Source organism: Lactuca sativa, chromosome 9 (assembly GCF_002870075.4).
Source record: "Lactuca sativa cultivar Salinas chromosome 9, Lsat_Salinas_v11, whole genome shotgun sequence".
In the NCBI taxonomy this organism is placed as follows: domain Eukaryota; kingdom Viridiplantae; phylum Streptophyta; class Magnoliopsida; order Asterales; family Asteraceae; genus Lactuca; species Lactuca sativa.
This window is the reverse complement of record NC_056631.2, coordinates 66,317,636-66,461,814: the sequence shown is the minus strand read 5'-3', so window position 1 is coordinate 66,461,814 and position 144,179 is coordinate 66,317,636. Positions and strand designations below refer to the sequence as shown.

Below are 144,179 nucleotides of genomic sequence, written 5' to 3'. Positions count from 1 at the left end.
AATGCAAGTTTTAAGTTGTGAATATAGGTATAATTGCATAATTTTTGTTTATTAACATGTGAATATATTGTGAACACACACACACACACACACACACACACACATATATATATATATATATATATATATATATATATATATATATATATATATATAGTATTAAGCTATGAATTTTATATCCATGTATCGTTATATCCTAGATACTTTATTTGTAATGATTTGAAGTTATATCTATTATAGAGTTGTTATATTCATTGTTGTAACACCCTTTATTTTTGAAAATTTTAAATAATTTATTTATAAGTAACTAAATTATTAAAATTGAGGATTTAAACTATTAAATCAATAATATTTAAAATATTAGAGTTGACTTATGGAAAGCATAAATTTATTTAGACATTTAATAGAAATTATGGTAATATGGACTAGAATTGTCAGAATGACCAAACAAGTTATAGTGAACTTTTCCATAGTCAAGGACTTCAATTTTTTGAGAGTTGGTACAGTGGGGTGAAAGTCTAAATTTAGTAGGTTTTTTTAAAACTCTTGAAAAGTATTGTTAATTTCTGAAAAAGGGTAAAGTATGGAGTTATTTAGCCAATTGGTCAAATATTAAGAGAATCTAACTAATCCCTCACTCATTTGAAGGGATATCGAGAATTGAGTGCAATAAGGGCTATCCATGAAGATTTGAGAGAGAAATATAGATGTTGAAGAGAGGTTTTGATGATACTTAAGCAAGAAAATATACATTGTAGTTGTAATAGCTTTACAAGGTATACATCCTAACAATTTCTCTCGAAATTCGAGTTAGGTTTAAATGTAATCACTAAATCCATGATTCTAATCTTACTTGTTAATGTGTACGTGACATGATGTTAGAAATTCTTAATAGAATGTAAGTCCTTAAATTTGAATATTTAGGATAAGGATCATGAAGTAAATCGATATGAAACCCAAGGAAACTTGTTATAAAAAGGGTTAAGTTTTGAGGAATTATAAAACGAGAAAAAAAACATAGAAATACTCTAAATATATGTCAATGCTTAAACTAATTGAAATTATGTTTGAACAAGTCGTAATACATGTGATAATTTTATTTATATGTTTCAAATATTGATTAATCAATATATAAGAAAAAATGCTAAATTGTGCTCTTATTTGGGCTCAAAATTGGGACAAAATAGGGTAAACCATATAATGGTGGTATAAAGAAGAAAAAAATGTGATAAGAGACTTGATTAACCTATATGCATGTATAACAAGTGTGATAGAATCTTGAAATCCTAAAAAGATAGGACCAAAAAGATTATATACAAGAACCTTGAAAATAAAATAAAACATGAGAAAATAGGAGAAATGGTGTTAAACATGTCCGGTGTAATATATTATGCTGAAAATTGTATTTTAAAATGTTTTAATAATTATTAGAAGTGAAATCATGCAAAAAAAAATTGGTGTATTGACATGAATACAAAGAAATAGTAAAGTAGGTTGCTATAAAAGGTAAAATAACAAATTAGGTTGCTATAGGTGAACAAAACTTAAAAATGGATTATAATTTGTAACACCAGTTTTCCAAAATATATCACTTGAAGACTTAATAGGATAAAGATGGGATTGTTGGAGAAAACCCTCTGCCACAGGGGGAGTAGGAAACACATTGTACTCTTTTCCTTAGCAAAGTTTTCCCATTGGTTTTCGTAGCAACGTTTTTAACGAAGCAATTGTTTCCAATGTCTATTATTAATCGTGTACTCTTTTTCCTTAATTAGGGGATTTTCCATGAGGTTTTACCTATTAAGGTTTTAACGAGACATGATACAATTGACATTCGGGGGGGAGTGTTATGAAATATTAATTTGTAAATGACCATTGGATTCCCCATTTGTACCATAAGTCTCCATCATTAGTAAGCATTATAACATACATTATTGTGAGTTTTATGAGTGTAGTTATGTACCACTTTAAACAACATTTATAACATAGCTCACCTTTCATCTTCTTTGTTTTAGTGTAAATAGTGAGTAATACGTATTGTAAATGTTGGTTGTTTTTACCACGAGTGATGAAATAAAGTTCTTTACAATCTCATTTCCTACTTTATTCTTTGAATTAGCTTCATATTTTATAACAATGTATAGATTTTCAATTTTCATATTCTTATTATTGATTTTGATTTTTTTTTTCTAAAAAGGTAAATGGTCCACGTCAATCTGTCTCAAACCCACATAGTATTGTATTCAATTGTATGTACATGTTTCTTCCCTATCATCATTATCGGCCAAGTAAAGTAAATAAATTTCATCCAAACAATAGAAACCTTAATAAATTAGTAAATTTAGGCTATCTTTGTAAATTTTGTATCTCTATCACAAGTGATCGATGATATGTTGCTTACAGTTAGTTGGTCATGATTTTTTTCTTGGAGATTGTTCATACTCATCTGCGCCTCCTGCCAATTATGATCCTCAGCAGCAACAAGGTGCTCCCAAGCGACCCTGGGGACCCAATAGAGCTCACTACCCGCCATTAGCCTTACCCATTCGTACCCTATTCTCCATCCTTCTGACTAATTGATAGGAGTGAGCAGAAAGAGAGAGCGTAAATAGGGTCTTATCATGATGGTCTGCTTTCCTTTCTCCTGTTGTATATGTTGTTAGCTATTACATGACAAAGGTGATGATTTTAATGGTGATCCGAGTGAAAAATATATGTATCTTCTTGGTAGTGGGATAGTGTGTGGATGGTTGAGCTATAGAAGAGTATGTACATTAAAAGGAATAAAGGCAACAGAGGAATAATATCAACATTAATACGGTGTCACTATTGTATCGTCGTTGATGCTATTTTGCCGCTCTAACTGCTATCACCTCCATTGAAACTTTCCCATTATCTCTTAAATTAAGAAACCCTAACTTATTTTTTTCTCTTTCAAATAAAAATCCGATAGTCTCCTTCACCATTTTTTTCGGCCACCATCGCGCCTCATGAAAAAATCTGAAACTACTTCACAGAAGTCGTCGCCACCATAGAACCACCATTAAACCACCACAACCACCATTAATATCCACATAGTCTTTGTTGTTCATGACGTCGTTCCACAATATGCTCAATAACACTCTCCACCACAAGATTTGATACCAAAAAGGTCACCATCGCTCGTCGCACCAGAACCATAAGAATTCGTCGTTGTTCGTCGTACTGGAAACACAAACATTCGTCACTTTTCATCGCGCCGTATCTACAAGCATTCCCCTCCACTCCTTACTATGTTCATCACAACGTATCTGCAAGCGTTCCCCTCCACTCATTAGTCACTGTCTCACACACACACACACACACACACACACATATATATATATATATATATATATATATATATATATATTGTATTAAGATGTGAATTTTATATCCATGTATCGTTATATCATAGATACATTATTTTTAATGATTCGAAGTTATATCTATTACAAAGTTGTTATATTCATTGTTGTAACACCCTTTATTTTCGAAAATTTTAAATAATTTATTTATAAGTAACTAAATTATTAAAATTGACGATTTAAACTATTAAATCAATAATATTTAAAATATTAGAGTTGAGTTATGGAAAGCATAAATTTATTTGGTCATTTAATAGAAATTATGGTAATATGGACTAGAATTGTCAGAATGACCAAACAAGTTATAGTGAACTTTTACATAGTCAAGGACTTCGATTTTTTGAGAGTTGGTACAGTGGGGTAAAAGTCTAAATTTAGTAGGTTTATTTAAAACTCTTGAAAAGTATTGTTAATTTCTGAAAAAGGGTAAAGTATGGGGTTATTTAGCCAATTGGTCAAATATTAGGAGAATCTAACTAATCCCTCACTCATTTGAAGGGATATCGAGAATTGAGTGCAATAAGGGCTATCCATGAAGATTTGAGAGAGAAATATAGATGTTGAAGAGTGGTTTTGATGATACTTAAGCAAGAAAATATACATTGTAGTTGTAATAGCTTTACAAGGTTTACATCCTAACAATTTCTCTCGAAATTCGAGTTAGGTTTAAATGTAATCACTAAATCCAAGATTATAATCTTACTTGTTAATTTGTACGTGACTTGATGTTAGAAATTCTTAATATAATGTAAGTCCTTAAATTTGTATATTTAGGATGAGGATCATGAAGTAAATCGATATGAAACCCAAGGAAACTTGTTATAAAAAGGGTTAAGTTTTGAGGAATTATAAAACGAGAAAAAACATAGAAATACTCTAAATATATGTCAATGCTTAAACTAATTGAAATTATGTTTGTATAAGTCAAAATACGTGTGAGAATTCTATTTATATGTTTCAAATTTTGATTAATCAATATATAAGGAAAAATGCTAAATTGTGCTCTTATTTAGGCTCAAAAATGGGACAAAATAGGGTAAACCATATAATGGTAGTATAAAGAAGAAAAAATGTTATAAGAGACTTAATTAAACTATATTCATGTATAACAATTGTGATAGAATCTTGAAATCCTAAATAGATAGGACCAAAAAGATTATACATAAGAACCTTGAAAATAAAATAATACATGAGAAAATATGAGAAATGGTGTTAAACATGTCCGGTGTAATATATTATACTGAAAATTGTATTTTAAAATGTTTTAATAATTATTAGAAGTGAAATCATGCAAAAAAAAAAATTTGGTGTTTTGACATGAATACAAACAAATAGCAAAGTAGGTTGCTATAAAAGATAAAAATAACAAAGTAGGTTGCTATAGGTGAACAAAACTTAAAAATGGATTATAATTTGTAACACCAGTTTTCCAAAAGATATCACTTGAAGAATTAATAGGATCAAGATGGGATATTTTGAGAAAACCCTCTGCCACAATGTGGTGCATGGATAACGACGACGTGGCATGGGTTCTAGGATACACGTATTTATGGTAAGCACCACGGCGTGGCAGGTAGTGTGCCATGACGTGGTGTCAATTGCAACTCAAACCCATAAAGATTAGGGCTTCTTCCATATTTAAAGACTCTAACTTCAGGTTTAGGGTATTCCTTTCAGCCTCTATCTTCCCCTTTGATAAACCATATCCCCCTTCTCTCTTTCCCCTCTCCTCCTTGTCATATTTTGTGAAAGTGTACCATTTTGGGTGCTTGAAGGAAGTCTGCCATCTCTTGAAGCTTAGGGTGTGTATCTCCAGAAGACATCTAGCATATTGAACATCATTTGGACCTCTGTAAGTAACTAAGTCTTTAACTTCCCAACTTTGTGGCTTTAGCTTTCTAGATCTAGAGTTTTATGGCTTTTCATGTCCATTTCATGGTGGTGGTTGGAGTTCAAGGAAGAACTCCAAATAAATCTTGCAATTTAGCTACATTGAATGTCCTTAGAGTGTTATACCTTTTATATCTAGAATTTGAGTATGGTTTGGAGCCATGCATGAGTTAAATGTCACATTTTGACATTTTGACCTAGTTTTTGTGGAGACATGCATGTCCATAAATTAATGATTTTTATGACTTATCTTGGTGCAATGAAGCCCTTGTAAAGTATCATAAGTTGTCTTGATGGATTAAGCTCTTAACGAAGATTTGAGGGAAACTGCCAGTGACCAAGGAATGACCACGATGTGGTGAAGTATAGAATCGTGTTTGTTTTGTTTGGTCGTGCCCACGACATGGCCAAGGAGGTTCCATGATGCGGCGATGTGTCGCATCTCGCATGCCATCTATTTTGACCTTTCATGCTCACGACGTGGCCAAGAGGTCTCCACACTGTGGTGGCTGTTGACTTAGTTAATTATTGACTTGTGTTGATCATTGACCGTTGACTTTTGACCCGTTTGACTTGGAGTCAAACTTTGAGGAATTGGATTTTCGATTGAGGATTTATCTCTTTTGATGTCATTCGGTTTGCGATATTGAGCAGTGCAAGGTGTGAGAGTGTTGTGCTTTTCTGGTTCTTCAGTCTAGGTAAGTTTCTCACTATGACACGTATCTCATTGTATATCCTTTACATGGTAGGATAGAGGTACTGCTAGAGTACAAGTATGCTAGTTGACTATGATAACTCCTTGTTATGCATGTATAATGTAGGACACTTGGTGTTATGGTATAATAGACTAGTAGGGTCTTGCCTGATGATCGTATGATTTTGTTAGGAGTTATGTTTAGGCAGGGTAATTAGGGAAGGCTAATTTCCAAGGGTATGTAATATGCTAGTACGTATTATGTATTTATGTTACATGATTATGTGATAGTGATATATTGGGCAGGGCCCGTTATGTAAGATTAGGTGGGGCCCGTTATGTAAGATTGGGTGGGGCCCGTCATGTTTGTTTGGGCAGGGTCATTATGAGAGTTGGGATGGGCCCATTTACTATTGTGGTGGGCATGTTACATATGATATATGTATATGGATAGGAGCTTTGGTTCCTCGATGTTAGATTCGAGGATTGTATGTGTATGCATTCTATGTATGGTGGAATATGTGGTATATTGGGAACTCACTAAGCTTTATACTTACAGTTGTGGATTAAACATTTTGCAGGTTGTTCGTGAGAAGAGCTTGTCAGGACTGTACACACGCATTGAAGATATTTGTTTCCACGGTTTTGTAAACCTAACTTTGATAATTTATGGTTTTCAATCATTCAAATGTTATTCAGTGGTTTTGAAACAAAGGCTTTAATCAGTTAATCTATTTTATAAAGGAAAAATCTCTTTGAAATTTTGGGACATTTCATAATTAATTAAATACCTTATAAAAAATTATTTATGGTTCTAAACATGAAAAACTATTGGAAACACAAAAGCAAACCACTAGAACTCGTGTGTAGTTTCTATACTATATTTTTGGAGTGTTACTAGTAAAAGTTAAGTTGTAGTACACTGAATTAGGGATTTATTGATCTGAGTGTGCATCGAAGGTAAATTGTGAGAAGTGGTAAAAATAATCAACTTACTTGGAGTTGAAATGTAAAAGTTATTGGACTCTAAAAATGGTACCTCACTTAATTTTTGTGAGAAATGTGTGCAACATCTTATGTTCATGGCTATATAGCTCAAGATATAGAAGTTGGAATGTAACATCATGTATCCTACCATTTTTTAGCCATGGACCGGAAGTTAATTATGTAAGGTTTTGGGCCTTAAGGAGGCAAAGTTTTGTCCTTGTGGGAAGAGGTATTGGTAATTAAGAGATTTTACCCTTGAATTGTGTATTTTAAGCTATAGTTAAGCCTTGGTCTCTATCTATTGAATAGGTGACCTGTAGAGATGGTATTAGGAGAAGTGTATTGTCCAGCTATTCGTCAGACTGTGAGGTGAGTTTTCCTCACTGCACCCATGGGTCGAAGGCACCAATGTCGGCCCATTAGATTATTTATTTATTATGGTCAGGATAGTGATATGATAGTTTGTGGTTGTTCAATAGAACCGTATGATTATCTGTGTTTGTTGGTTTTGTGTTTATATTTATTTGTGGCATATGTCGACATGTCGTGTTGGGTTGAGGCGGTCCTGCTTTGTGTTGTAGGCCAAGACACCCGGGGACGACCTAATTGGTTGTAGGCCCTGCGAGGCGGTCATGTGAGGCAGGCGGCCTGTGGAGTGGTCCAGATAGACTGTAAACTCTGCGAGGTGGACAAGTCAGTTTGAAGGCCCGTAGAGCGGTCCAAATAGGTTGTAGGCCCTACGAGGCAGGCCAGTCAGGCTGGCTGCTCATATGGTATGCTCGTTTGTGGTGTGGTGTGTTGGTACTTTGGGGAGGAACTCACTAAGCTTTCGCTTATAGTTTTAGTTTATGGTTTCAGGTACTTCAGCGGATCATGAGAAAGAAAAGGCGTGATCATGCATAACTTCCTGTTTTTATGGCTTTGGGTCTTGGGAAAACTCTGATTTTGAAATAAAGTTTTTGGAAACAATGTCTCTTTTTGTAAACAATGATGTTAAATGGTTGATTTTGAAATTTTTGAATTTCTTGGATTTTTGGGATGTTACATGGAATTTGTAACTTTCTAAATAAAATTTGTAGTGATCATAAAAAGGTACAATTACTAGTTTGAATCAACACAAATAGATACCATATGAGTAAGTTATGAACTTCACAAGTTTAGATTTATTTTCACTCGTTCCTTGTAAGTTTAGGGGCTGACCTTACAAAATCGGGTTGTAAGTTCAGGTGCTTAAAGCGCTTATGCACATCCCACACAAATTCAAGGCAAAAACCTGCACAACCTTTGCGAGGATGGCCTGACTAAGACTTATGGGTTGCCCTTGGTAACTTATTTTCACCTAGAAATTTCCAAGTTTAGTATATGTTAACTCTGGGTGTGAAATGTGTGCGAGAAAAACTAATGATTGGTAGATCTAACTACCTTTGAACAATAAACACAACAAGTCAAAGTGATAATCAAGTTCGGATCATATCCTCTTCATGATAGATAGAAAGTTTATTGATAACTTGAAGTAGAATCATGTGTGCTTTAAGGAATTAGGGCAACAAATCATGAAAATTGTAACACCCCGAGTTCAGAAGTGCAAGTTCAGGGTGCTTGGTGCAATTAAGGAAGATCGACTCGGCGAGTCAATGGATAGACTCGGTGAGTCGAGTCGCGATTTTGGTCACGTTCTTAGTAAACAACTCGGCGAGTCGGCGGCTAGACTCGGCGAGTCGGTGCTGGAATAAGAAACCCTATTTTTAGGGTTTTCACCCTATATAAGGAACCTTATGTTTTCCCCTCGGCATCTTCGCTGCCCATTTGAGATCTAGAAAACCCTAATTCGTGAGGAAACCCAATTGTGAGTGAATTAGAGCTTGGAGGAGGATCTTTGGTATTGAAGTTTGAAGGTTTGGAGGTTTGTATCAGGAAGCTTGGGGAGATCAGAAATCTGCAGTTGGTTAGGCTCGTTTCAGGGGTAAGTAACCATTTCTTTAAGCTATTTCTTCATGGATTCATGTATGGTGATTGATATGAGATCTAATACGAGATAGAAGCTTGGATCTGAGGATGCTACTTTAGATCTAAGCTTGTGATGGTCCTATATGGCATAAAGTTCCTATTTAATAGTTATTGGTGAAGCCCTTTTCTCCTTAGCCTTAGCCCTAGAGTGTTTTGAGCTTATAACTCTTTGGTTTCACGTAAAGTTTGCAACTTTATGTAAGGGCTAGGCTGTAGAAGAGTGGATCTATAGATTTGAGTCTCTGCATGGCTTGAAAAGCCTCTGTATGGAATGAGAACTGAAGAGACTCGGCGACTTCCATGGGTGAACTCGGCTAGTTGGATGAAGGTGGGCATGGACTCGACGAGTTGGAAGAACAACTCAGAGGGTCTATTGAAGAATGTCTTGGACTTGGCAAGTCTGGTCGTAGGGTCCTAACCTCTTCTGGTTGATCGGTGAATCGGTGAGTCGAGGGATGACTCGGTGAGTTGAGCGTGAAGGGATTCAGAGTTGTTGGACTCAGCGAGTCTTGGGGCGACTCGGCGAGTTGAGTCGCGTCATGGGAAGTTTTCAGAGCATAGGGACTTGACGAGTCAGCGGGTTGACTCGGCGAGTAGAGTCAGTCAGGAAGGTTAACTTTGACTGAGGACTTTGACTTTGACCAAGAGTTGATCAGTTGACTTCCAAGGGTATTTTGGTAATTATTGGTATTTATTAAGTTCAATCATTTGATATTGATTAGTGGTGGAGTTCGTGTCGGAGGTTGGAGCAGCGTGATCTTATCTCTTCAGTCAGTAGTTGCGAGGTGAGTTATCCTCACTATATCGACAGGGTCTAAGGCACCAAGGCCGACCCTTTATCGAATGGAAATCCGGGTAGTTGTTATGTTGTCGCTTTGCTATATGTTTGCTTCCTGGTAGTTAGGATGGTATATGTTAGAGACCTGGTTGAGGTCGGAATCCTGATATATATATATATATATATATATATATATATATATATATATATATATATATATATATATATATGATGCTATGTTAGTGACCGGTTAGGTCGGTATCCTGGTTAGAGTGTGCTATGTATGTGATCTGCTAGGTCGGTTGATTAGTGATGAATTGCTATATGATTATATGTTTATGTGCACATGGTTGGTTGACTGGGGTTCGGTTGAGGCGGGTCCTGCTTTGTGTTGTAGGCCAACATACCCAGGACGGACCAGATATTCCGAAGGCCCAGCGAGCAGTCCGAATAGGCTGTAGGCCCCACGAGGGCGGACCAGACGTGCCGAGGCTCGGAGAGTGGACCAAGCCGACTGAAGGCCCGGTGCGGGCGGATCAGTCATATTGTAGACTCGGAGAGTGGACCAGGTGGGTTGAAGGCCTGGTGCGGGCGGACCACCCACACTGCGGACTCGATGTATATGGCTAGACTCGGAGGGTGGACCAGGTGGACTGAAGGCCCAGTGCGGCGGACCAGTCACACAATAGACCTGAAGTGCATGGTTGTTCTGTTTATGATATGATATGTTATGTGTATGGTATATGTGGTTGGTATTTTGGGGGTAACTCACTAAGCTTTCAGGCTTACATTTTTCAGTATATTGTTTCAGGTACTTCAGGAGATCGTGGCAAGGTGAAGGCGTGATCGTGCCGCTCCTCATGTTTTATGTACTTATGATGTGGTTCTGTGAAATATTCTAATATTAAATGAATTTGAAAACCTTTTTGTAATGAATTAATGAAAATGGGTTGTTTTTTAAAAGTTTAAAATTGGTTGTAAATTTTCGATATTACAAGTTGGTATCAGAGCCTTGGTTTGAGTGAATTGGAGGAACATTCGTGTGAATCCAGTCTCAAATCAAGGAGATTTTTCAAAGAGAAATTAAAAATGGTTTTCACAAATAAGTAAAAGAGGACGCAGAGTGTACGATCAGTCGGAGCCAGTAAGTTACCCCAAAATTACCATACTAGTTATTTATTATGTGATATGTTAGAACAGCATGCTATTGTTAGGCTAGGAATCTTCAGGAAGCGCATGATAGAGTTGCCTGATTGTGATGCCTGCTAGCCTAGGGTCTCCTTTTATGAGAGTTTCAGTGTTCCTCTAGGAGTGAGGATAGAGTGCTTGCTATGTTCGTCAGTGCTTGGGGCGTTGTGATGATACTTGAGACAAATATGGGTAGGTGTGGAAGGTAGTATGGGCCCATACTACTGAAAGCACAGGACCCATACGCGTATCAAGGAAGTCACAATCCCTGGGTGGTTGATTAGAGAGTCATTATGGGTGGTTATGCGAGGTTTCTGAGGATCTCTTGGTGTATTGTAGAATGGCGATTACGAGATGTCTCGATGCATGATCCGGTTTGGGATCAGGAGAGGGAGAGGATGGTCAGGAGGGGTCAACACCACCAGAGGTCGTTGGCCAGATGAGTACGGACGAGTTGGATGCCATGATTCATGAGATCCTACATGATGAGGTTGCTACTATGTTCCAGGCTGAGTTGCCTGAACTATTTGGGTTGATCAAGACTGTTATGGTTGAGTATTTTGATGAGCGGTATGCGGCTCTCGCAGAGATAGCGGCCATGGCAGCTGTGGCAACGGCAAGGGGAGGAGCCAGTCGGGGTTTCCAGTATCGCGACTTCGACCATATGATGCCCCCTACTTTCGATGGAGTTCAGGATCCGATCATTGTCGTATGTGGAGGGATGTTTCTTCACATGTTCATGCCCTGCTGATCAGAGGGTGAGGTGTGCTCTGAACCTGTTGAGGCTCGGGGCGAAGGATTGGTGGAGAATGACCACGGGATCATATTCGGATGCGCAGCGGGCTACGGTTTCTTGGGATCAGTTTCGGAAATGTTCAGCACTCGTTATGTTCCACGGGTTGAGAGAGAGAGGTTGGCTCAGGAGTTCCTGGAGCTAAAGCATGATACAGAGTCGGTGACGGAGATCACCAGGATGTTTACTGAAAGAGAGATGTTTTGCCCTGAGTTTGTTTCGGAGCAGCCTCAGATGTCCCGATACCTGAGTATGCTCAAAAGGGACATCAGGCAGTTTATGTCCACGCAGAGATGTGATACCTTGTTAGAGTTGTAGGAGGCCGCTCGACGGCATGAGTTGGAGATTGAGTTGCAATTGAGAGAGCAGAGGCAGGCCCCAACGCAGTCGCAGCCGGCATCGAAACGGTCCAAGACCGTTGATTCTAGGTTGGGAGATCAGAGCAGCCGCACTTGTGGGAAGTGCGGGAAGGGTCACATCGGAATTTGTAGGTCTGGTGGTGCGTGCCGAAAATATGGGAGAGAGGGGCATTATGCGAGGGATTGCCGTCAGTCAGCCCCAGTTCAGGATGTGAGGGTTTGTTATCAGTGCCATCAGGTTGGTCACATGAGGGCCAACTGCCCACAACTTACTGCCGGACCGGTGCAGGCTCCAGCACCGGCCACTTTGAGGATTACAGGTGGACGTCAGGGTAGACCAGAGCCCCCGAGGGCTTAGGGACGTGCTTTTCAGCTTATAGAAGAGGAGGTCAGGGCAGAGCCGGATACAGCTGCGGCTTTGTTTCCTTCTTGATATCTTGTTATCTTATGGTTGTTATGGAGTATTTTATATCTGCTAGTCTCGTTCACGTGATTCATGGTATGGTATTCGTTCGTCCTTTCATCGGTTTTATCGCATGATCGAGGGTTTTGGTAGTGGGAGTCTTAGTTGGGTATCATCCATGGGAATTATTGGTGGGGAATTAGGCTTTTTGGTCGGAGTGTCGCGTATAGCATTTGCAATTTGAGGAGTACTCAGTTAAGAGTCGAACTCCCTTAGAGTACGAGATGTGCGCGGTCGAAACGTGATTTTATGGAAGTTGCTTGTGTTGGGTTTTGAGCAATCTAACACTTCCTAAGTGTGCATGCAACCCTAATAAACCTTGGATCTATGTTTGTCTAAATACATGCAAAATAATAATTTTCCAAGGTTTATAACCTATCTAACATGGCATGGGGAACATTTCAACATAAAAAGTTAGAAGAGATTACATACCTTTTTGATGAGTTTGGTTCTTGAGGAGTTTGAGGGCCAAGCACCAATAGTGTGAATGCCTCAAATGGAATCACAAAACACCACAAACTCTTGGAAAACTTTGAGAGAGTATACACACTTTGTATTTTTCGGCCACACACAAGCACACACACACGAGTTCACTAGTTGCCATTTCATGCACCATAAGCATGCTTATATAGTGTACATGGTTAGGGTGAAACCCTAATAACCCATGACTTTTCCTTTCCAAGGATCCATGGGTTAAAAGCTCCATGGATCATCCATGGACTTCCATCAAAGCCTAGCCCATTAACAAATGAGTGTTAGCCCACACCATATAAAATCAATAGCCCATAATCTAATTAGTCTTCCTTTTAATCTTTAAATTAATTCATAATTAATTTAAGACTAAGACTAATTAAATAACATAACCTCATATTAATATATTATAACTTATAATATATTAACAAACATATGTGTATAACTCTCATAAAATTATCCATAAATAGTTTGGATGAGATGCAAGCCAAATGGACCATGCCGGTCGGGTCAAGTATATACCAAATAAGTTATGGACTTAGACACCTTATCCAACAGACTCCTACTTGGATAAGTCTAATAACTGTATTTGCCTATATAACTTCAGGAACCAACCAGCAATCGTAGCTCTCGAAAACTCCGTTGAACTATAAAGCGCCATTTTAAGACAAGTGATCATATAATCCTCTGTTCTCTTGATATCAGCCGGACAAACACATGGAACTATGTCTTGCTTATTGTCTGGAAGTTGTTTCTCGATTTCCGTTTTGTTTGACTAAGAACTTCACTGAACACATCAGTTTAGTTCTGACCGGGCCCGGTACATGGGTCAACACAAAATCATCGAGGGGCCCAGATATCGCTTCTATTTCTAGAAGGAACAGATAAACTTCGACTCATATGCTTGTTCTACTACTTGTTGAATTGTACACAAAGGCACGTTTTATAACATCAAGTTACTGATGCGGTTTCGTGCAATCAATGCACAACCAACTCATAGGTAACAACTCATATCTCTAGGTTTGAAGACTTATATGATATTTTCGTCTCACGATCACTCGAGATAAATTCCATGAAGTGATACAAGTGAGCGTGGGTTTATACCAATACTCATAACTTATGAGTACTCATGAATGTTGCAGCAACCATTGCCATGTCTAAACACCTTTAGCCATCTACAAACCCAATTCATGACAATCTTGATTCATACCTACTTCCGACGTATGACCGATTGTGGAGGTTTGAATAAATTAATTATTCTGGAAGTCAAAACATGCAAAACTGAAACAATAGTAAATAATTGACAATGATAGTAACACTTTACTCATAAATAAATCACAAATTTTATTCATCATCAAAACGTCGATTACATTTTACAAGTTTCAGGAAATCTATCTAATCTGTAAAACTAATATCGTCCCTCAGCCCAATGCGCCTCGCATGCTGGAAATGCTTATCCCTCGTCAGTCCCTTCGTAAGGGGATCTGCAGGATTCCCATCTGACGATATCCTCCTTGCCACGAGGAGTCCTTCTTCAATCTTGTGTCTTATGAAGTGATATTTTCTGTCAATGTGTCGGGATCTGCCATGATCTCTTGGTTCCTTGGCTAAGGCAACCGCACTATTGTTGTCACAGAAAATCTCCATAGGTTCTTTTATAGCTGGTACAACTCCAAGGTCTCTGATGAAGTTCTTTAGCCATATCGCCTCCTTTGCTGCTTCACTCGCTGCTATATACTCTAATTCACAAGTCGAATCAGCCACCGTCTCCTGCTTGGAACTCTTCCAAGAAATTGCCCCTCTATTTAAGGTAAAGATCCAGCCCGACTGAGAGCGGAAGTTATCCCTATCAGTCTGAAAACCAGCATCACTATACCCTAATACTCTCAAGTCATCACTCCCACCAAGGGTAAGGATCCAATCCTTAGTCCTCCGCAGATACTTGAGAATATTCTTTACCGCGGTCCAATGAGCCTTGCTAGGGTTCCCCTGATACCTGCTGACCATGCTCAAAGCAAATGCCACATCAGGGCGGGTACAAGTTATAGCATACATGATCGAGCCAACAGCGGACGCATACGGTAGCTGGCTCATCATAGCTATCTCTGCCTCTGTACTTGGACTCTGAGTCTTACTTAGTTTGGCATTGCTTTGGATCGGTAAATCTCCTTTCTTGGAATTCTGCATGTTGAACCTTTTCAACACCTTATCCCAGTAGGTACTCTGACTAAGTCCAATTAGTCTTTTACTCCTTTCTCTTAATATCCTTATCCCTAGGATATAGGTAGCCTCCCCTAGCTCCTTCATAGAAAAGCACTTCCCAAGCCAGGACTTAACTTCCTGCAAGGTTGGGATGTCATTTCCTATAAGTAGTATGTCATCCACATACAGTACCAAGAAGCTAACTATACTCCCACTAGCTCTGACATACACGCAAGACTCATCTTCACTTCTTGAGAAGCCAAACTCTTTTACCTTCTCATCAAAACAAAGATTCCAGCTACGAGATGCTTGTTTTAATCCATAAATGGATTTCTCAAGCTTGCATACTCTATTAGGGTACTCTGCACTGACAAAACCCTCTGGCTGATTCATGTACACATCCTCAGCCAACTTTCCATTAAGGAAAGCGGTTTTGACATTCATTTGCCATATTTCATAATCATGAAATGCAGCAATGGCTAACATAACCCTAATAGACTTAATCTTGGCTATCGACGAGAAGGTTTCATCATAATCAATACCTTGAGTTTGAGTAAAACCCTTCGCAACCAGTCGAGCCTTATAAGTATGCACTTTTCCTTCCATGTCGGTCTTCTTCTTGAAGATCCATTTGCACCCGACTGTTTTATGGCCTGGTACATTGTCAACCAAGTTCCAAACTTGATTGTCATACATGGATTGTATCTTGCTGTCCATAGCCTCCTTCCATTTAGCAGACTCCGGGCCTGCCATGGCTTCCTTAACACTGCTAGGTTCATCCAAATTTACCAGTGTACTATCGCTGATAAACGTATCACCTTCCGTAGTAATATGAAAGCCATAATAAAACGAAGGTGTGTTCCTAACCCGTGTGGAACGCCTCGGAGGTATAGACATGTCAGCTTGCTCAACAGGAGTTTCCTCCTCAGGTTGACTGCTAGTGTCTGAGGTTCCTTCACCAATTGCTTCTTGAATTTCTTCAAGATCAATTTGCCTCCCACTGTCTCCTTGGCTCATAAATTCTCTCTCACAAAAGACCCCTCTTCTTGCTACAAAGACCACATTCTCACTGGGTCTGTAGAAGAGGTAACCGAAAGATTCCTGTGGGTAGCCGATGAAAATACACCTTTCACTTCGGGGTTCGAGCTTATCATGAGTCTCACACCTCATGAAAGCCTCGCAGCCCCAAATCTTGATGTGGTTCAAATTGGGAACCTTCCCAGTCCACATCTCATGAGGTGTTTTGGTAACCTTCTTTGTAGGGACTAGATTAAGGATATGGGCGGCAGTCTCTAAGGCATACCCCCAAAAAGAGATTGGTAGCGAAACTCGACTCATCATAGAGCGAACCATGTCCAGCAAGGTTCGATTACGCCTCTCGGCTACAACATTCAGTTGTGGTGTCCTGGGAGGAGTCAATTGTGAGACAATCCCACACTCCTTAAGATAGTCAAGGAACTCGGTACTAAGATACTCACCACCTCGATCGGATCGAAGCATCTTAATGTTCCTGCCCAATTGATTTTCTACTCCCTGTTTAAATTCCTTAAACCTTTCAAAGGTTTCTGACTTATGTTTGATTAAGTAGACATACCCATATCTACTAAAATCATCAATAAAAGTCACATAATACCGATTAGCATCCCTTGTAGCGGTTTTGAATGGCCCACATACATCAATATGTATTAGGTCCAGGAAACCCTCACCCCTTTCACAAGTTCCAGTGAAGGGTGATTTTGTCATCTTTCCAAGTAGACAAGATTCACAACTATCATCCGATTTAAGGTCGAATGATTCCAAAACTCCACTTTTTTGGAGTTGGCCTATGCGTTTCTTGTTTACATGTCCAAGACGACAATGCCACAATGATGCTTTATCTAGGCTAGTAGAAGAATCAATATACAACACATTATTTCCTAAGTTGTCTACAATCGACACAGTTTCATACACACCATCACAAGGTAACGCTTTAAAATAAAACACATTTTTATAGAAAGCATTAATACCACCACATTCATTATCAAACGAAAAGGTAAAACCTTGTTTGTACAAAGCATGAAAAGAAATAATATTTCTCGCCATTTCAGACGAGTACACACATTTATTCAAATCTAATTTTAACCCATTATTAAGCAACAAAGTATAAACTTCAATCTTGGAAACAGGTGAAGCCTTCCTATTCCCCTTGATCAAGTTTATCTTCCCGTGCTCCACATCCTCACTTCTTCTTAGGCCCTGCATATCAGAACATACGTGAATACCACATCCTGTATCAAGCACCCAAGAGTTAGAATATGATGAGTAATTAGACAATATTGTGTAAATACCTGCATGGGTGGGTTTCACTTTCCCATCCTTTAGATCCTGCAAGTACTTAGGGCAGTTTCGCTTCCAGTGTGCCTTTTCATGGCAATAGAAACATTCAGCATCCTTGGGAATGGCAGAATGAGTGACAGAACCGCTCTTGGTCTTCGATGAGGAGCCTTCAAGAGACTTTCCCTTGGTACCCTTCGAAGGGTGCTTCCTCTTTTTCCCTTTGCCTTGCCCAATAGCTAAAACAGGGGTAGATGTTGGAGTAGGAGTAGGAGAGGTAACAACCGCCTTGCCCTTAAGACCGGTTTCCGCGGTCTTCAAGAGTCCTTGAAGCTTGCTGAGGGTAACTTCCTCCTTGTTCATATGATATGTCATACGGAAATGGTCATAACAAGAAGGTAAGGAGTGCAAAATGATGTCAATTGCCAACTCCTCAGGGATGTTCACATTCAGCTTCAGCAAACGGTCCACATACCTTTGCATCTTTTGCATGTGATCCGTGACGGAATCACCGTCCTTCATCCGGGTAGTTATTATGGAGGAGATTATTTCATACCGCTCCTGACGAGCACTCTGATGGTACCTTTCCATCAGGTCTTGGTGCATCTCAAAAGGGTAGTAATCTTCATATGACTTTTGGAGCTTGGCTGTCATCATGGCCATCATGATACATGCCACCTTAGTAGCATCTCTCTCATGTGTCCTGAATTCAGCGATCTCCTCAGGAGTAGCAGTAGACTCATCAAGCTCTTTTAACTCCTTATCGAGGACATATTCCTTGTCCTCATAACGAGTAACCATCCTGATGTTCCTAATCCAATCCATGAAGTTGGAACCATCAAAGATGACCCTCCCACAAAGATTCATGAGAGAGAAAGAACCAGTTGGGTTAGAGCCTGAAGCATTAGTGTTGGAATGCATCTGAAGGAAGAAAGCAAGTTTAGATTAGATATATAGAATCCTTAATAAGACACCCAAATGTAATATTAAGGCTAGGACCCAATCACAATATATTATACTTAGAAGAGGGATGTCATAATCTAAGTAATAATATATTTGAAAGGTAGGTGAATGACGATTCACCAATTTCCACCATGAAAAACAAAATGAATTATTAGGTTTTAATTGGATTTGAAATTCCTAGATTCTTTTGAGATTCACTGAACTTTTCAATGGCATGTTTCAATCTCGATTGTGCCCTTCAAGTTTTGTGACTGGGATGCCGAGGATCACAAAACAAGGTGTGAATAACCATGCTAATTCACTTGGTACCCTTAATATTATCACCTAATCAATGTGTCGGTTAACCACACACGCTCCATTGATCTATGACAAACATTAAGTCACCCTTCATGATCCTTACTAGTCCAAGTTAGTGTGCCGGTTAACCACACACGCTCCACCAACGACTTGGTAAGGTACAAAGTGTGAATTCCATGGACTAGCACCATGTTCACATTTTTCCTAAAATAACTAAGATTGGGAAATAAAAAGGTTTAGTTACTTTATAATAATCATTGTACTTTTAATGAGGATTTAAAGTCATTGTCCTACCTGTTCGGCTAACGACCCTCCACCAGTCAAGCAAGCGGTGGGTGAGAGTGGACACCCATTAAGTCGCCATTTTATAGGCAACAACCTTATACCCACCTTATAGACTGACTTCGTGAATGAGGCCTACTAACGGTAGAACGACTTATTCTTATACATATATATATATATATATATATATATATAATAATTAACCATTAATGTTATAAAGTTTATTAAAGTGTGTGAAACTTTACAAATTCCAAAACTTGAGGACAAGTTTTGTAACTATCCAAAACTTTTCATTTCATAACTTATGAATTAAAGGTTCATAAAATGAAGACTCTTCACTTTCATGTAACTTATGTGTTTAAATGTGTGTGTTTAAGAAATTGACCTTTGGATATCCATAACTTGAGGACAAATTATGGACTCCATTAAAACACATAAATGATCAAGAATTAATTCTAAACAATTCAGCAAATAATTCTTATCATCTTCTAAATTCATAAGAACATGAACATGATCATCAAAATTTCAAGAATTATATGAACACATAAAATCATGGAATTTTGATATATGCTATTGTAAATGGATTAGAACAACCATTACACCAACTAAAACAAGTTTTAAAACACCAAAACAGTTTAGGGTAATGTTTCTAGTCCATTTACAGCAGCAAAAGTCGAAAATCTGCACTCTGTCGCTCCTACTCGTCGAGTGCATGAACCTACTCGGCGAGTAGGTTGAAGATACACATGGACTCAGCGAGTCCCCCCATGGACTCGGCGAGTTCATCAGTCAGACAACAAGTTTTTCGACTTTTTCAACTATTTTGCATCAAGTATCAAATAAGCAAGCCTAGGCTCTGATACCACTGTTGGGTTTTGAGCAATCTAACACTTCCTAAGTGTGCATGCAACCCTAATAAACCTTGAATCTATGTTTGTCTAAATACATGCAAAATAATAATTTTCCAAGGTTTATAACCTATCTAACATGGCATGGGGAACATTTCAACATAAAAAGTTAGAAGAGATTACATACCTTTTTGATGAGTTTGGTTCTTGAGGAGTTTGAGGTCCAAGCACCAATAGTGTGAATGCCTCAAATGGAATCACAAAACACCACAAACTCTTGGAAAACTTTGAGAGAGTATACACACTTTGTATTTTTCGGCCACACACAAGCACACACACACGAGTTCACTAGTTGCCATTTCATGCACCATAAGCATGCTTATATAGTGTACATGGTTAGGGTGAAACCCTAATAACCCATGACTTTTCCTTTCCAAGGATCCATGGGTTAAAAGCTCCATGGATCATCCATGGACTTCCATCAAAGCCTAGCCCATTAACAAATGAGTGTTAGCCCACACCATATAAAATCAATAGCCCATAATCTAATTAGTCTTCCTTTTAATCTTTAAATTAGTTCATAATTAATTTAAGACTAAGACTAATTAAATAACATAACCTCATATTAATATATTATAACTTATAATATATTAATAAACATATGTGTATAACTCTCATAAAATTATCCATAAATAGTTTGGATGAGATGCAACCCAAATGGACCATGTCGGTCGGGTCAAGTATATACCAAATAAGTTATGGACTTAGACACCTTACCCAACAGCTTGTTTCAGGATCAGTTCATGGGTAAGAGGAGTATGTTGAGTAGGAATGATTGATTTATGTCGGTTCGTCACCGGTGGTTTGTAGTAAGTGCTCTAAGTGGGGAGAATTGGAAAATTCTCAGGAGGATCGACAGCATGAGAGGTCAATTAGTTGTTTGGGTTTCAACAGTGTTTCAGTCAGCCAAGAGTGTGGGCTGGTATGAGTAAGTGGCAGACGAGTGGGGAGGGATGCAGACCAAGGTTGGGCCTAGGTTTAGGCCGGGATTTGAGTATAAAGAATGGAGTTAGAGTTCGGAACCCCAAGAGGGCTAGAACAGTATGTACGGGAGAGATTCCCGGAAAGACTGGTTCAGGGTGACGTAAGACAGTTTGAGCGGTCCGGACAGACTGAAGGCCTGTGGGCATACCATTCAGGCCGAAGGCTCGGGGAACGGTCCAGACAGGTTGAAGGCCCAGGAGGGCGGTCCAGACATGCTGAAGGTTCTGAGAGTAGTCCAGATAGGCTGAAGGCCTGGTAAGGTGGACCAGTCATGTTGAAGGCTCTGTATGTGTTAGTGGATCGGTACGAGGAGAATGAGGAAAAGCGTCACCAGGGGATGATAATTGATATGGTCTGGCCCCAAGTATTGATCATGTTAGTGGAAAGCAGTGCATGGACCCGAGAGTCCTTGCGAACAGATTCAGAGTTTATGGAAGTTTGAGAATAGCAGTTGCTCTACATGGATAATGTAGAGTGAAGTTTAGCTCAGTGGCACGTGCAGGTGCGGTAAGGGTTGTTGAGTGGATTTCTTTGGATAAGGAAAGGGAAGGGTATGTAACTTCGGGAGAAAGTGTTGGTTCACGGAAGTGAAACAACAGTGTGAATGGATAATTGAGAGCATTTCGATTATGGTTATTGAGTATTGGGATTCTACCGGTGGTATGGAAGCACATCCGGGTTGGGTGTCTGTTGAGGTTGCGGAAGGATTTCCGGTAGTGTAAAACCAGGGGAGTTCGGAAGGGATGCAAGGAGGTAGCCTTGGATTTTCTGTATGGTTGTGATCAGGAGGTTATGTCTGTAGTAGCAATTCATCATAGGGATGTCTGGAAGTATCGTCAGGGTGCCGGGTTTTCCAGCCCGAGGATGTTAGAGCAGGTTCAGCATGCGTATGTGACTGCAGGGGAGAGCTCATGGGAGTTGCTCAGGAGCTGAAGGATGTGCCATCCTGTCAGATCGGAAAGAAACGAGTTGGTTTCAGAAAGGAAAGTGGGATAAGTCCCATAAGTGAATTCGATAAAGGATATGCCAGTCGAGGAAAGGGGTAGCAGCTTGGTACCGGGTCAGGGCCTGGTGGTTCAGGGTGATATCTAGCTTGGTAAGGGTCAAGTGATTGTTGTGAATTGGAGTGATGAAAGTATCATCGGGTGATCATTGGTTAATAAGGGTTGTTATCAAAGAAAGAAGTCGGTGGCCGGATTGAATCAGTTGTCGTAACTCTGGGAGGGAAGAGTTGGACTTTATAGAGGTCCGATAGTAGTGTTCGGAGGAACCTGGGTCGGTTAAGACCAACATATGTTTTGAGGGAGTGTCATCTGGGATGTGTTGCTGCAGGCTTCGAGGATGAAGCCTAATTAAAGTGGGGAAGAATTGTAATACCCCGAGTTCAGAAGTGAGAGTTCAGGGTGCTTGGTGAAATTAAGGAAGATCGACTCGGCGAGTCAATGGATAGACTCGGCGAGTCGAGTCGTGATTTTGGTCACGTGCTTAGTGACCAACTCGGCGATTCGGCGGCTGGACTCGGCGAGTCGGTGCTGGAATGAGAAACCCAATTTTCAGGGTTTGCACCCTATATAAGGAACCTTATGTTTTCCCCCATCCTCTTTGCTGCCCATTTGAGATCCAGAAAACCCTAATTCGTGAGGAAACCCAATTGTGAGTGAATTAGAGCTTGGAGGAGGATCTTTAGTATTGAAGTTTGAAGGTTTGGAGGCTTGTATCAGGAAGCTTGGGGAGATCAAAAATCTGCAGTTGGTTGGGCTCATTTCAGGGGTAAGGAACCATTTCCTTAAGCTATTTCTTCATGGATTCATGTATGGTGATTGATATGAGATCTAATTCGAGATAGAAGCTTGGATATGAGGATGCTACTTCAGATCTAAGCTTGTGATGGTCCTATATGTCATAAAGTTCCTGTTTAAGAGTTATTGGTGAAGCCCTTTTGTCCTTAGCCGTAGCCCTAGAGTGTTTTGAGCTTATATCTCCTTGGTTTCACGTAAAGTTTGCAACTTTATGTGAGGGATAGGCTGTAGAAAAGTGGATCTATAGATTTGAGTCCTTGCATGGCTTGAAAAGCCTCTGTATGGAATGAGAACTGAAGAGACTCGACGAGTTGGATGAAGGTGGGCATGGACTCGACGAGTTGGAAGAACAACTCGGCGAGTCTATTGAAGATTTTCTTGGACTCGGTGAGTCTTCTCTTGGACTCGGCGAGTCTGTTCGTGGGGTCCTAACCTCTTCTGGTTGATCAGTGAATCGATGAGTTAAGGGATGACTCGATGAGTTGAGCGTGAAGGGACTCAGAGTTGTTGGACTCAGCGAGTCTTGGGGTGACCCGGCGAGTTGAGTCGCGTCATGGGAAGTTTTCAGAGCATAGGGACTCGACGAGTCAGCGGGTTGACTCGACGAGTAGAGTCAGTAAGGAAGGTTGACTTTGACTGAGGACTTTGACTTTGACCAAGAGTTGATCAGTTGACTTCCAAGGTATTTTGGTAATTATTGGTATTTATTGAGTTCAGTCATTTGGTATTGATCTGTGGTGGAGTTCATGTCGGAGGTTGGAGCAGCGTGATCTTATCTCTTCAGTCAGTAGTTGCGAGGTGAGTTATCCTCACTATATCGACAGGGTCTAAGGCACCAAGGCCGGCCCTTTATCGGATGGAAATCCGGGTAGTTGTTATGTTGTTGCTTTGCTATATGTTTGCATCCTGGTAGTTAGGATGCTATATGTTAGAGACCTGGTTGAGGTTAGAATCGTGATATATATATATATATATATATATATATATATATATATATATATATATATATATATATGATGCTATGTTAGTGACCGGTTAGGTCGGTATCCTGGTTAGAGTGAGCTATGTATGTGATCTGCTAGATCGGTTGATTAGTGATGAATTGCTATATGAGTATATGTTTATGTGCACATGGTTGGTTGACTGGGGTTGGGTTGAGCCAGGTCCTGCTTTGTGCTGTAGGCCAACATACCCAGGGCGGAGCGGATATTCCAAAGGCGCAGCAAGCGGTCCAGATAGGCTGTAGGCCCCACGAGGGCGGACCAGACGTGCCGACGCTCGGAGAGTGGACCAGGCCGACTGAAGGCCCGGTGCGGGCGGACCAGTCATACTATAGACTCGGAGAGTGGACCAAGTGGGTTGAAGGCCCGGTGCGGGCGGACCACCCGCACTGCAAACTCGATGTATTTGGCTAGACTCGGAGGGTGGACCAGGTGAACTGAAGGCCCGGTGCGGCGGACCAGTCACAAAGTAGACCCGAAGTGCATGGTTGTTCTGTTTATGATATGATATGTTTTGTGTATGGTATATGTGGTTGGTATTTTGGGGGTAACTCACTAAGCTTTCGGTCTTACAGTTTTCAGTGTATTGTTTCAGACACTTCAGGAGATCGTGGCAAGGCGAAGGCGTGATCATACCGCTCCTCATGTTTTATGTACTTATGATGTGGTTCTGGGAAATACTCTGATATTAAATGAATTTGAAAACCTTTTTGTAATGAATTAATGAAAATGGGTTGTTTTTGAAAAGTTTAAAATTGGTTGTAAATTTTGGATGTTACAAAAATGGAATGAACAGTGGTAAGGTGTGCTCATATCCGATTGAGTTCCCAAGGACATTTTTAGAGATTTTCATAATTTTGAGGTAAATACACTATCTCTATTAGAGATAATAGATACAGGTACCCCGTGCATTTTGACAATTTCTTTCAAATAAGTCTAAGTTAGTTTCTCTATTTTATCCGTTTCTTTGATTGGCAGGAAGTGGGTTGACTTGGTCAAATGATCGATCACTACCCAAATAGTGTCATAACTGCTTGATGTATTAGGTATTTTTGTTACAAAGTCCATAGAGACATGTTCCCACTTTCACTCGGGTATTTATGGTTGTTGTACTAGACCCGAGGGCTTCTGATATTCTGACTTAACTTTGGAGCAAGTTAGGCATTTTCCCATATAGGTGGCAATTTCAGCTTTCATGTTTTTCCACCAATACAACTTTTTAAAATCTATGTACATTTTGTCAGAGCCCGGATGAACATAATATCTTGATCTGTGAGCTTATTCCAAGACTAAGATTATGATGTCACCAAGCTTTGGCATCCAAATTCAGTTCATTAAGTAATGTGTTTCTTCATCCCTAAGCTCGAATTGTTTATCCATTCCTCGTACAGGTTCACTCGTAATGTTCTCTTCTTTCAGAGCATCGAGTTAAACTTCTCGAATCTGAGCGGTAAGGTCCGAATGGATAGTCATTTCTATATCCCGTACTCGACAGGTTTGATGCGTTCTTTTTGGCTCAAGGCATCTGCCACAACATTCACCTTGCTAGGATGGTAACAAAACTAACATTTGTAATCATTTAGTAACTTAAACCATCTTCTTTGCCTCATGTTGAGTTCTTTTTTATTGAAGATGTGTTGAAGACTCTTGTGATCAATGAAGATAGTGTACTTGGTACCATACAGGTAGTGTCTCTAGATTTTTAACTAAAATACTACAACTCCCAACTCAAGGTCATAGGTAATGTATTTGTTCTTGTGAACTTTGAGTTGTCTGGAAGCATAAGCAATAACCTTATCCCTCTTCATCAATAAGCATCCCAACCCTTGGTGTGACATGTCGCAGCATACAATGAAGTCTTTTGTCCCTTTCGGAAGGGAAAGGATTGGTGCACTACACAAACTTTGCTTCGGTTTCTAGAAAACAACTTCTTTATCTTCTTCCCAGTCAAACCTGGTGTCTTTTTATGTTAATGTTGCGAGGGGTTTGGCTATCTTGGAGAAATTCTCAATGAATCTCTGATAGTAGCCAGCAATGCCAAAGCATTGGCACACTTTTGTTGGCATCTTTAGTGCTTCCCAATTCTTAACGACTTCATCTTGGAAGGGTCGACATGGATCCCTTTGTTGCTGAGCACATGGGCCAAAAAGTGTACTTCTAATCCAAAATTCACATTTAGAAAATATAGGGTACAACTTTTCTTTTCTTAGTAGTTCCAGGATAAGTTGTAAATTTTGGTTGTGTTCCTCCTTGGTTCGTGAGTATATCAATATATCATCGATAAATACAATCACAACTTGTCCGAGTATTGTTTGAAAAAATGGTTCATAAGATCTATGAACACTGTTAAGGAATTCGTCAATCTGAAAGGCATAACTAGGAACTCGTAATGACCATACCGAGTCCTAAATATTATCTTTGGAATATCTCCTTCTTCCACTCTGAGATGATGATACCCTGATCGGAGATCTATCTTGGCGTAGTAGCTAGATCCTAGAAGTTTATCAAACAGATCATCACTTCTTAGGAGTGGGTAATGATTCTTGAACGTTAATTTTTTTAACTCCCGATAATCAATGCACGTCTAAAAGGATATGTGCTTCTTTTTGAAAAACAAGACTGGTGTTCCCGAAGGTGAGAAGCTAGGCTTGATGAATCCTTTGTTAAGAAGTTCTTGAAGTTATCTAGACAACTCTTGCATTATTTATGGAGCCAACCGATAAGGAGACTTGGCTATTGGATATGTTCCTGGGATTAAATCAATTTGAGATTCGACTTGTCAAACTGGTTGTATCCAAGTAGATCTTCAGGAAACACATTGGGATAGTCGCACACCTAAGGTATGTCTTTGATCTCTTTTGTTATGCTCTCTTTATCTACAATGTGTGACAAGAAAGTATAGTACTTCTTGTGTAGATACTTATGAGCTTTGGTGTAAGATATGATTTTGAGGTTTTACCCTGACTTGTCTCCATAGATGAAGAGCTTCTTTGTTAGGTAAGGGTAATCGTATGGCCTTTTGTAGCACAAGATTTCGGTGCGATGAAAAAATAACTAATCCATGCCGATAATGACGTTGAAGCTTTCGATGGTCATTCGCATGAGATTGGCGTGGAAGGCGTGACTGTTTAGAGTTAATAAACAATTCTCTAATATTTTATGAGTGCTTGTGGTTTAACCCTTAGCCATTTCTACTTTGTATGCTTCTTTTAGTTTAATAGACTCATGATTTATATTTATTTATTTATTAACAAAAAATCTAACCTACTCCTAAATTACTCCTAATTTCACTTATGTCCCAGATGGTACTTGAACCCTCGACCTCAATGAAGGAGGGCAACACCTGGTACTGTTAGGCTACAAGGCCTTTAGTAGACTCATGATTTATAAGTTGCCTGAATTTTAGGGTTATAAAACTCATATTGTCACACCCCGAAACCGAAGGCGGAAACGTTCCGGGGAGGGGGTGACTTCATGTTAAGTATCACAACCAATGTACATAGTAAGCGAAGTAAACAACCATTACATTACATAGGATAATTTACATTTGTTGAAAGTAAATTGTTACAAGTTTATACATCATATAAACAAAAGCTAAGACGAATCTTCAATACACTCCGTTTTCTCCAAAAGATCGCGGGTACCTGTCTAATGTGGACCTGAGAATACAAGCAGTTTGAAAATCAGCATAAAGCTGGTGAGTTCATAAGCTGTTTATTTATGTAAAAAGAACATGTTTCCTTTGGTTTTCTGAAAAGTCGTTATCCAAGAAAATCCCATATTTTCTTATAAAGACAGTTTAGTTAGAACATCTGAATTTCGTTCGGTACACAGTATATAGTTTAATACGTAAAACTCTAGATTGAAAACCCCTGGGAACACCATCCAGTACAACAGTAGGTAGTTTTAATACATAAAACTATAGATTGAAAAACCCCTGGGAACACCATCCAGTACAACAGTAGGTAGTTTTAATATATAAAACTATAGATTAAAGGAAGATATAGAATCCATAAATAAACTTATATTTTTTATCCTCCTTGACGTTCTTCAGGCGTCGGACGATATCTAGAATTTGTCACCCCAAGCGTGCCTGCCTAACTGTAGCTAGCAGTTAAGGTGTGGGATTGTCAGTCCCGAATAGATCTATTCACAAATTTCACGCTCTCCCTCCAGGAGACTCTGGTTATACTTCCGGGGAGGATTTACTGATAACCCGAAGGGTATAATGAAGACTAATCTCACAAGCTAGTATTAAATTATTCACGGTGTACTCGGTCGTTATCGAACATCATAATCATTTCGAAACATAATAGAGTATAAATAATTGAATACAAAGAAACTATCTGGCATAATACTCTACATTAAACAGAGATAAACTGAATCAGACATAGTTTATCTATTGACATTGCATGAAATCCGAATTCATAAAACAAGAATTGAAGATCCCAAATTATTCCCATAATAATTAGATTGATTTGATTGTTTCCTTTACTGTAATTGAAATCCATGTAGTTATATTCGATAAAACATCCCTTATGCTCCGCATAATACATAAGGGGTAAAGATGACTAGACGTTTTCCAGATATTTATAGAAATATATCAGTTTTAAGTTTCGAAAACATTTATAGTTTGTTTGTATTCCCCCCCTGAAAACATTGAAAAACACTAAAAAATGAGTAGGGGTATGAACTCACCAGTCAAGAAACGTGTCGGTTTGGATGCTAAACGTCAGTTCGGGGCTTGATTACATGCGAGGTTCCTATGTAATATGAAGCGATACATAAATTGTATCTAATTAGACCTTGATTTACTAATTAACATGAATTAATACTTCAAGGGGCGAAAACACTTCAATTCAAGTGTTAGGAGTGACCCGAGTAGCATCTAAGGGTGTGTAAGGCTTGGATATGGGGTTTGCTCTTCAAGAGTAAACTCCTAAAGGATATTATGGCCCATAGACCATATCCCCATGACTTTACGGTCGTAAACTCATGGGTGGTGGGTTCTTGGTTGCTAAATGGCCTCGTAACACTTGTGGTGTGATGCTAGGATCAATTCTAGGGCATAGGAAAGGATTGAACCACCAAAGGGACCATCTAATGGAGTTTACGGCTATAAACTAGAAGTTTACGGCCGTAAGCTCTTATATACCCTTTTCTTTTATGTTTTGGTGGTCCTAGATTAATCACATGTGGTTCAAACTCATTTTACAAGCCATGGAGTGAAGTTAAGGCACCATTTGACCAAGTTATAGGAGTTTACAGCCCAGGAACCTTTCCTTGGGTGGTTTACGGCCGTAAACTCCTAAGGGAGTGGTTTTTATCAAGTTTAAGGTCCCTAACACATTTGTGGTTGCTTCTAGACATTAATCCAAGGCTTAGGAGGTGTTTAAGGGGCATCTTAACACGTTAGAAGGTGTTTACGGCCTAAGAAAAGGGGTTTACGGTCCAAGCATGCTCTTGGGCTGTAAACTCATGTTTACCCCTTAAATGATGAGTTTTTGGTGTTCCTAGTCCATTCAAATAAGCCCTTAAGTCATTTCCAAGCTCCATAAGTGATTTGGGAGGGGTTTTGGGCTCCAAAACCCTTTTTATGTGTGTTTGTGGCCTAGGGGTGTTCCAGGGCCGTAAACACATGTTTATGGTCCTAATACATGATTTAATCACGAATTTGAAAGCCAAAGAGGTTATGCTATGAGCTAGGATAGTTACCTTAACGATTTGGGGCTTGAATTGGATGATTTTGGACCAAGGATTGAGTTTGTAGAGAGAGATTAGTGAGAGATGGTGAAAAGCTTCAAAATGAGGTCATTTGAACTTTAAATATGGATTTAGTTTGAGACACGGTGGAATTCTACCCGATACTGACGTTAAACGCGGCTTTTGGTCGTACCCGATTAAGAGTTTGTAACCCGACGAGGTCGTAATTAAAATTTATTTAATTAAATATCGAAATCATTTTCACGTGCTTCTAACGTGTTTGGACACCCATTAAGTCACAATAGAAGTCTCAAATTTAATGACTTAATTTAAAAACGTAACGGAAACAATTCGAAAAAGGACGAATTTCATTGACGGAACGGGTTACAATGGTGGAATAACTTCGGGTTGTCACACATATCGGCACTAGAGACAAAAAAGTATTGTAGCATATAACTTGTTTATAAGGAATGTAGCAGTCACCACGGACGGGTCCTGGATTGTTTCCCTTGCTCCATCACAAATGCTTTGCCTCGAACATTACCTCCTTGGTTCTTCAACTTTGGGTAGTCTCTCTTTAAATGCCCGACTTCACCACATTCAAAATAATTTCAACCTCCTCCATTACTTTTTCATGTGTTTGTTCCCTAATTTTCTATGGCAGGTGCTAGCCTTTTGCAAAAGTTGGTAGTGTGCCCCTTCTTGTTACACTTTCTACAGGTGAAACATTCACCCGACGATGACAATTACACTTGTTGCACAACGTATGTTTCCCAACATAATGTCTATCTTGTGTGGGTGATACAATTGCAGTTGTTGTTGATGTGGTAGCTACATAAGTTGTCACCACCTCTTGTTTCTTTCCTGAAGATTTTCTTAAGTTTCCTCTGTAACTTCCACCGGACTAGTGCTTATTGTTTCCAAACTTGGGAGGGTCATCCTTCCTAACCATGGTTCCTAGATGGATCTCATTGTTGTTTAAACAGAAGGCTATGCGCTTCACACTATCATAGGTTGTTGGTCTTGAAGAGACGATCATTCCCTGAATATGTGGCACTAGACCCCAAATATATCTTTCAACCTTTTTGTATCTCGCGGTTACAAATCCCAAACATAGGAGGGAAAGGTCATTAAACCTAGTATGTAACAGAAATTTTTGAACCCTTCATGGTTAATTTCCAGAGCTCTTGTTCTAGGTTTTACATTTCATCCTTACGAGAATATTCTTCGATTAGCAGGACCTTCAATTCCTCCCACATCATGGCATTTTCAACGTTAAGACCTATTGTTTTCACATGGTCATTCCACCATGTTAAGGATGCATCCATGAATATACATGCGACAAACCTAACTTTGTTGTCTTCTGAACAGAAGTTAATTTGAAAGACAAATTCCATTTTCTCAATCCATCTTGTTAGACCCACAACTCCTACATTTCTGTAGAAGTTTTCTGGTCTGCAATTCATGGAGTCTTTGTAACAGCAAGCTCTTGTGGGTCCTCGGTTGTCACCATGGGAACTACTACCACCTCCATTTTCATTACTACTTCCATGTCCACCATTGCCACCTCAGAATGCAATGTTTCAGATTGTTTCATAGTTACCTAGTACATCAGTGACTTGTTGTGTTATTATCTGTTCAAGTGTTGCTGAGTCCATCAGTGGGGTTACCACTAGTGGCGTTGCAGGTGATGGTAGGGTTTGTTTAGGGTTAAGTCTTGTACTTCTTCTTCTGGGAGGCATTATTTTTGTCCTATTATAATTAGTAAGAGGAGTGTAAGTTGTATGAAACATTTTGTCAGTCATCTGAGTACGAGTGCTGGTGACTAATCGTTTACAAGAGTGAGTGTAAAAAAAATTAAAAAATTCCAAGGATTTTTTTTTTAATTTGGAAGAATAATGTATACAAAATTTTACAATACTCAAAGAAATGGAATAAACATATGAGAAATGGTATAAACATCTGTGTCATATTTTCATATCAACCAAAAAGCATGTGCATGGATAAGGGTGGAAAAAACGGTATACGTAGATTTATAAAAGTCAAAGACTTAAAATTCACAAGATCAACTATACTCTTTCTAACAACTTTTGCCAACTACTATAGATACCCTGTAACCTATATATATATATATATATATATATATATATATATATATATATACACACACACACACATACTACCATCTCAAAACTGTCTACCATATGGTGGCTTTTTATGATATATTTATCGGTTCATTTTTAGTGTGGTGTTCACGAGAGGATCTGGTTCTGGATCTTGAGCGGGTGGCCAGGATAGGCCAGGATTTCCTGATGATCAGAATCGTGAGTTGATCGCCACTCAAGTGGCTACTGTTGTTAAGGGTTCTATTTCGAGGTTGTTTGGGTCTATCAAGACCGCTATGACTGAGGTGTTTGATGATTGCTAAGTTGCCCTCACTGAGACTGCTACTTCCGCAGCCACCACAGTCATCATTGTTGCGGGAGGCCGAGGAGGAGGTTCATTCCAGTACCGGGACTTCAGCAACTGAAAGAACCCATTTCTAAACTTTACAATATTATTACTCCAAAAAAACATGCTACATGCATATTCATAAACATATTTTACATATATGGTCTTATTACAAAAGACTGGATACAAACCGACTATTAAGATTTTTACAAAGTTTTATATATATTACATAATTTCCCAGGAGTTTATACACAAAATACAAAAGCTATAATATTATCTATTCTACATCTTTTACTAGTACATGACTATACTGGATGCTTATCACCTGCAATAGTTTAAACATTGAGAGGGATAAGCGGGTGACGCTTAGTAAGTTCAATAACAGCTACAATATATCGCTATGCCATATACATATCAATATGACAGAAACAAATAGGGACAAAGAACAACAAAGCCATATGTGTATCATATGACAGGCTTTCCATATCAATCAACAATCTGATTCAATCATTTACAATCAATGAGACATAACAATTTCAACTTGATATACATCAATAAAGCTTCAGCCTAAATGACACAGAAAATACAATTTCAGATTATCATTTTGCTAGAATATACAGGCTTTCAGCCCTACATAGCCCTATGCGAGTACCAGAAGTTATACAAGTCTTGCTCTACATGGCAAATGGCACAAAGCTAATACCAGAAGTTTTACGAGTCATGCTCTACATGACCAATGGCATAAATCCGATACCAAAATAATACAGGAAAGCACATTGAACATATAACACATAACATATAATTGTCCCTATATTGAGCTCACCGTGAAATAACCGAAGGAATAAATGATAATTTGGGCAGCACTTCGCCTCTAAAAAAGACTTTCTTTGATGAAACCGGGGATTTTAGTTGAAAATCGGGCCTAGTGCGGGCAGAGTTTCAACTTGAAAAGATTATTTTCTCGGGCTTTCGGAACGTCGAGACTTGTTTCGAGTGTCAGGGATGTTTCCTAGGCTTCGGGGGGTGTTAGAGTAATTTTAGAGAGATTTGGGGTTGTAAAAGAGTAAATTTCGTAACCTTAAATCGGGCAGCTTCTCATCCTATTTATAAAGGACCGAAGCACCTGATTACGTTGGGCGTAATTCCTTGGTATGTGGGGCGTACTGCCTTGCGCATCTCTTTTGCATACGAGCTTCATTCTTGACGTTCTTTATATCCATGCGTAGGTGAGATGATACTCTACAACTTTTGTTTAGACTCCGTTAAAAATTCATAACTTCTTCATCTAACATCCAATTTCGTCTGTCTTTTTACCATTGTACTATTTTTAACGAGATCTTTGATTCTCGTTTAGGTTATACCAGCTAAAAATCACTCAATCTTTATTTCGAGTTTTTAGCTGCATACTGTTATACCGAAACTTAGAAAAATCATAATTTCCTCATACGAAGTTAGATTTGGACATTCTTTTTATGAAAATTCTCGGTTTAATGAATATTAAGACTTTCATTTAGATCATAAAGGCTAAAAATTAGTTTATCGAAAACTCACTTTTTACGTCATACGACGTTGTGTCGGTTCTGTCGCGAAACTTCAAATAATCATAACTTCTTTGTTATAACTCGGATTTCGATGAGGTTTGCGCCTAAATATTTATAACGAGATTCTTTACAACTTTTAATAATATAATTTTACTTATTTTCAACTTTATATTTTCATTATTTTCAATAGCTGACATTTGATTGGAATCTCATAAGACTTCCAATACTTTCTGAATGATTCTAAACATAGTTTTACTTCAATTCTAATAAAAACTATATGTTAGAACTCAACGCTCAAATTCACATAAAATTTCATAATATTAGTCACTTTTAAATTACAAAACACGATAACTGAACGTGTATGTTACAGCAACACAAAACCCCCAGAGTTTTACGGGATCAAGGACCAGATATGTGGCTATGAGGTGGATTTCGGATGTGGAGGGCTTCTTCTTCACCTGTTCTTGTCTGGAGGAATGGAAGGTCAAGTGCACCTTGAACCTCCTTCGACTGTGCACAAAGTATTGGTGGAACCTAGTAACTGGTTCCTATAATCTTGAGCAGAGAACTGCCCTTGTGTTGTTTGACTCGGGTGCGAGTCGGTCTTTTGTGTCTCAGTCCTTTAATAGGAGTTTTGATATGACTCTTGGAGAGTTGGAGTGCCTATTGCAAGTTTCCATCACCAACGAGCTTGGGGTTTCTACATCGAGCATTTTTCGGGGTTGTACCTTAGAGATATTTAGGGTGTCGTACCCGATTAATCTGATCCCTATCCCTATGGGGGGGTGTGTGATAGTATGGATGAATTGGTTGGACATGTTTGGTGTGATGATTGATTGTGAAGGTCAGCGGGTGATAGTTCGAACCCCAGGTAGGGGGAGAACTGATTATCTATGGAGAGGGTACCAGGGTTGGATCAGCCTTTTGGTCAGCTGCCAGGGCTCGGCAATACCTACAACATGGGTGTTTGGGCTATCTCGCATATGTGGTTGAAACTCGGGTCAGGAAGGAGCTTCAGTTTCGGATGTGCTTGTAGTTAGGGAATTCCTAGAAGTGTTTCCGGAGGAATTACTTGGTGTGCCCACTTGAGAGGCAGGTTTAGTCATGATTTGACTCCCAATGCGGCTCTGATTGCTAAGGCGCCATATCGATTGGCACCACCGGAGATGCAGGATTTCTCCTCTTATCTTCAGGAGCTGTTGGGCAAGCAGTTTAGCATACCGAGCAGTTTTCCTTAGGGAGCGTCAATCTTATTTGTGAATAAGAAGGATGGGTCCCGCCGCATGTATATCGATTATCGAGAGTTGAAAAAGTTAACGGTGAAGAGCTGTTACCCACTTCCACTGATTAATGACTTCTTCGATCAATTGCAGGTTGCATCTTGGTTTTACAAGATCGATTTGAGGTCAAGATATCATCAGATGAGGGTTAGATAGGAGGGTGCGGAGAAGACAGTGTTCCATACTCGTTATGGTCATTACAAGTTCGTGGTGATGTCGTTTGGGCTCACCAATGCGCCTGCACCATTTATGGATTTAATGAATCGGGTATGTAGGTAGATGCTCGATCGATTAGTCATTGTTTTTACTGATGACATCATGGTCTATACCAAGACCAGGGAGCAGCATGAGGAGCACCTTCGAGAGCTTCTGGTAGTTTTGAGGCGGGAACGGTTGTATGTCAAATTCTCAAAGTGTGAGTTTTGGTTATAAGAGGTCCAGTTCTTGGGACAGATCGTTAACCACAACCAGATTTTGGTCGACCCGGCCAAGATTCAGGTCTGTTATGCAGTGGGAGGTCCCGACGTCTACCTCGGAGATCAGGAGTTTTCTGGGATTAGCATGGTATTATCGACGATTTATTCAAGATTTCTACAAGGTTTTTATACCCCTCACTCGTCTGACGAGGAAGGGCGTGGATTTCCATTAAGGCCCCGGAAGTTATGTGAGGCTGTGTCGAGGATTTTTATTGTTTATTGTGATGCTTCCATCACTGGTCTGGGGGAAGTTCTTATGCAGCGAGGGAGGGTTATTGTGTATGCTTCTAAGAAGTTGAAGACGTATGACGTTTGGTATCCGACGCATGATTTGGAGTTGGGAGCAGTGATGTTTGCTCTTAAGATTTGGCGGCATTATCTGTATGGGGTTCGATATACCATCTACACGGTTCACAAGAGCCTGAGATATCTCATGGATCAGCCACATCTAAATATGAGACAACGCAGGTGGCTTGACGTGGTCAAGGATTATGTATGCGAGATTCTTTATCACCCGAGGAAAGCGAATGTGGTCGCTGATGCTTTAAGCCCCAAGTCGGATAGATCTTCGGTTGGGAGCTTATGTATGAGGATTTCGATCAACTCGCCACTTATGGGTTTGATTAGGGAGGCTTAGACCAAGGGAGTCAAGAAGGAGAACTGGAAGTAGGAGCGAATCAGGGGTAAGATCGACAAGTTTTCTACCGATAATCGTGGATTGTTGACCCGATGTGGTCGGGTTTGGGTACCGAATTTTTGTGGAACTAGACAAACTATGTTGGAGGAGGCACACAGGTCCATATTTTCGATACACCCTGGAGCCACCAAGATGTATCGGGATTTGCGAATTAGTTATTGGTGGTCGTGTATGAAGAAGGAGATAACCGGGTATGTTGAGAGGTGCTTGACTTGCGGGAACAGTTGTATGCGAAATTCTCAAAGTGTGAGTTTAGGTTAAAAATTAAAAGGTCTAAAAATATGGAGCTACTTATGCTTGGAGTGATAAGCATAAAGAAGCATTCGAGAAGCTAAAGAAGAAGCTATGCGAGGCACCGATACTTTCTTTACCCGATGGAGTTGAAGACTTCGCTGTTTATAACGATGCGTCTAGGGTTGGATTGGGTTGTGTTTTAACCCAAAGAGAAAAGTTGATAGCATATGCGTCTTGACAGCTGAAGGAGCATGAAAAGAATTACCCGACTCATGATTTGGAGTTGGCAGCGGTAGTTTTCGCTCTAAAAATATGGAGGCATTACCTCTATGGCACGAAGTGCAAACTTTTTACTGATCATAAGAGTCTCCAATATCTCTTTAATCAGAAGGAATTGAATATGAGGCAACGACGCTGGCTAGAATTACTTAAAGACTACGACTGTGAGATAGTTTACCACTCCGGTAAAGCTAATGTTGTTGCTGATGCTCTCAGTCGAAAGGTCAATCTTGAAAGGAAAAGGCCAAGAGCGTTGAGAATTGAAGTTTCCTCAACAATTGTGGAAAGTATAAAGAAAGCTCAAGAGGAAGCTTCTGAGAAAAATGACCGAAAGGATGAACGTTTGGGTAAAACGTTGGTGTTTGGTACTAACGGTCATGGACTGAAGGTATTCCAAGATCGTATTTGGGTACCTAAGTCAGGAGGAGTCAGAGATCTTCTGATGGAAGAAGCTCAAAAAACCATGTACTCAATTCATCCTGGTAGCACTAAAATTTATAGGGACCTGAAACCCTACTACTGGTGGCCGACGATGAAGCTTGATGTTGCAAAGTATGTGGCCGAGTGTGTGACTTGTGCGAGAGTCAAGACATAGCATCAAAAACCATATGGGAGTTTAGAACCATTGCATGTGCCTATGGGTAAGTGGGAAGACATTGCTATGGATTTTGTTACTAAACTGCCCAGAACAAAGAATGGTCACGACATGATTTGGGTGGTCGTTGATCGATTCACTAAGAGTGCGCATTTCACAGCAGCCAAGGAGAAATGGTCTATGGAGAAGCTTGAAAATTCTTACGTGAAGGAGATTGTGAGGCTTCACGGTGTTCCGTTAATGATTGTATCGGATCGTGAAAGCCGTTTCACCTCAAGGTTTGGGAAAAGTCTACAAGAGGAAATGGGTACCAAGTTATGTTTAAGTACAGCTTACCATCCACAGACTGATGGTCAGAGTGAAAGAACGATACAAACACTTGAAGATATGCTGAGAGCATGTACCCTAGAATTCCTAGGTAACTGGGATGAACATTTCCCTTTGGTAGAATTTTCCTACAATAATAGTTTCCACTCAAGCATAAAGATGGCACCTTATCAAGCTTTGTACGGACAGAAGTGTCGTACGCCGTCTTGTTGGCTTGAGGCTGGAGAAAAGCAGTTTATGGGTCCCGAGATGGTCCATCAAACTGCTGAAAAGTTGAAAATAATTAGAGAAAGAATGTTAGTAGCTCAAGATCGTCAAAAGAGCTATGCTGACAAGAAGTGAAGGCCAATGACCTTCGAAGTTGGAGATTCGGTTTTGCTTAAAGTCTCGCCGTGGAAGGGACTTATAAGATTTGGTAAAAGGGGAAAGTTGAGTCCAAGGTATATTGGACCATTTAAAGTTCTTCGGAGAATTGGGAACCAAGCTTACAAACTCGAACTACCAGAAGAACTGAATGGAATTCACAACACTTTTCATGTGTGTTATTTGAGGAAGTTCATGGGAGAAGTTCCCGACATAATTCCAATTTCTGAATTGAGAATTGATGAGAACAAAAGGTTGATTGAAGAACCAGAGGAAATTGTTGACCGAAAGACTAAGAAGTTGCGACGCAAAATGGTTGGGTTAGTGCTTGTCCGATGGAAACACACGAATGGGCCGAATCTCTCCTGGGAGACGGAGAGTGACATGTTGAGTCGCTATCCGCATTTGTATGTTGATGTGTGATTCCGGGGACGGAATCATTCTAAGGTGGAGAGAATTGTAACGCATGTGTTTCCGGGCATGCCATTTTTAGCATTGTAATAGTCTAGGTTAACCTTTGTAACCCGTTTTGAAATAATAAGATCGTATTATTTGAGTATTATGTGTTTTGTGCTTAATTGCTTAATTATGTGGTTTGATTAATTAAGAATAAAAATAAGCGTCAAAATTTAAGTGTAAAATAAACTTGAAATCTTGGGTTAATGTTGTAGTAGTTGAAACGAGGTTTCCGAATATATAAAGAACGCCCAAATCTGACTTCGTATGAGGAAGTTATGATTTTCTGAAGTTTCGACTTAGCGGTATGCAGCCCGAAATACTCGATTTGAGATCGAGCGGTTTTAGTCGAATCGATTTAAACGAGAATCGAAGATCTCGTTGTTGGTATCGAAGCGATGAAAAGTTAGGCGAGAACGGACGTCAAACGAAGAAGTTATGAATTTATAACGAAGTTTTCTGTCCCGGCCTATTAAAAATAAATAATAAAAATAAAGTTAAAATTAGACGACGGAGTCTAAACGAAAGTTGTAGAGCGTAGTCTCACTTTCGCGTGGATATAAAGAACGTCGAAAATGGAGTTCGTATGAAGAAGATATGAATTTCCGAAGTTTATTAAATAATTTGTATTTAAATTTAATTATAAAACCCGGTATTATCTGAAGGGGGAGTCACCGGGCATATCTGAAGTACGCCCAGCGTACTGCTGTACGCCCCGCGTACAGCGAAGCATGACGACCTTCGCACTCGAGTTCTTCAGATGACGAACGCAATGACGATTTCGGACCAGTACGCCCCGCGTACTCCGAGGCTCCAACCTCCTATAAATAAGATGCGAGGGTTCCGGGCTTATTTGCTCATTTCTCCTCCATTTTGTGCCGAAGCTCTGCGTGTAAACCCCCGAAGCCATCCCGACACCCCGGATCTCATATCCAAGTTAAGAAGGAAGTTTCGCGCTCCCGAGATCCCGAGAAGTGCAATTCCCGAGCCGAAGCTCTGCCCGCGAGAAGTTCGATTTTTGTGAAGATCTTACAGATCTGCTGAGGATTACTACTTCTATAAGCCGTAGTGCTGTCCGATCATCTTCTGATCAAGTGAGTGTATACTACCTTTCATAAACATGATAATAATACAAGTATGGTTTGAGTGTATTAAGTATATTGTTGTTTATATGTGTGAATGTGTATTCACTTTCTTCTATCTTATAGATCTGATTATTTCTCTATGAAATACGTGTTATGTGTGTGTGTGCCTCATCTGTTATGTGGAATATGTATTGATTAAAGCATGCTATACAGGTTTTTAAACTATGTATAAAAATTTATATTTTTATCTACTAATATGTTGGGTAGAACATGGGTAGATAGTTGGTGTGTAATAAACAGATGAGAGGCCTCGTTGTTGTTTGATTTAGTCATCTAGCGGAGTTTAGATGACGACCACGGACTTTTCTAGACAGTCTTGTGGAAACATTAGCAGGTTCGCCACCTGTAGGTGTTAATGAACTTGGGTGTTCATTCGTTGTACTCCATCCCCCCTCATGGTTGCCTTATTTGACTTATATTGCTGAGGTACCCCTGAAGCATGTGTTGTCGCCCCGATGAAATATTCTTAGACTAGGTCCCTTATGTTAGTTGTTTTAGGGACATAAAGTGAGAATAACGGGAATGGGTAATTGGGTTATTGTTGGTTGGTGGAAATTAAATATAATTATTTATTGTGGGTTGAAAACCCTATATGCTCACCAGGCTCCCAAGCCTGACCCACTCAGTTTTATCTGTATTTCAGGAAATGGCGCAAGGGCATGAGATGGATGAGCCATCAAGTTGTTTTGTTTACAAGTCTGTATATGTATATATATGTTGAATGACTTGTAATGTTATCGTTTATGCTTATTGGTCTGTATCGGAACATGACACCCCGAGTTTTGATTATATAATGAAAATACATTTCTTTTATGAAATGCTTTGGTAAACATTGTTTTATCATGTTTTGTTTTTGGGAACAAATTCCGCAACTCTTTCAAATCAAAAGGATTTACTCTGAAATTATTTAAAAGCATAAATGAAAATCGGTCTTTTCTGGCCGAGATTTTGGGGATGTCACAGGTAGGCTCAGGCCAAGGGAGTCAAGCATGAGAACTGGAAGTAGGAGCGAATCAGGGGTGACATCGACAGGTTGTCTACCGACAATCGTGGATTGTTGACCCGATGTGGTCGGGTTTGGGTACCGGATTTTGATGGGATCAAACAGATTGTGCTGGAGGAGGCACACAGGTCCATATTTTTGATACACCCTAGAGCCACCAAGATGTATCGGGATTTGTGAATTAGTTATTGGTGGTCATTTATGAAGAAGGAGATAACCAGGTATGTTGAGAGGTGCTTGAGCTGCCGGATGGTCAAGGCCAAGCACCAGAGGCCGCATGGAAAGCGTCAGCCTTTGGAGGTTCCAATGTAAAAAATGGGAATAGATCACCAAGGATTTTATCACCTAGTTACCTTGGACAACTAAGGGGCTTGATTTCATTTGGGTTATAGTAGATTTTCTAACCAAGAGTGCCTATTTCCTAGCTATTCGAGGGATCCCCTCGACAGAGAAATTAGCCGATGTTTATGTGAACAAGATCATTTCTCGACATGGTGTTCTAGTTTCTATTGTATTAGATCGGTAATCCTACTTCTACAATTGGTAGGTCACCGGGTTATTCAAATAAGTCGTGTTTTCCGTGGTTTTCCCATGTTACAACTTCCGTACCAATTCGGTCGATCCGGAATGGATCGGTTAAACATTCCATTAGGGAGCTTAGTCTTGACTTTTCTGTGTGGTATTCATTCTCGTTCGGCTCTTGGAATCACATCCAGCAGTGGTGGGAACAGCTCGCAAAATCCAACCACTTCACCTACTTCATTGCCCCCAACCCTTTCTCGTACCTCTATTGAAACAGAATGTTCGGTTCACTTCTCGATTTTGGCAAAGGTTCCAAGAGGAACTAGGAACAAGGTTACATTTTAGCACTGCTTATCATCCGCAGACTGACAGCCAGAGCGAGCGGACCATTCAGACACTTGAGTATATGTTGAGGGCTTGTGTCATAGATTTTGGTGGGAGTTGGGACTCCTACCTTCCCCTAGTTGACTTTTCATACAACAGCAATTATCACTACAGTATCGGTGCGTCGTCGTTTGAGCTTCCCTATGGGAGGAAGTGTCATACCCCCGTCTGTTGGAGAGAAGTCGGGCACAGGGTCATGGAAAAGACTTAAGTAGTCCTTCAAACGTCATAGCTTATTCATAAGATTAGGCAGATATTGTAGAGAGCTCAGAGTCGGCAGAAAAGTTATGTAGACAAGCGTTGGTCTGATTTGCAGTTCCAGGTCGGAGATATGGTTTTACTAAAGTTATCACCATGGAAGGGTGTAATACGCTTCAAGAAGAGGGTCAAGTTGGGGCCCCGATATATTGGGTCGTTTCGTGTGATTGCCAGGGTAGGCAGGGTAGCATATCGGTTGGATTTGACAGAGGAGATCAGTCAGATTCACAACACCTTTCACATCTCTCAGTTACGGAAGTGTGTAGTTGATGATTCGACAGTGATTCCTTTAAATGATATTCAGGTTGATGATCGCCTGAATTATGTTGAGAGACCAGTAGCTATTTTGGATAGGAAATCGAATTCCTTGAGCAACAATGTGATATCTTTGGTCAAGGTCCATTGGGAGCATCGAAAGGGTTCTTAATGGACCTGGGAACCTGAGGTTGAGATGCGATCTTACTACCTTGAGTTAGTCGCAACGTCGAACATCGAGGACGAAATCTGATTCAAGTGGGTGAGAATTGTAACATCCGGATCTCGAGGTAATTCAAATTTCAAAATTCTAAGTATTTAAGGTTGCCACAATGTGGAGTTTCAAGGAATATCGCGATCTCATTTAAAGCTGCCACGGCGTGGCAGACTATGGCCACGACGTGGCAACAGTTTAATGAGAAACCCTAATATCAGGGGTTTGCACCCTATTTAAGGGAATGTAATGGCTAGGGTTGCTCACCCTCAGCCTCCATCACACTCTCTCAACCTTCAAGCAAACCCTAACCTCCATTTTTGCTCTCTAAGATTTTTGTGTTGATTTTTGGGGATTAGAATAAGAAGAAGAAGAAGGTGACTTCTAGACTTGGATTCAGCAAGCAACTCTTGTCATCATCTTGTTATGCATCTTCTGGAATCATGTTGTAATGTCCCAAAAATTAAGACTAAAAATTTCAATTTTTAAATTAATTAAAACCATCATCCAAAACAACATCATGAAAACCATTGTAAATCAGAGTGTGTCAATAAACATCTCAATGCATCAGTGTAATATAATGCGGAACAATGTGGTGTGTGCAATGCAGTCATCCTGAGCTCCTCCCCTCCTAACCAGAAGTACCTGAAACATAAACTGAAAACTATAAGCACAAAGCTTAGTGAGTTCCCCAAAATACCACATACCATACATATCAAACATATAATGGGCCCCGCCCGACATCAAGCTCCGCTTGGCATCAAGCCCTGCCCGGTATACATACAAACATATAAACACATGTGAAAATCATAAAGATAAATAGCATACAATATAATCATTAGGCCCTGCCTGGTAAACATATCATAAAACATACATGCAGATTCACACAGACACCTAGCATCCTAATCATAATAAACCATGCGCCGACATTAGTGCCTTCGACCCGCTAAACACAGTGAGGAAACTCACATCAAGCTGCTGAATCTCTCAGATAGAATTTCGGTCTACTGATCTGGAAAATCCCCGCGCTAACACCATCAAACAATACCCAATTAATAATTGGGTCTAAACCCATAACCAAGAATCTAACTCACTTGCCCATTATCTAGAGTAAAAGACCATTTTACCATTTCCTTACTTGGCCCAAAACCAAGGCCCAACCCATTAACACCAAAAAGCCCAATAGTGGCCCATCTTCCTAAATGGGCCTAAAACCCATCATGGGCCTAATTGAAGAAGGCCTAAAACCCTAAATGACACCCAAGGCTCCAAATGGGCCCAAGCACAGTAAGGCCCAAAGTAAGAAACTAACGGCCCATTGAGGCCCAATACCCCAAAACAACACCTCACATCGAGACCAATCTTTGGTCATGTCGTGAAACGTGTCTGATCCGCTTCCGGGACTCACTCCTGACCCAGAAGACTCAACAGGGACGATGACTCATGCTCACGTTTCATGCTCACGTCGTGAGGCCTTATGTCTCACGTCATGAGAACGATCTGAAGCCAAAACCACATTTCCAACGTTCTTAATCCATTCAGCCCTTAATTTCACCCCTTCAAGAAGCTAAAGGGGACCCTAATGGTCCATAAAAATGCTTGCTTTATGGACATGCATGCACCATGCATGTCCCTTCACTATTTTAGGTCAAAAGTGAAAATATGGCATCAAGTCCTCATGCAATCTCTATTACTCCACAAATCCCATATCTGAATGATATAAGACTCAAAAGACCGTTTGAATCCATAAAGTTGCTAACTTTATGGATCTACTCCACTCTAATCAAGCCAAAAACATAAGAAAATTGGCCAAAACCTAGATCTAGCCATCAAATGGAGTAAATCTTGAGTCTTGATACTTACAATGGTCCAAACAAGATGAGAGCTGATGATGATGAAGATCCCAAGCAACTTCCTTCCCAAGATGCTTCTTCTTCTCTCCTTTTTCTTCCTTTCCACAAGCAAAATACCAAATAACTCAAGGTGACACGAAATCTAGGGTTTCCAGAGGCTTAGAGGGTGAGACATGTTGAGTATGGGTAACCGTAGACTCTCATTCCCTTAAATACCCGAAAATTAGGGTTTGGGGTCATTAAGCCATGCTCATGTCGTGAGACTCCAAAAATGCGAGTCAATGGGTCAATGGTCATTCACGACGTGACGCCCAAGATATCATGTCGTGAGGACCCTCAAAATGCAAAAATGAATGAATTTAGTACCGTAAGGTTCCGGATGTTACACCTGTAAGTCCCCAAGTTCCAAGCTTTTTGGTTTATTGTGCATAGATCTAGGTTTCTATGCCTTATTCTTCATTTTGGTACATATTGGAGTGTTGAGATTTCATAAAGTTGCCAACTTTATGAATCCCTAGATTCCATTTTGTTGGATTAGTGTCTAAGTCTGTAACTATATTTGGTATGTACTTGACCCGGTTATGCATGGTCCTTTTGGGTTGCCTTCACCAAAGCAACTTAACAAGGTTATTTAAGAAAGTGAAAGGATATTATGGTTTATTAATATATTATAAGAATAATATATTAAAGGAGAAATCATATTTATTTAATTAGTATTAGTCATAAATTAATTAGGAATTAATTTGGTGACTAAAAGAGATTAATTAAATAAAGGGGCATAAACTGTCAAATGTATGATAGTTGAGTTTTGGGCTGGGAAACCTAATGGACTAAGGGGGGAACGAAATTATGATGGGGGTCCATCATATTTTCGTCCAAAGGCCCTAATCTAGAAAGTTCTATAGGTTGCTTGGTGACTAAGATGTCCATTAGGGTTTAGACTGAAACCCTAGCAGCCTACACTATAAATAGAAGCCCTTGGATGCAATTTTCGGATGCTTGACTCCAAGAGAAACCCTAGGGCCGATTTTTAGTGTTCTTCCTCCTATCTCTTAATAGCCTTCTTGCTTGTAGGGCTTGTGAACCATTAGAGGAGTTACAATTGTGAATCTAAGCTCAAGATCAAGAAGATGCAAAGGATTCCAAGCAATTTGAAAGAGGTAAACACTTAAGATCTGTTCTTATAATGTTAATTTAGAATTATACATGTTAGATCTAGGGTTGCAAGTCTTGGATCCATTGTATGTACAATAGAGAAACCTAGATCCAAGCATTAGGGTTTGTATGAGCACATAGGATTGTTCTTATGCATAAAACCCATCAGTGGTATCAGAGCCTTGATTGGTTTCTATTGTATGTGATGCAATTGTCGTTTTTATGCTGAAAATCGTTTTTGTTGTCTCTGCCCGACCCAACTCAGCAAGTCAGTATCTGGACTCGGCGAGTCCAGGATTGACACGGCGAGTCCGGGAGTGAGACAGAGTATGTTTCGGGATTTACTTGATGTTTTGTTGTAGGATTGATGCCAAAATCGTTTTTTGATAATAAAATCAAAATTTTATTATATGCAAATGATTATCCTTACCAAAAGAAAAGATAATTTCAAATCTTTTGAATAATAGTTTTTTTATATGATAAATATGGATTATTTAAATTATTTGGTAATTATCTTATGACTAAAATGGATTAGGTCAAATATAAATAATCATAATATTAATTGTTTGATTTATATTATTTGTTATTTGATCCCTTGTGTTTTGAAAAGTTCAAAACTTGCCCTCAAGTTTTAAATTTTAAATTCTTTGATTAAAAGTTTAATTATTGAAAGTTTTAAATTTCAACCCTTAGTTTTTTTTTTCAAGTTTAAAAATCAACCTTATACTTTATCTATTATAAGATTAATATATATATATATATATATATATATATATATATATATATATATATATATATATATATATATATATATATATATATGTATGTATAAGAATAAAGCTAGTCTTATCGCTAGTAGGCCTCATTCACGAAGCCGATCTATAAGGTGGGTACAAAGTTGATGCCTATAAAATGACGCTTAATTGGTGTACACTCACATCCACCGCTTGCTTGACTGGTGGAGGGTCGTTAGCCGAACGGATAGGATAGGGCACTTAATACATCATTATAAGTATAATGAATATTAAAAGGTAACTAACATGTTTTTACAAATTCCCAATCTTAGTTACTTTAGCGTAAAATGTGAAAATGATGCTATTCCATGGAATTACACTTTGTACCCTTGTCAAACGTTAGTGGAGCGTGTGTGGTTAACCGGCACACTAATTTGGGATTGCCATTGGTAGAAAATGGTGGCTCAATGTTTGTCATAGATCAATGGAGCGTGCGTGGCTAACCAGCACATTGATTAGGTGATAGAGACATTGAGTGCACCATGTTGATTCGCATGGTTATTCACAACTTATTTGCGATCCTCGGCATCCCAGTCGCAAATTTGAAGTGCATATCGAGATTTAAAATGCCATTGAAAAGATCAATGAATCTCAAAGATCTAGGAGTTTTCAAATACATTTAAAACTTGATCTCTTTTTCGTTTTTCATGGTGAGAATTAGTGAATCGTCATTCACTTACCTTCAAATTATTTACTTTTAGAGTACGGGATCCCTTTCTAAGTTGTAAATAATGTTGTTGGGTCCTAGCCCTAATTTCTCATTTGGGTGTTTAATTAGGGACTCATTTCTAATCAAAATTTGTTCCTTTTTTTCAGATGTCTGCTAACAACAAAAACGCTTCTGGGTCATTCTCGCTGATGAACCTGTGTCAAAAAGTGACATTTGATGCGTCAAATTTCAACGAGTGGATAAGGTACATTCGCATGATCACTCGCTACGAGGACAAAGAATATGTCCTCGATGAGAAGCTTGAAAAGATCATCCCAGATGTTGCTACTTCTGAAGAGTTGTCTGCCTTTGAGGCGCACGAACGTGATACTACGAAAGTTCATTGCATTATGCTGGCCACCATGAACCTCGAACTCCAAAAGTCTTATGAGGACATGTATCTGTATGAAATGCATCAGGATTTGCTGGACAGGTACCACCAATGCGCAAGGCAAGAGCACTATGAGATCATTACTAACATGATCACCGCTAAGATGGGGAGTGGAGAATCCCTAACCTCTCATTTACAGAAAATGCAGAGGTATGTTGATCGTCTTCTCAAACTTAATGTTAAGTTTGATGAGGATTTGGCTATCGACATAATCCTACACTCCTTGCCTTCATGTTACAACCAGTTCAGAATGACCTACCACATGAATAAGGAAGAGGTCTCCTTGAGTAAGCTCCAAGGACTATTGAGGACTGCTGAGAGCAACCTCAAAGACAAATCTGTTGCACCATCCCTTGCTGTGGCTGCTTCTTTGATGGCAATTGGCCAAGGGAAGGCAAAGAAGAGGAAGGCTCCCTCAAAGAGCCACCAAAAGGGAAATTCCTGTGATGGTTCATCCTCTAGTGGGACCAAAGCAGGTCCTGCTAAACCCTCCTCTGACCCCAAGGAAGCAGAGTGCTTCTATTGCCACGAGAAGGGCCACTGGAAATGAAGCTGTGCCAAGTATCTGCAAGACATAAAGGATGGGAAGATAAAGCCCACTTTTGCAGGTATGTATTCTATTAAATCTAACAACTCATCATTTGCTACTTCATGGGTTCTTGATACAGGGTGTGATTTCCACATTGTTCTCATTTGCAGGGCCTAAGAAGAAGTAGTGAAGTGAAACATGGAAAGATGAACTTGATTATGGGAAACAGAAGATCGTCGCCTGTGACCAGAGTCGGAGTTTATTCTTTAGTGTTGAGTAATGGGTTATGATTAGATTTAAATAATTGTTGCGATTCGCCAGATATGGCAAGAAACATCATTTCATTTCATGGATTGTTTAGACAAGGTTTCAGATACTCATTTGATAATAGTAATGGTTCTATTAATGTTTATTTGAATGGTGTCTTTTATTTCAAGCATTACCTTGTAATGGGATTTATGAATCTGTGATGGTTGTTGATAATTTAGGAAATGATGTGTTGAATATTGATTCGTCTACTAGTCTGGATAAGCATGCTTATGGCATTGTCGCCTTGGCCATGTCAACAAGAAACGCATAGCCCAACTCCAAAAGGATGGAGTGTTGGAGTCATTCGACCTTAGGGATGATGATGTGTGTGAATCTTGTTTACTTGGGAAGATGACCAAGTCACCCTTTACTGGCACTTGTGATAGGGGTGAGGGTCTATTGGATCTCATACACACTGATGTGTGTGGGCCCTTTAGATCCACCACAAGGGATGTTTGCCACTTCTACGTGACTTTTACGGATGATTATAGCAAATATGGATATATCTACTTAATCAAGCAAAAGTCAGAAACCTTTGAAAAGTTCAAAGATTTTAAGAATGAAGTGGAGAAAGTTGGGCAGGAAAATCAAGATGCTTCAGTCAGACCGAGGAGGAGAGTACCTAAGTCTTGAGTTTCACGACTATTTAAAAGAATGCAGAATTGTTTCGCAATTCACGCCTCCGAGAACTCCAGAATTGAATGGTGTGGCTGAGAGACGTAATCGGACCTTGTTGGACATGGTTCGTTCTATGATGAGTCGGGCTTCGTTACCAATAGCTTTTTGGGGGTATGCCTTAGAGACTTCCGCCCATATCCTTAACTTAGTTCCCACCAAGAAGGTTGCCAAAACACCTCACGAGATGTGGATGTGGACAGGGAAAGCTCCCTCGTTAGCATATATCAAGGTTTGGGGTTGCGGGGCTTTCGTAAGACGAGAGACTCACGACAAGCTCGAACCTCGTAGTGAGAAGTGTTATTTCATCGACTATCCACATAAGTCTTTTGGCTATCTTTTCTATAGACCGAGTGACAATGTTGTCTTCATTGCTAGAAGAGGAGTTTTCCGAGGAAGGTAATCGATAAGCCAAGAGGACAGTGGGAGGCAATTTGATCTTGAAGAGATTCAAGAGCAAAGCGATTAAGGAACCTCTAACACTGGCACTCAACCCGGGGAGGAAACTCCTGTTGAGCCCGTTGACGAGTCCTTACCTCTTAGACGTTCTAGTAGGGTTAGTGTTCAACCCCAGTTTAATGGTTTTCATATTACTACTGAAGGGGATACATTTATTAGTGATGAAACACTAATAAATTTGGATGAACCTAGCAGCTACAAGGAAGCCATGGCAGGCCCGGAGTCTGCTAAATGGAAAGAGGCGATGGGCAGCGAGATTCAGTCCATGTACGACAACCAAGTTTGGAATTTGGTTGATAATGTAACGGGTCGTAAGACAGTCGGATACAAGTGGATCTTCAAGAAGAAGACGAACATGGATGGGAAAGTGCACACTTATAAATCATGATTGGTTGCGAAGGCCTTTACTCAAACTCTTGGAGTTGACTATAATGAGACCTTCTCACTAGTTGCTAAAATAAAGTCTATTAGGGTAATGCTTGTTGGATTAGTGTCTAAGTCCATAACTATTTTGGTATGTACTTGACCCGATGGTGCCTGGTCCTTTTGGGTTGCCTTCACCAAAGCAAATTGATAGGATGAATTATGGAGAGAAAGGATTAAATATGATTTATTAATATATTATGAGAATAATATATTAAAGGAGAAATCATATTGTTTAATTAATATTAGTCAATAATTAATTGGTAATTGGTTTTGTGACTAAAAGAGATTAATTAAACTTAAGGGACTGGAATTGTAATTATAAGATAATTGCAATTTGGGCCATGGATTGCCTTATATTAAGGAGTGGACGAAATCTATGGGGAAACCCATGAGAAATCGTCCAAGCCCTTAAGGAAAGGAGTCCATGGGTTGCTTAGGGCTTAAGCATCCAAATTAGGGTTTCCTTGTTAGATAACCCTAATAGCCTCACTATATATATGACCCTTATGACCTAAAAACGTGGCTAAGATTTGTTCTAGGGTTTCACACGTTTTTGGGCAGCCTCCATCCTCTATCCTCCTCATCCTCTTGCTCTTGGTGTTTGTGAACCATTAGAGGAGTGACATTTGTGACTCTAAGCTTTCTAAAGTCAATACAAGGAGGAATTGGGATTGTTATTGCTATATAACAATCAAGGTATGATCTAAACCCTTATTATATGTTATATTGATTATCATATGCTAGATTTAGGGTTATAGTCTTGGATAACATGCATGTACAATAGAGAAACCTAGATCCAAGCATTAGGGTTTGTATGAGCACATAGGATGTTCTTATGAACAAAACCCATCAGTGGTAGCAGAGCCTTGATTGGTTTCTATTGTATTGATGCATTGTGTGTTTATTCAAATTGCAAAATAGATTTTGAGCCATCTGCCTGATGAACTCGGCGAGTACCACAGTGTACTCGGCGAGTAGGCCTCAACTCGGCGAGTACAGTGTGGTACTCGGCGAGTTCGAGCGTCAGATGGAGCTATTTTCGGGATTTCTTGCTGTTTATCTTTGAGATACTTGCCTTTATCATATTAGATCAATATAAATCCGATTTTATGATATATATATATATATATATATATATATATATATATATATATATATATATATATATATATATATGACTATATTCTTGATCCAATTGAAGATATTTATCAATTAATAAAATATTTGTTTCCTTATGTGATAATTGATTGATTATTTTGATTAAATTGGTAAATTGTTTTGCAAGAAATCATTAAATAAATCAAATATGGATAATTATGTGATTAAATGTTAATTAAGATTATTTGTTATTTGATCCTTGTTTTTATGAAAAGTTTCATATTTTCCCTTTAGGTTTTATAGTTTAAATTTGAACCCAAAAGTTTTGTTGTTTTGAAATTTAAATAGTTGAAACCCTAATGTTTTGAAAAAGGTTTCAAAACATGCCCTCAAGTTTTGGAATTTAAATTTTGATTAATAGTTTAATTTTGATGTATATTTAAATTCTAAACCCTAATGTTTTGAAATGTTTCAAAACTTGCCCTCAAGTTTTGGAATTTAAAAGTTTATTAAAAGTTTAATTAGGATTGTTAAATTCTAAAACCTTAGTATTGTTTTGAAAAAGTTCAAATCACACCCTTATGGTATTATTAATTAATTAAGGTGTATAATTAAAAGAGGTTTAATAAATCCATAAAGTTTAGGTTTACAATTTAATTGAATTAAATGTATAATTATTAAATTTGACCACCTAGTATTTTTAAAAGTGTAAAATACACCCTATACTATATATAACATTAAAAGTCTAACATTATATATATGTATGAGTAAAGTCAGTCTTACCGTTAGTAGGCCTCATTCACGAAGCTGGTCTATAAAGGGTGTTTAAGGAAATTGCCTATAAAATGGCGATTGAATGGGTATCCACTCTTACCCACCGCACTCTTGACTAGTGGAGGGTCGTTAGCCGAACGGGTAGGATGGGACGAAACCTTCCATTATAAGTATAATGAATTACTAAAGTAACTAAATGTTTTTTTTTCAAATTCCCAATCTTAGTTACTTAGGCAAAAGTGAATTGATGCAATTCCATGAAATTACACTTTGTGCCCTTGCAAAGACGTTAGTGGAGCGTGTGTGGTTTACCGGCACACTAAATGGTTCTAAGCAAAGGTAGCAAAGGGTGACTCAATGTTTATCATAGTTCGGTGGAGCGTGTGTGGTTTACCGGCACATCGAATAGGTGACTGTAACATGTGAGGGCACCATGTGAGTTTGCATGGTTATTCACACCCGCTTTGTGATCCTCGGCATCCCAGTCACAAACAAGAGGGGCGTATCGAGATTTAAACATGCCATTGAAATGTTTAATGAATCTCAAAGGATCTAGGAGTTTTCATAGATTTAAAACTTAAATTTCTTTTTCGTTTTTCGTGGTGGAAATTAGTGAATCGTCATTCACTTACCTTCAAATATTCTGCAATTAGGGTTACGGCATCCCTCTCCCGAGTTGTGGAATATTGTGTTGGGTCCTAGCCTTAGTATTTCATTTGGGTGATTTACTAAGGACTCAATCAATCAACTAACTTGAGTTTGTTTTCTCCTGTTTTGTAGATGTCAAAGTTCGACAACTATGGTCTTCCCAAATCCCATGGAACAAGCATTCCACATGAAGATGATATTCCACGATTCGATCGAGGAACAAGAAATCATGCTTCACTTCCTCCACCTCCTCCAATTATTCTCCCTAACTCACAAGTTCAAAGGCTTGAAAAGCTCAAGATCACTCAAGCCCTTTTGGTAAGTAAACATAAAGAAGGAAAGCCGGTGTGTGCACACGTCCTAGGGATGAAGTCACACATTGATAGGTTAAGAATGTTGGGATCCGTTGTCTGTGAGGAAATGGCTGTTGATTGGGTTCTTCAGTCACTTCCTAACTCATATAGTGAGTTCGTAAGATAGTACTATATGATGAACCGCGACGTGACCCTTATAGATCTCACCTATATGCTTATTGCTGCTGAATCAGAAACGTTTTGGCGTAATGGAAAAGCAAAGTTGATTGGTGAATCTGCCTTTAAGACCTCTATGGATATAGACAATGGCAATGAAAGACATGCTATGATCGAAAAGTTTGATCATAAGAGAAAGGCAATGTCTGAAGTAGTTCCATGTCCTGTTCCAAAAGAGTCAATTTGCTTTTATTGCCAAGAGAAGGGGCATTGGAGACAAAGCTGCCTTATTTACCTAAGAGATCTAAGAGATGGGAGAGTCAAAACGTATGGCTATGCTTTAGGTAAAATCCGTTGACTAACTCTTTTAAGCTTCTATTCTAGATTCTTAATACATAATGTGATAAGATTACAATTGATGTTTTGTAGGATCGAAGAAAGGAGAGGAAGCTTAAGGGAAGAAGTGAGCAGAATCTAACCGTGAAGAAATGAATTTCGATCGCATTACTTGAAGATTAGATTCTTGAGCTACTACTTGGAGTTAGAATAAGATTGCTAAGAAAGATGTATTAGCATAGTTTTTCAATGAATTGCATGCATTGTAAGGACAAATTTTTCCGCAATAAAATAAATTTTGATTTTTAAATTTTATTTATTTATCCTTGCAATAGCGTGTATGAAAAATTGATGTTTGAATGTTTCTATTATTAGCAATAATGGATTTGGTTCTTGTTATGTTATTTGTGGAAATGTCGAAGAATTTACCGAATAAGGAAAGTTTCTCATCGCCCAAGTTTCAATTGGACAGAAACTTGGAATCATGCAACTTGGTTGCACGATGAATGAGAAATTTCATATTTGGAAATTAGACTAATTCATTGACAAAGTATCAAGTGAAGGACTAAGAGATCGAGTACACAAAGTTGTGTGTTGGTCAAGTTCATCACAAGAGTAACAAAGACATTCGTCATGATTTACTAAAGGTTTAGTAAATATGATTATACTTATAAGATTAAGTGTAATTCTGAATTGATTGAAAAAGTTTAAATCAATAGCAGAACGAATAAGAAGAATCAAGTAGGCAGAAAGATAAAAGTTTCTCCATTCTAAGAAGAAGGGAGAGTAGCTTTTATGCTTTATGATAGGTCTTAATGATTAAGAACCATATCTCAATTGATCCTCTAAGTGAGTCTTAGTACAATTGTATGTATAAGAAGAGAAATCAAGAATTGAAGAAATGGTTAAATCAAAAGGTCTATCATCCTTCGTTCCAATAACAAGTCTTAAAGTTAAGATTGTGACAATGAGTAAAAAGTATTAAGAAGGTTTATAACATTCATCAAATGTGGAAAGTTGTGATGTCTTGGATAAGACAAAGACCTTATTTGGCTCGGTTTTAGTTAATATTTTAGAAGTAAGAAAATCGATTAAACTGAATTTAATAAACAGATAACCAATTAAAATGACGAATAAAACCCTTACATACATTGATAACCTAGTCTAATAGTACCTCCCCCCCCCCCCCCCCCCCCCCAGTAACTTGTTACCCTCTTTCGTTTATTTTCATATATTATAAAACTAAAGGAGAAAGGAAATTTAAAAAGTATGTGTTTTTTACGTTTTACATGTTAGACGAACGGTTTAGTCCTCAATTGTGAAATAAGAAAAAGAAAAACATGAAAACTATAAAATATACATATATGCAAATTACAAGAAAAACATTATTTTTTTATTACGGTGCAACTAACTTAGACTATACACTCGAGATGATGTGGTAATGTTGGTTTTAAATAATTTGACCAAAAAAAAATCTCAAATTCTCACGCAAATATTGGTTCTCAAAAAAGATTTTAATTTTATTCACATTTAGTCTATTAACCATATATCATCTAACTTGTTGAAATTATTCATAGTTTACCATTATAACATGCAGCAGCCATCACAACTATAAAATACAAACAACTTCAACACCTTTGATAGTATATGGTGTACAAAAAAGAAAATAAAATAAGTGTAAAATACAAACAACTTCAACACCTTTATAGTATATGGTGTACAAAAAACAAAATAAACTAAATTCGAACAAAATCAATAATTTGTTACCCACTCATTTTCTCTGCTTCTATAAAAAAAAATTATTATTAATATATATATATCTTTACAAGAAACACATATGAATCCTCCATATTTGAATCTGTATTCCGTATCAATAAAATATGACCACACAAACATATTTAAAAGAAATGTCAACATTATTATCTGTGCTATTAAATTTTAAAAGTTTCATTATATTATTCAAAACATCTAAAATTTATAAATCACATAAAACATATGTTTCTCACTAATCACATCGTCTCAAAATATCCTAAGCTCCACTGTCTAAAAAGAGGAAAAAATAAAATAAAACGAGCAATTCATGGCTTTTGTTCGCAGGTATCTCTGTATTTACAAAAAACCCCATTTTGCCCTTTTACTCTATATTTATATTTTTATATAATAAAGCTCTAGATGTGCAGTGTGGTTGCCTTATTCAATCCTCTCTCACTTCCATTTTCCTTCTCCCTCTTCCCACTTTCTCTATCTAAAAGACTAAAACCCTTCCCAAGTTTCATGCATTCTTGTATTCGACTAAGCACCCTCAAAACATGCTGTCTTCTTCTACTCGTTTAGTCAAAAACTTGATAATGAAGACATAATCTATCCTTTTCTGCTAAATCTACGTGTATATCATGAGTAATTGAAGTCGAAGAGGCTATCAGCTGATTGGGGGATACATACCAAATTTCTAAATTTCTAAATCCGATTCTGATTCATCAGGTCAGCTCAATGTCCGAACTCTCTTTCTTGTGGGTGCTTGTTAGTTCATGGAAAATTTGCAAAAACTTGAGAAATTTAAGGGTTCGAAACATTGTTTTTGTTACTTATCTTAAACATAACCACATATATAATACTGTTTATGTGGTATTCTCTTTTGGGTTATTGAGAAATCGTAGAAAGTTTCTGATTTTCTTCTATATGTGTTTTACAGGACCAGATTTTAAATTGTTTATGCGTGTTTGTGTCAATTTGTTAGATTATTTTAAATTTGAAAGAGACATTTACTAAAGTAAAGTATTTCATTATTGAACGCGGATTTGAACTCAAAAGACTTAATAAATCACTATTAAAATGACGTTTTTGCATTTGGTAGTCGAAGCATACCTGTTAATTCATTGGTCAATATCCAACGGTTGGATTTGAAATTCATGATATTTTATTATGGTCAGGAAGCTTCAATGGGTGTTCTTATATTTTTGTTGAAGAATCAATTAGGGTTTAGTTTTGGGGGAAGATTTATTACTTTTGTATGTTAAGGATTGTATGCCAATTTCTGACAATAAAAGTGGGAATCTTCTTTCTTTTCTATTTATGACAGAATGAGAGTAATTCTCAAGTTTTTGAGAAACAATTTACGAATTTTCTCGAATTATTTATCTGGGTTTGTTGCAGAAGTATTCAAAAAAGAATTATTCCCCACTGCTCTTTATCTATTTTTTTCTGTAATTTATCATCTAAACTATTATGGACTGATTCTCATTGTCTCCCTCTAATATAGAAATCTTCATTCCATGAATCTCCATGTCTCCAACTTACGAATCTTGATTATTTAGACCTAAATAATAATATTAAAAACTAAGAATTTACACAAATACTCATGTTTTTTTAGGGAATTCCTTCAATGGAGACGCTATCTTCATCTACCTCAACGTCTTTTCCAAGAGAGCCAGCCAATTATGACGAGATTGCTATGCACGAAACATTGCTATTTTCGGAAAGTCTCAAGGCATTCATCGCTCTCTTTCTAGTTTCACAATTATCTATAAAGAAACCAAATTAAAATCATAAAATATATCCCCTGTAATTTAATTTTTTCAGGATTTAACAAATTTGAGAAAGCAATTATATTCGGCCGCTGAATACTTTGAACTATCATACACCAACGATGACCAAAAGCAAATGTGAGTTTGACCTAAAAAGTCAACATTTTTTTTCCAGATTTAAACGTTGTAGCTTAATCTCAAATTTTTATTCATACAATATACTATCGATTTGTTGATAGGGTGGTTGACACATTAAAAGATTATGCCATCAAGGCTATAGTCAATACGGTTGACCATTTGGGTGCTGCTTCGAATAAAGTTGACAATATTTTTGACGATAAGGTTGAAGAAGTTTCCGGATCAGAGCTTCGAGTATCTTGCATTGAACAGGTACTCTTTCATTTTGGCCATTCTTTAGGATCCATTTGTTCTGACAGGACAGGTTGTACTGCATATGAGGTATATTGGACTGGGACCGAGACTGGTGTGAATTAGACAAAATTTGCAGCTTCTTGTCTGTCACATCCAAAAAGGTAAAATAGTTACACAGGACATGACGTAACATAATTTAATAGGTTGTACTGCTTCTGACGTACGTGAGACAAAAAAATTGCAGCTTTTTGTCCCATCCAAAAAGGTATACTCACTCTTTCTCGTTTGTGCAAAAGACGTAAATGCCCTCACCCTCTTCATCGAAAATAGCCGTAGAAAGCTTTAAAAATGTGAAATTCAAGTTCGTCCTTTTTGGTCAAAATAAGCGTTATTTTTGTGTCTAATTTTGTTTTTTTTTTTAATTAATTTTGTAGCGAGTAAGAACATGCCATGGCTATTTTGATCACGAAGGCGTTTCCCAGCAGTCGTCGCTTTTAAAAATTCCCAAGTATCATAAGCGATATGTCTTGCCTGGTACTTGTGGATCCAAATTAGTTCTAAATGCAAGAAATAGCAACATACTTTCATTTATTTGTTAATTATAGCATCTTATTTTCATATAAATAGGTAGATTTTTCAAAGTATAATGTTTTGAAATTAAAATTCTAAGTTTTTTCAAAAGCATAATGTCTTAATAAGAAAATGATTAAGAATGCTATGTTGCAATAAAAAGAAATGAAAGTAGGATGCTATAATAAACCCATACATGAAAGTATGCTTCCACATCTTGCAATAGCCCCATGTAATATGGCTTAAAAACATTCCAAAAATGTGGAATTTGCAACTTTCATGATGCTTTATGACAATGTTCAGTTGGGGAGATGATTCAAGATGGCAATGGAACTATATTAAAGCATGAAGAATGCACATTAGTTGAAGAACGTGAACATGATCAACATGAACATATGAATGGTAAGAATATATTATCATTGTTTTGACTTTTGATGATGTGCATTCTCTGTTTATGAACTCCAATGATTGTATCTTATCGTTTTCTTTGATTCCTTTTGGCATACAAGAAGTCGTTCAAGCTATAATTCATGAAAAGCCTGGAACTTTAGTCAGGTAAAGTTTTTGATTAAACTCATAACATAAAGTGTTGTCTGGATAAACGATTAATTTTTTTATGAAAATGATGGCGAATTGGTGAAAGAAACTGTACTTTTAGTATGCTAATTCTTTTTTAAAATGCAGAAAAGAGCAATCTCCTTCTTCTTCTCCTTCTCCTTCTCCTTCTCCTTCTCCACAAGCTTCCCAACAACCTGACTCGTTTTCCTTTGAGGACATGGTGACAAGAAAAGATTTTGGTTTGTAACTTTGTATACATTAATTTCGCATATAATTTTCTTTGTGTATGCAAATGTATTTTTACTTAATTCTTTTAAATGGTGTTTTTCAAAAATGCATAGTTTATGGTGAGTCAGAGAAGAGAGCAGTTTCACCACCTCGATTTCCTCTATTGCATACTGAATCATTCTCAAGTAGATCAAGATCAATCACTCCAAATTCAAGGTCAAATTCAAGATCTTCCACTCCAAATTCCACTAGACCAACAACTCAAACCACATTTCCACAACAATGGGTAAACTACATCAAATCTTATAAATAATTAATTAATGGTAGTGATTTCATGGAAGGGTATTTTAGACATTTGACAATATATGTTGTGCAGCATCAAGAGCCTAGGAAATCAGTTTCAAAGCAGAGGAATGGTGATCGAGAGACATGGAAAGAAGGTGATCAAATTCAGAGCAAAAGCAAACGTCTGCTCAAGGCATTGCTCAGTAGGCGCAAGTCAAAGAAAGATGAAATGCTTTACACTTATTTGGATGAATATTGAGGTGAAAATTAGAGGACTTTATGCAAAAACAATATATAAATATATATATTTCTTGTTGAATTCATTTATAAGTGGCTATAATGTTAGGGTATTCGTATTTCTATGGTTTAATAGCTTCATTTTGCACATTAGTATGTGTAGATGTGATAGATTAGAAGGAATAAGTATAACTAATTAACTATAGATATAGAGGTTAGTGTGTTTCGCGAAGTTATGTTAGGGAAATTACAACATTTTTATTGAGATATTTTCGTTTTTGCAGTAATCTTTTGTGGTAAGTACATAATGCTACAACAATTCTTGTGCAATAGAATAATAGAATGATAGGATGAAATTTAAGGGTGTTTGTTTCAATGATTCGTTTCAATATGGTCAAGTGAGTTTGAAATTTTTGGTTGTGAAAATATGGATTTGAATAATCCAAATTCAATTAAAATATGATATGAGTAGAGACATTCCAAAACAATAAAGGTTAGTATAACAAAAGATTTTACATAGTGTTCTTTTTCATGATTAAATCTCAAGTTTATTATTTTTCTAAAACAGACCTTGTATTTTTTTATAGTAGGTTTTTTTCCCAAACCACAAATTTGAAAGTAGGCAGAAAGGACCAAATCCGCAAATTTGAAAGTTGTTGGACTTGATCCACAGAAAATGACAAACCTGAGGGACCAATTTTGCAGTTTACTCTAATAATAATATAATCATACGACGCCTTCTTACCTTTAATAACTCCATTGACCTTTTAAGAATCTTACGTTAAATAATCGATATATATATATATATATATATATATATATATATATATATATATATATATATATATATATATATATATATATATATATATATATATATATACTCTAATAAATGAAAATCTTTTTGCCACATGACACACTCTCATTGATTTTGGCACTTGTCATTTTGTGGTTATTTTCAATTAAATTTTTTCCACATAGCATTTTGTGGTTGTTTTTATTGTTATTAAATTTCATATAATAATTTATTAAATATATTAATTTCAATAAATATAATAATAAATGCATATTAATTTCATTAATTAACTTTCTTTCTAATTCCAAATTTTCAAAATTAAAACCTCATTAGTGTCCTTTGTTTATTTATCTAAATTATATGTTTAAATTTAAAGGAGAAAAACACTTTAATTTTAATAATTCAATATTTTTCTAATTTTTTTATAAATTTAAACTTCTTAAATTTTTAGAATTTCATATTTTTTTAAATGAACCCATATAATACATGGGTCTTCTTACACCTATAATACATAGATCTAACACCTAGTATATATATATATATATATATATATATATATATATATATATATATATATATATATATATATATATATATATATATATATATATATATATATATATATATATATGGTACTACTTTAGGAACCATTTGTGTGAATTACTTAATAATAACAGTTGTCGCCTCTTCCTGGAGAGGTTTGTGACTCGTTTTCTAAATGTCACATATCTAGCCCTTTTACATAACATATATTTTAAAACTTTATCCTTTTCATAATTTAAAAGGTTGTCTATAGTAATTGAGGGTACATAAAGAATTCCCCTAAAAAAACCGGTACCCACTTCAAAACAACATAAAAGGATCCAACACAGTTTATTGTAATATACCTTATGTTCATGTTCTTTAGAATTTATCGTAAACATTTGTTATCTCCTAACCGGTTTTAGCGAGTAAATACTGGTTTAACCGAAAAGATACCAATGATTTTTCTACCAAAAATATTTCTGTAACCATTTATTTCAAGAAAGTAACCGAAAATGCAAGTACTTTTCAGAAATAATAAATGCAGTATTAATTAATTATTTACATTTTTCAACAAACATTACCAACTAAACTTATACATTAACCACATCATTTTCGGTATTTCAGTTGGGTTGATATTTTTTTTCCTGTTTTTACTTAAAAACCCTCAACCAGATCAAAATTTTGATTCTTTCGGTTTTTTACACTCTTAATATAAAAACCCAACCACACACATAAATCACAATACACTAAAACACCTGCAAAACAAGCAAGCAAGTATGCTTACAGAATTTATAAACGCTTGTAATTTAACAAAAAAAAATTCCATTATGCTCCTATAATCAAGAAGCTAAATTCCACAAATACCAAGTTATACAATTCCATCTAATGAACACACATGTAACATGTCATAGTTCCATATCTTTACCAAATTGTTCAATTGTCTTCGTTGCTAATGTCAAAGCATCCATAAATGCACTAAAAGACGCCCGAAGAAATCTAGCTTCAACTGCCTCAAAACGCCTGCAATAACACATACACACACACAAATTTTAAATCTTTCTCTCAAGGTTTAAAAACCAAATCTTGCATTCTATCACAAACATAAATAAACTCACACTGAAAGTTTTCCATTAGAGACAGACATCAACCTCCTTACTTTATCTGGTTGCAGCTGCAATTGTAAAGATAAAAATAGTAACTGACATGACATGACATGACTGAAGAGTTTATATTGTGTTTGATATGCATTAGACTGAGATTGAGACTTATGTGAATGAACAAATGGTGAATAATCATATAATGCAATACCTCTTTGTCAACATTGAGTGTTGAATATATGATGTAAGCGTTTTCCTCAGACTTGCAATCCACTTCCACATCACTGCAGACAAAACACTTATAATATGGATAAACAAGAAAACCATTTGTGTTGAATATCTTTCATATCTTGTTTTCATAATAAAGAAAAAGGTTGAATATCTTTCAAAAGCTAAAAAGAAAGAGAGACTAACCAGGTGAAATCCCACTTATTGAGATTCTTTTCTGGGGCATCTGTTTCCATGGTAGAAGTCGCAACATCCATCTTTAACTCTGCAAGTGCAATAAGAGAAGCGATTATAATCACTGCTAAACAACACTCCAATAACAAAAGGAAAGAAAAAACATTGTGTTATTAAGTAAAATTGCAAGCTAAATGACTTGTATCTATGGATAATAAGATAAGAAAAGAACAAAAAAGGATGCAACATTAAGTTTTGGAGATTTGGGAACTAAAGTTTAATTTCAGAAAATATAGAAAAACATTTCATTAAGCACCCTTGCGCTTTGAAGTTGCAGTATCTTGAAGAAGCGAATTGCAACTTGAACTTGCAGTATCTTCAAGAAGCTCATTGCGGCTTGAACTTGAACTTGTAGTATCTCCAAGAAGCACTTTAGTAGATTTAACAATCGCCTTTGCAGCTAGAAAAAATGTTGTGAGAAAGAGATTGTCATCAGACGAACTGGATGAAGATGATGAGAAAAGGGGATTCTTTTCAAAAACATATTTGCTGCGTCTAGGTGATGGATCCATTTGACTAAAAAGGTAAGAGAGAAAATTTAATTAGGTGTGAACTGAGATTTGCGAAGTGGTATTTATATGAAAATATTTAGGGTTAAAAAGAAAAGGCATATAGGATATAGCCATTGCCAATGTTCAAAAGAAGAAGATAGAGGAGAATTCCTTAGCCCGACATGGCTTCAAATGTTCCGGAGCCAGAGGCAACCTGCCTCGATTCCGTGTACTCGTAGAGACATTTTATCGAACACTTTATATGCATCAATTGTACCAAAGAAGTTCATATTAAGGATCCTAAAGGTGTGGCACAGGTAGAGATGTTACGAGTGAGTCGAAGTGAATATGGATTTCTTACCGACGAAGATGACGACGCAGATGATTCAGCAATCAGCAGAAAGCCGTTATCGTTTCGGCCTTGTACCGGATGCGCGGGTAAACCTAAGTCACTAAACAAGCCAAACCCACTAACCTTGATTCTATATCGGTTTGACTTGTTGTCCTCTTGAGTCTTGAACTAAAGTTGAAAAAACTCATTAACTGTTTTTGAATTCATATTATATATTTAGTGTTTTTTTTTTCTTAAATGACTTATTCTTTTCTGAAAATAATGTGAGTGAAATTAGGTAATATAATTTTTTTTTTGAATTTAAACAAAATAAAAAATAATAATTGTAGCTTCTAAACAACTTTTTCAGGACCCACGTGAGAGGTTAATCGCGAAACACTAACAATATTTTCTTATACTATAGTTTGAACTTGAATATATCATATAAGAAATTTTGCACTTTAATCACTAGACTCTCGTCACATGACCATTTTATTTTCTTTACAATACAAAAAGGTTGGCTCCCATTAAATAAAAAAGTTATTTACTAAAATAATCATAAATTGTGTCTCACATGTACTTAGTTTTCTAGTGTTAGAGATTTGGATGTAATAGCACTTTGGAATTTTGAGAATCGTGTAGTCACTTTCAAATTGAAGTATTTTGGTGGTACTCTCGAAATCAACAATTGGATAAGACTCAGAATGAGAGAAATAAGAACAAAGAATGAAATTGATATGATTTTCGTAAGTGTACCACAAAATATGACCAGAATTGGTTATAAACCTCATTTGTTTGAAAACTGTCACAAAACAATTTTCTATGTCCCAAAATTGTCTAAACTGTCACACGACAGTTTCCAACAGTCATAAGTTGTCACAAAACTAGGTTTTTAATAATAGTCTAGACAAAGTCAAAATCAGGTCAATCGACCATAGCCAGGGGCTCTACCCCTTGGACTCCGCTTCCATGGGTGTTGCTCCCAGATCCCCATTCGTTTATAGGTCTCGCCCCTAAATGACAATCTATTTTGAATCTTGAACAAACTCAAACAAGTGTGCACTTCGCACTCCTTACTTGCTTAATGTTTGTCAAGATTATATTTGGTCAACAAATTAACCTATCACACTTGAATACATATTGGTAATACAAATCACCAACATCTAGTAGATCCCTATTTTTTGGACAAAATTGATTAAGAATCTTTTTTTTTTATTTATTTTAAAATCGGTAACACCCATAAAAATTTGAGCCAATTTAAAACTTTTTAAATCATTTAAAACCATTCATTTATTACAATTCGTTTTCAAAATAGTTTAAACATTAGAGTTTCCAGAAATCATATTCATCAATCGAGGAAGTGTACGGTCACGCATTCGCCTTCCCGCGGTCATCCGTTATACCTGAAACAATAATCGATAAATGTAAGCTCGAAGGCTTAGTGAGTTACCCCCAAAATACTCATACACACAGCAATACACATATAATAACAAACAACATATTATGGGTCCAATCAACCATCAGGTTGGAATACCCTAGGCCCTCAACCATCGGGTTGGAATGCCTACATACTATAGGTCCAATCAACCAGCGGGTTGGAATACCCCAGGCCCCTCAACCATCGGGTTGGAATGCCAACTTACTACGAGTCCAATCATCCTCAAGATGGAATACTCTCGGCCCACAACCATCGGGTTGGAATGCCCACACACTACACACATAGCACAGATACTATGGGTCCACTCATCCGTCAAGATGGAATACCCCAGGCCCCTCAACCATCGAGTTGGAATGCCAACATACTATAAGTCCAATCAACCATCAGGTTGGAATACCTCAAGCCCCTCAACCATCGTGTTGGAATGCCAACATACTATGGGTCCAATCAACCATCTGGTTGGAATACCCCAGGCCCTTCAACCATCGGGTTGGAATGCCCACAACAAATCAAACATGTGTACCTATATCAGATAATCATGTAACAGACTATAGAGATAACATACTAGGTTCCTATCATCCTTGGGATGGAATACCCTCAACTACCAATCACTCATGTGCACACATAACATGTAATCTCCTACCAGTGTACAAACAGTCAGACCAACTACAGGCCGCTAAGCATAACCACATCCTCTCTGCCAGGATATCGATCTATCATACCATACCAACATATAACCATCTTGTCTACCAGAATACCGACCTAACAGATCATACCAACATACAACCATCCTATCTACCAGGATACTGATCTAACAGATCATACCAACGTACAACCATCCTATCTACCAGAATACCGATCTAACATATCATAACAATATTAATTCCAAATACAAATTAAAGGGTCGACCTTGGTGCCTTAAACCCTTGAGTACAGTGAGGATAACTCACCTCGTAAGTAGCTCGGAAGGTAGTGTCAAACTCCTCCAAATGTAGCTCCAACTCCAACACATATATTCACCAATGTCATTTGCTATAAATACCCAATTTACCAAAATACCCTCAGAAGCCAACCGGTCAACTCTTGGTCAAAGTCAAAGTCAAAGTCAACTGTCAAGGTCAACAATCCATGTTGACCTTAACTCGTCGAGTACCATAATCTACTTGCCGAGTTCCTTGCATAACTTGCCAACCTGCCGAGTCACTCGTCTGACTCGCCGAGCCCAAGGCATTCTTCATCGGACTCGCCGAGTCGCTCATACAACTCGCCGAGTCGCTCATACAACTCGCCGAGTCTACGACAATCTTCATCGGACTCGCCGATCCGTTCATGACACTCGCCGAGTCCCTTCACTCCTTCATTCATACATATAATTTTTAAGCTGCTTCAAAGCTCCAAACAGTAGATCTAGGCTCCCAAGGCATATTTATCACGTAACGTTGCAACCTTTACGTGCATGCAAGGCTCTAAAGGCTTAGAATGTCAATCTCAAGCTTACAATGGGGTTTATCTCAACATGGAGGGTTCATGCTTGCTAAAGCTGGAGACTTTATGGCTTTAGAGTCTAAGATGAGCTTAGATCTGAAGTTGTAACTTTAGATCCTAGCCCATACCCGAAAATGAATATCACCCATGCTATAAAAGCCCTAATCTTTAACATGAAGAGATCTAGAAAGAACAAGGTCAAGGTAACAACTTGTTACCTTCAGACTGATGCCACTTAGCAGAGAGATCGAATCCACTAGCTCCTCTATGATCAAATCTTCTTAAACTCCAAGCCTTCTTCTTGCAAATGCTTCAAAACACACTTTCCCTCCTTCACACACTCAAAATGGTGGTTTGGATCGGTTAGGGCTACTTCTGGACGTCAAAGGGTGATACCGGGGGGAGGGGGCTGAGGTAAGGACTTAAGGTCCTTTAAATAGGGTGCAAACCCTAAGATTAGGGTTTTCTCTTCCCAGCACCAACTCGTCGAGTCCAGCCGTCGACTCGGCGAATTGGTCACTTAACACGTGGCCAAAACCCGCTCTCACACGACGAGTAAGTATACCTACTCGCCGAGTAGGCTCCTAAAATTACACATAAGCCCCTAAATCATACTTCTGAAGTTTGGGATGTTACAATTTTTTTTTATTTTGTAAGTTCTTGATATTTGATTAATAAAAACATTTCATTCAACAAAACTAAAATGACCATATATGGAAGGCCCGTGTATGAAAATGACCATCACTTCGATAAGTATCATAAAATGACCGTGTATTTTGTATAGATCGATCCATATTCCATAAATGCACAAGATCAATTTTCTATAAAAAAAATTGAGTTTGTGGAAAATTTCAGAGACTACCTTTACTTTTATAGAGAAGTCGTTAAAAAAAAGTTGTTAAAGTCTTAACGAAGTACCTTGTATTTATTAAATAGTTTTTATTAAGGTTGTAAAGAATATTCGGCTGAACCTTGACGGTCGCCTGAGGTTAATACATTAATCGGCCTATCGGAGGATTAATATGAGATTAATCTGGGACAATAAATTATTAATAAAACTCTTTAAAAACTTAATATATCCTAAGAAAATATGTATTTGAAAATTTAAAATTTTGAAAATTGGGAAATATGAAATATTTTGTATAATATTTGAAAATTTGAATACTTGAAAATTTAATATTTTGTAAATTTGAATATTTGAATATTTTTAATTTTTCCCGCTTATGAGCGCCAGGATCGTCAAGCCCGAGTTTGACTAATATTAACCAATTTTCGCCAAAGACTTCTAATCGTAATCGGTTGTATTAATCGGCCGTCAAAGCCGACATCTGCAACACTGGTTTTTATTATGAAAGAAAGTTAGCTGTTGAAGACTTAGCAAACTATTTTTATTTTCATAGAAGTCATTAAGTTCTGAATAATTCAAGAAATACCTATTTTTTTAGCAAAGTCTTTTTTCTTTTGAAACCCAAACCCTCAGCTTGTTCCTTTGTTTGTTCGTCAACGAAATAAGAGGAGTCTAGGAACAACCGTTCATATATGGGTTTTGATTTCAAGAAGCAAAACTGGTCTAGAATTTTATTCATGTTCTTTGTGATTTCTAGATTTGTGAAAAAGATCGAAACTTAAGACTATACGGTGTGAGCAACAAGAAAGAATGTTATGGGTGAGACGATACCTCTTAACGCCGTTATAACATGGGGAACATCACCCCTTTCATGTTAAGGGATGTTATGTTAAGAGATGTTGGTGTGATAACATATTGAAACATGAGCTCTCTCTCTCTCTCTCTCTCTCTCTCACAACACCATGTTAAAACATGGAAACACCATCCCCACTTCATGTTATAATATATTGGAATGTGAAGTGGCAAAGTTTAGATGTTATAACATCCACCTTCCCGTTGCCCATACATTGCAGTCTAAGGGATCTTGATTTGTTTTTGTTTTCAATTACAGAAATTAAAAGAGGTTGAACTCATAGAATCCATAATTTTTAATGACTTTCTTCTCCTATCATTCCAAGAAGCTCCATCTTTCCTATCATTGTACTTGTACAAAATCAGAGATAACGAGAGAATATCCCTCGTGACCAAAAAAAATTGAATGCACAACTTTGTAGCCATTTTAATGAACATGCCCGACTTTGAACAAGGGCTAGGAGGACAATTGCACAGGGCCCACTTTTTATGGGGCCCAATTTTTTTAATACTATATACAAGTTACCCAATTAGAAACAGGAAGGCTCAATAATTGTCGTTCGTCAACCACGCACCACCAGAAGACAGAAGTGAAGTCGATATCCAAAATCCCACAACCAGTCGACTACCTCTGTAAGTGATTCAGCAGCTTGCAACACAACAACGCTTTTCAGGTAAAAGGTTTCTACTTTTCTTTTTATTCCAAGCCTTGAATCAGAATTGCCAAATCATATTATCAGTCTATAAGATTAGGTTTAATGTTTATTAGAAATCAGATTATTAGTCTAACAGATTATCCATGGATTGATTGTTTGAAGCGTCGAATAATGGTAACATGAAGCCATGTGGAAGTGACAAAATAGAAGATCTTACCTCATGTTCCAAAATTACCCTTGATACAGACTTGATGCTATCAAACTTTCATATGGAAATGTTGAAGGTGATAGTGATAGACATATCTGCAAAAGTTACATATAATCCAAATAAAAAAAAAGAATGAAGAAAAACATAGGCATCACAGTTTCTAACAAAAAGGGTAATCCTTGTAAATTTAACATAATCTAAATTACTTGAACATGAGATACATTTTGATTTTGTTATCCATGGGAGATAACTATAAAGCTCCATGTTTCACAAAGTGTGAGTTTGATCAAGTTTTTTTTATTGCTAGAACGGTGGTGGTGCCCATTTTGTAGTTCTTTCTCAGGAATGGCTATAATTGAGACAGATATTATGGTAGAGTAAAATTACCTCAATGATTCTTTATTAACTAATATAATCTAAAGAAAGGGAGCAATCCTAAATAATTTTTTATAAGCTAAATATTATACTTGTCGAGGTAAAAATATTGCAAGTAGGGTTGCCAAGTCTTTAGGACCGGTAACAATAAGCTTATCACCTCTTTATCTCTTCTCCAAATTTGATGCCCACGAATGTAGATCTATTGTTAAGTGGATAACTCTCCAACCAATGTCGCGCGGATTTAGCTTCCCAATTTGTTCCTTGATGGAGTTAAAATTTTGAATTTTCGAATTATACTTGTTTTATGTATAAAATAATATGATTTTTCTATGTTTATTATTATAAAGTTTAACATCGTTTTAAAAAAACTTTAGTTTATATAATTTAATTCGTTACTTTAAGGACTAAGATTTTTTTTTGAGTCGTCCTGGACACTTGAATAGTCTAAATCGACCCTGTTAATGAATAGCTCCTAGATAAATAATATTGTAGTCTTGTAAGTCTCATATTTTAAAAACAAAATTATCTTCTTTCATGCAATGCCATATATAATGTAGAATATTCCATTTCCGAATGGCATATTATCACACATGCTACTTAAACTTTTTAATTTAATAATTTATGTTCACTACACAAGCCAAGTTCCTAAGTCCCAACCAGTCAACCACCTTCCTCAATCGTGAGCATGGAGAATCCCACGATATTAAGCAAACAACACGGGTAACATCTCTCTCTCTCTCTCTCTCTCTCTCTCTCTCTCTCTCTCTCTCTCTGTGTGTTTGTTTATGTATGTGTGTAGTTGATTGTTTTGTTTTCTTTGATGACGTGACACTGCGATTATATTGGCTATCGTGAACCTATCTATAAAACACAAATTTTAGGAAAGCATAGGTTTTGTTGTTGTGGTCCGATTGATATTTAGGTTCTTGTGAATTGCTATCGGCCTCACGCAGTATAGCAATTGAATGATCAAGTTCAGAACTCATATGGTTTGAAGTCGTTTGATGTTGGAATCGAATCAACAAATTCAACTCCAGACAGTCGATTGAACTTGAAGGTGCATATTAATCCCTACACATATAGCACATACAGCTAGAAACGAATTGTAGATGACAGGTTTTCTCAAGCTGTCATTTACAAGTTCGTACAACATCAATTCGTGGTGTTCTTTCTATAGGTAAATACACGTCGACAGTAAATGCACCATATTTGGGAGTAAAACTAAAACCCTAAATTTTCTCAAACATGTCATTTACAATAAGTTTGCATATTCTCAGAAAAAGCGCCACAGTTAGGAGTAAAAACATGCTTTAATTAAACATCATCCAGTTTTGTTTTTATGGATTGTATAAGAATTTGGTGATTTGACTCAAAATATGAGCAAGAGTAATTTACAACATTAAGTATAATCAGGAAAAAGCAAGAGTGATAGCATCCATAGGACTCCCTCTAGCTGGATTGCAGTTTGGTTATATATAAAATACTCGAAAATTATATGCTTTTGGGTTGAATCCCATTGCAACTCAAAACTCCCTCTTGTATATGTTTCTATTTGTTATAACTTATAAAGTTATATCATTCATCTTTTCTGCACTTTGTTGAGCCTTACATCAATATGTTTAGTAAATTACCTGCATGGTAATTTGGTTTTGAGTGATTAAGATTATTAGGTTAAATACACAAAACTTATTAAAGAATGAATTTGATTGCTTACCACATAACATCATCATCATCATCATCATCATCATCATCATCATGTGAGAGCAGTGCCTACCCTGACTGGCCTTATGCGTCTAGGAACTTTTCTTATGTACTCGAATAATAAAACAAAGATGCTAAATATGTATAGCATGATGCTTCTAAGAGTTCCATCAGTGATTCCTCCTTCTGACTTAGATCCACTAGAGGAAATCCAGCTCATTGACCAGATACCTGAGAAAAAAAACACACACACACACATTGGTTTATTATTGCCAATTTCTGTTTGCTTCAGTTATGAATGTCATAATTTGTGTTCCATGAGTTCTACTGCAAAGAGGGAATGGAATAGAGCATTCTTCATGGAATGTGATTCATTTGCCTTGTCTGAAATTCATTCCATGGGGTAGGGGTGTTTTATTTTGATATATTATAACTCAAAATTACTTCAACTTGCATCATCTTTGATAAGAAAAATGTTTTTAAAAACTTCCAAAATTTCAATTATTTTTTATTGTTATTTTCAGAAAAGGACTAAAAGTTTCTTTTACTATAATTATATTTTAAGATATCATGGTATATGATTTTGTTTAAATTTTTTATCTTTGCCAAACAAATCTTTTAAAGTGATAAATAAACTTATTTTGACTGTTTGAAATACATATAGACTAATTTCAAATGACATGAAATATATTGTTATGCAATTTATTTGGCTAATTATCTTTATCTGGTTAAACTTTATTCTTATAAAATATATCTTTTTCTTTCTTCACCAATATAATTTCATTTGATTTTCTAGTTTTACACATAAAACATTAAACATGTTTAAATGACTCATATTCCATTCCTTGCAAGTCAACCAAACATGATAATGAAACACAGTTTTAATCCTTTCTCATTCCATTCCTTTGTGATTCCATTCCATCATCCCAAATATAATCTTAATCCAAATTGAAAACTGGATTCTTATTTCTACTTGACCAATCTTACTAGTGCTCTTCCCAGACAAATTTGTCCAATCATGTGGACTTATATTGCTCTCTGATGCCCTTATCAATTCAAGTAAAGCTTCATTCACCTAAATTTACAATGTTTGCACACATATCAGTAAAACACTGTATGTATGTTATGTATGTTATGTATGTTATGTATGTATGTACCTCTTTGGTCCTCTCATGACTCACAAGATGACCTCCATGAAGTTCAACCATCTTTGCAAGTGGATATAGTTTTTGTGCGAGTCTTTTTGCATGAGATACTTGAGCAATAACATCAGATCTACAGAAATTTAAGGAATCATCAGTTTCTAAAGTCTAAACTAACACAAAGATATGTATATATACCTGCCATGAATGACTGATATTAAAAAACCTTGTTTTCGGATGATTTCTAGATCTGTTTGTGATAATTTGTGTGTCCAACAAGCATTAATCTGACCATCAAATCCATGATTGGATTGCATCCCACTCGCTGAAATTGCTTTAACATATTCCTGGAAAAATATTTCATAAATAAACAGAATTTGTAAAAAAAGTAGATAATAATTAAATTAAATTCTTACTTGATATAGTACTGCTCTTCTTGTTTCACGTCCAACATATTCTCCAAGATATTCCTGCACAATTCAGTAGAAACATGTCTTCTTTTGAAAATCAGACAAGTTGTGAAAAGTCTAAAATACCCCTTCCCTTAATAAGGAAAAGGTAGATGGTTTGACTTTTGAGTTTGACCTGTGTATAGTGAGTGTCGAGATCCACCGCTGCTCTCTGTGCTGGAGTTTTTGCCATCAAAAAACGAATAGCAATGGAAAATGTTTGGCGATCAAGCTGCAGAAATGAAAATAAATTTTAGAAAGGAAAATTAAAAACTCATTAAGCTGAATGTAAGTTTAGATGAAAGATAATTTGTTGTAGTTTAGTACCTTGGGAAGACATTGATAGCCTCCACCAGTTACATTAAGTAAGGCCAAAGACTGAATTCTATCTGGAAATAGAGCAGCCAGTTTTGAAGCAATCATACCACCTCCACACAACACAAACACAATCTTAGATTTTCAAGATTCAAATTCCTTCAAATAGGCAATGAATGTACTTTCTAAATGAATTTCATAAACAACATAGTTGAGTTGACTCAGACTCACCCATTGAGTGGCCAAATACATGAGCTTTCTTCCAACCCAAATGGTCCATTACTGCTATCGCATCTTTAGCCATTATACTTGTTCTGCACCCAACATTTAACTCATTTATTTATGCTTCAATGAAACAAAATCAAACCTAAAATCACAATATATAAACCCAAAAAGATGATCCGAAATTTGATATCCTTACGTATATTCTGATCTTTTAGTTGGTATAGAGCTACGACCTACTCCCCGATTGTCAATGGCACACACCTCAATACCTGCACCTGTCTCATTGGAACTCCGATCATCGTCTTCGTCGTTGGGTTTTACGCTTCCGACGAGGCCCTGGATTTGCGGGTTCCAGGAATTATGGGTCGCAGCTAATCCTGACAAAAAAAAAAGTCAATTTGATGATGAAATGAGATTATAATCAGGGAAAAGAGATAAACAGAGTTCGAAAATGCCTATGATCGTTAAGAATTCAGTTGGATTATATTTAGGGAAGAAAGATAAAGAGAGAGTTATCGGGAGTACCTATGATCATTAGAACTTTGACGGGGCCACCGCCGTAGGTTCTGTAAAAGATCTTTATACCACGGTTGATAATTGCATCGTCGCCACTCTGGTATTGTCCGACGTCGCACAGCGGCATCGTTTGTTAGCCGGAATTTTCAGAATCGCTAATCTTGCTATCTCTGTGTGTGTGAGAGAGAGATAGAGGTGTGTGTGTCTTGAGCCGCTTCTAAAATTAGTATTTTTTGGAGAAATAATATGAAATTTATTTTATTTGATGTAAATTTGTGGTTGTAGAAATTGTATTTCAGGTTATACAGTATTACTGTATTTAACAATATGAATTCACACTACTATACAACACCGAATTCATATTATCAACTATGCTTAATGATCCTCTCTCTTATTGCAACATTATTCTTCCGCGAACACTTATTGACTTAATTAGTGAAGCTGACTTTTGGAACATTTTACTGAAAAATAACCAATATTTATGTTAACTTTACAGGATGATTCATAATGATGATTGAGGTTCCGCAATTTTGATGGGGAAAAATAATCTCAAATCATCAATGTGTGAATGGTAAAAATAGATCAATCTACAAACATTGTTTTGTTTTATATGAGATGAGATATCGTTTATATAAAGGTTATGTTAAATGGTCATTTAAATTCAGATTTGAATAATTTGCTAAGAATAAGATCGTTTTAAAATCGAATTTTGCAGATGAAAAGCTCAAGAGGCAATAATTTTTAAAAAAACAATTAACAATTATTTAAAATCTAAATTTTACCAAGTCATCTAAATATCAAAGATGTAAATTTGTCTTTGGTCTTCACTAAAATTTTCAAACTAAATGTAACGTCTGCGTTTCACGGTAGTCATTAATTATAAAGATTTGTATTTATGTCGGTCGACTGACGATTGTAATCATTTATGAATAAATAAAAAAGAATTATTTGAATATATATATATATATATATGTGTGTGTGTGTGTGTGTGTGTTTATATTATGTTGTGGGGAAACTGAACAAATATTATGTGAATATAAATTTGTAGAAAAACCTATGTTAAAACTTAATAAATAGGACTCAAATACATATTTAAAATGAAACCGTTATTAGGATAAATGATCTAAACGAAAGTCGAAGTACTCGTCAATACCTACACGTCGACATAAAGAACGACAAAATCTAACTTCATATGAAAAGTTATGTTTTTTGCAGTTTCAAGTGCGACACACTACAATAGTGTGCGATACAAATCGAAATGAAAATCGGTTGATTATTAGCCAAAACAATCTAAATGAAAGTTGTAGTACATGGAAATAGCTGCACGCGGATAAAAAGAACGTCGAACACGGAGTTCGTATGAAGAAATTATGAATTTCACAGCGTTATTTACAATACGAGCCTCCTCGAACCGAATCAAGAAAAATATAATTAAAATCAGCCGACAAAATTTAAATGAAAGTTGCAGTACTCTTTGATACCTATTCGTGGATATAAAAGTCATCAAAAACGGAGTTTGTATGTGAAAGTTATCAATTTTAGAAAAATATTAAAAATTAGCAAACCGGGAGCCGACACGTGGCACCAGTAGAGGATGACATGTGTCAGCATCTTAGACAACCCTTGCCCTCTACGGAAATGCACAAGATCACGACACGTGGCATAGGACGCGGCGCGCCTATTAAAATGCCTATACAAAGAAATGATTGCATGCATGTTTAGGTGCTCACTTCTCCATAAACTCTCCCACATTCTTCTCACTTCTCGAGGCTCTATTCTAGCAATTCTTAGACATTAGTAGCGAAGTTATGGAGCGCCAGAGAGCCCGATGAAATAGAGTTTTCGGTTTTGAAGCTCTACCCGGTTATCCGCTAAACAACCTATAAGTTGAGTTATGCTTTATATGCTTCAAGTATAACTTAGATATATGTTTATAATCGTTATTATGAACTTATAAATAAGATTTATCAGTAGTACCAGTCGTTATACTTATCAGCTATAACTCCATGTTTCATTTGGGATTATTGATAAATCTAAGAAACTATAATGATAGTCGTGAATAATATAAACGATGATTAAACATAGTTATATTTATATCTAGGTTCTTTCTTTTTATTTATATCTAGGTTCTTTTTAAAAGAAAAGGTTGAAGCGTATTTGGAGTGCAAACTTAACTAAAAGTCATCCACCTTTAATAGGTGAGTGCATAGCTACTTTTATCTTACATATAGATATAGAGTATTTAATTGCTCAAATGTTATATGCACTTATTTTTTTTATTTACAATACTTGTGTTATATATGATTTTACTTGGTTTAAATCATGTTTTATTAAAAGTACTGATTTATTTATTTTATCATACTTAAATTATTGTTGGGTAGAAAATGGTTGAGAAATGTGAAATAATAAAGGTGAGGTCGTGACTATTAAGATACAATTATACCGAGGGTGACTAGTTATCTAACAAAGTATAGATGAAGATCAAAGATTCTTCTAAACAGTACAGTGGAACACTGATAGACTCGCAACTTGTAGGTGTTAATGAATTATACGTTCATTAGGTGTACTTTATCTGCCCCATAGTTGTCTTATTGACATATATTGTTACGGAACCCCCGAAGCAATATTTTTTACTCGTTACTTATAGTGATCCTTAGGACAGTTCACTTGAGATCATCATATTATGATCAGAGAGTAAGAATAACGGGAATGATAAATCGGGTTAATTATTTGGTGTGAAATATATATTTAAAATATTTTAATTATATTATTGTGGGTTGAAAATTCTTTGTGCTCACCAGACTCCCAAGTCTAACCCATTCAGTTTATTTGTATCACAGGTAGAGGTACGAAGATGCAAGGATAATGATCTATGTCGAGAGATTTAAGGAGTTTAAGGTCATTAGTATAATAAATAGTTGTAAGGCCTGTAATAACTAGTTTATGCTTATGTTTATGTATCATCTTTGACATCCGAGGTTTTTAATATTAAAATGTTTCTTAAAAATATTTTGACTATAATTTATATTTAAAGAAAATGTTTTGGGACAAATTCTGTGTTATTATTTTCTACAAAATGTTACTCTGCTTAAAATAAACATAAAGAAAAAATTTTATTTGGCAGTGAAATTGGGAATATCACACTTAAGACATGTCAAAATACAAGTGTTAGGCTTGGAAATCCTAACGAGTAATATTGAGGTCAACTCAAAAGGGTGTTGGATAATCCAATAACAAAGTCAAGTCTCCAAAAATAGTTTTAAAACATCAAAGAATAATATAACTCATTAGTTGGGAAAGATTGTATATAAATATTGCGTCGTTTGGAAAATAAATCATCAAGAATAGCATTAATATCAAAAGGCAATGCAATACAAATGCTTCTAAATTCAAACTGAGTCACTCTCATAGTCTAACACCTCACTAATAAATATATCTAGGTTGAGTACAACATCTCAAAATATAGCTAAGTGGATACACATCCCTAATTACTGCACCTCCTCACAATAGGTACACATCCCCATCAAACTGGGTACAAATGATCTATCACACAATTACCATACAATGGGTGGATAGCCTAATCGTGAAAGTGATACATGTCAAGAATACAATCACATCACCAAAATACCTTAACACATTAATAGGGTACCTAAGTCCAAATTATCTCACAATTTTATGTGTCCTAAGTGACTACACAAGTTTACAAAGAAAGCATGTGCAACACTTCAAAGTTAATTCCATAAGAAGGAAATTCATTTCAAAAATGTCTCTTTAAGGTACACAATCATACATATAATATACTTATATCATAGAAAACCTCACACAAGAATATAAAATTATAACAAACCGAAATAAGGTGTGTTTATCATTCTTGAACCTTTCCCTAAAATGTCAAATTAGTCACTAAAAGAGAAAAGTTGGCAAGATAGTACACGGGGTGTACGCATAAGTACGTGCAGCGTACTCATGCACCATGCATAATCACGGAGGCCACCCAGTACACTGGGCGTACTAGGCTTAGATGCAAAACCCTAAAATTTCATTTAACCCTATATGTAGAACATTATGGCCTCATTTTTAGCCACCCTTATCAGTCTCCAACCCTCTCATAAATCCTAATCTCATGTGTTTGGCTTGTATGGGTGTTTTTGCAAAGTTTTGAGTGTTCTTGGCCCTTGTAGTTGAAGAAGGAGGTTAGAGAAGAAGAAGAAGAAGATGCTAGCAAGCTTAGAGGTCTAGAAACTTCCCACCTTTGTGCATCATTTTCAGGTATAAAACTTATACCTTGGCTAGTGTTCTTCTAGATCTATTTAGTTTAAGAAGCTAAAGTCCCCAAGTTTGGATCTTTTTGAGTTTGGGAATCTCCGGAGAGTTTAAATTGTCCTTTCATGCATCTTAAGGCATCTAGATGGATAAAAATGATTGCTTGATCTTCCCTTTTGACTCATACATGAGTAAAGTGGCTTGGAATGTATGAAATGATGTTTTAGCCTCTCATAGCCATGCAAATGCTTAAAGCCCACAACGTTATGGATTAAGAGATTCTAAATAAGTCAGATTTGTCGTTGGAATGGTTGTCTTAACGGAATAAGACAACAAAAGAATGGAAATGGAAGTTTGAGGAGTACGCACGACGTACTCCTAGCTACGCGCAGCGTAGCTGGATTTCATCCCCATCGTGTGCTTGGTCAGTTGTACGCCGTTAGGCTCTGTACGCTGTAACATCCTGAATTTCAAAACAATTAAAACTTTTCAAAATCACCCATTTTTATCATTGTTACAAAAAGGTTTTCAATACATTATTAAACAGAGTATTTTCCCAGGTTCATATCATAAAACACCAACGCGAGGAACAATACGATCACGCCTTTGCCTTGCCACAGACTCTTGAGAACCTGAAACATAAAACCACAACTGTAAGCCCGAAAGCTTAGTGAGATACCCCCAGAATACCAACCACATATACGCCTTTCCAGGCCCTGACCTTCCGGTCCTCAACACAACATAATCGCCTTCCGGCCCATAACATATTGCCTTCCGGCCCATAAGCATACAATGCATACATAACATAACAAATAATCATATAGCAGTTCATAGACAACAATCGATCAACAGATCACATACCATAGCATTACTCTAAACAAGATACCGTTCTGGCCGGTCACTAGCATAACATTACCCTATGAATAAGTCAACATACTAAATGCATACATACGCCTTTCCAGGCCGTGACCTTCCTGTCAACATAGTAACGCCTTCCGGCCTGTAACATATAATGACAACTACCCGGATTTCCATCCGATAAAAAGGGTCGGCCTTGGTGCCATAAACCCGAACGATATAGTGAGGATAACTCACCTCGAAACTGCCGACTGAACAGATAGCTCAAGCTGCTCCGATCACTGATACGATCTCCACCTCTGGACAGCCACCAATGCACTGAACTCAAACAATAAACAACAATTACCAAAATACCCCTGGAACCACTGGTCAATCCTTGGTCAAAGACAAGGTCAAAATCAACCCCTGACTGACCCTACTCGCCGAGTCAACCCTATGACTCGCCGAGTCCCCATACTCAGAACTTCGCTTAACCCGCGACCTAACTCGCCAAGTCACCCTAAGACTCGCCGAGTTCAACGACTCTGAGTCTACTCGCCCTTAACTCACCGATTCCTTAAGACACCCTTTCTACACGTCGAGTATCCCCTTTTTACTCGACGAGTTCCTCCTGGAAGAATCGTGGGGCCACCCCGACTCAACTCGCCGAGTCTGACGAACAACTCGACGAGTCCCAGATATTCTTCAAGCTACTCGCCGAGTCTGTTCATCAGACTCGTCGAGTCCATGCCATGCAGTCGATCAAACTGCTTCCTGAGGTAAGTATTGTCCCGAAATACACAAGCATGGGACCTTCTGGACCTCTAAGGTCCTAATACAGGGTTATAGTCGTTTGGGGGACTAGGGTAACACTTAATCTAATCACAAAGGGGTTCCATAAACCCTAATTCCATGACACATCAACATAGCAGAGCATAATTCGAATTCTTACCTGAATAATGTGCCCTCTGTGTCCCCAAATCCTCAGAACGTGACTCCCTTGCTGTTCCTTTAGCCAAGCCCTTCTCTTCCTTGCACCACAACCCTTCCAAGATCAACAATGGCCCTTAAACTTTGCTCCAGATGCACCCAATCGATTTAGGGTTCTTCTCAGAAGGCCAAAATGAACAATGACGGCCAATAAGTGCCTCTTATACGTCCCAACCCTGAACGGTTAGGGTTTTCGCTAAACAGCGTCGACTCGCCGAGTCCATATCGGACTCGTCGAGTCCAGTCGCGAACCCGCGACCAAGTCTGCGATCCTACTCGGCGAGTCTAGGCTCCAACTCGCCGAGTCCCCTCTTAAAACACCCCCAAAATCATAGTTATATCAATATTTGAAATTCCGGGCTGTTACATACGCCCAACATACTCGTTGGGTGTTGACTTTTGTTGACTTTGACCTTTGGTCAAAGTTTGGGATTTTGGGACCAAGGGAAGGGCAAAATGGTCCTTTTGCCCTTAGTAAATTTAGGTGAGGACTTTGGACTCATGAGTGGTTTTGGAACCTTCATTTTTAATTAAGGTTAATTATTTTTTTAACTAGGCGGAGTCTAGATCCGGCAGTTCGGGTGCTAGGTTTTTGTGTCATCAGCGTCAGGTGAGTCTCCTCACTTACCCTTACATGTATGGTAGGCTAGCTGTTATGTTATGTTATGTTATGTGATGATATGATAATTGTTTATGACTAGGGCTGCTAATAGCCAACTGGGGGTTGTGGATAACCCTACAAGCGTGTTGTTAGCTCACCGGGACTACCGATAGTCCCAGAGTTGCAGATAACTCATAAATGTTTACATATGCTGTGTTATATGTCGTATCTTGGGGAACTCACTAAGCTTTGTGTTTACAGTTGTTGATTTATATGTGACAGGTACTTCGCAGGACCACAGGAAAGCGAATGTCTGATTGTACACATGCACTGGGAACTTACTACTGGGACATGATCTTTTATGTACTCTGATAACTATGATACTTGTGGTTTTGCGATGACTTGTACTTGATATTTGGTTGAGAAACTATGTTTTTGAAAGTTTTAAAAATGAAAATTTTGGTCTAAAAAATTAAAAATTAAGGTGTTACAAAAATCATTAAAAATAAACTAACATTTGCACTTATAAACACTTAGTTTACTTCTGGGATATATAGAACATTTTATTGGTCATTTCCAAGCTCAAAGTGGAATTAAGCTTACAAAGTGTCAAATACTCCAAGTGAACTTAAACCCTCACCAAGTCTTCAAAAATTTCACTTTCCTAATATCTAAGTCTATAGATCGTTTTCAGAGTGAAAAGAGATAAGGAAATAGGATTATGTTCTAAAGTTTGGACTTTTATTACTTTTAGTCTCCCCATTTAACATTTTCCACATTTAGCCACCATATAACTCTAAATCTAGACCAACCATTCTATTTACTAAGTTAACCTCTAAATAACTTTTTTTTTTTTGATAAATTAGTCCCCACGATGGTTTAGTTGTCATCAAGGATAACCATGCTATTTCTTAATATGTCAGGTCAACGTCTAATTTTCAAATTCTAAACTCTTAATAATATATCTAAATTTATTAAATTCATCAAAATTATAATAAATTGTATTATTTAAATTATTCCCTTATTTTATTTATTTTTTAATTTATCTAATTATTTATTGTTAATTAATTATTTGTATTTTAATTTGATTCTCTAACAAAATTCTATTATAAAGGACATAAAATTGAGGCCCCAAATGTTGAGTGTTACCATAGGTAAACTTGTAATGATTGATAATAATATTGAATAATTTTAATTTTCTTATTTGAAAATGTGAGAATATGAAGTTGTTGGTGATTTTAATGTCACTTGATCATTTTTTTTGAAACGACAATCTAACATATTCCTAAACTACACCTTAAATCCACATATGTCCACGACAAGACTTGAACCCTCGACCTCAAAAAGGGAAGGCGACACCAGATACCGCTGGGCTACAAGCCCTTTGGTCACTTGTAATATGAATTTATATGTATGCTGAAAAGGACTCAAGCTATGATGTACTTACAGGTTGTGTATAAAGCAAATTCGGTCCAAAAATGTAACATCCTAAAAATACGGTCCAAAAATTTCATTTTTAATTTATAAATAATATCATGATAACCCAAAACATCTGATAAAACATATATGATAGTATCTCAAAACATCATATCAAAACATTGTATCAAAATCACATGTCCAAATATCATAGTGAATCATCCCAGGCTAAACGTTGTGGTGTGTGCAATGCAGTCATCCCGAGCTCTTCCCCTTACTAGCAGAAGTACATGAAACCAAAACTGAAAACTATAAGCGCGGAGCTTAGTGAGTCTCCCCAAACAACCACATACCATACACATATCACATAATCACATAATCACATAACAACATAACTTGGGCTAGGCCCCGCCCGACATTGAACCATAGTCCGGCATTGGGCCCCGCCCATCATCAGACCGAAATCCGGCATTAGGCCCCGCCCATCATCGAGTAAAGCTCAATATACATAAGCATATCAATAAATACATATACCATAATCATCTAGCATACATATAAACATTCCTCGGGCTTGCCCCCCGCATCGGACAGAATCTGGAAACATTCTAACAGACACATACAAGAATCATGAAGACACCAAGCATACAAAGCCCCGACATCGGACCGAAGTCTAAAAACACATAAACCTACATCGGGCATAGCCCGACATCGGACCCTAGCCCAACATATACTAACATACATAAACGGTTCGACATTGGTGCCTTCGACCCGTTCATACTAGAGGAAAACTCACCTCGCAAAGTTGACTATGAAATCTCGCAGTGAGGAATCTCTAACTGCTGCTCTAACGACTCCCCGACTATCACTATCACAATAACACTTACTCAAAATTCAATAATCCTTCTTAGGGTAAAATGACCATTTTACCCCTGGTGAAAGTCAACATTCTGGGTCGAATCAACTCGCCGAGTTGACCCATCAACTCGTCGAGTTCTAATAATCCGAAAACTCTAAACTCGTGATCCAACTCGTCGAGTTCTTTCACAACTCGTTGAGTTCCTCCTATCCATGGTATCGGGACTTTCCCATTCTACTCGTCGAGTCTTCCTTGAACTCGTCGAATTTTACCTTTATAGAACCGGGACATTTCAACCCAACTCGTCGAATTCCTATATGGACTCGACGAGTTCTTCAGTCTGTTGAGCCATCTTAATAGATTTATCCTCCAGATCTGGACTCCACACTTCTTCTACACACTGAAAATGTCCTTTTAAGGGTAAAGTTTCCAACTTTACCCGTTAATAGCTTCCTTTAATGGATTTAGCTCAAACCCTAATTCTTCAAGATCTAGATCTTGATCCAAAAGCCATATATATTTCGAACTAAGGCATACAAACTAAGATCTAGACCCTAGACATCATTTGAACACGTAAAGTTTTTGCCTTTATCTTCATGCATGGCCTTTTGGGGCTTAAAAGGCCAAAATATCATCCTAATGCTTGCTTGGGGCTTCAATATAATGACCATAAAGTTTGAACCTTTGTGCCATGATAGCCCTCCAAGGTCCTAGATCTGGAAGAATACCCACTTGGGTCGTCCATTTCCCAAAAGCTAACATTCTTGGACCAAAAACCCCCATAAAAGTGAAATGAAGAGATCTAAGAAATCATTGAGCAAGTTTGAGACTTGCTTACCCGAAAATGTTGCAAATGGAGTGAAGTTTCTGGATCTACTCTCTTCTTCTTGAGTTCTCTAGCTTCCTCTTCTTCCACAAGCTTCAAAAGCACAAGTTTTCTCTCAAAAAGGTCTCACAAGCTCACACAAGGCTCTAAGGTTTCGTGGCTAGGGTTTTGGGACTTGGAGGTTGTAAATGAGGCCAACCTTTTAGGGATTAATGTGTTTAAATAGGGTGCAAAACCCTGAACTTAGGGTTTCACTCTGACAGTCCTACTCGTTGAGTAGACTTCAAAACCTGCGTCCAAATCCATTTCCTACTCGATGAGTTTGGGCCTCCAACTCATCGAGTTCCTGACTAAAAAATGAATAAAATTATAATTTAAAAACATACCAGGAACCCGGTGTTACAAAAAAAAACAACAACGAATAGAAGGCGTATAGGGGTCAGGCCCTCTTGTAGGGTCTAGGGGCAAAGGAAAACGCCTTTAAGATATAGCAGATTAGTATAGAAAGTGTAAATTCGGCTCAAATTGACTCATCAATTTGATCAACTTAGGGTCGACTTTAGTTAGTTTGATCACTTCAACATCATGTTGACTTATATTATTTTGTGAGTGATTTGGGATTGCCTTGGTTAGTTTGAGCTGACTTGTGAGTTTAAGATAAAATTTGCTTGTCAACTCAAGCTAACAATCATTTTGACAAATTAACAAGTGTATAAACTATTTGAAAAACAATATTTTCATCATCCATATATATTTTATGGATATAGTGACTATATATGCATACTATCCATATTAGAGGTTCATTTTGACATATTAGTTTTTCTGTACCGAAGATTCAATATTTGAATCCTTATAAATTGCTTATTATTAAAGTGTCTATTGAAGTATCATCCTTAGAAATAATCTACTCTAATAAATAAAAATAATATATGCCACTTGTCAAGTTCTCATGTATTTGGACACATATAATTTTATGATTAATTCTTAAAAATTAATTTTCACTCATTTTGTGGTAATTTTTTATTTTCTTAATTATTTATTCTAATTTTTAGGCTATAGAAAGGAATTAATAATTTAATATGTCATTAATTGTTTCCATATATTTTCAAATTTTAAATGTTTCTTTCAATGTACATAATTTAAAATTGGCATGTTTTTTCAAAGTTCATTGTCATTTTAGGTCAAAATGATCTATATAGAAAACATAATCAAACTTTGTTGTTTTTCATTCATAAAACAAAAAAATGTGTTTAAACCACAAAGATTGTCAAAATATAATTATTTCTCTTTAGTTTGTTTTATTAGTATAAATTGAATTATTTATTTATTCATCATTTTGTTTGTATTTATTTTGAAATTTTACTTTGAATAATATTTAATGTTTATACTTTGATATATAACATTTTCCTTAAAAAATATTTAATATTTATATTTTATATATAATTTTTTTAATCAACCTGTATAATATACGAGTTTCACATCTAATAACCTATTTTAACAAATTAATTTTTTTTTTTGGTTTAAAATGACTATACGCATCATCGAGTTATTCAACCAAATTGATCGTCGATACACCCTTGCTTACATTAGAAATTACTTCACAAAAAGTATTCAATATTTACTTCAAGAAAAATCGTAACTAATATGTTCATATGGTTATAAAAGTAATATTCTTCCAATTTCTTTTTCTTTTTATGGAAAACGTGGGATACATCAACCATAACCGATGGAAACTCGCTTATAACATTTTTTTATGCCACTCTTTCTTTTCAATTAACATTTCTTGAAAAACAATCACATGTGTATCATAAATTTAATATTTTATTGTTTTCCTTCTCCTTTCACCAACAGGGTTAGTATTTATATTATTTTTATATTGTAAAATCTAAAATCATATTCAACATTTTAGATATTTATCTTTTTTTTTAAGTTGGACTATGGATCGGTCAACATTTGTATTATAGTAGTTTATTATTTATTTTTTTGACCTGTTTCCACTAACCCGACTTGTATATTTACCAAGTCTACAAATAACTATCGAGAGAAGTCAGAGAACTATGTTTATAATTTTTTATTTTTACGTTCAAATTTAATAATATTCTCCGTTTTGTTTATGATATTTAAAAATAGTTTGTGATTGACTTTTTGTGAAATGAGATGGTAGGTGGAGAGAATGGTGTCATAGAAACTATAGAAACTAAGGTGAAATTGAAGAAGATGGTGGAGGAGTGGTGGGACCATATTTGGTCGATGCATCTTTTTAAAAATTTCTTTAATAATTAAATAATTCAATAAACATTATATATATATATATATATATATATATATATATATATATATATATATATATATATATATATATATATATATATATATATATATAAAAGTAGGTTCATGCTAAAACATAAAGATCTTGCGAAAACATGAAAACATATTTTATCTTATAAAAAATCAAACAAAAGTACTATAAAAATTAAATTTATTAGCAATAAATTAACGATAATAAGTTTACATTGGATTGTGTTACGGTAATATAGATTTAAAGACAGTTTTAACAACTATTTTTTTTTCATGTTCTTAAACACTGTTAAATTCATGTTTTCATAATAAAAATGTCAAAAATCATGTTTTGCTAATATGAAACAATTTCTTATTTATCCTCGATTATCATCATGTAGTAATTGTATATTTTAATTAAATTAAAATAAAATAAAATTCAATCAAATTCCCTTAAATTTAGGATTAGTTACCAAAAAACAAAGAAATATTCAATTTTTTATTTTTTTTATTAATGAAATATAAAAAACATTTTTAGTCAAATTTATTTAAGATAAAACTTCAAAAATGGTCCCTGTGGTTTTCAAAAATTATCAAGTTTAGTCCCTAAGTTCAAAAAACCTCACAGATGGTCCCTGTGGTTTCAAAACTTTTAACAAATGGTCTTTCTCGCTAACTCTGTTAGCTTTTGACCGTTAAGTGAAGGGCATTTCTGTCTTTTCACTATTACAGAGACCATTTTTGAAGTTTTGCCCTTATTTTAAAAAAAAAATATTATTTAATATAGAAAAGGTCTCTCTCTCTCTCTCTCTCTCTCTCTCTCTCTCTCTCTCTCTCTTTGATTCCATTCGCATCTTCACTTGCTTCCTCGAACAATCAAAATCCAATTCATAAAATCTTTCATATTAATCCCATTTATTCCATCGACTTCTCAATCATGACCATGGTGATAACTTAATACGCCATAAGATCAAGCTTCCGATCGTCAAACTTCATGGGTGTGGAGGGAAACAAACAGACGATCTTGAGCAATGATCAGAAGAACACCACATATAAGAAATCAAACCCTAAACTAACTTTACTACCTCTAATCGCCCTAATTTTCTATGAAGTTTCCGGGGGTCCATTTGGTGTAGAAGATTCAGTCAAATCTGGAGGCGGAGCTCTACTTTCATTACTAGGGTTCTTAGTTTTCCCCATTTTCTGGAGCATCCCAGAAGCACTAATCACAGCCGAACTCGCCACAAGCTTCCCTGAAAATGGCAGTTATGTCATCTGGATATCATCGACGTTCGACCCTTTTTGGGGTTTCCAAGAAGGGTTTTGGAAATGGTTTAGTGGGGTTATGGATAACGCACTTTACCCTGTATTATTTCTCGATTACTTGAAGCAATCACTCCCAATCTTCGATCAATTATATGCTAGAATCCCAACCCTTTTAGCAATTACTATCTTATTAACTCATCTGAACTACAAAGGGCTTCACATTGTCAGATTTTCTGATGTTCGTCTTGCTTCTTTCTTACTCCTTCCATTTGCAGTCATGGGTATTCTTTCAATCCCCAAAATCAGGCCTAAAAGATGGATAACTTTGGATTTCAAGAAAGTTCAATAAAGGGGTTACTTCAATAGCATGTTTTGGAACTTGAATTATTGGGATAAAGCAAGTACATTAGCTGGTGAAGTTGAAAATCCAAGTAGGACGTTTCCGAAAGCTTGATCTCAAGGCCCCAGGGAGAGAGAGAGAGAGAGACCTTTTCTATATTAAATAATAATTTTTTTCTTTTTTTTTAAATAAGGGCAAAACTTCAAAAATGGTCCCTGTAATAGTGAAAAGACAGAAATGTCCTTCACTTAACGGTCAAAAGCTAACGGAGTTAGCGAAAAGGACCATTTGTTAAAAGTTTTGAAACCACAGGGACCATCTGTGAGGTTTTTTGAACTTAGAGACTAAACTTGATATTTTCGGAACCACAGGGACCATTTTTGAAGTTTTGTCTTTATTTAAAATCTGAAAAAAAAAATCTTTAAATTTTTTTTCTCCTATTTCACGTTTTTGTTTTTCAAAAAAATGAATAGAAATTCAATCTTAAATCAATACACTTGTATTCACAAACGAAATGTTTCTTCAAAAAACTTAATACTACTCCAATCACAAATGAATAAACATCAAATTACAAATAATTCATTCACATGAATAAATACACTCATTCACATGAATACACTACTATTCATAAATAAATAAAATCATTTACACATTGTTACACCCCCGAACCGAACGGCGGAAACGCCCGAGGGCTCTTGTGACTCAAATTGAATACCATCACAATGAATATACATGAATTATAACACAAATCATCACCATGCATTGGAATATTACAACTGGTATTGTTTACATTCAGTACATTGTTTTAAACATTACAATTCCAAAACATAGATTGTCTGATAGATAATTTAAGCAAAACACCATGACATTTCCTGATACTTATTCTTCGGCTTACCTGTTACCTGAGAATACAAGTTATTTTGGAAAAACGTCAACATATGAAATGTTGGTGAGTTCATAAGTAATATTATGGAAAAATGATTTTTGTGAAGTTTGAAAAACCCAGAAAATCCGATATTTTCTGAAAAGAGTATTTGTTTATAAAAAGTGTGAAGATCCGTAAATATGCTTGTCGATTTTGAAAACATGTATAATTGTTGAACTTTGTATACATCACATAGGTGAAAATGTTGAACTTTCCGGGAAAACCCGATGTTTTCCCAATACGCAAATTACATGACTTGTTTATTGTTATATCGATACGACGAATGTTTTTGATTACCCAGGTGACATTGGATTAACTAGGGTTTGTGAGTTGTTACAATTACGCATTAATGAAAATGACTAGTTTATAACTACAGGTTACGAACGATCCTTAAGGCGTCGTCCGTACTACTCACATAATCCAACCACCCTGACTTCTCTTGATTAACGCCACGAATCTGTTTACTTGAATTCTTATAAGTCGGTCAACCGGGGAGAAAGGAGGGTACGAAGCCCCCTTTATTTCCATAAGTTATTCAAGGCTATCGGGAATGCGAAAGGCACTTGGCCTAACTCGCATTTGACTTCTCGACCTCACTAGCAGTACTAATGGACCATTAGGGCCCAATAGCACAATAGAGCTATTGAAAGTCCTTTTACATGGAATTGGGTCATAGGATGCCCATTAACATGTAAGCGCATTCCCTTCGGGCCCAAAGATCAGGTTATTGGGCTAGCAAGGCCTAACAAGCATGATTTAAAACTTTCAAGCCCAAAGTTTGAATGTTGACTCATCATAGTTATCGCGTGTTTATTGAAATACTTTGGTTTATTGATTTTTGTTTTGTTATTGATTCGAGACTGAATCAATTCGTTTTGTAACGATATTTGTTGTTGAGAGTGTATTTGTTTTTCCGATTCGTCGGTAGTCATGGATCTTGTATTTTGTCTTAGTGAATTAATTTGTTTAAAAGTAAGATTTTTACCTTTTCACAACCTTTCTTTTATAAAAATAGCACTTTTAGTCCTTTATATAAAAGAATTTCATTTTAGTCCTTAAAACATTATTTTGACACTTTTGTATCATAAACTTGTTGAAAAGACATTTTTAACCCAAATTTATTTTGTAAACAGATTTAGCCCTTCCAGAATGATGTTTTCTCGGTTAAAACCCCCAGTTTCGCAACTTTTACAATATTGGCCCAAAATAGAAAAATTTTACATTTTTTATCCTTTTTGAATTTGAAAAGCATTTTTGACCTTTGAAATAGTTTTAATACACTTCAAATCCCCTGTTTTACAGAAAATTGCATTTTCAGCCCCTCAAACTTATAAATCTCGCATTTTGAGGCTTATTGGGCCAAAAAGCCCAAATCTAGCCCATTAGGTTCAAAATTTACACTTTAAGTCCCTTAAAAATGTTGTTGTTCAGAAAAATTATTATAGAAACTGTTTGGAACCTTTTGACCCCCCAGAAACTATAAATTTGTCGGTTTGTACCCTAAGTTTTGTATTTTTGACATTTTAAGCCCTAAAATGTGTTTTATGTTAGGATATGTTCAACCTAACCTCATAAACTATTTTTGTTGTCTTGATTATTGTATAATAACTTAAGATATGTTTATTTCCTTTCTCATGCCTTAGATCTCGGTTTTTACACACTTTTTGATAACATATTCATCATAAAACACATGATATCACACACATACATGCATCAAATCACACATAGCATACATTTACACATAGATCTACACATTTACTTGTATTATCCCCCATAAAACTCATAAAAACCGAAAAGAAGGGGGTATGAAACTCACCTTGGGTGTGGTTTCGGTTTTGGAAGGAAAAGATGAAGAAGAATTCGATCCTAGCAACCTTTCTTGGAGGATCTCGAACTTGGATGCTTCTAAGGTGCAAGATCATGAGTTTGAATGAATTAAGAGATGATTCTTGAATGAAAGGAAATAGATAGATTATGGATCTAACATCAACTTACCTTAGATGATGTGTTTATGGGTTAAATCTCCTTGAAAGCTTCCTTAATCTCGAAAATATGGAGAGGAGTGGAGAGAGTTTTCTTGAGAGAATTGTGAGTGAAGTGTGTGTGTGTGTGTGTGTTTGTTTAGATTCGGCCGAGAAGGAGAGAGGGAGAAGAAGAGAGAGTGAGCTTGCATGGAAATATGAGAAGTGCATGGATGTTTGAAGTGTAATGCCTAGTTATCCCCAATACAAAAATGATGTGGCATGCAAGAAGTCAACTCTTCTCTTTCTCTTGGGCTTGGGCCGAGATTTGGAGAGAAAAAGGAAGGAATTAGGCCCTTAAATGCCTAAGTCCAAATCATAGCTAATTTAGATAACTATTGGCCCAAAATAAATCAAGTAATGATTTTTATGGCCCATTAGGGCTAATTAGGTTAGTTATGGCCCAATGAGATTCATTTAAATATTTTGTTTCATTCTAGGCCCAATATGGCCCAAAATATTAAAATAAATGAAAGTGGGTCCAATTAGAGCCCATTCAAGAGTTCTAAGCCCATGATATTCCAGTTGGAAGCTTATTGGTCCATTGGGCCCAATAAGGAAGTCTTAGTCCAAAATGGACTTAAACAAGGACTTCTAGGGTTTCCAATTATTTGTTGACTATTTGTAGTGCTTATATGAAGTGTTTGATTGAAATTCTGTTGTCATAGAGTAAGCATCATGCATGCTTTCATGTTTTTGATTCATATTTGACATAAGTGTTGTAGTTACAAGGCACCAAAAATTTCTAGTTGTGACACACATTAATACACTGTTATTCATAAATTAATACACATACTATCATAACATAATTACCTCTAATCATAAATAAATACATTCATTCACATGAATACACTACAATTCATAAATACATACAACAATTCACATATGAATACACTGCTATTCATAAATGAATACAGTGCTATTCATAAATAAATACACATTCTATCATAAACAAGTATAATACCCTTATTTAACAGAACATGCAAAAACCTTCATAAATCTGAATTTGAAACCTTTCATCCAACAATCCCTGCACATCTTTAGAAAAACATTTCTCTATTTCTTCCTTATGAACCTCCCCGTCTTTTGAAATTAAAGGAAGCATCAGTCTCAGAGAAACTTGAAATGTATTCTGATCGAAGGAAAAACAATTTCATATTCCTGTGTCATTTAAGATGGATGTCCGATTGCAATCTTAAGAGAAAGGTGGAAAAGAAAGGCAGAATGATTTCATCTTCAGAAATGATGAATCTGAGTTCTGGAAACAATAATATGTGTTTGAGATTATGACTTAAGAACTTTAGATTATTTTACAATAAATAAGTGAACAAAAGGTTAATAAAATCTTTATTTAATTGTCTTACAGAAGTACAGGATGTCCAAATTCATCCCTAAATCATCCAAAGGCAAGTTTCATTGGTTAAACCATCAAGCTAAACCAAACGACCAACAATTGATGCTACAATTGAAATGACATAAGTGAACAAAAGAAGGAAGGATTTCACATGTCTTCGACAATGATGAATCTGAGTCCCAAATGTGGAAACAATAGCTAGTTTGAAAGAGAAAGGCAGAATGATTTCATCTTCTTTTGTCTTTCAAGACGGATATCCGATTGCGATCTGAACCAGGTACACACCTCCCTCTTGGTTTTCCATGAATCGGGTTGTAAGAGACCGATTGAGATCGAGTTGCAGGAGGCTGATTGGAAATCTACTTGCATGTCCAATTAAGGCTATGAAAATTGAAGGTACAATGAAGGTAGGCTAAGAGATGAAGATATCATGGTGTGTAAATGATGGAGGTAGCCACCTGATTCAACCCTAGGTATAGAGAGAGAGGGGGGGGGGGGGGAGAGAGAAGGATACGACAATTGAAATAAGAGTGGGAATGAGAAATTATAGGATTAACCTAAAGTTTCAATTACTGTTATACTCTTATGCCATTTTTAAAGTTACACTTTACTACCAATAGTTTTAGAAATAACATAAATGACCCGTTTGATAATAGCCTTAGATTTGAATATTTAGATGTGCCAGATGTGTTCTCGCGTTCTCAACCTTTTAGGTGTTCTCATTTGATCCTACTCATATATATATATATATATATATATATATATATATATATATATATATACACACACACATACACACACACAAAATGATAATATAGTCTTTTTATATTTGGTAAGGAACAATCGCACAACAAAAATCTATCATAGGGATCGTCTGAGTTTAAAAAAAAATTAAAAACCAAACACGTAGATTACCCCAAATCACAGTGACCATTCATATAATTTACTATTAAAAATGTTAATTAAATTTAAAAAATGATTAAAAAAAATCAGGGAGATGTAAAATAGTAATTCCAGATAAGATATGAAACAAAATGAAACAATAGGGACTAATCACACAAAAAAATAAAATTATATTGATGAAAGGCGTATGGATTATCATAGGTGTCCTCAACTAGCTAGTTTTGGCAAACCACATGGACCAATCGTGTACTTTTGCCTTGTTTTAATACACGGGAAGCCAAAAATACATCACGGTTTTAACCCTATGGAATACATAATAAAACTGTTGGGAAAAACATGCAATACTTGTCAAGACTTAGAACAAATCTAATGTCACTTGCTAAGATCTGATGACCCTTGTTAGGAAGTAATGCGAATAACAAACAAAACTAAAAGCACACAAAGACACAATATTTATGTGGTTTGGTCAAGGAGACCTACATCCACGGGCAGGAGGGGAGTATTCTTTATTTCATAGTTCTCAAATAGAGGTTACAAGTACAATTCACCAGAGATTCGTCATACTCACTAAGGATACAAGATACAAGACACTTCAAATTACTCTGCATGCATCTCTATTTATACTTGAGAGATCATACCTAAAACCTAGTGGGCCAAGCCCATTGGCCCATAGGCCCATGAATAGTGACAACCAATCATATTTTGCCTTGAAACATCTTCTAGAACATTCTTCCATGTCATACACCCCATGTGTAACGTCCGTAGATTCGGGCTAGTCAATTTAGAGACAATAAGCATTAAAATGACTTCTTGATAGAAAATTATTTAGAATAAATAATATTAACCAAAGTTATAGTATATGTCACAAGGATTACATACATATAAGGAACGCTGAAATCTGACCTATAACGAAGAAGTTATGGCACGTTGAACTTTTGCGATTAAACCGGCAAGACACCGTGTATTGTAAAAAGTGGATTTTGACAAAATACTTTTTAGCCTTAGCGATCTAAACGAAATTCATAGTATACGTTCAACCGAGAGTGTGCATATAGCGAACGTCCAAATTTGACTTCGTTTGAGGAAGTTATGATTTTTCTAAGATTTAGCGTAGCAATACACAACTCGGAAATCGAATTTTAGATTGGTCGATTTTTAATTGAAACAAACTAAACGAGAATTGAAGATCTCGTTAATAAGAGCTCAACGATGTAAAGACAGTTAAAAACGGACGTCGGATGACAAAATTATGAATTTTTAACGGACTTTAACTATCTAAGTGTGTTAAAATATAACTTTAAAAATTAAATTCAAAATTAGCCGGCATAGTTTAAACGAAAGTTGTAGATCACGTCGCAACCTACACGTAGATATAAAGAACGTCAAAAACGAAGCTCGTATGCGAAAGTTATGGAATTTAGAAGATAATTACTTTTTGGGTTAAGCTTTGGAAGTGACACGTGGCAAGATCTGTGCCACTACTTCCTCCCTACGGCTTTGCACGAGATCGCGGCATGTGGCATGAGTACGCCCAACATACCCTTGCGTACGCCCTGCATACGAAGGTGCTGGCACCCTATAAATAGGAGGCGTTTTTCACTCTTTTTCTCACATCTTCTCATCCATTTCTCTCTCAAACAACCCAAACCCTCTAAGCATTTCCCTAGCACCTCCTAGGTGTTAGTAGCAAGTCCCGAAGCGCCAGAAGGCCCCAATAAGAATAAATTTCGGCTCAGAAGTTCTGTCTGCGCAGAGCCAGGTTCCTCGCAAACCCCCCCTGTAAGTTGAGTTATGCTTACCATATTTTAGTTATAACTTATGTTTAAGTTCACTATCGTTATTATGAACCTATAAACAAGATTTATCAGTGATTCCAAGTCGTTATATCGATTGATCTACTTACGGGGATGATGTCTAGGCTGTGATTTAGTAAGGTGTTTAAAGTGGGATTTCCAAACAATATACTTCGTATACTAAACGGACCCTACCTCCGATATGATCCTACATGGTCGTTCCTTACTTGATAGATCATGAAAGTATACTTTGAGTTAATGATGAATCTAGAATAATAATTAGTCGCAATAAATATTAGACTAAAACTTAGCGATAATAATGCTAGGTTACATCAAAGGAAAAGACAGTTGCTAGAAGCGAAGCATTGTCCAAATTTCAAGTCATCACTTTAACAAGTGAGTGCATAGTCTTTTTCATGAACATGATTTTAATACAAGTATTAATCAAAGTATTAAATATATTTATGTGTGAAATATTTGATATTGCCTAAAATACGTGTTAAGAGCATCTCTGATAATATATTATGGTTTAGGACACAAAATAAATCTAAATTAATTAAGATGAATATCGGGTAGTGTCTTTTTATGAGTACGGGTGAGATATACACGTAAGGTAGAACTTTAAAATTCATCATTGATCCAAGAGTATGGATTAGACATAGTCATTTGTCCCTTGTCCGAGAGTATGGAGGGGGCATAGTCATTTTTCATTGATCCGAGAGCATGGATTAGACATAGTCATTCGTCCCTAGTCCGAGAGTATGGAGTGGGCATAGTCATTTGTCATTGATCCGAGAGCATGGATTAGACATAGTCATTCATCCCTAGTCTGAGAGTATGGAGCAGTCATAGTCATTTGTCATTGATACGAGAGCATGGATTAGACATACATGATCCGGGAGTATGGATTAGGTAAAGCTGTTAACTTTAGATCTGAGAGTATGGATCGTGTCGTTGTGAGGATCGAAGGGGTGGGGTAAAATTGCTTATATGAGGTGAAATTGTATATATTGTGAGTTTTAAAATATATATATATATATATATATATATATATATATATATATGTCATAACATTGTGGAATTGAAATCCATATGTACTCACCAGGTTTTCCAACCTGACCCACTTAGTTTATTGTATCACAGGTGGCTATAGGAAAGATACATTCTGCTGAGAGATTCAAGGAGTATTGGGCCACTAGTTTAATTACTTTAAGGTTTGTAATATTTCGTTATGCTTATGTTTCTGTATTGACGATGACATCCTAATGTTTTAAATAAAAAAAATATATTTCTTCGGAAATGCTTTGATAACATCTTTATCATGTTTTCTGGGAACAAATTCCGCAATACTATTTTTCGAAAAGGGTACTCTAATTTTAAAATAAGCATAAATAAAATTTTTAAAATGACCGTGAATTTAGGGATGTCACACCATGAGCATCAGCAACACACATATGGATCACCTTGACCATAATGGAGCAACATGATGCACAAGTGGAGCATCATGATCACTTATGGTCCAACATCCATCATGGTGGCACAACATGGTGTATTTCTTGAGCACGATCATCTTCAAAGCAAATGTGGACCAATATGGCACAACAAAGGAATCAAGATGGTGCATCATGTACCAAGATGGTCCATGATGGCGCAACATCTCCTTCATGGTGCAACTTCCCTTCTTGATGGAACAACAACATCTTCTTGGAACAACTTCCCTTCTTGATGGAGCAACATCATCTTCATGGCTCAACATCTCCTTGGCTTAACATCTTCACTTGGCTCAACATCACCTTCGTGCAACTTCCTTCTGCATGACGCAACATGATATTCCATGTTGCTCTAAGTGCTCAAGGTTACTCTAAGTGCTCCAAGTTCTCCATGTTGCTCCAAGTGCTCAAAGTGCTCCATGTTACTCTAAGCCACTCCCAGTTGCTCCAAACCTCCTTTTGGAAGATCCGTTCCTTTGCCACCGTGTCTTCCGGATTCTCCTTGGCACCATACTTTTGAATGCATAACCTATCATAGAACATGATAGGTTTCTCCACCTTCAAAAGAAGACTTTGAACAAGACCAACCGCCAATGATTTTCTTATCTTCATACCACTTTCATGGTCCAAATCTATCAATCCAACCAAGTCCAGATGTCGTGCATTTGCACCATATACCATACAAACATCAAGCGATCCCTTCAAGTGTCGCATGGAGCCCTTCGACGACCTGCAACTTCGGCAAACCATCGCATGGAGCTGTCGTTGTGGTTACAAATCGACACAAGCCTCCACAACCTCCATTTCATCGTTCATCATTGTTCTCACCATTTTCATCACCTCCACAGCTTCCACCTGCATCGGAATGTCGATATGGGTTTCACACCCACTGAAATGGCATCGTCTTCTCAAGTACATGGTGGTGGTGGCGGGATGCGCACCCTCTGAAATTGCAATGACGATAATGGTGGCGGCTAGGGTTTCTCCGATGGTGTGTAGTGATGAAGACGATGGTGAAGGTGGTCGGTGCATGTTAGGTTATATATACACATTTTTGACGAATTAAACATAATTAGTTCCTCAGTTGAGTTGGTTAGAGTGTTTGAATTGTGTGGGCGAGACCCAGGCTCGAGTCATAGCCTATCTTTTTTGGGTTCTTATTTTTTTGAGCAAACCAAACACACTCTAATCCTAGAACCAAACATCCCTTAATGCCATAGAAGGGTAAAATCGGAAAAGAGGGCAATTGTAACAATTTTTACCTGAATGTGCGTTTTTTTGTATATAAAAATGGACTTAGGACATAACCGAACATTTCTTGAAAATTTGAGGGTTTTTATGGCATTAGTGTTGGGTTTTGAGCACTATAACACTCCTATGGTGCACATGCAACCCTAAATGCTTTGGATCTATGTTTTTCTCTAATTATACATGCATTTTTGTTTTTCCAAGGCATTCATCCTAGCTAGCATACAATTGAAGCTATATAATAAAGAAACTCAATTTGGATGCTTATCTCTTGAGTAGGGTAGAGTTCTTGACCTTTGAAAGCTTGAGCACCTCCAGTGTGATGCCTCTATTGGTTCACAAACACCAATATACAAGAGGAGGCTTAAGAGAATAAGTTACTTATCTCAAAAAATGGTGTAACCGATTTTGGCTCATGAGGGTTCTATTTATAGTGTGGAAAATGCTAGGGTTACACTTTGTAAACCCTAATGACCCATGACTTTCCACATTCTTATGCTCCATGGATTTAGCCTCCATGGACTATCCATGGAATAGTTTAGCCCTTCTTCATAATCATGGATCATTGGCCCACAGTACAAGAAATATTGATATACATAATCAACCCCCATATATTTAATTAGTCTCTTTTGACCACAAAATTAATTCCAAATTAACTCTTGATCAATACTAATTAAATAATATGATTTCATATTAATATATTTTACTTGTAATATATTAATAAACCATAAATAACCTTATTCTTAAAATCCATCCTATCAAATTGCACTGGTGAAGGCAACCCAAAAAGGTTCATGCTATAATCGGGTCAAGTACATCCCAATTATAGTTATGGGCTTAGACACCAAATCCAACAATTAGCCCTATTTTTTATTTTCCCAAATTATTTTTCCATTTTCATTTAAAAAAATGGCAACTATCAACTGGTAAAGAGGAATTTTCAAATGCTTTTTTGCAAATTTGTAAGACTTTAAGTACTTGTTATGCAGCTTCTTCATCTTGTTTAAGGTTGTAAAGAGTTACTGCCAGCTATAGTATCAAAAAGGTGATGGAGGGGTCATCGGAGCCCATGACTTTTTCATGATTCTTAATGAAACATCTGATTTTCATGAATGCTTTTAAGTATTAAATTGGAACTATTAAACTTTTAGGGGTTTTCCCTAGGTAGCGACACGAAGGATGGAGGGGCGTGGGGCAACCTATGTCGTGACGCGACCTGCCAACCTTTAATGAGGCTCTCGGTGCAACGAGCCTGATGTTCCAAACCCTAGAAGCCTCGAATTTTGGGCTTATTTAAGGGCATAATTCTCTAGGGTTTCGTCATTTGGCAACCTCCATCTCTAGAGAATCCATCTCAAACAAACCCTAGCCTCCAAAGTTAGTTTGAGCCTTATTTCCTTGATTTTATGAAAATAGGAGAAAAAGATGGTTATTCTTGGTGTATGGAAGCTTATTAAAAACTTAGAAGCAATAATCTCACCTTTTTTGTAGACCATTGTAAGTATAAATTTCCAAGCTTGTTACTTTATCTTTTAGATATAGATTTGTGAGACTTTTGGTGTAAATTGGTCCCTTTATAGTGTTCTTGGAGTTGGGAGAACTCCAAAACCTTAGGGATGTTGTGTTTGCTCCTGGACTTGTTAAGGGGTTAGAAAATGGGAATGCATGCACTTTCTTTTTGTCCCATGCATGAGCTATGGTCCTTATAGAGTTAGGTTTAGAGTTTTGAAGTGTTTGAGCCTTGGAAATAGATAAAGTTGCATTAAGACCTTTATAAGAATCAAATATGAAGTTTTGAGCTTATGGAATAAAGGGATCAAGTCATTAGTATAAACGTTGTTAAGCCAGATTAGCGACGTGACTAGGTTTAAGGCTCGCGGCACGAGCTTGAGGCAGATCGCGACTATTTTGCCGTCTAATGGTCACAGCGCACCCAAGTGTTGGTCATGATCATAACCGTTGACCGTTGACTTTTGACCAGTTTGACTTTTGGTCAAACTTGTTGGGAGTTAACGTTTAGTACAAGGTTGGACCTCTTTTTGGTTATAGGCGGTTCATGATTGTTGTATATTATAGTGAGACTGTGAAACTGATAATTTTACCTTCACGTGAGTTTTTTTCACTATATTACTTATATGATATGTCATGATTGAATCTTTTGTGGATGCATGTGTAATAATGTTCATGTTAGTATGCTTAGCTAGACCAGTAGGGTGTTGATTATGGATTGTTGTTTGATGTTTGTTTATTATTATGTTATGTGCTTGTTGAGCTGATGAGAAGATTGGGATAGGTCGTGAGTCAAACAATGTTGGGTGGGTTGATGACAAGATCGGGACAGGTCGTGAGTCAAAGAAATACCTGATTGGGATGATAGCGAGATCAGAACAGGTTATGAGCTAAAGAGGCTCAATACTTGCATGTTTAGTTATTACTGTGATGTTTGCGATATTTTAGGGAACTCACTAAGCTTTGTGCTTACAATTGTGGATTAAATATTTTTCGGGTTGTGCTTCTGGCAGTGGGAAAGCTCCAGCTTGACCATGACACATGCACATTTCTATCTATTATGTTATTTGGTTTTCGCATTTTCTAGTTACATTTTACTGGTTTACCATAATTCAAACTTTTTGGTACTCGTGATTTTTATGAAACATCTTTTTAGAATGTTAAATTTATATTTTAAAATTTGAAATTTTGGTTTGAAATTTGGGACGTTACACTTAAGGTTGATCTTAGAAGGCGCTTGGATTCTATGTAGTTTTTAGAACATGAATATGATGTTTCTAGATTTGTAAGGTGAGTGGCGTAACTTGAATCTTCTTCTCATTTGTACTTTTTGGCGATGGATATGCGTTCTTCTTGAAGTTTTCGGTCTTTCCTTGCTCTGATAACAAAGATAATATTTTTGGTCATTTATTATAAATTGTAGATTTTTCATATAAAAATGTTTTATTAGAAATACATATACAAAATACATTATATTGCAATTATTTACATTAGACAAGTTGCCTAGGTTATTTTTTATGACGAAGATGAAAATGATCTTTATGTCTTTTACATTTACAAGAGATGCACATGGATTGTCCTTGTAAGACAAAATATTGCAACTTTTGTACCATTGACATCTTGTTCCATCGTTTATGAAATGGGACAGATATTTACAAATTTTGTCTGATTTTTTACATCAGTTTCATTCCAATATAGGTCAAAAGCAATATAAATCATCGTACCTTCCTACATCATGAAGCAACTTTTGTGTGTTTTCGTTTTTATATGTACAGATTATTTACATACAAAGTAAGTACAAGAGTTTAGATACATGCAAGTAGCTCCGTCTAACACTGAATATGTTACAAAAATCATATAATGATCAAATAGTAGTAGCACATAAACGTGTACAAAGAAATGAAACAATTTATTTTTCTGTCAACCATACTTGAGAAAACCCAAAACTAAGCAAAATACAATGCGACTTTTTATAATCCACCCTGTAAAAATCGTCTGAATTTAATTTTGTATATAAAAAATCAGTATATTAACATTTTACAACTCGTTTATAAAATAAAATGAGTTAAGTCACAAACAAGAAAACTAAAATAACAATGATGGAAACAAGATCATAAACCTTCGTCCATAACTGCATATACAAATATTAATATATCCATAGAACCATGTCGTGACTAGATTTCCTAACTTGGCAATTGTACAAAATTTTCGAATATATAACATGTATAAAAAACAACAAAATCCATTAATATTGAAGTTGTTGCTTAAATTTATTTCTAAGCAAAGATAATCTCCTTTGAAAAGGATACTTTTGATCCTTAATCTCCATTTTCTCCATATAAAACACAATCTTCTTCAAGGTTTCAACCACTTGTTCACTTTCATCACCAAATTCTCTCTCTTGTATCCTTAAATTCCTCTTCAACATCTCTAATATCTCACCATCATCTCTTCCAACTCTCTTTTGAATGCTTATCAAACACTCCAACGCTTCCCCTGAATTTTTAAAAATTAATAATATTCAAATACATTATAAATTCAATAACTATTCAGAAAATCACAGAAATAATTAAAAAAAAAAAAAAAAGAATTACCAACTGGTAAAGAGGAATTTCCAAATGCTTTTTCACGAATGTGTAAGACTTTAAGTGCAAGTCGTTCAGCTTCTTCATCTTGTTTAAGGTTGTAAAGAGTTACTGCCAGCTGTAACATAGGAAAGGTGGTGGAGGGGTCATTGGGGCCCACAGTTTTTTTCATGATGTTTAAGGTTGATCTTAGGAGGCGCTCTGATTCCACATAGTTTTTGGAACGTGAATATGATGTTGCTAGATTTGTAAGGTGAGTTATGTAACTTGGATCCTCTTCTCCTTTGTATTTTTTAGTGATGGATAAGCATTCTTCTAGAAGTTTCCTCCCTTCCTTTGCTCTAATAATAAAAATGTTAATAAATAATTACAACTTTTGTTTTATTCACATCAGTTATAATACCTTCCTACAACATGAAGCAACTCTGCCAATTCTACCCTTGTCTTCTCCAATACAATATCATCTAAATTCATATTTTCTGAAAGCTCCATCACCCGAAGAGCATTTGTGTATAAGTCAATGGCTCCTTCTGCATCTCCTGTTATCAACACAATTTTTGAGGAAATTACATTTTTGGTCCCTGAGTTTTAATGAATCTACAAAACCAAAATAACTTGCCTTTTGCACACTTTGCATTGGCTAAAGAACACATAGCCATTGCAACTCTATCATCGTCTTTTCCATATAAATTGGTATATATGCCTACAATTCTATGCTTTTAAGAGTAGAAATGAGTGATTTGAAAAGTTAAATTAAGGTACAAATTGAGTTTTATTATATAAGAAATAAAAAAAAAATTACCGCGTAAAAGTATTTTCGGCATCTTTGACTTTTCCTTCTTCGATTAAAAGATTGCCAAGGGCATTCAAGGGTACAACTAATTCCTTGCTTTCTGCTCCCATGTTAGACTCCAATATGGAAATTGTGCGATGATAAATGTCAATTGCCTTTATTGCCCTTCCAGCAGAACCAAGAGCCTTGCTCATTCCCAATAATGGCATAACAAGAGATTTACTATTACTTCCTAAAAAAAGTTAATACAAAACCCAAATTACCATATTAACCCTGGAAAAGGAAAACAAAAGTAGAACTTTGCAATACAAAGTTGTTGTAAGAGCAAAAGAATGAAGTCAATAAGCAGCAAGCCAATATGGGGTTTGATTAAAAGATTAATATTATCAAGTACTTTATGCCGAAGGACAAAACGGTCTTTTGCCATTTGTGTTTCTCATCGATTAGCAAGTTTCAATTGTTAGTTACCCTTCAATGAAAAAAAAAAGAAAATAGTTACTTACCCTTGAAAGACAAAGAGTAAACTTCCTAATTATTTTGCTTAGTTACATTTTAATTATCAGGTTTCAATTGTTAGTTAGCTTAAATGGCAAAAAAAATGGTTGGTTGCCTAAAAAGGAAAGTGTGGAAAGTTGGTTGCTATTTAAAGTTATGAACAAAACATCCATGAATCACAATGGAAGTATATTGATGCATACATAAAAAAATTACATGACTATCACAAGAACAAATTTGACTTTTTGAGACTTACCATGATTTTTCTCCAAAATTGTAAGGGCTCTCTTGTATAAAAGCATGGAATTCTCAAACCTCCCTAAAGCTGAATTCATACTCCCCATGTGTGTCAGTATCGAATCAAGAAGAGGCTCATCATCACTCAAATCATGTACAATCTCATTCAACTGGAGTTTTAGTAGAAAAAAGATATAGTTAGATAGATAGATTAAAATAAAGTTTTTTTTGTTATAAAAAATAGTGTAGTACTACCATATTCATGATAATGTCAACCATCTTGAAGTCTTCAATAGCCATGTAACCCAAGGCTATGACATCCAGAATAGCAGCTTCTTCTATATTTTTCCTTCCTGCAACCATTTGTTCCTTCACAGCTTCATAATTTGCTTCAAGTAGATCAAGAGCATCACTTTTGTTCCCCAAACTTATCATGCTTTTGATTTCAGAGAACAGTTCTTCTAACATCATTTCAAAATCATCTCCCAAATGTTTGCTTCAGCCATTAAAGAACATATTAGCTGTGCTAGCATCTATGAATAGTAACCTAAAGGCTAAAACTAGAACCCTAATTGTGCAAAAGTATAAATGTCAAGTCTTTCAGCAAACTCATATATAAAATGAGCAAAAACAATGAAATGTAACATGGTTTGTCAAAACAAAAAGATGATGAGCTTGTACCTTTGAGATTTATCTGGATCAGTAACAATGGGAGAAACTTGATTTTCATTTGAGGTGATGCCTACATGCAATGATTCAGTAGTAGCATAACATCTAAACATCTTACTAGGAACCACATACAGCCTCATTCTCGTGTTACATTTTGCTTTTGGGGGATGAAGATAGAAACTAGGAATGTGTATCTGTAACAAGTCTGAGAAAATGCTTGGACAAAATCCACTCATCCTGAAAATTTCAAGAGTGCAATTCTCATATGTATCAAACACAACAGGACAACATATGATTCAGTAGTAGCATAACATCTAAATAACTCTGAACATGTTAAGAAGTATAACCTATAACTTCCAACTTAAAAATTGACATGGAATTCAGAATCGAAACAGCTCATTATCATTTTTGACGTTGAAAATCAGCACGTCTGAACTCAATGTTCCAAAGTATCTCTAGATTTCAATAGGTATTTATTGCACTAAAATTTACACACATTTTTCAAGTTCTATTTCTAAAATGAACACAAGTGTTGGTAATTGAGCTGCGAATTGATGAAGATAGTCGAAATCACAAAATCATCAAAATCAACAACACATTAACAAAATAGAATATCCTCAATTAGATAACGCCAATTCGAATCAAAATTACATACACTGATATGCCTAAATTACTTAACTTCGAAAAATCCAGGACAAAATTGGCAATAACTCCGACCACCGAGAAGACTAATGCAGATAAGTAGCAAAAGAAACAGAGTGTGAGCGCGCATATGAGCGTGGGAGACACGCCTACACTTATCTGTAACAGGTTCGACGAGAATACGAGAAGGAAAAGTGGTTTCGTGCTTTTAGACGGTGGCGTATGGCGGTTCTGTGGCGAACTGTTATCTCGTCCGGTGTCTCATGTCGTATAATGCTTCATTGGGCTTCATGGCCTTTTTGATATTTGACAAACTTCAATGTGGGCCAAACTATACCCAATGGACTCGTCAGATACATATCCAGTGGGCTGGTGCTAGGTCAACCGAAACATAGGTTTGGATCCGATATAAAATTTTTATTTTTATTTATCTACTCTAATAAATGAAAATATTTTTAACACATGTCACACTCTTATTGATTTGTCACATGTTATTTTGTGGTTATTTTCAATTAAATTTTTTCCATATGACATTTTGTGGTTTTTTTTTCATTTTATTATATTTCACATAATATTTAAATGTAATAATAAATACATATCTATTTTATTAATTGATTTTCCATTTAATTTTAAAATTTCTAAATTAAAACTTATTAGTTTCCTTTGTTTATTTATCTAAATTATTTTTTTAAAGAGAAATTAAATATTCTTCTACTTTTTGTTCCAACAAATCTAACTATCTAATTAAATGATAACATGTGTCACATTTAATACTCATTTAATGATATTTTAGTATACTAAAATAACACATGTCATCATTTAATTGGGTATGAGGATTTATATGAATAAAAGTAGGAGGATATTTAATTTCTCTTGTTTAAATTAAAAAAAACAAAAAAAACACGATAATTTTAATAATTCAATATTTTTCTTTTAAACTTTTAAATGTTTAGAATTTCATATTTAAATTTTCTTTTAAATGAACTCATGTAATACATGAGTTTTACACCTACTATTAAATATAACATCAAAAATTTCTAATCACCAAATTGTATTCCATTTACATGAGTTTTCAGAATTACGCCCGATAAAGGTATTCTCGAATTGCAAAATTTTCTAATAGATATTTTATTTTATTTATATTGTAATGTATTAAAATATTGTTGGAAATTTGTTTTACAGATAAAAACCAAGATGTCGAGTTAAAATAATAATAATAACAATAATAATAATAATAATAATAATAATAATAAACCACTAAAAGCACCTATAAATTTAAGAAAGAAATCAGAAAGATGTTAAAACTTAAACTAAAAGCAGATAGAACTCCGAAAAATAAGATTAGAACAAGTTTAAACAAACTTGTTATTATAGACTAGTTGCAGATTAATAATTTTTGTTATGTATACGTTCCAACAAGTTAGTTTTAATTTTGGATACGTTTATGCAAGTTGGTTTTTAATGCGTATTTCAATATATTTTATTTTCAGTCTCTAACATCTAGTAACTCGATTGATGATGATGAGTTACCAATATAATATGAAATCCTACATCTTAAAGCTGAGCAATGACGTCTGGTTGATACGACTACGTTAAAAATGATTGGTGATTATCAACGTGCGAAACAACAAATGATAATACTGGAAATCTCATTATCGCCTTCTACAACCGAGGAGCGGAGAAAACCAACATTGTGTAATATACAAATGTTCCTCACTACGATATCTGAAGATATACTGATATACGATAGTTTGTGAATACAACGGACATCATCGAAGAAGCACATAGGACAACTACAACAACATAAGATCGATTCCAAATGAAGGATAATGGGTTCAACCTAATTGAGACCTACATAAAATTGTTTAGTGATGAGCAACGGGCCAGACCCGGACCGAATCGTCCTTAAGACCGGAAATCATCATTTACCTTACCTAAAAACTGGATCGGTTTAGGTGTATCGGGTTCGGTTTCAGTCCCGTCCGATTTTAGGTACCAAATGGGGGTTCGAATTTTGAACCGAATTAGACTTTGGCAGTGTTGTTTACACAGTCAGATTCAATGTAGAGCCTGGGATGCCCCTTAAAAAAAATTTAGTAGTGTAAAACCTGCGTGATGGTTTAGAGCGAGTGTTACAACAACCTTCTTCTCAAGTCCTAGCTATGGCGGCTAAGAGAGGGAATCTCGATTGATCTCGGGATTTACAACCAAAAAGAAGGAAGTAATTGGTATAATAGTCAAAGAGGAGGAAATTTGAGAGATTAGGATAAATTACTTTCAGATATTTCAGTGTAGCAGGTGCTAAAACGGGAAAGAAACCAAGGACTACGTCATTGTTTGTTGTTTAGAGAAGAAAATACAAAGCAGTTTCTGAAAGTCAACTTTGGTCCTTGAAGATGCCCATTCTGACAGGATCTTCCCCTAAACCAAAATTCTTTAGCAAACTGATTTATAAAATTAGCACAATACCCCCTTGGACATATAAATCTTATTATTATATATATATATATTAAAGCTCTCAAGAAAAAGAATAGTAAACTTGTCATTTTTTTGGTAGAATTGGTCATTGTATTATTGTTGGGCTTCAAAGTTAGGAATAATAAATTTGGATTTTTTTTGACAATTTTGCTCCTCATTCTTTAACCATTTTGACACTTTTGGTCCTTACAATCAATATTTTTACACTTTTAGGAACCTTTTAATATTTAAAGTTTGGCCACAAAACTTTAACGGTTTGACAACTTTGATCCCTTTTCTAAAAAGTTGCTAATTCCTACCCCTTTAATTCTTTAGCCATTTTAACACTTCTGGTCCTTGCAGTCAAAACTTTTACATTTTTTCATAAAAACATGAAAAAACGGTCCGGGACAAAGGCCAAACTTTTCATCCTTGCACTTTCTACGTCTGTCATATTTATCGATTCGGAAACAACATTGAAAGCTATTGGGCCCCTGAGTAGCGGGGGTAACATTTGTAGTTTATATTAAATAAATTGATTTATAATAATAATAATAATAATAATAATAATAATAATAATAGTAATAATAATAATAATAATAATAATAATAATGTTCTTATTATTATTATTATTATTATTATTATTATTAACTATAAAAATAATAACAAGGACATATCGGAAATCGAAAGAGGCATTACATATCTTTTTTGACTTTTAAAGCCGCCATCGATACCGTATTTACCAACAACAACTTGAGTATGGTTCATGTGAGATTTTATGATTGATGCTTTGATTTGTGGTGTAGAAAATGAAGCAAGTAAGAATATTAAGACTAGAAATATAATTAATCGATTTCATAAAATGAATGAACGGAGATGTGAACTTTAAAACGTACATTTGTTATGGAACTTGAACTTTAAGTCGAACGAAATTGTGGTTTTATCTTTTTTTTAATTGTATATTACATAATTTTATCTTTAGGATACTCATTTACTTTGACCCTGACTCCATCGCTGGTTGTTTACGATTTCGGTCCACATCCGGGTACTAAACCGTAAGGACCAAGCACAAGAATTTAAAAACACATATACACCATCTTTACCAACAAAAATATATTAGAGACTAAATATATTACTTTTTTAAAAACGTGAATACTATTTATCTAATTTAATTTTATAAAAAATAAATTTACGGTAAATTAAAAGTTTGGCCGGAGTGTTTTTTTGAAAATTGCATATTTTTAGTTTTAAAAAATATTTTGTCACAAAAATGTCAAGGTGGTTTTAATATTTTGTCACAAAAATGTCAACATTCAATGTGCGTCGTTCAAAAAAACTAATAAACTTTAGTTTCTGGTCCGGTCTGGTTTAAAAACCTTATTTCGAGTCCGGTCCGATCCAAACCCGAAACCCGGTTATTGTAAAACACAAAACCAGAAAATCGGCCTACTTATAAGATTGTTTCTGGTTCAATCTGGGTCCGATCCCGGTTTTTTTTGTTCAACGGCTCGTATGCTCATCCCAAAAATTGTTTGAAAATCATGTAGACACAACTAGTTTGCACCTTATGGAACTTCCCAGTTATCTTGGAAATCTACTTTAATTTTAAATATTGTAATGTTTTTTGTAACTTAATTATGTAAAATGAATGGTAGGGTTATCTAAAATGACAATGTTTTTTATTAACATTAGTACAATAATCGTTACAAATCTTAATACATACTTATATTGGTCTCCACAAATTAGAAAATTGTAACAAAATTTACTATGTTTGGAAATGGAAATGGGTATCCAAAATGTTGTGTCTTGAATGTGTGTCTGGAATATGTGTTCATGAGTCCGTGAGTCAGGAATCTATGACATATATAATTGATTTGACTAGACATGAATGATTGATATGACATTTGAAATGTCAGTCCAAATGGAATTTCGGAATGACATGTAATCTAGAATGCATCAATATAAATAAGAGAATGAAATTTCGAAATGACATGTAATCCGTCACCGCATCAGCCTTCCTTCATCGTCTTTCTTTTTACATAGCCTGAAATTGATTTTTGTATACTGAATTCTGAAATTGATTTTTGATTTATGATTTACGGAAATGGTTTTTCTGATTTGTTGAAATATATAGACTTTCTCAAAATCGATTTTCTGATTTGATGAATGTCAAGGAAAAGTTTGATTTTGTTATGCTGATTTGATTCCACCCTTATATATGTTTCTTTTCTTTGTTGAATTGGATGTTTAAAGAGTAGGATGGATATGTATAAGTCTAGTAGTGGTAATTTAATATGGAAACAAGTTGTGCACTACAGGTGCTCGATGAAATGCTTGAGAGAATATTGAAGTTTAATTTAACTACATTTTGTTTGGTCTTACACATCTAGTAACAAATGCAAATGGTCAAATGGTCTTTGATTATACCTGTTACAAAGCTATTGACACATCTCCGGTAATTTCTTTATAAAAATATGAAAATATGATGTATTTATTTTTATAATAAGAAGTATGCCGGTAAAAATGTGATGTATTTATGCTCCTTGAAATTACACTTGTATTTGTGGAGCAGGTGAAGCAAAGGCAAAAAAGAGCCAAGATAATGTTACTCCAAGTGTTGAATCAAATTTTTGTGAAGAAACTCCAAATCAAGAGCAATTTGAAGCAATTCACAAGGACCAAAAGAATGTTTCTCCAAATGTTGAATCGAAGTTTTTGTGAAAGAACTCCAAATCAAGAGCAATTCACAAGGACGTTTTTTTAGCTAAAACAATGTAATTTTAATGTTAATTCATTTAATTTGATAGTATTTAATGGTATTTAAATGTTTTTATCAAAAAAATATAATGAATTTTATTTCAATGTTGTAAGACTTGAAATTTTAAATTTTTATGTTGAAATTTTTTTTATAATCAGTTTATTACAGCAGTCTGCAAACATTAAAAACAAGCAAATTTTTTATCACATGTTGCGGCCGTTTGATTCACCTTTTATGTTGCAGAGGGTTGCAAATATGATCTGCAAACTTCATAAATTTTCGCTTCAAAAAAACAAATAGCACCTAAGAGATAAATGTCCAAAATGGGTAAAATAAAATTAACAAGCAAAAACATCTAACTCCACCAAGAACCAAGAACCCAAACTCCCAACCAAAGGTATCAGCTTCGTTAAAGGAAAATTGATACATCTCGACACATACAAGGCCACATCACCACCACACTTACCAATAACAATCGTATAGGGATCCATATATTTAACTTACACCTTACAATTTAGTGATTGTGTTGTTTTTAATCATTCCACCCAAAAATGCATTAAACTTCCTACTTCTACTCTTGACCTTTAGGAATTTCAAGAAAAAAGACTTTGCTACTATCGAGTCAAATATAGTCACGCTTCGGTTTACCATCACTACATACAAAAATAATAATAGTGGTAATAAAAAACAATAACCCTCAACATTGTAAGAATGACCACCCAACAAAAGTCAATACTCAACACCTTTGAACCCTTAAAGAAAATCAACACAAACTACCAAACTTGGTTGTCTACATGTGCCAACTAATTGGTCATAACTTCTAATCTAACTTTTTTTTACTACTTTCCATTGTTTTAAATTGCATTCATTTACATGTTATATAAAAACAATTAACAACTTTACAGTTTACACGTGAAACTTTTGACACTTCCATAAACTTCTACAATCTTTTAAAACTAACCAAAATTCTGCCCAAAAAACTCAGTATGAACCCAATCACACATCAATCACAATCTTTTTTAACCATAAATACAAACATACACAACAATCATTCAGAAACATTAATAAAAAAAAAACTTGCAAATTACTACTATGGTGCTCATTTCGTATCTTAATCCTATAATATAACTAACTCATCTACAAGGGACACAAGTACCTTCACGTACCTACTTTCATCCCTCCTTGTTTTATAGGTCTTCTTGGGCTGCATTTTTCAAACAATAAACAATAATCAAAAATCAAAACCACTGAATACATACATACAAATATATAATATATTCTCAAGTTATTATATTAAATAAAAACTACATACTGCTCAAAATAAATCCTTGTAGCAAACTTTGGGCTCTTTCAGCTTGCTCAGGGGTACCAGATATTTGGATAATATGTTCTGTTGCTTCTGGACTTGTATCAATCAGTTTCACATTGGCTCCCGAAAGCTTGTTTCACATGCAAATAGTCAACATAAAAAGTCAAAAACACTTTTAACCATTTTTAACAATATAAATAATCAATATAAAAACTTCACTTACTTCACTAATCTGAGCAAGCTTATTTCTTGACTTTGTTATGAGCTTGGGAACTGCATATTCTGGTATCACAACTTCCAGAATACTCCTTGTAACTAGTGGTACAGCAATTCTAAAAAAAGAAAGAAACCAAACTCATATGTAAAAAAGGGTAAATTGGGAAGAAATTAGAAAAGTGAAACATGAACACTACCTGTTTACTGTAGATGGTGTATCTTCACGGTTTCCACTTTCGGTTTGATTTACAGTTTCATTGTTAGATCCACCAGTACTCTGCTTTTTTACCCATCAAGTCATGTATGGATAAAATGTCTGAATGAGTAATGAAAAAGAAACAGGGCCCAATTTTGGTTACCTTTAGTGTTAGAGTTTGCAGATTTTGGTTGGATGCAGTGGTAGGGTCATTTCCGGAATAATTTTCACGAGGAGTTGTGTTATTGCTAGAAGCTGCTTCCAAGTTTGAAGCACTACCCCCAGGGCTAGGTGCAAGAAAGGGAGGAACTTGTGATGCATCCTTTTGAAAAAACCCTTGAAATATATAACTCCTTAGTCTCAATGTCACCTCCACAAGAGCTTCTCTAGCAGCCTTGATCTCTCCAACAATCTGAGAAAAAAAAACAAGGGCATTGTCGTCATTTCTCCTCTCTCAAATTCAAATAGTTTACATTATACTAAAGGTAACCAACAAACCTGTACAAGTTCATCATTAACTGATACAAATTGTGGGAGATTTTCCCTGGGTAGAATCTGAATGTCTGCACCAGTCATTTTCTTTGTCTCAGATAAAAATCCATCTCTTCCATCTAAACATCCAATTTCACCAGATGAAAGTAGAAGACGCGTTGTGATAATGTTGTCTTTTTCAGGAACAAGATCAAGAATTCGTGTCTGAATGTGCAAAAGAGCTTCTTGAGCAGGAAATAGCTCATCATCAGGGCCCTGATAATGCATATATACAATAAAGTAAGCATCTTTATTGATTCAGTTACTTCTTATTTATCATATAAAGATGCAGAATACATAAACAAGTACCTCTTCTGAAGAGATGATGATGATTTGTTCATCTGATCCGACCACAAGATCAGCAACTTTGACATCAACACCAATTTCATTCTGGAGTAATTCCATAAATCCATCTGATTGGCCTACAACACTATCAACTTTATTGTTTGGACAAAGTATACGAAATACAAGATCTTCTGCATAAAGGGATTGAGCATTGTCAGATAGAGGACTAGCTCCAGTATCATTAACATAGCTAGATGGACGTGACGCATGATTAAAGTTTCTGCCATTGTTGGGCAAACGTGATCCATAGTTATTAGGTCCTTCCATTGGTAGCCTACGTGGCATGTTATTTGGATGATGCATAAAATCATCTTCAGGAAAGAATCTGTCAGGTGATTGTAGCCGGCCATGAAAATGGCTTCGATCACGATGCTGACTCTCCCTTAATCGTGAAGAAATAATTTCTACTGCATTCTTCACTGAGCTCATCTCACCAACAACCTGTGGACAAAAGAGAAGAGAACATACTTGTTATTCTTGAGTCGTTAAAAGATGATTTTTCATGTTGCAAAAGCTGAAGGGTTTATAACCTGAACAATTTCTTCAGACATTTCAACACATCGTGGAATTGTGTGGTCTCTAGGTAGAACCCTAATGTGAGTTTTGGTTTCCATCCTCATTTGTTCGATAATCTTCCCTCCTTTCCCAAGCAAACAACCTACATGCATCCTGGAGACAACCAGTCTTGTTACCAGCCTGTTGACACCCAGCCGAGAGCTATACATATCCTCATCGTCATCACCTCCGCCGTACCCTAAACTGTACCCACCTCCATCACTCTCCAAAATCCTCTCATGTATCAAAAGCAGAGCTTCCTGAGCAGGGGAAAACGAAGGCATTCTCCCATCAGGATCCCTCCTCCGCGTATCAGAGATCTCGATGATTCTCTCCTCATCTCCCGGCATCAGCTCGTGGACGTTAATCCAAGCCCCGGTATGTTGCCTTATGGCCTTGATTATGCTCCCGGACTTCCCGATCACACTTCCAGCTTTAGCATCATGACACAAGATCCGGTAGCTCGTAGTGACCATAAGAGATGAAGGATCTTGGGGTTTCCGGCCTCCACCACTACCACCACCACCACCTCCACCACCACCGCCACCACCGATGTTCCGTCGCTGGTGATGGTTGTTAGGACCGTAATGATGGCCGCCGCTGTAGTTGTTATTGTACCGCTGCTTTGTTCTGGGTAGAGTCTCCATGTGGTCATAGTCCTGATCGTAATAGTACCTCTTAGATCTTGATCTATCCATCATTCTTCACAATCGAAAATCAAATTTTTAGGGCATTGTTAAGAAAAGTCCGTAATCTTCATAAATCTGAGTTAAAAAGTTGTGGCGTGAAATGTAGGTAGTCTATCTAAACTGAGAGGAGTCGATTGAAAATTGAAACCCTAAAGAAAGGGAGAAAGAGAGTTCACTTGAGCTTGATGTGATCTGAAAATCCAATTGGGGCTTTAAGATGTTTGGTAACTGTGAGATTTTCTCTCTCTATATATACATATCTCTATTTTTTTGTGTGATCAATCAACGACTATTAATTGTATTTGATTTTTGACCTATCGTTTCTAATCTGTTTCGTAAAATTTCTTAGGAAATGGAAATCAAATATGGTAAACTAAGCACTAAAATAATCATACATGGAAACTATTTATAGATTTTATAGATAATCCAATTTTTTTTTCTATAAAAAGACCATTATTTAACATGTTTTTTAAGAAAAATTGAGTAATCTAACGATCAAGTTAATAAAAATAATCAATTTTACTCAAATTTGAAAATATGATCATTTTCTTTGGAATTATATCATTCCGGAGTAGTAATGTTCATTACAAAGTTAGCAGGGTTGATAGAGTTTGGATTTCGGGATGCATAGCTGTACATTTTGGACTGACGTAGTCAATTGCGGACTAATATGGTCAAAATCGTACATGTTTAACTGACATTCTAGATTATACATCAGGAATATAGACTGTTATTGTACTTTTCGGACACGTATTTCGGGCGTCAAAAAGAAAGATTTTCCTCCCCACCTACAACCAAATATTTGTAATTTTTTTATAACTATTTCAAAATGAGTTTTTCAGATAGTAAAAACAAAGAAATTTTTGCTAACTTGTTTGCTTACTTTCACAGCCTTGAATAAACAAACTCCATAATTACACACATATATATGCTATGAATCATTTTCAACTCTGTTTTGCAAGGTTTTGAAAACCGGACTGGAGACAGAATCGGTCGTCTTACTGGTTCGATGGTTTAAGTGGTCCAACGGTCGGACCGGTCTCAAAAACCGGAAAAACCGAATGATGTCATAATTATATTTAATTATATAAAAAATACAAAAACTAAAAAATATAAATATTTCTAAAAATTTCGGTTTTGGATGGTTTTACTGATTCAACCGGACAGGTTTTTTACCAGTTTTCACCGGTTCACACAAATACTGGTTTTTTGGCTTTTAAGAACCCAATCCGGGACCGGTTCTCGGTCGAACCGGCCGGTCCGGTCCGGTTTTCAAAACATGGTTGTTTTGTGGCTTTTAGATTTGTGGTAAGATAATTTTGTTTCAAATTTTAATTGTTTATTTAAAAATTTTGATGTTTTTACAATTAATTGTTTTATTATACCAAAAAAAATGTAGCTTCATACCTTCATTACGTGCATGCTACATGTCATCATCTTTATAGGTAGTGTCCCGCTGAGAGGGGATTAACTATAGACAATGCTCATAGCGGTTGCTATGGACGAAGACAACGAGAACCTACCTATAGCGTTTTGTCTGGGCGTGACAAATAGCGCCGACTCTTGTACCTAGTTCCTAATGAGGTTGAAGGAAGCTCTCAGGGATGTTGGGATTCATAACCAATATGGAAGATGTGATAACTTTTCCCTAAATCAAGTATTCCCTTATTTATATCATGGGTATTATTGTAAGAATGTGGCAATGATGGTTATGTGCTTACGAGTTGGTCGAAACAACACATTTGATCCTTTGTTCTGACGGACATGCAAATCATATATAATGTCTGATTTTCAATAAAACTTTCGTCAACTACGCCCTAGCGCATGTGAGTGGCTTGCCAATATTATTTAGGCTAAATGGGAAAGATCCCTTTTTCCTTAACATCCATTAGAATGTACTCAATACTGATATTCTAGAATCCATCCACATGTTATCGGTTCATGAATGCAATTTACCGATAACAACTCTCTTTGAATTCGTCCATAAGTACACTCAATGAATTTATATTCAACGCAATGACCGGAGAGATAAAATACTATAAAAATAACAAAATATTATTTAGTTGTAAAATGAAAAAAATCATAATGTTTCCTTTTTAGAGGATTCACTAATGCACCCACCCCGTATGCAGATATGGTGTTTCGCAGGAGGATGTACAAGTCTGTTCAGTTACAGGCAAGAAAGATGTCATCCAGGATTTTTCAAGCCAAAAACGAGTCTTAGCCTCCATGTTTGGGTGTTTGAGCCTTTGGTGAGAATTTGGTGTTCATTTTGTGGATCTAGAAGAAGACGGAGAAGCTTGAAGACTCATTCTTTGAAGGAAAGCTTTGAGATCCAACAGTTGCATCTCCTTTTGGTAGCTTGAGAGGTATAAAGTCCAAACCTTGCCTTTTCATTTCATGGATCTTCTTCTTGGTTCGTTTTTGGTCATTTTGACCCTTTTGGTTAATGATTGGGAGTTAAAGTAGTTTTTGAAGCTTGTAATTGTAGATCTGGATATGTCATGGGTTCTTTGGGCATAAAGGTGCAAACTTTATAGTGGTTTTGGTTCCATGCATGTATCAAGTCAAGTATTAAGCTCCTTTGAGCTATAGGGTCCCATTTAGCCATGCATGCACATAAAGTTGGCAACTTTATGTGATTAACCACCTTGGAGAAGTCAGATCTGAGTTTGGACCCAAGTCTTAATGGTATAAGTGCTAAATTGGAAAGATGGCTATGGCTAGTGAGTACTCTAGGCGTACAAGTATGTACGCTGCAGGTACAAGCCTTCCATATTGTACGTTGAGCGTACAGGCTGAGTACGCCCCACATACTAGGAAAATTTGGGCCCTTTATTTTTGGGGTTCAGTTTTGGGCTTGGTTGTGTTGAGCCATCTGGATTTTTATGTTTGGGCTGTTGTGACTTGTTGGACCTTCTTGGGAAAAAGCCCACAAAAGGAATTGGGCCCAATTTGGAAAATTTGACCATATTTGGGCTTTTGGACTAGGGTCGGTCCAAACGTATATGGGGTCTGGGGCAAAAAGAAAAAAATGACCTCAAAGACAAATATAATAAAGATTCAAAAAAAATATCATTTATTCTTCACTATAGACATGTTCAATTAGCAAATAACAAACAAGCCAAATTATTTATCTTTTGAGCTAATTTGAGTTTGAACCAACTTTAGGGCTTAAAAATCAACTAGGTAATAATTATATATATATATATATATATATATATATATATATATATATATATATATATATATATATATAAACTACATAGCCTAGAAATTTTGGGCCCTCTGGAGACGTGGGCCCTAGGCGGTCGCCCGGGTTGCCCACCATATGGAGCGGACCTGTGTTGGACATCTAGTTGGGCCATGGCTTTGGGCCAGGCTTGAGGAAGGGTAAAAAGATCGTTTACCCTAATTAGGACTCATAGTGTGAGTCAGGGGCTAGATGTTGATGGGTTGTCATTGTGGTATTTGATAACGCGTGGATTTTAGCAGATCTGAAGTCAAAGATTATTCGTGGGATCAGTTGTTGATGGGGTGTTGTCTTGATATTGGCGGTTTGAGGATCTGTCAGCCAGCAGCCAGGGAGCGTTTGTATGATTCACAGTGTGAGGTGATTTTTCCTCGCTGTATTTTCAGTTCGAAGGCACCAAGGTCGGCCCATTGGTTTGATAACCTGATATTGTTGATATATTGATTATGGAATAGATATGAATGCTACTCTTGATATGCTAGTTTGGTAGATCAGTAGGACTACCAATGATTTTTTCTACATGATTACATGTATATGTTTGTTAGTTGTCAGCATATGGGGTTGGGTTGAGGTTGTATTGCTTCGTGCTGTAGCCAACAAATCCTGGAGCATTCCAAATATGAGCTGAGGGTCGGGTAGGGCATGCCAGACCATACTTAGGGCTCAGGTTCATTCCAGTTATGAGTTGAGGACTTGCTTGGTATACCAGACTCGTACTGAGGGTTGAGGGTGTTGGAGCAATTGAGATATGAGTTGAGGGTCGGGTAGGGCATGTTAGACTCATACTGAGGGCTCAATAGCATTCCAGATACGAGCTGAGGACCTTGTTGGTGTAACATCCAAAATTTCAAAACAATTAAAACTTTTCAAAATCATCCATTTTATTAACATTGTTACAAAAAGGTTTTCAATACATTATTTAACAGAGTAATTTCCCAGGTTCATATCATAAATCACCAACGCGAGGAACGGTACGATCACGCCTTTGCCTTGCCACAGACTCCTGAGAACCTGAAACATAAAACCACGAATGTAAGCCCGAAAGCTTAGTGAGATACCCCCAGAATACCAACCACATATACGCCTTTCCAGACCCTGACCTTCCGGTCCATGTGTCTCAGGGGACTTCCGTCCCTGCTGGGTAAACCTTCCGGTCCTACCCACGCCGACCTTCCGGTCCATCACACAACATAATCGCCTTCCGGCCCATAACATATTGCCTTCCGGCCCATAACATATTGCCTTCCGGCCCATAAGCATAGAATGCACATATAACATATCAAGCAATCATATAGCAGTTCATAGAAAACAATCGATCAACAGATCACATATCATAGCATTACTCTAACAGGATACCGGTCTAGCCGGTCACTATCATAACATTACCCTATGAACCAGTCAACATACTAAATGCATACATACGCCTTTCCAGGCCATGACCTTCCGGTCCACATAGTAATGCCTTCCGGCCTGTAACATATAATGACAACTACCCGGATTTCCATCCGATAAAAGGGTCGGCCTTTGCACCATAAACCCTAGCGATATAGTGAGGATAACTCACCTCGAAACTGCCGACTGAACAGATAGCTCAAGCTGCTCCGATCACTGATACGATCTCCACCTCTGGACAGCCTCCAATGTACTGAACTCAAACAATAAACAACAATTACCAAAATACCCCTGGAACCACTGGTCAATCCTTGGTCAAAGACAAGGTCAAAGTCAACCCCTGACTGACCCTACTCGCCGAGTAAACCCTATGACTCGCCGAGTCCCATACTCAAAACTTTGCTTAACCCGCGACCTAACTCGCCGAGTCACCCCCAAGACTCGCCGAGTTCAACGACTCTGAGTCCACTCGCTCTTGACTCACCGATTCCTTAAAATTCCCTTTCTACACGTCAAGTATCCCCTTTTTACTCGACGAGTTCCTCCTGGAAGAATCGTGGGGCCACCCCGACTCAACTCGCCGAGTCTGAAGAACAACTCGACGAGTCCCAGTTAATCTTCAAGCTACTCGCCGAGTCTGTTCATCGGACTCGGCGAGTCCATGCCATGCAGCCGCTCAAACTGCATCCTGGGACAATTATGGTTCCGAAATACACAATCATGGGACCTTCTGGACCTCTAAAGGTCCTAATACAGGGTTATATCCGTTTGATTAACAAAGTAATAATCCATCTAATCACCAAATGGGTTCCATAAACCCTAGATCCATGCACACATCAATATAACAGAAATGATCTGAATTATTACCTGAATAACACACTCTCTGTGTCCCCAAACCTCAGAACTCGAATCCCTTGCAGTTCCTTTAGCCAAAACTCTTCCTCCTTGCACCACAATTTCTTCAAGTCACCAATGGCCTTCAATCTTGCTCTAGATGCCCACAGCCGCTTAGGGTTCTTCTCAATCGACTGAAAGACGAGCAATGACGGCATATAATGCGTTATATACGACCCAAACCTGAACGGTTAGGGTTTTCGCTAAACAGCGTAGACTCGCCGAGTCCATATCGGACTCGTCGAGTCCAGTCGCGAACCCGCGACCAGGTATGCGATCCTACTCGGCGAGTCTAGGTTCCAACTCGCCGAGTCCCCTCTTAAAACACCCCCAAAATCATAATTATATCAATATTTGAAATTCCGGGCTGTTACAGTTGGTATACCAGACTCGCAATGAGGGCTGAACATTGGTATTCCAGTCCGATGACTGATTGGGTTGGGAGCAAGCCAGACATAAGTTACGGTCCCCCGGGGCAAGCCAAACTTATGTTGTGGGCTCAAGAGCAGGCCAGATATGAGTTGTGGACCCGATAGGCAAGCCAGACTCATACTGTGGGCTCATGGGTAATCCAGTCTTTTAGTTGTGGACCCAGTACATGTTGTTGTTATTGTTATGTGTTATTTGTTTGTGTGTTGGTACTTTGGGGGAACTCACTAAGCTTTGTACTTTGGGGAAATCACTAAGTTCTTGTCATGGACCTTGGAGTCAAGGTTTTTGAGTTGGTCAGCCAGAGTTTTAATATTAGAGAAGTACTCTGAAGCCGAAATGTTACCATGGTGATGGTATGTAATTCAACATCCAATCTCATTGCCTGAGATTCTTTTTTGGAATGGAAAATGATCTTAAGTCGCACCCAGATCTCCCTTGCTGACTGTCCATCCTTCAGCACCATATTGAGAACATTCTGAGACAAGCAACCATAGAGCCATAGTTGAATCATGGAGTCAATCTTTTACCATTTAGATTTTTGGGGGTGGAATCATCAATATGATCAAAAGCTTTGTAGTGGGTATTTAACAGAGCACGTCGGGCATCATAGTTGAACAACTCAAGATCGAGAACAAGAAAGATGTAGGTGTTGATGTTGGTTATGTCATATATCTTTTTTGAGCTCTGATACCATGAAAATGTATCATTCTCATTATGAAAATAGAGAGTTGTCCATGGATATAAATACACAAATAAAGGGTCGAGAATACAAGAGCCCAACTAACACAATTATGGGCTATACAAGAGAGGATATACACATACAATAATAACATTTCCGCTAACATGTACAACCCGTGCATGTTCTTCGAATTAATATTAGGGAAGATAAGTGATAATATAGTCTTCTATTTTTATTATGTCCGGTCCATATAAATATGTCACATCATTACAAATATTTAAGGACAATGATACAACTTTACAAATATTTTCCAACCTCTATGGGTTTGATAATATGATAAAATTTGTAAATTGGTTAAAGATAAGATGACGCCATCTACATTTAATTTTCAAAAAATCGTACCAAGGATGGTAAAAAAACATCATAGTTGAACAACTCAAGATCGATAACAACAGGGATGTAGGTTTTAATGTTGGTTATGTCATATATCTTGTTTGGAGGAGGGGTAGAGTTATAATGCTCACCTGCCATGGTGAAGAGAGTTATGAAGAAGAAGAGAGACAGCGAAGGAAGGGTTTGTTTGGGGAAAGGAGAGGGATGCGTGACTGTAGAGGGAAAATCATGAAGGTACAGAAGGAAGGTTTGAGAAATTTAGGCAAGAGAGTTATGAGGGAAATCATAGATTTAGGCTATGTTTGGCGGACTAGCTGAAAAGCTAGTTGTTAGCTGACAAGCTAGCTGATGGCTGAAAAGTTAGTTGTTAAATAAAAAGCTAGCTGATAGCTGAAAAGCTAGCTGATAAAAAATAACGTTTGGTAAAACTAGCTGAAAAGCTAGCTGAAATATATAAAATTACATAAAAGGACATGTAAGAATATGTGTTTCTATAATTAATTAAGGAGTGTATTTGGAAAATTTAAAAAAAGCTCCTAAAAAGCTAGTCTAAGTAGCTTTTCAAAAAGCTAGCTTATCAGCTACTTTTTGGCTTACCAAACACGACAACATAAAAAAGCTCGAAAAATAAGCTAGTTTTTCAGCTAGCTGTGACGCGCCAAACACAGCCTTAGAAAAGAAAAAGAGAGCGTATTACTGAGCTTTGTTGCCATGAAAATTTATCATTCTCATTATGAAAATAGAGAGTTGTACATGGATATAAATACACAAATAGAGGGTCGAGAATACAAGAGCCCAACTAACACAATTAAGGGCTATAAGGGCTAGTATAAATTTCCATTAAGAGTTTACCCACTACTATAGTATGCTAAAATGATCAAATAACATTAAATCATCCACTTTATACAATGCAAAGTAAGCAAATAAACCGTATAGAATATTTAACTGCTAACACTTAAAGAGGAGATTTCTTTTCTTTAAATTTCTCTATTATGTTATTTTGGGCATTAAGTGAATAAAGAAACACCCATATATACCTTATATATATGGACTCTATCCACTTTTAAGTGTACTAATTCAAAGAGTAGACATCACCTAACAAGAGGTAATATGATACCTGAACATTGCTTCTTATCGATTGTATTTGTACTTTCCTAGTACGTGGTGTATGCTTCGATTAACGTTGATGTACATGTTTTCATCACGAATTTGCCTCTTTCTTCAGCCTGGGAAAAGTTTTATTTAATTATTTCTATAGTTGTAGCCAGAGTACAGTGATCAGGAACCATTTAGATATACCCTTTTAACTCGTTAATATTATTGTGCCCACAAAGGCATCTAAACTACTAAATAACTTGATCAAGAGTAGCAACATAAACAAATACGTGTATATAATAGCCTTGGACCCACAACCAGAACTCTCTCTGTTGAGCTAAATAACTCCTGTCATGGATTCCTTCCACCACCACCGCCCCTCCCCCTCCGTGGATCATGCCTGGGATTGGCTCCTGCATCATCATAGTCTAACACCGCATCAAGTAATGAAAGCTTCCTTGCGTGTATCCTGAAGCCATTCTACAAGAACAAAACTAACATCATTAGCGGATCCATGATAACATCTTCTTTTCACAATAACACTTAATTTTTATGGTTTTATAACACTAAAAAACACTAAAACCGTTTATGTTGGCATCCATCTAGGTCTGCACAATACTCCTTTTAGAGAGAGGCACATTGGATTACTAGCTAGTGAAACTTCTTGCATATGTCAATATTGGGTTTGATTTGACTGGAAGTGATCGACTCAGTGGAACAAAATTGCAATTTTTTTTTCCTATCCGAAAAATTAGAACAAGGACAGAAGGACCCGTACTCATCTCTCTCGTATGTGTAAAAGACGTGAATACCCTCCTATTTATTCCTCATCATCGAAAATAGTGTACTAAAAGACTTGTCTAGTTCTCATTCAATTGAGTCCAGTCTTGCCCCATGTAAAGAATGGCTACATGAAACTAATACCTTGTGGTGAGAATAGACTGGGTCTGCGCCACCAGCACTGCTGCCACCCACTATACATAGAATAAACGGCAAGATTAGTTAAAGATAACTGTTGATATATTGATATAAAACACTACAAAAAGCGAAGAATTTAGTAGGTAATGACCTGAGCATATGTAAATAAGCAATAGAAATGAAATCAGAAGAGTAGATTTGGTAGAAAGAGCCATGAATACTGGTTTCTGGTGTGCAAGATGGAGCAAAAAGAAGAAATGAGGAGCTGCTTATATATTGTAACCCAATGAGGAAAAGATAGTGGCTTTCATGAGATGATACCAACCCAATAGGCAATATAGGTATAGAAGGATGATGATGAGTGCATGTAGCAATACAAAAGAGGCCACAAATGTGAAGTCAACTTCATTAATTTATGTTACATCAATGTAGAAGAACCAACAATACACTATACATAATGCATATGGACATGTTGATAATATCCCTTTGCATGGCTCTCATATTTTCCCTTTTCCAAGTCAAAACTCCTTTCTGCTCATGCTTATGTTCATCCCCATGGTCATGTAGGGAGGCCCCACATTGAATATAGGCGTTTGTTCACAAATCAAATGATCAGTAGTAGTACTTTACCGAAATATTTTTCATGTGATTATTGTAATTTGACCGAAAAAAAAAAGATTAATATATATAACTCTTTATTTTTGTCAATAACAACCGATAGACCGTATAAGTTTATATATTGAAATTAAGATTAACATTTTTAAGTTTTTTTCATTATTGTAATTTGTTGATCCCACGTGTATATATATAGAGAAAAATGATTTAAGTCGTTCTTCTAAAAAAATAGAAAATTGGTTATTCAAATGTAGGGTTATTTTATGAGACTCCCGCATTCAAGAATGGTGTGTGTCTGTGTGTATATGAGGGTATTCGTCAACAGTGTGAGAGTTGGAGGGTGTCCATTCTTTTAATTCTGAAATTGTTAGTGAATTTCTCTTTCATGGAGTAGGCTTAATTAAGGTGCCAAACCACACATTATGGAAGTGTCGTTTTAATTCTTTATTTGGTTATTGTTGTGTTGATTTCAACTAAGGTATCTGATTCTAACGGTAATGCACATCAATTTTTGACTTGTGGCCCTTTTAATTTTTTGTTTTGATGGTGAGAGGGAAGTTGTCTTTTGTGTGAGTGTTGCTTACTGTTTGGTAGCTATATATTGCATCATCTAACTGTTTTGTATGCCACAAAAAAACAAGTGTTTTTCGTTTCTTTTCTGTGTTTTCTTGATCATTGTTTTCTTTTCTATGTTTTCTTGATCATTGTGATCCCACCATGACCATGCATGATAAAGCGACCAGAACGAAAACAAAAACACTGTATGTATAAGAAATGTTATCAGAGAAATTCGCAATATTGTTTTATGATCGATCTTCATAGTTGTAAACTTATATGTCAATTGCTCAATCTCCTTCGCATCATATATAGATTAAGAGGAATTTGATATTACTATCATATAGTAACTTTAGCAAATTTGAAATTTACTCATCTAATGAGGGAATTTGTTACTGAAATTGTAAAAGAAATATTGATGAAATCGATTTTTTTGTTATATAAAGAATATAATTTTGTATCTTTGGTAATTGATGGAGAAAAGAGCAAGTAGTGGACGCAGTAGCACTAGGGAAAAGGCTGACAGCACAACACAAGCACTTCTCTTTCAATAAAATGAAAATTAAACCCTAATTTTACTAAATTAATGTTAATCCTATTTAATCTCCCAAAAGGGAGACAATTGTTTGACAAAAGTTAATGGGAAAAAATTGATTTTTAAGTTTAGGTTTAAATTAAATATGGATTATATTTATATGCTTTGTCGTATAAAACTTGATCCTAATACATGTAAGGTAAAAATAAATGACGCCCATTTTGTCTTTTTTTTTTTACATGTCATATCAACGTCATCTTATCACGGTATTTTTTCTATTTCTTTGTCACCCATGATTTGTCTATGTTACATTTCTTTTATTATTATTATTTAAGCAGTTTAATTTATATTGATAAAATCTAAAATTTTCATTAATTTAAAATAAAATTATATAACATAATATTTAAAGCTAACAAACATAACAATAAAAATAAGAAAGATAAAAGACCATGTGTTATATATTTTTTCTTGATTTCGGTGAAGTGAATCTGTCCTCCCTAGTAGAAAGTACTTACATCTTGCATAAAACATGTCATGCCATGAGCTTTTTCATTCTTACATTCATTTTATTGTGCGAACTCCAAGTATTTGTTCAAATTTATATTTAGGTTTGTGATCTCTAACATCATTTATTGTGGTATATCAAAATGATTTGCCTCTGAAGTTGACGATTCACATTTCCCTTTTTGTTTGGCTTTATCCCTTCCCATTGGGCAGGTATGTGGAATCTCAAATGTGTCATCATCGTTGAGGTCGATCTCAATGCAAGCATCCGACGACATAGTGTAGCCGGAGTCGGATGGTTTTGATCTTTTAGAATCACCCAATTGTGATTCGCCCTTTCATAAATCACTCCATCTTGGGCTATCTTTGACAACATTCCAAAACTCCAAATTTTTGAAGGATTTCAACCAGAAAACTTCGAACGTCTTTTTTTAAATTGGTGGCATCACTTTGACCAATTTGCAATTGGTTTCCAAGCCTCAACAAACCATTAATATTGCTACCTCTCTATTTGTTTTCACTCATTTCATGTAGATTTGGTCTTTTTTGGTACTTTCATTTTTTCATTTTAATAAGGAAACATACAAGAACTCGATTCTAAAAAGTTGGGCCTTTCTAGTTATTGCTGACCTTTAGGTCCTCTAAAATATCGATCGATGATTGGGCCCATACCTTCTCTTCTTTCGGATCCCAAGATCTATTGGTGGCCTTCCTTTGTAGGGGCTTGTGTTTCAGGTTGGGATTTGGATTCAGGTTTGGGTTGGCTTTCTAGAACATATTCATGGGGACAACTCTAGTTTGCATTGGAGATTTACTATAATACGGCTCCATGCCGACTTAATGGAATACGGGTGGTGAAAATACAGGTCGTTCCATTCATATGCGGTAGAAAGATGAAGGGTTTGGGTTTTTTTATAGTTGTCTATAGAGTATAATGTAAATTGGTTAATGTGTTGTGTTGTGCATATATATATATATATATATATATATATATATATATATATATATATATATATATATATATATATGTAACACCCAGAATCAGGAAGACCAAGAAAAGAAAGGTTAAGCTCTAAGTTAAGAGTCAACTCGTCGAGTCCAGGGAGGAACTCAACGAGTCCGAGCGGGATCCGGGTCATTGAGTAAGTGACCGACTCGGCGAGTCAGCGAGTGGACTCGACGAGTCTGGTCTGGGCGAGAAAAACCCTAATCCCAGAGGTTGTGCCCTATATAAAGCACATTATAACCCAACCTCAGCCTCTTTACTCCCCTTTTGAGTTCCAGAAACCCTAGAATTGAGTGAGCCTTCATTTTGAGAGAATAGAGCCATGGAGGAGAGAATCTTGGAGAGGGGCTTGAAGATCAAGGGCTTTGCTGCAAAGGAGTGGTGTAGATCCGGGATTTACTTTAGTTGGAGCTTTCATTTGAGGTAATAGTTTGTTGCTTGGGCTTTTGTGTATCTAGATCTATCTTATGTTTGAGATTTGGGCATTTTGAGTATGGATGAGACCTATTTCGAGTTTGGAGTAGATCTGAGGTTGCTACCTCAGATCTAGGTTGGTAATAATCCAGAAAGTCATAAAGTTTAGGCCAACAAGTTATTGGTGAAGCCCCTTTGTTACAAACCCTAACCCTAGAGTGTTCTAAGCCTATAACTCCTTAGTTACACGTAAAGTTTGCCACTTTACGTGGGGGTTAGGCTCTAGAGGAATGGATCTATGGATTTGAGCCCCTACATGGCTCGAAAAGCCACTGTATGGATTAAGAACTGAAGAGACTCGGCGAGTCACATGGGTGTACTCGGCGAGTTGTTTGAACATGAGCATGGACTCGGCGAGTTGGAAGAACAACTCGACGAGTCTGTTGAAGATTGCCTTGGACTCGGCGAGTTTGTTCTTGGACTCGACGATTCTGGTCGCAGAACCTCAAACCTTTTCTGTTTAAGCCTCGAAGCAGTGAGTCGGGAGGTGACTCTGTGAGTTGAGTAGGATAGGACTCGGAGATCGTTAGACTCGGCGAGTCTTGGGGTGACTCGGCGAGTTGAGTCGTGTTCTAAGAATTTTCAGAGTGCAAGGACTCGACGAGTCAGCGGGCTGACTCGGTGAGTAGAGTCAGTCTGGTAGGTTGACTTTGACCAGGACTTTGACTTTGACCAGAGTTGACTTAGTTTGACTGTTGGAGGGCAGTTTGGGACTAAGTGTTATATTGGTATTAGTAGATCGGGGAGTTATTGGAGTAGCAGTTTGGGAATTGTCAGATAGCAGTAAGAAGGGTATCAGCAAGAACTTCAGCAGTGCAAGTGAGTTTCCTTCCAGTAGGAACGGGTCTAAGGCCACAATGCCGGCTCGTTTAAGTTAGCAGTAGTTTCCGGACTTTGGTCCAATGCAGTAATTAGTATGTTTGATGCCTTCGTGGCTCAAACAGGATTTATGTGTTATATGTTCCGGGCTACGGCCCGATGCAGTATGCAGTATATGTGTTCATGCTAGTTGATATGTTATGCTATGCTATGTTCAGTCAGTTTTGGACTTAGGTCCGATGCAGTTAGTCCGGACTTCGGTCCGATGCAGGGGACAAGGTCCCAGTTAGTTCCGGACTTCGGTCCGATGCAGCTAGTCCGGACTTCGGTTCGATGCAGGGGACAAGGTCCCAGTTAGTTTCGGACTTCGGTCCGATGCAGGGGCAAGGCCCCAGTTAGTCCGGACTTCGGTCCGATGCAGGGGATAAGGTCCTAGTCAATTTCGGACTTCGGTCCGATGTAGGGGCAAGGCCCCAGTTAGTTCGGACCTCGATCCGATGCAGTGGGCAAGGCCCAGTATGTGTTTTATATGTTATTGTATGGTATGTGGTAGTTTGGGGAAGCTCACTAAGCTTCGTGCTTATGGTTTCAGTTTTTGGTTTCAGGTACTCAGTTTTCGAAAGAGGAACTCGGAGAGATTGCAGTGCACACACCATAGTCAGTTAGTCTGGGATTGTTATGACCGGTGATATGTTTTTATAAATATGATTTTAGTAATGTTTCAAAAGAAAATTTTTAGTCATGATTTTTGGGTCGTTACAATATATATATATATATATATATATATATATATATATATATATATATATATATATATATATGCTTAGGTTATTCTATTCTAACTAGTTATTGTGCGGATATCATATGCTATGAGAATTACTAACAGAATAAGTTGTTTAGCAATGCGAATACGTTCAATCTTACATAACTATTGTCATTAACACACATTCTCACTAATTAAATCGTCTATAAGGTTATTATACACTTATTATTATTATTCTTATTTCTGTCAGAATGTTTGTCATAATGTTTATTGGGTCGTATTCTGTCATAATGAAAATGAGTGAAAAACGATGTGTGAGAACAAAAATAAATAATAATTAGCGAGAATGTATGAAAATGACGATATTTTTGTAATGTTGAACGTATTCGCATTGCTAAACAACTTATTCTCTTAGTAATTTTCATAGCATACGATATTCACATAATAATTAGTTAGAATACTTGAACCTAGTTCTCTCTCTCTCTCTCTCTCTATATATATATATATATATATGTGTGTGTGTGTGTGTGTGTGAAAAGCTATTTTTTCAAATTAAAGTCGGTCAAATTGAGTATTGCGGTGGTCGTTTTTTTGGGTTTGAAGAAGAGAGAGAATCGGGAGGGATCGCTAAGGTCGACACAATTCTTAGCATGTCGAGCCCTTGTGTGGTGTTTGTTGCGTAACATTAGCAATGTCAAGTTTTTTTTTCTACTCACACTCTTTTTAGCCTAAGTGGAAAATCAAACCCGGGTCATAGTGTATCATTTGGTATTGTTCTTTGTTCTAGTTTTTTCTTTAAACCAATTGGTTTTTTTCAGTTTGAGTTTCATTGAAAAAATCAATTAGTCATTTGGTACGATTCTAAATTATTTAACAATGTTGCAATAGATATGTACTTTTAATTATTATTAGTCTCTTTTTGTATTGGACCTTTGTTTACAAATTTAGCTAGGTTGACCCTATATAGCTTTCTTATTTATAATCTTATTTGTTTTTCTTTGTAATTTAGTTTTTTTGCCAATAATAAAACTATACTCAATTTTTATCTATTGTTATTAATTATCATTGATAACATAGATATATTCCATCAATGTTTAGTGATTTGATGATTGTAGAGGACTTTGAAGCAGATACTAGTTTTACGAATCGAATGGGTAACGTTTGTTTTCATTGGGTACATATTTCGCTTTTTTGGTATTTTATTGTGTAATGTCCCGATTTTCATAGAAAATTTTTCATTTTTATTTATTCAATTAAATCATATTATAATTACATTATTCGGAAAACATGATGCAATTGTGTGTGTACAGTCAAGCCTTGACCTTATCACGATCAGAAGAAGTACCTGAAAACATTTATAATCAATTAGGTAAGCACGATGCTTAGTGAGTTCTCCAAAATACCATATATCTCAATACATATACATGCATACAAACAACGACTCACTACCTTTCACCGATCCACCAATTGACTCCCGACCTTTCTCCGGTCCACCAATGATATATAAACGACTCATGACTTTTCGTGGATCACGACCTTCGTTGATCCACCAATAATAAGTGTATTTAGACTTACGAGTTATCTGTCATTTCTCCGTTAACACACGGGTCTATAGGCTCCCAACATGTCATCATTCCGCGGTCAAACCATATTCTAACCATAACGAATAATTCAAGTACAATAACATTTAAGCAAATAAAGGCTATACTTTTGGCTATACTAGTATAGATACATAAGGACTATAGTTTCTACACTACTAGCTTTAAGTACACTAACTTTAAGCACAAAGAGACTAAACTTTCTACTCCATTAGCTCTAATATCCTAACATACATGGACATATATTGTAATACATAATATAGTGAGATAACTCACCTGATTAAGGTGGAAGATCCTCAGGAAGCTAGCTCCTAGGGTAATGCTTTAGCTTATTCCTTTTAAACAACCTAAGCACGAATATCATTGTGCCTCAGCATTCATTTGTATTTATACTATTTCCTAGATTCCTCAAAAATCTCAATGAATACATCGAGATCTATAAAATAAGGAACAACCATGTAATATTGTGACATCCCCAAAATCACGGCCAGAAAAGACCGATTTTGTTTATGCTTTATAAAAATCAGAGTACTTCATTTTATAAAAAGGTTGCGGAATTTGTTCCCAGAAAAACATGGTAAATACGTTATTAAAACATTTTCGAAGAAACGTATTTATTTCATTTTAAAATGTTTGGGATGTCATCGTTAATACCGAAACATAAGCATAAACAGACTTACAATGATTTACACTAGTGATCTACATCTCTTTTAAATCTCTCAGTGTAATGTCAATTCACTTCGTCACCTGTGATATACGTAAACTGAGTGGGTCAGGTTGGGAAACCTGGTGAGTACATAGGGTTTTCAACCCACAATAATATAATTATTATGTTCAATCAAACAATCAACCCAATTACCCATCCCCATTATCTTCTTTACTCTTTAAGGATTTAACCTAAGAGTCATCTATCCTGCATTCGTTTATTCCAAAGTCCCTTACTTCCAGGGTTATGGGACTGGCACTAAATCCATAGCTGCCAATGTTCGTTCATAAAGCACTAATTCCATAGCTGCTATAGTCTATTCATCGGGTACTAAATCCATAGCTACCAGTCTTTATCTAATAGGTACTAAGTCCATAGCTACCAATGTTCAACAGGTACTAAGTCCATAGCTACCAATTCCTACAAGTACTAAATCCATAGCTACCAACGTCTAAAAGGTACTAAGTCCATAGCTACCGGTGTTTGTCCCATAGGCACTAAGTCTGTAGCTGCCAATGTATACTCACGTCGTCTTCTATCTCTCATCATTCATCTACCCATCTCATACCCAACATTTTCGTATATATAAAATACGTATACAGTTTAAGTCCTTTAAAACATGTATAAAACGTTCAACCAGCATAGACAGCAAGTATTCAGATAATGTGCACACATAGCACGTAGTTTATATAAAATACTTCATATCTATGTGTAAGATGAAAGTAACTATGCACTCACAACACGTAATATATATTAAATACTTCATATCTATGTGTAAGATGAAAGTAACTATGCACTCACTTGAGAAGGTGGTGACTCGGTACTCGGACAGCGCTTCGTTTACTTTAAAATAATTTCCTTCGAGGAAACCTAGTATTATTACCACTAGATTTTAGTCTAATATTTACCGTGACTAATTATTAGTCTTATTATTATTATATAAGCGTTTAAACAATACTTTCCAACCACTATGTACAGACAGGGGCCAGACATAAAACACCGGAGGGCAGGACCATTTTGGCATATAGCACTTCTGAAATCCAACAACCCTATGCGGCCCTTTAAACCAGATTCCCCGTACCGCGAGTAGTTAAAAAGATATTATAACGACACTTATATAAGTCATAATAATAGCTCAAATATTTATTATAAATTTATAATAACAATACTAATTTTAAATATAAACTATATTTAAAATAGGGTAAGCATAACTTACTTACAAGGGGATTTTAGCTAGGAGTCGGGCTCTGTAGGGGCAGAACTTCGTCGCTGAATCTTTCTAAGAAAGATTCGTGCAGCGCTTCAGCGCTCACCTTACTATACTAAAACTACAGAAAGAGAAGTCGAATCACGAGGGACCGAAATGCTCGGGGGATAAGGAGAGAAAGACTCTTGAATCAAGAGAATGGTGCAAGAAATATGAGAGCCCAAGCCTCTTATTTATAGTAATTGAATTTACAAAAACTACCCCCCATAATTACTTAATGACCTTATAGTTATATAAACAACTAAACACCCCTTTATAATACTATTTTAAATAGATTTAAAGATATTTGTACTAAACTAATGTCGAAAGAACTCAACATTAGTCTTATAATGACCGCATCGTCGATACCTTTCTAATGATATATACATATGTATATATATGTGTACGTATATATGATTTATACTTTATTTTAATACGTAAATATGCTATTATAATTTGTAACTCGTTCATACGAACTCCGTTTTTGACGTTCTTTATATCCATGCGTAGGTGGAGACGCACTCTACAACTTTCGTTTAGACTCCTTCGGCTAATTTTGAATTTATTTTTAAAGTTATATTTTTAACAGGCCGGGACAGGATTGGTCCGTTATAATCTCATAACTTCTTCATCCGATGTCCATTTTCGTCTGTCTTTTTATTGTTACGCTACTAATAATGAGATCTTCAATTCTCGTTTAGGTTGTGTCGGCTAAAAATCGTTCGATCTAATATTCGAATTTCGGACTGTACACTACTAATCCGAAACTTCGAAAAATCGTAACTTCTTCATACGAAGTCAGATTTGGGTGTTCTTTTTATCGAAGTTCTTAGTTTAACATATTCTACGACTTTCGTTTAGAGCGCTAAATCTAAATCTCGCTCTATCATAAATTTACTATTTACGCTTCCCGGCGCCGTGCCGGTTCCGACGCGAAACTTCGACGGGTCATAACTTCTTCGTTATAACTCGGATTTCGGCGTTCTTTATATGTACGGAAACCCTGTGACATATTCTACAACTTGGTTAAGATTATTTATTCTAAATAATCTTTTTGTCGAAAAGTCGTTTTCGACCCCTATTGCCTCTAAATTGACTAGCCCGGATCTGCGGGCGTTACAAATATCATATCAGAGGTAGGGTATGTTTGGTATATAGAGTATATTGTTTGGAAATCCCACTTTAAACGTCTTACTAAATCTAGCCTAGACATCATTTTCGTAAGTAGACCAATCAGTATTATGACTGTAATCACTAATAAATCTTATTTATACATTCATAATAACGACTATGAATATAAATATAAGTTACACTAAAAGCGTAGTAAGTGCAGCTTAACTTGCATAATTTCTAGCGAAAACCGGAATCTGCGCGGGCAGAATCTCGACCCAAAAGCTCCATTTTGTAGGACTCCTAGATAACTTAGAGCCTCACTAAAGTACTCCAAAAACTTAGGGAAATTGGACTCAAAGGGTGGGAGAGGTAAGAGAGAAAGGAGATGGAATATGTAAGAAAAAGAGATGAATTTCGGCTTCTATTTATAAGGAAATACAGTGAGGCGTCGCGCCATATAATGAAGCATGTTGCATTTTCAGTTGATGTGTCCAGTCTTGGTTGGTGCCACGTGTCAGCATTTTACTGGTCCACGTCACTTGGTTAATGTCGCCTCCGGCCAAGCCATGTGTCATCATATCGTGGTCCAACGTCGACGTGTCGGTTGGAAGACCCGGCTCTCACTCGACCATGTGGTGCACTTCGATGCTACCATGTCATCACAAGCAAGTAATTTCTCAAATCTTCGAAAGGTCATAACTTTCGCATACGAGCTCCGTTTTCAACGTTCTTTATATCCGCGTGTAATTAATTCTGAGTACTACAGCTTTCATTTAGACCTCAACAACTAATTCTCACTCTATTTTAAATTTATATTTTTATACAGATTAGACTATTAAATTCCATGTAACATCCATAAAATTCATGAAAAATTTAAACTTTTAAAACAAACCATAAATCATCATTGTTTACAAAAATACCGTAAAATAGATTTTCGACGGAATGAAAAAGACATATATGGTAGAATCATAACCATAGAATACGAGACTGAGAATGGACCAATTATTAAATTTTGGATGTAAATTTCTTTTACATATTTCTCTAGGTAATCTATTATTAACAATGTGTTCCCAACTTATTTCACTGTAAAAAGATACTTATATATTCATATTCACGACTTGTCTCAAACAAGAGAAAGAAACAAGTATCCTATTTTTTTATAGATATTCACGATATGTTCCCTATGGTAACCGAGTTCATGAGATATGGCCAACAAACAATACGAGCCGCAAGGTATATTGGTCAAGGTTTCATGATTACCTTATTTTCAAAACATGTTTAATATCAGAGTTTTCCCCAAGATCATAAAACAAAACACGGGGAGGTGCACGATCACGCCTTCGCCTGACTTTTTGAAGATATGAGTGTTGTTGTTTCTCAGTCGACCCCCTTACATTATGACAAGAACATTGTGATGTAGATTGCAAAAAATTTTGTTTTCCAAGAGCAGACAACACATTAAGATTGACTTTCATTTCACACACCAGCTTGGAACCATCTACCAACCATATGTGTCATGAGCCTTGCAGATTGTTGATATTTTCATGAAGGCTCAACTGATATCTCGATTTCGCTTCTTGATTGACAAACTCTTAATGTTTATTGTTATCTCATTATGAATTTGATGAGAGATGTTAGCGTAATAGAGTATTTTAGGCTAATCCTAAATAGATTTCCTATTTTTTATTATTTATTTTTTTGTAATCGATTTTTCTTAACAACTTTTTGTAATCATTGCTTCCTTTGAATAATAAACCCTAACCGTTTTTTTGTCTTTGATTATCTATTTACAATTACATGTCTACTAAACTTTATTCTTATCACATATAACCTTATTTGGGGTCTTGAATTGGTTTTCAAATGCTAAATATCGTTACAAAATGTATTTCTCATATTCATAATTCTTGTCCCACTTTGTAAGAAGTTAAAATTAGATCAAAATATCAAAATATATATTATATCTATTGTATAGCCATAGTTCTAAATATATATTTTCCCGTTCATACACATCTTACAACTTATTCGGTCATCAAAACCATTATAACTTGACCATTGGAGCTTATTTTGGCATTGCTTACAAGTTGCCCTATTTTTAAAATACTATGATGTTGTGCTTGTAAAGTTATCAAATGCTTAGATTTTCAACACTTATTCTTGCATCAATGTCAATCCTATCATTAAAATATTCTTTTATTCATTCTAAACAATATTATGTAACATAAGTCATAAATATCACCATACACAAGTGTCATGCTTGATTTGTCTATATTGCCTCTTTTGTATCGTGACATCTTAAGATTTAAAATTTTAGGATGTTAGAAAGGAGATACCCCCAGCTCAATGGAACTACTTGGTTCCAATAAGTTAATTTGTTGGCTTGGAGAATACGTTTGAAAAAATTACATGCTAAAGTTAATTTTGACAAACAAGATTCACTTATATGTGTGTTTTGTGATACACATATAAATTTTGGTAACATTTTATTCTCTTGTCCAATTGCAACATCTATTTGGTGTTAGATTTCTCTACGATGAAATATTGATATATCGATTGTTTTTTATTTTATGGAGTTCGTTGATGGAAAATTCATATTAGTATTCGTGTGATCTAAAAAATGTATTGATGCTGTGATTCTCATGGCCATTTGGACCATTTGGAAATTTCGGAACGAGACGGTTTTTTAAGCGGTTAAACCAAAAAAAACTATAATTTTCAATAACATTGTCCCACAATCTTTCTTTTGGATTTTCAATAGAAGTGTTATAAACTATAAATTAATTTGGTTGGTTGGCTTCACAACCGGATTAATGTTATTTTTCTTTCTAATATTTCTTATTATTTTAGCCACTTGCTAATTTTATTTATTGTGTAAAGTTAATAGTGACTCTTCATTGGCTACTAGTTTATAACTTGTAGAACCATAGTTACAAAATTAATTAAACTTTTATAATAAAAGCTCAAAATTATTAATCATTTATTTTAAATAAATTATTAATTAAGAAATATTTTTTTAGTTATATAAAGTTATAATCATTGATTTAAATAAATACGTGAAATTATCACATTATAATCTGTATTAATTTTATTTTAATTTTTATTCTAATGTTATTTTAATTTAATATAATTAGAGTGGAAAATTTAAATTTTGAAATTTGAAATAGAAAATCAATTGGTTGACAAGTAGCATGTCATTAATTATGAGGCCTAATAGGATAACACATGGTAAAAAAAATACTTTTATTACAATAGTCAATAGGGATTACACTAGTTGCAATGTTTGACTACCTATTCCTCTCAACTCCCAAAAATAAAAAGCATGGTGCATGAGTGGTATATGCCAGAGTAATTGACCTTACATGGAAATGCTTAGTATTTGGTCATCCGCATAAAAAGTTTTAGCACTTACACGTAAGTGTTAATGACTAAAAACTTGTGATTATCATTGTTATTTGACCATGACAACTAAACAAAAATTGTGCTATGATATCTAATATTTCAGCAATGCCGAGTTGTCCCTTTTTGTAGGAAAAAGACCTCCAATACATTATTATTTCTTTTAACGGCAAAATATAAATCGAAAAACCTAGCAACACACTAAGTAAAAGGAGTTTAAAAGGAATTTACAAAATTACAACATTACAAGGATTATGAAGTCATCCTACCCAATTGATTATAAGTTTTTGGGATTTTCTAATATGTAAGGGCACATATAAGAAGTATTAATTATCAAAAATATTACCATAATTATATGTGAAATGTATTAATTATGGAGATTATTAATGAATTTTATAATTAATTATGGTAATGTTTCTTATAATTAATGTGTTTAACATTTAATTATGGTAATAATTATGATTAATTAATACTTCTTATATGTGCCCTTAGGGCACATATTAGAAAATCCATAAGTTTTTTACTTCTATCTTTTAACCAAGAAAAAAAGCATGTGTGTCAATGAAATCAAGAATAGTTGTCCTTTTCCGTTTCAAAAAGTGTTATTACAAAACCTCCTTATCGCCCATGATATTGTAAGTGTAACAACTTGAAAATTTCCTTTGCAAAGATGTAAATCTAAACTGCATCCTCATAATTGGTCACAATTGCTGTAAATATTAGTTGCGCTTCCCAAATTTGAAAATCTTGAAAGAGCTCCAAAACATATTTAAAAAATTACAAGGGCCAAACTGATAATGGGCAGAGTCATATTCCTTTTAGACAGCTTATATTTTTATACAAAAATAACAATTACACATAAACTTTTTCTCAATTTTAACTCGTGACATGTTCAAACAATTGATTTTACCAACAAATGGTAATACAAAATACAAGAATCACAATAAGTGAACAAAAATATGAAACGTTTTGCTATTTTGCTTTTAATTTCTGTATTTAAGGTCATATTCAAACAACTGACATGACCAACAAATGGTAATTCGAAATACAATAACCAAAAACATTGAACACAAATATGAATCGCTTTGCTATCTTGCCTTGTACACACATCTAAGGCTGTCTTCATTCCACTCGGATCTCGAAATTTTGATCAATTGTAATATTAACCTTTACAACCTATTAAAAGTGAGAAAGTTTGAAAAAAATTTCATTCTACTTTTTATCATATTATACGCTTTTTCAGAGTACAAATACGAAAAGTTGTTTTTTGGTGAGTTGGCCACAAACAGTGTGAAGTGACTCGCATACTCTTGTAGACGCCACGTTTGTTGTTTTTGTTTGTGCAACACTTTTTCACAGGAAACATGATACATTGCACTCACTATATGAGTCGCCATCAACCTTTTCACACCATAACATTAGGCTTTTTTTTCTTTCTAAAATCTCTAATCAAACCAACAAAAGGGTTGACACTTGAAAAGGTTTATACATGAAAACAAACAAAAAAGCAGTACAAATATTTGATTCCAAATAAAACCCGAACCAAAATTACAAAAAACAATCAATCTCTCTCTCCTTACCAACAGTTTGAAAGAAATCTATTCCCACAACTCTCTTTCATCATCACAAGCAGTGACATTCTGTATAAAATGCCATTTTCTCTCTCTCTCTCTCTACAAATCGGGAACCAAAATAGGATTTACACATGATTTTTAAAGAAGAAAACTATATGCTTGGAGTTTTTAGACCAGAGAAAAAAAACAAACATGATTTCATGAATGCATTGTATTTTCAAATAAATTCAAAAACACCTACCGACGACTGACAAAAACAAAACAAAAAACTAGCTTCCTAAATGTAATGCGGCCAACCCCCTACCTGGCTTTAAATAATGCACATGTGATGTGACCCAGACTCAAAATGAGAAAGATAAAAAAAATATAACGAAATAATAAAAAAAATGTATGATGTGATGCAAATGTAAAAGGTAATATACCCCCCCCCCCCCCCCGACAGACAACCAAAACCACTGTGTGGACCCCACCCAGACGACACATGACACGGGCTAATTCATTCATTCATGTACTCTTTCTGAGGATTGAATCGAGATACACGATGTGAATTTGAAAAAGAATCAGCCCTTAGCTTGATATTACTATTTCGCCCCTGTCAGCTTGACATGAATGGTGTGTGTGATATGACCCAACCCGACCTGACCCGACCATATGCATGAAAAGCAAAAAATAATATTATGTACTGCCAGGCAGAGGGGCTTAAACGGAAATTGCACGAGAGATTGCGAGCTTGGCCCATTCAGCAGACTCCTTAATCATATGATCATCTGAAGACAAACATTCATTCAGAAAATCTTTGCTTGAAAGAGACTGTTGAATCAATGATCCTGCGTTGCTTCCAAGAGTATCTGCTAAATCTCCAAGAACACCGATTGCTGTTTTCATCACGACTTCATCCCTGATATCATTATTCAAATATAAATAAAAAACAACAAGTCAAAAATAAACACTCAAGAAGTAAAAAACTTACATGTCTTTCTCCATATACATCAGATCAAGAAACTGGAGGATATGAGGAGCATAAGGAATCAGCAGCTGAGTTTTAGGAGAGTTTTTAAAACCCTGAAAAATCCCGGAATACGCCTCCAAAATCCCATTTCTCAAGAGATTTGTGTACTCGATCATCTCATCATCAGCACCTGAAGTGTGTGAAGACAACTCAGCTGCACTCTGGAGCATAGGCATGGCATACATCAAATACTTCTCAAAATTCTCTCCAATCGCAAGCGAAATATCACCAAAACAAGAAAAAATCGGAGGCTTCACGGATCGATGCAACTGGTTGCTTGACAAATCTTTAAGAAGCTGAGTCATAATCCCATCACACCAAGGCAACACCTTTTCCTCCAAAGCCCTGCAAATATCACCCACCACACCTACAGTCACAGCACACACCTGATACTCTTCAAAATTCTGAAGTCCCATTTCCAAATATTTATAAAAATCAGGCATGAATTTTGCAAAATCGGGACCCGTTGCGTATGCCAAAGCTCCAATTGCAAGCATTGCTTCTTCATGAACCGTGGCACTTCGGGAGGCGAAAACCCTAAGAAAAAGATTCATGATTTGATCTGTGTATTGCATGAAGGGGTATCTTGTTGCATCTGATGCTCCGAGTTTTTGAATGATCACCTGCAAACACCCACACAGAAGACCCTGCAACTCATTCTGTTTCTCTCTTTCATCAGAAGAGAGTTTCTGTTCTTCTAAAGTCTGGTGTAGCTCCATCATGATGACAGGGACTAACTGCAACACCATGGGAATTGTTTCATCTGTAGAGCATCTCACAACTTCATTTAATGTTTCATAAGCAGCGGTTCTCAATCTAGACTCGTTAGCATCTTCTCTGTGGGTCACAGTCAAAAGAGACTGAACAATTTCCTGGAAAAATGGAGTCAAGGGAGACGAGGGACCCACATCTTCAAAACCCTGTGCGAGAAAGTACAGGGCCCCACAAGCTTTTTCAGCTACATTTGGAGCATCCTTCATGCTTTGGAGAAGAACAGTAATGATCTGTTGGCAATTTGAGGGAGTAATAATGGGTGTATCCATGGTGGATCCATGAAGAAATTCAAATATTCTTCCGAGTGTCCAGGCTGTGGTGTCTTTTACATGGTTGCTGGGGTCTTTGGTCAAAGCTGTGAGCATGAAGTTTAGAGCAACATTGACTAAAGGAGTCAACTGATTGGGTGAAGGACCTTCTAAGATGGATCCAAAAGCATAAGTAGCTCCTTCCCTTTGTCTCCAATCTGGTTTTGTTATGTTTTCTTCAATGAAAGGCATCACAAGTGGGACAATATCGTTTCCTACTGTTCTTGCAACTAAACCAAGACAGGTTCCTCCTGCCATTGCAAGATTCCAAGCACCTTCATCTTGATCTTGATCTTCTTCTTGCTTCAACAAAGTCTCTAGCAACATGGGCACAAGCGCAGGGAGAGCCTGTTTTATGAAGTAAAAACAAGGAATGTCTGAGTCAGCAGTAGTGAAGTCGCCTCCATATTCTTCCAAAATATCAATCTCTTCATCACAAATTGAACTCCAGAATTCAATTGCTTGTAAAGCCACTGGCTCTTCGTCTTCTTTAACAGCTTTAGCAGTGATGTTGAAGATATCTTGAATGTAAGGAGCTAGTTTCTCATAGTAGCTGGATGAGATGGAAACCAAACACTCAAAAGCTGCTTGGCGAATCTTTACTTCTGGAGATAAAGTTGCTTCACAAACAACTCTCATAATATAATCGCGTTCCATTTCATTGGTGAAATTTGCTTGAGCAAAACCAAGAGCATTGTAAAGTGCTCTAGTTGCAGCAAGTCGTACATCATTACTAGCTTCACTTGCATTCATGCCTTGAACAACAGCTGTGAGGATTTTATTCACATGATCTTGTTCTACAACATCTGGAGAAACTTCTTCACATAAATACCCGAGAGTTTCTAAAGTGGCTTGCTTGACATGAACAGGGACTTGGTGAATGTTGGATAGAAGGGAGCCAATGAGCTCAGGCCATTGTTTTTGTGGAAGCTCTATTCCAGCAACTTTAGCTATAACTTGTGATGCAGTTGATCTTGCCTCATGAACAGGAGAGGTGAGTGTCTGTAATAGGTATGTCTTGATTTGTGATTTAACACCCACATCAAGTGATAACCATCTTTGGATGAGTTCATACTTTCTATGTTGCTCTTTTGCATCTAAAGCATTCTTGAGAATCAAACCAGCTAGTTTACGACTATCAACAGGCTTCTCATCATGAGCAAGTTCTCCAGAGAGAGATAACAGAAATCCAGGTAGATTTTGCTCCTGAAATTGCTTTAAACTCTCTTCAGCATGCTTCCGAACAGATCCATCAACAGCTTGTGCATTCAACAGAATTTGGGTAACTTCCAATGCCATAAATTTTTCTGGCGAACACTGTTTCACCATAAAAAAAAACAGGGTAAGATTATTTGAAATTAAAAAACGCCAAGAACGCGTTACTAAAGCAAGATTAAATCCATGTTTCCAACATTTACAAACAACTGAATTTGAAATGTAGGGAGGTTTTAAAAAATTAGAAAAATAAAAGCCAGAGAAAAAAAAAAGTTGCTTTGTTGCTTAAATCGAGCTCACCTATGCTAAAAAATTCAAAAAAAACTGCCCCCAAAACCAGCACTAATAGCCAAACCAGTAGGTTCTCTATAACCTAAATAAGAAACAGAAGTGATAATAGAGCATTCATTAACCAACTGGATGCGTTACTTATCAGCAAACCCTATTTACTTTAATCTGAATACAAATTAATCAAACAATGTAACTTCGTCACGCCATCAAATAAATTCATATTAAAGTGGGAGAGGTAAGGCATAATTATAGCCTTACAAGAGAAAAACGAGATCATATATAGGTCAACCACAATTAAATAATAAATTTATATCCTATGAAATTGACTGTCAACCATCGGAAAAAGCCTGAAACTTTCTTCTCGAGCCAACCGACCAAAACTTACGATAGTTCAATAGATGACGAAGAATACCGATCTACACGTATAAAAACAAAATCATTGCTACCGCACAGTTTCCAACTACTAACGACTGAAATAAAAACCGATTGCAGAGAAGCGCAGGTCAAATAATGAAATTCTGAACTTAAAAGTGATTATTTGACCAGTGTATAGTCAGATCGGAAATCCAACTTTTATGGACATCAAACCCTAATAAATTGATCAATGAAAGCTAATGAAACGGAATAAAGGGCACAATAACGATAATTACCTGATGATTAACTTATGAACACCTTCCGATCAGCAAACAAAGGCCCAAAAGCGGCGCTTCTGAAACCCTAGACAGAGAGGGAGAGAGAAGACTGAAACTACAAATGCATATCTGTCTAATGAGTTTTGGGAAGTATATGATATTAAAAATAAAGTATTAATTAAGGTAAAGATATATTAAAAAACTAAGGGAGTGGTTAGGTGGTGGAATGACCACTGTAATTACCGAATATATGCAGAAACGAAAAGCTGGAATACGTTTGTATGGTGACCCCACATGATGGTTCTTTGTAACAACGGACAGGATTCGATCTAGACAAATCTGACACCTAATGGGCAAAACCAATAATTCTAATGATTTAATTCATAAATAAGTCATCCTACCGTACAAAAGAACAACAAATGTAAATAAAAGCATTTGTTTTTTGGTTCTTTGTCATTTATACATGATGTTATCGATAATTGAGATGACGGTTCAATATCGATTGGATTTGTATAAATATTTAGATCAAGTTGAACCGGATAGTTTCTTCGAAAAAATAGGTTGAATTGGCACGATAAAATTGGTTTATTGGCCTTGGGTATTGGATTTCACTCGATCTGTTAAAAACAATCTGTTTCCAAAGCAAATTGAACAACTCAATCGATCCGGAGTGTACACAACTCAAAAATTGACGACACATACCACTAGCGAACACAACTTCGACACACACCGGTAACCTATCCAACGTTGATCTTCTCAACTTGCAACTCGATACTTCTAAATTGTTATGTCTATGGTTTTATAATATAGTTCATTATGGTAAAGAATTATGTTTATGGATGTCAAGTTATTGGTTTTATATATGTATGTAGGAAAATAGAAAAGACAAAAATTCATAAAACAGGTAGAACTGGCGGTCGACTCAGAAACTGATCACCATACCAATTCAACTAAAAATCAGTTTTTAAAACATTGTTTATATCATAATAAACGATTCATATATTTTTTAAAGTAAGGCATTGTAGTATTGTTAGCACGAGCCTATTTCGTGACCACAGTAGCATGTGACCATGAGCTTGCACACCATCCTAATGCTTCATGGTGATCATGGTCATAATCGTGATGGTATGTCATAATCGTGATGGTATGTGGTCTTGACCACATATTACAATGCCCAATCAAAAATGAGAAAAGCTTTGCCTTTGACTAGCCATTTCCAACGGCTAAAATCTTTAAAAAAAATCTAATCTTAAACATATTTTACTTTTGTAAATTTAATAATATACTACCTTATTTTTCCACACTATTCTTCTCTTCCTCTACCCCCCCCCCCCCCCCCACACACACACACACACATATATATATATATATATATATATATATATATATATATATATATATATATATATATATATATATATATATATATATATATATATATATATATATATATTTCTATCCTATAAAAGAAATCTCACTATTTATAAAAATAGATTGAATATAATAATATTATTTTTTTTAAGACGTTCAAATCATTAAGCTAATAATACAAGTAGTCATCAATAAAATAATATTAAATTTTAACCTGTGTTTTGAATCCTTATATTTCTCAACAAATTCTATCTTCTTCCCTGAATTTCGGATGATTCAAAATTTGAAACCATCAGAAAATACATGTTGATTCAAATATTTCTCCTGCAGATGGCTCTTTCTTAACAGGTTTTTATTTTAATCCTTACTTGTAATTGATTTCATCATTTTTAACTTTTTGTATTTTTATCTTATAAATATATTGGGTGAAGGCTTTATTATATCAGGTTTGTTCCTAAAAAGGTTTTTACTATGTTTCTTTAATGTGTTGGCTTTGCAGGTTCAAAGAACTCAACCAAGAGGGCCAGTTAGAGCATTGTATTATCATTAGTTTGTATATTTTGGCATCTTACTTTTGCAATAAAGAACTATTAAACACAAGATTTGACATGATTAAGGTAGTTTGTATATTTTTCATCTTGTTTAGTCTAAAAATGAAACCTTTTTCATCATTGGTCCTTATAATATCAAGTTTCATCACATGGACTTCCTGATTACGGTGATTATTGTTCTTATTATAAGGTTCTATATAGATTTTGTTCAATATTTTAAGGTTTCGAGAACCTAAATCAATATGAATCCTTGAATTACATACCATTGTTGAAAATGTTTTAATTTGTGACCAAACTTGGTTTAAAATCACAATGAACAAGTTGACACCTGAGTATTTTGGCCTTCTCAAAGGCCTATTTATCGACTTTTGAATCACAACACCTGATAATCTAAAGGTTTATTTTTATAAACTATTATTTATATATTTTAGCATTTTACTTAGTAGGACATTAAATTAATAAAGGAATTAAGGAAAACGAAAAAAAAAAAAAAAGAACGATAAATAGTACAAGTGGTTTGGGTTTGTATAAATGGAAGTAATAACCATTTAGGGGGTGTTTGGCAAAAAAGCTTATTGCTTATTAGTTTATTAGCTTATAAGTTAATAAGTAAGTGTAGGGTAACTTATGAAAAAATGACGTATTATAGGTTCCCCACCGGAATAAGTTATTTTAATCCAAACACTTTTTTAACTTATAGTGATGTGGAACCTAATAAGTTGTTTTAAAAAAACTTAGCCAAACACCCCCTTAATATGGTATGATAATGCTCTCTTGAAAAATAGATGTCATTTAATATTCATTACTCGAAGTGAACGCAAAATGGTTTTAACTCTAAAGAGATCAAATTATTCGCTGCCCGCCGCTTTGCGCGGGTAGACGGCTAGTATATATATATATATATATATATATATATATATATATATATATATATATATATATATATATATTGTCAAAAGTCTAGACACTGTACCATAGATCAAAATACAAACACTCCACCAACAAATCGACATAGTAATTTTGAAAATTTGGGCTAGATACAACACATCATCAATATCCGAACATATAGTCACCCTTCTGTGGTTTTATCAACTTGCTCCAAAGCACATCCCCTATCCCATAAACACAATTTTTTCAACAACAATATCAACATTCCCAATCCTATCAACAACTCTTTCAATCCGTTTTCGTATTCCAATAACCTTACCCAACACACACAATCGGACGACCGGATTGTAACTGTAACACTAGAGAATTTGGTGTCTTTCCTTTAACCCCCTTGATGCAAAAAATCATCTCATTATAGTCCATAGCCAATACGCTTAGCGTACTAGCCCGTTTCTGGATCGTGCATGCACCTATGTACATTGGGCGTACGTGGGAGTACGCACGACATACGTAAGGCAAGGGAAAACCCTAATTTTTAGGGTTTGCACCATATTTAAATAACTTATAACACTTTTGGACATTTTATTGATCAGCCTCCAACACTCTCTACCCTGAGAATGAAGCCTTAAGTGCCTTTTCTGAGTTTTGAGCTTGAATGCGAGATTTTATGGTGTTTTAATGAAAGAAGAAAGAGAAGAACACTTGCAGGTTTCTTGGGAGTAGTTTGAGCTTGTAGATCCATAGTCATATTCATCTTAGCAAGTCATTTGAGATAAAAAGCTCCCCTATTGATGATTATATGTGACGGATCCAACTTAGGGTGTTATTTATGCATTTTTGGGTCTTTTGAGCTAAAGTTGAGTTTATGATCTACTCCAAAAGTCATTGATGTTAGATCCTAGCTCCATTGAGGTCCCTTGTCCATAAAAATGTAATATTTATGAGAAATAGGGGTTCATGCAAGTGTTAAGAGTCATATTAAGCTTCTTTTTAGTGTTGGGTCCCATTAAACCATGTATGGGTGTAAAGTTGCCAACTTTACATGTTAAGTCACCTTCTAGAATCAGATATGTTAGTTTGGCATGTTGGCTTACTCGAATAAGTGCTTAATGAGTTGGATTGGTTGTCTGTCGAGTACGCGGGGCGTACTCAGCTCATATGTTGAGCGAACTAGCCTAGGATGGAGTACACCAAGCATAAGTCCGAGTACTCCCAATATACTCAGCTGTTTGACTCTTGGGTTGACTTCCTCGAGTTTGGGCCATATTTTGGGCTTCTAGGGTTTGGGTCATTGGGCTTCTGACTTTGGGTCATGGGTAGACTATGGACTTTCTTGGGATTAAATCCATGATGATTTTTGGGCCCAATTTGGAATTTGGGCCTTATTGGGACTTGGAATGCCATTTAGGAATTTGGGTCTTTTGAGTAAATGGGTTGGGCCTTGGTTACGAGCCAATTAAGAAAAAGGGTAAAATGGTCTTTTACCTTGGATATAGGACAAGTAACTTATATTACTGATTATGGGTCGA

At 36.2% G+C, this 144,179-nt stretch overlaps 8 protein-coding genes and 1 long non-coding RNA gene across 13 annotated transcripts; 3 read left to right on the top strand and 6 right to left on the bottom strand.

Moving 5' to 3' along the window:
* Positions 1–54,671: 54,671 nt before the first annotated feature.
* Positions 54,672–58,481, top strand: LOC111920423 (protein ABIL3). Of its 3 annotated transcripts, none has more exons than XM_023916008.3 (10): positions 54,672–55,055; positions 55,945–56,061; positions 56,154–56,236; positions 56,338–56,488; positions 56,905–57,004; positions 57,344–57,442; positions 57,550–57,595; positions 57,725–57,837; positions 57,940–58,112; positions 58,203–58,481. In XM_023916008.3, the coding sequence occupies exons 2-10, from the start codon at positions 55,957–55,959 to the stop codon at positions 58,368–58,370; spliced, it is 1,038 nt and encodes a 345-aa protein (XP_023771776.1). In that variant the 5' UTR covers positions 54,672–55,055; positions 55,945–55,956; the 3' UTR covers positions 58,371–58,481. The 3 variants fall into 3 exon arrangements, with proteins under 3 accessions (XP_023771776.1, XP_042754161.1, XP_042754162.1); XM_042898227.2 differs by lacking the exon at positions 54,672–55,055 and adding an exon at positions 55,477–55,499; XM_042898228.1 differs by lacking the exon at positions 54,672–55,055 and adding an exon at positions 55,478–55,499 and having other exon boundaries at positions 57,553–57,595.
* Positions 58,482–60,397: 1,916 nt separating this feature from the next.
* On the bottom strand, positions 60,398–62,233 carry LOC111920422 (uncharacterized). Its single transcript, XM_023916006.3, has 6 exons — positions 62,081–62,233; positions 61,485–61,744; positions 61,181–61,259; positions 60,978–61,050; positions 60,785–60,840; positions 60,398–60,689 (listed from the first exon to the last, which is right to left on the bottom strand). Exons 2-6 carry the CDS (start codon positions 61,738–61,740, stop codon positions 60,575–60,577), a joined length of 579 nt encoding a protein of 192 aa, XP_023771774.1. The 5' UTR covers positions 61,741–61,744; positions 62,081–62,233; the 3' UTR covers positions 60,398–60,574.
* Positions 62,234–67,056: 4,823 nt separating this feature from the next.
* Positions 67,057–75,234, top strand: LOC111920421 (uncharacterized). 2 transcript variants are annotated; one of them, XR_008227293.1, is made up of 4 exons: positions 67,060–67,346; positions 67,491–68,634; positions 72,759–72,833; positions 75,103–75,234. It is a non-coding gene; the product is annotated as an uncharacterized LOC111920421 (long non-coding RNA). The 2 variants fall into 2 exon arrangements; XR_006186599.2 differs by having other exon boundaries at positions 67,057–68,634.
* On the bottom strand, positions 69,206–72,630 carry LOC111920420 (uncharacterized). Its single transcript, XM_023916004.3, has 11 exons — positions 72,272–72,630; positions 71,943–72,123; positions 71,753–71,835; positions 71,534–71,634; positions 71,343–71,438; positions 71,174–71,227; positions 70,956–71,104; positions 70,773–70,890; positions 70,603–70,690; positions 69,629–69,846; positions 69,206–69,545 (listed from the first exon to the last, which is right to left on the bottom strand). Exons 1-10 carry the CDS (start codon positions 72,387–72,389, stop codon positions 69,668–69,670), a joined length of 1,167 nt encoding a protein of 388 aa, XP_023771772.1. The 5' UTR covers positions 72,390–72,630; the 3' UTR covers positions 69,206–69,545; positions 69,629–69,667.
* A 10,088-nt stretch (positions 75,235–85,322) lies between the features above and the next one.
* On the top strand, positions 85,323–85,943 carry LOC111920437 (probable polyamine transporter At3g19553). Its single transcript, XM_023916022.2, has one exon. The coding sequence runs from the start codon at positions 85,323–85,325 to the stop codon at positions 85,941–85,943; it is 621 nt and encodes a 206-aa protein (XP_023771790.2).
* Positions 85,944–99,242: 13,299 nt separating this feature from the next.
* Positions 99,243–102,863, bottom strand: LOC111920418 (uncharacterized). 2 transcript variants are annotated; one of them, XM_023916002.3, is made up of 9 exons: positions 102,612–102,863; positions 101,969–102,193; positions 101,543–101,783; positions 101,307–101,457; positions 100,565–100,787; positions 100,382–100,473; positions 100,166–100,301; positions 99,772–100,103; positions 99,243–99,673 (listed from the first exon to the last, which is right to left on the bottom strand). In XM_023916002.3, exons 2-9 carry the CDS (start codon positions 102,190–102,192, stop codon positions 99,423–99,425), a joined length of 1,650 nt encoding a protein of 549 aa, XP_023771770.1. In that variant the 5' UTR covers position 102,193; positions 102,612–102,863; the 3' UTR covers positions 99,243–99,422. The 2 variants fall into 2 exon arrangements, with proteins under 2 accessions (XP_023771770.1, XP_023771771.1); XM_023916003.3 differs by having other exon boundaries at positions 102,636–102,863.
* A 5,937-nt stretch (positions 102,864–108,800) lies between these two features.
* On the bottom strand, positions 108,801–111,903 carry LOC111920417 (RNA-binding KH domain-containing protein RCF3). Its single transcript, XM_023916000.3, has 8 exons — positions 110,941–111,903; positions 110,375–110,851; positions 110,033–110,281; positions 109,698–109,946; positions 109,536–109,615; positions 109,346–109,454; positions 109,126–109,252; positions 108,801–109,017 (listed from the first exon to the last, which is right to left on the bottom strand). The coding sequence occupies exons 1-8, from the start codon at positions 111,664–111,666 to the stop codon at positions 109,001–109,003; spliced, it is 2,034 nt and encodes a 677-aa protein (XP_023771768.1). The 5' UTR covers positions 111,667–111,903; the 3' UTR covers positions 108,801–109,000.
* A 7,658-nt stretch (positions 111,904–119,561) lies between these two features.
* On the bottom strand, positions 119,562–121,019 carry LOC111920416 (uncharacterized). Its single transcript, XM_023915999.3, has 3 exons — positions 120,862–121,019; positions 120,717–120,766; positions 119,562–120,272 (listed from the first exon to the last, which is right to left on the bottom strand). Exons 1-3 carry the CDS (start codon positions 120,923–120,925, stop codon positions 120,144–120,146), a joined length of 243 nt encoding a protein of 80 aa, XP_023771767.1. The 5' UTR covers positions 120,926–121,019; the 3' UTR covers positions 119,562–120,143.
* A 14,484-nt stretch (positions 121,020–135,503) lies between these two features.
* On the bottom strand, positions 135,504–140,011 carry LOC111920415 (importin subunit beta-1). Its single transcript, XM_052767289.1, has 3 exons — positions 139,859–140,011; positions 136,582–139,019; positions 135,504–136,509 (listed from the first exon to the last, which is right to left on the bottom strand). Exons 2-3 carry the CDS (start codon positions 138,999–139,001, stop codon positions 136,311–136,313), a joined length of 2,619 nt encoding a protein of 872 aa, XP_052623249.1. The 5' UTR covers positions 139,002–139,019; positions 139,859–140,011; the 3' UTR covers positions 135,504–136,310.
* Positions 140,012–144,179: the final 4,168 nt, after the last annotated feature.

What these genes read in the sequence shown, in the direction of transcription:
- LOC111920423 (XM_042898227.2), top strand. An exon ending in TCAACATGAACATATGAATG is followed by an intron (nt 57,443 to 57,549) that starts GTAAGAATATAT and finishes TTGGCATACAAG; the next exon opens with AAGTCGTTCAAGCTATAATT. An exon ending in CCACATTTCCACAACAATGG is followed by an intron (nt 58,113 to 58,202) that starts GTAAACTACATC and finishes TATGTTGTGCAG; the next exon opens with CATCAAGAGCCTAGGAAATC.
- LOC111920422 (XM_023916006.3), bottom strand. Translation starts at nt 61,740, where the DNA reads ATGGATCCATCACCTAGACGCAGCAAATATGTTTTTGAAAAGAATCCC. An exon ending in TGCAACTTCAAAGCGCAAGG is followed by an intron (nt 61,260 to 61,484) that starts GTGCTTAATGAA and finishes TTGCACTTGCAG; the next exon opens with AGTTAAAGATGGATGTTGCG. An exon ending in CACTCAATGTTGACAAAGAG is followed by an intron (nt 60,841 to 60,977) that starts GTATTGCATTAT and finishes TTACAATTGCAG; the next exon opens with CTGCAACCAGATAAAGTAAG.
- LOC111920420 (XM_023916004.3), bottom strand. Translation starts at nt 72,389, where the DNA reads ATGCCGCTGTGCGACGTCGGACAATACCAGAGTGGCGACGATGCAATT. An exon ending in ATATCAGTCATTCATGGCAG is followed by an intron (nt 70,891 to 70,955) that starts GTATATATACAT and finishes AAATTTCTGTAG; the next exon opens with ATCTGATGTTATTGCTCAAG. An exon ending in TTTGTCTGGGAAGAGCACTA is followed by an intron (nt 69,847 to 70,602) that starts GTAAGATTGGTC and finishes TTTTTTTCTCAG; the next exon opens with GTATCTGGTCAATGAGCTGG.
- LOC111920437 (XM_023916022.2), top strand. Translation starts at nt 85,323, where the DNA reads ATGGGTGTGGAGGGAAACAAACAGACGATCTTGAGCAATGATCAGAAG.
- LOC111920418 (XM_023916002.3), bottom strand. Translation starts at nt 102,192, where the DNA reads ATGAGTGGATTTTGTCCAAGCATTTTCTCAGACTTGTTACAGATACAC. An exon ending in GATCCAGATAAATCTCAAAG is followed by an intron (nt 101,784 to 101,968) that starts GTACAAGCTCAT and finishes TAATGGCTGAAG; the next exon opens with CAAACATTTGGGAGATGATT. An exon ending in GCCGAAAATACTTTTACGCG is followed by an intron (nt 100,474 to 100,564) that starts GTAATTTTTTTT and finishes TTAAAAGCATAG; the next exon opens with AATTGTAGGCATATATACCA.
- LOC111920417 (XM_023916000.3), bottom strand. Translation starts at nt 111,666, where the DNA reads ATGATGGATAGATCAAGATCTAAGAGGTACTATTACGATCAGGACTAT. An exon ending in TTAATGATGAACTTGTACAG is followed by an intron (nt 109,947 to 110,032) that starts GTTTGTTGGTTA and finishes TTTTTTTCTCAG; the next exon opens with ATTGTTGGAGAGATCAAGGC. An exon ending in AGCTTGCTCAGATTAGTGAA is followed by an intron (nt 109,253 to 109,345) that starts GTAAGTGAAGTT and finishes ATGTGAAACAAG; the next exon opens with CTTTCGGGAGCCAATGTGAA.
- LOC111920416 (XM_023915999.3), bottom strand. Translation starts at nt 120,925, where the DNA reads ATGGCTCTTTCTACCAAATCTACTCTTCTGATTTCATTTCTATTGCTT. An exon ending in GCTTATTTACATATGCTCAG is followed by an intron (nt 120,767 to 120,861) that starts GTCATTACCTAC and finishes TTCTATGTATAG; the next exon opens with TGGGTGGCAGCAGTGCTGGT. An exon ending in CAGTCTATTCTCACCACAAG is followed by an intron (nt 120,273 to 120,716) that starts GTATTAGTTTCA and finishes TTGTTCTTGTAG; the next exon opens with AATGGCTTCAGGATACACGC.
- LOC111920415 (XM_052767289.1), bottom strand. Translation starts at nt 139,001, where the DNA reads ATGGCATTGGAAGTTACCCAAATTCTGTTGAATGCACAAGCTGTTGAT. An exon ending in ATGTATATGGAGAAAGACAT is followed by an intron (nt 136,510 to 136,581) that starts GTAAGTTTTTTA and finishes TAATGATATCAG; the next exon opens with GGATGAAGTCGTGATGAAAA.